Consider the following 144,179-nt stretch of genomic DNA (forward strand, 5'->3'; position numbering starts at 1 on the left):
TTCCTCACTGCATAATTCATTTTTAATACCAGGAAATGTAGGTTTCAGGAGACTAAACTGAGAAGAAGGGAAAAGCAACAAATTCTTTGGCCTTTCTCTTTGTCCCCTCCCTTCCTTTTTTCCTTCCTTGCTTACTTATTATAGTAGTAATTGGATCTTAAGTAATATTCAACTTGGCAAACACAGTAGAATAAGCTCCTAAGCCCTATTTTGTTCCTTGTTTTTAAGTTTATTTATTTATTTTGAGAGAGAGAGAGAGCGAGAGAGGCAGAGGGAGAGGGAGAGAGAGAATCCCAAGCAGGCTCTGTACTGTCAGTGCAGAGCCACATGTGGGGCTCAAATTCACAAACTACAAGGTCATGACCTGAGTTTTAATCAAGAGTCAGACACTTAACCCACTGAGCTATCCAGGTGGCCCTCAAGCTCTATTTCTGATTAAATTTCAGAGAATATTAATGGTGTCTTTCCAGTTTCCCTTAGCAGTTTCATGCCATCTCCTTGACTTTAGCAGCTGAACTTTCCTGCTATTTCACTAAGTGAACCAGAGGCTTTAAAACCTTAAGATACGATGTCTTTCTAATGGCTCCACCAATCACAGTTCAGTCTTTTCAGCTATCATTGCAAATAGTATCATTTAAATAACAAATACAAAATTTAGCTGATACTTCCCAGAGAACCAAAACACTATGGACCTTGGGATCAAATGGAATAACAATATATTTTTTCATCTCCTCTGTATGTGTTTGCTTAGTGAGAACGCAGGGTGATATGGTCATTCTATCCTGAGGAGAATTCCTGGAGGGCATATAATCCTTTCATATAATCTTATAATTTTATAAACAATAAATTTTCAAATAGTCCTCACAAACATAACTTAATCCATTATATAAACTTCTTCAACCAGATATGGATATTCATATATTTCTCTGTAAGTTTATGTATGTCTAATTGACTCATTGCCGATTGCTGAATCATACCAGTATGTGCTTACAAATTCTCCATAACATAGGAAATAGTAATATATCCAACTTACAATATTTGAATATGGATACCGTATGCATACAAATAGGATAGGATTCAGGACTTGGTATTTTCATACTAAATATATTTACTTAGTTTAACAGAATGGCTTAGAGACTTTTAACAACTTCAAACTAATTTTTTTATCCAGTTACTACTATATCCAAAAAAAAAAAGAGAAGTTGCTGTTTTCTACATTTATATTCTCGTATTCTAGTTCATTCTGCTCATTTAATAGCTTTTCTGTTCATTTAGTAGCTTTACTTGCCTGCCTGATATAACATCAGACTGATTCAAGCCTAACTTATGTCACAGGCAAAATAAAACCATAGAAACACCTAGCATCCTACGCACTTCCTTTCCTACTGTACAATATTAATATTAAAGCTTATTTTTAGACCATAACTCACTTATCTTGTTTAATATTTATTTTGCTGAGGGAAAAAAGTAAAAAAAGATTAAGATGTGACATCACTTCATTGAAGTTAAAATGAAAACAAACTAAAATATCATCAGATGCTGTGCTTATCGTTGCCACAGTATTTAAAATACGGAAATTTAAAAGTGGTCAAAAATTAGATCGGAAGATCACAAATCAACTCAAGCTTCTTTGATAATGAGTTGAAACTCAACCCATTTCTTTAAGAGAAGAAGCAAGGGTGCCTGGGTGGCTCAGTCAGTTGAGCATCAGACTCTTGATTTTGGCTCAGGTCATGATCTCTCTACGCTGAATGTGGAGCCTGCTTAGGATTCTGTCTCTCTGCCCCTCCCCCGCTTGTGCTCTCTATCAAAATAAATAAATAAACCTTAACAAAAAATAGTAAGAGAAGAAGCAAAGTTTCAAGAAGGCATTTTGGGTAAGTTTGTTTGCAAGAACTGCCGTGCATTTCCATTATGATATGCATTCCAAAGTATTCCAGGATTGTGAACCTGTTTAAGGTGATGTTTAGTTTGCATTCTTTAAATGATTTTTTTAAATGTAACTAATTTAAGTTGATGCATTATTCATTCGAAAAATTGCACTGACTCAGAAATGTGACCAGCTGAAAGAAAGTAAATCTAGCTTTAATCACATATTGAGGCAAGGACAAAATTGAACAGATCTTAATGGTCTTGGCCCAGGAAAATGCTGATGCACATTTCAATTTTGTGTGTGTGTGTGGAAAATAATAATTAGAACACCCAATATGGGCTCTTTTGAGACTTTATAAGCCAACTAGACTGGTATTGTTCATTTATATGGTTTTATTATTTTTTTCTGGGAAAAAAATCAAAGCAATTTTCTGCTAAATAACACATGCTGGTCATTAACAGAAAGCCAAAAATGTAATGTGCTTCTGGGCACAATGACATGTAAGCCAATATGTCTATGATATCAAACATGCATGGAATAAACATATCTTTTTATTTCCAGTAATCATCTCTAATATTATCTCAGTGGATATTCTGTAGACAAAACCAGAAATAACGGAGCATTGTCTCAAGTTAACATCAGTGCTCCAGTAACTATACAAAAATGCGTGCTTTAGAAAGAAAAAGCTGAAAAGTAAAAAGAAGTATTTTTTTAAACAAACAGGAAATGTGAATTCTGACTCACATTTCTTCCCTTACCTTGCTGTGTTAATTTAGGGAATTTAATGATTTTCTTTAACTCGTACTCTACTAATTTTAAATTTAAAATTATAACCACATAAAATTTTTTTAATAAAATCAAATCAAATGATGATCACATGATACCTAAGCCAAAGTAGTTTTACTACTTTATAGTATATAAAGGTTATAATATATATTATATATAATGTATAATATATATTATATATAATATATATTATATATGTATAATATTGTATATAATATGTATATATAATATGTATGTATATACATATACATATATGTTATATAACATATATGTATATGTATGTACATAAATATACATATATGTTATATAACATATATGTTATAGAAACCTTTCAAACTTCCTAACTTATTCACATAGAGTTTGCTATTATCTTAATTCTTTCATTTTTTTTTAATATTTTGACATACAAAAGGCTTTATGACTTCATGCTTTAATTCCAATATGCATACTGTATGCATTTTATTTATTTTAGTATCTGAAATTTGGGAGTCCTCTCAATGTAATGAAATACTATTTTGCATTTAAACAAAGAGGTACAGAAATATCTAGTAAGTATCTAATAAAATTCCATAAGTTTAAAGTGAAACTACAGACTTTAATTGCGGAATTATTTATTAGTTTGAAGGAAATATTTTTTAACACTATTGACTCTTGGGGGGCCTGGGTGGCTCAGTTAGTTGAACGTCCCACTTCGGCTTAGCTCATGATCTCACAGGCTGTGAGTTCGAGCCCCGCATTGGGCTCTGTGCTGACAGGTCAGAGCCTGGAGCCTGCTTTGGATTCTGTGTCTCCCTCTCTCTCTGCCCCTCCCTCCTTGCTCACGCTCTCTCTCTCTCTCTCTCTCTCTCTCAAAATAAAAAAACAAATTAAAAAAAAAACACTGTTGACTCTTGCTAATGATAAAGATAGTTATGCTCACAGAGCACATGTGCCTCAGGAGTTATAAATAAAAGGTTGATTTGATTGCCATAATTTTGTTGTTAATTTTGTTGTTAACATCTTAATTTTTACTCTAACTAAAGAAGATATAGTTGTTGCATGGTCAAAACACGAAAGCTTATCCAGGACGTGTCCTGAGAGCCAGACATCTAGAAAATACAGTAATCGTCTATCGAGGAATACAAGTGGGAAATTTTACTATCTTTATTACTATGCTTTATGCCACAAATTCAAAATTACATTTATACCTGTAATGCACACTTCCCAGGTATGAATTAAACCTCAGAATCACCCAAATCCTTCTTTTAATACATAATTTTCTTAATTCTTAAATAGACTGAGGATATATTTTGATATGCCATGTCTTTTATTTGGAATGAATATAATATTTATAGCTAATAAAATCCAGTATTTGTGCTGTTCCTTTGCATTTCCCTGTTCTTTCCAAATTATAACAAACATATTTACTTTGATGATGGTTAAAAAATGGAAAAGAAAAATAAGAAAAAAACCTCCATAGAGATATAGAGATAGATAGATTGATCATTCTAACTATCTATCTATATAGAGAGGTGGTCATATTCCAAAGAACAGAACAGATACATGGATAAAAGGATTCTTAGTGAAAAACTGGATTGATACATATGTATTCAATATGCCTAATAGATGTAATCAAGAATACAGTAGCAAAAATATGACATTTTAATTTCCACTACTCAGCTAGTGCATATTTTGCATTATCCTTTGCTTTTACTTTCTAAGATAGATCTTTGATTAAGATAGGATTTGCTTTTCAACTTGGCTTTGCAGCTCCAAAGTCCTATTTATCTGGAAATCTCAGTTACACTTAAGCTAAAGGAAAAATAAAACATCGGACAATTTGGAAGTGAAATGATAGACGTCTTGAGCTTAAAATAATGGTTTAATGTTATTTAGAAGTTTTGCAATAAATTCATATATATGCCAAGTCGTGGAGGGAAATTAATGCAATCCAAGCTTTGTTGTAGGCAGTACTCAGACACTTTTTGAAATTAATGTAAGTACTATAATTTTGATACTATTTAATATGTATTAAATGTAACTATATATACATATTTATGTATATATATATATATATATATATATATACATATATATGCACACATGAATGTAAATCCATTACGTATAAAGGCACATACATAGAAAGATTTAAGTATTTATGGTCTATATGATATACCTATTTATGTATAATGAATTCACATTTGTGATTTCATTTAATCCTCAGAGAGAGCAGTAGATGAACAACCAATTAGGATAAAATGATGATCCCAAGATAGGAACGATGAAGAAATGCCTATAAAATGATAAAGGCATGACTCTTGTCCTAAAGTATTACCCAAGAAAAAAATAAACGAAATGAGTTGGGGTCCCCGGAGCCACCTGCCCTGTAGGGAAGGCTAGTCGTGGGGTCCTCTGAAATCACTAACAGACTCCCAGCTCCCAGCCACAGACCGCTGACCCTGGAGCTGTCTGTGTAGACTAGCGCCTCCTCCAGGCTGATTGCATGACTGCAGTTTCAGGACCTGGCGCTTCTGGGTCTTTCAGCCCAGGGCCCACCTCTGCCCCTTTCGCCTTTCCTTTGCCCACCCTGATGATAACTAACATTAAAACTGACTTCACCTTTTTTTTGGGGGGGGGAGGGGGAAGAGAGGGAGAAAAAAAATCTAACTGGATTTCTAACTTGCTCTTGAGAATTGTCTCTGTAATGTCATCAAATCTTAGATGTAGGTGTGTGAGGGCTCCTAAGATGCTGTTTTTGGTCATTATGGTTTTGCGGTTACAAAAGAATTATCATTGTTGGTCCAAAAAGTGTGAAAAGAACAATCTATAAGCACCACATAAATCTATTATTTATAAACAACAGCCATCACACTTAAATTTTCTATGTATTTTCTAGAGTAAGGCACTTAATATGAATGATAATTGAGCTTTACTGTGGTCCGTATTAAGAAAATTATATTTTTTGATAGTTAAGACGATACTATTTTAAGTATGAAAAAAAAGCAAGGCTTAATAGTGTAACTAGAGTGTCATGTAATGAAAAAGTGAGATTCAGATGAATAAAGTCTCAGTTCAGAATCCAAACTCATGATCTTTATACCTGTCCATCAGCTATGTGGGGGATATTCCAAAATAAAATAGAGTCAAAATGTTAATTTTGAAGCGTTAGACAACTATGTGGATTCATCCAACAGGTATATGAAATGAAGACGGAGGGCTCAGTATTGAGGTCAGGTATGAAGATATGAATTGGAGAATTAATAAACTCTAGGTGAAAAGTAAGTTAAGCATGGATTAGAAATTCCCATGCTTCTAAATTCATGTGAGAGGGAGCTATGTCACATGCTATGCCTATGTTTTATTTTCACTTTTATATCCTTCCAAATTACTAGCATATTTTAATAGAGAGAAAAATATTTGTTTTGATGTTATCAAAAAGATTCCAAACAGCAAAATATGGTAGTGAAATTAAGTGGAGGAAGTCACAAAGACACCTAAAATCTAAGATTAACCAGCCTGCCCTTTCTGCAACAATGATCATTCTCCCATAAACCTGTAAAGACCAGCACCATAAAGATACCAAGAAACAAATACATCACTGATCTGGAAACCTTCTTTCTCTAGATTTAGTCCATTTTCTGAGAGTTCATGTGGTGACTAGTCATGTTGGTAGGTTCATGATCATGTATGGCTGTCAAACTGACCATGGCCCTATGTGATCTTCTTTATTGCCTGTGTCACAGCACCGCAAAACTTGGAAAATATTAAGAAAGATACAGTGAAAACATCCTAGCAAAATTTCTTTGTTAGGAAATACAAGAGGAGGAAATCACTTTTCCCAGAATGCTCCAGAAGAGAAAATGCTGAATTGCTCACTTCAATGGGAAATCAATAGCTTTAACAACCACCAGCCATTTCGTCAAAAGATACATCTAGACTGGGTAAAAATTAAATGTTCTTCAGGTGACCACTAAATGTCAATGACATAAGGTCTCTCCAGAAATCATGGGATACTTTGAGAATCTATTAATCTAATATTTCTTGTTTGAAAACTATGTAAATATTGTGTTTGCTTTAATTACATTATATTATTTTCTTGCATATTTATGATTTCTATAATAAAAACATTCATTATACAAGACAATTTCTCTGAAATCATAATGGCTCATAAAAATTGTTGGTGATTACACAAATTGTTTTTTTCTCAATTGTAATTTACAAATTGCAATCTATAATCACACATGAAATGATTATTAGTGGCATTATTATTACTGGAGTATTAGTGGAATGATATTTAATCATCCTTTCAAATTCAGTATCCGGGAAACTCATGAATAGAGAACTCGTGTAATTTTCACAAATAACATTAGGTATCATTATGATTCCAACATGAACTTTTCAGATAGGCATATCTGAATATAGTTGAGCTCTTTACGAGAAGGAATTAGGGAAATTTCAAATAAGTATATATAAACAGACATTAAGAATAAACTTAGAGCAATAAAAGTATTCTTCCTTTGAATAAAAGTAATAATGGTTCTAATCCACGAATATGTCAAATACAATAGTTATAGAGTAAGCTTTCCTGAAATTTAAACAAAAATTCACTAATTTCTAACATAAACAAGAAGTCTGAATAATTACATCTTGGTCCTTACCTATTTTATTCATGAGTGGAATCACTCCAATGACTCTAAGCTTGGTGAGGAAAAATTTTGGTTAATTAATTTATTTATTTTTAAATGTGTTTTACTTATTTTTGAGACAGAGAGCATGAGCAGAGGGAAGGGCAGAGGGACGGAGGGACAGAGGGACAGAGGATTTGAAGTGGGCTCCATGGCTCCTGGGTGGCTCAGTTGGTTAAGCATCTGACTTTGGCTCAGGTCATGATCTCCCAGTTTGTGGGTTCAAGCCCTGCGTCGGGCTCTGTGCTGACAGCTCAGAGCCGGGAGCCTGCTTTGGATTCTGTGTCTCCCTCTCTCTCTGCTCCTCCCCCGCTCTCACTCTGTCTCTCTCTTTCTCAGAAATAAAAAAAAAAAAAAAAAATTGAAGTGAGCTCTGCACTGACAACAATGAACCTGATTCAGGGCTTGAACTCATGAACCGTGAGATCATAACCTGAGCCAAAGTGAGAGCCTCAACCAACTGAGCCACCCAGGCACCCCAGAAAGATTTTATTCATAAATAGTTTTACAGATGATTAAAAATCAGCAGAGGGTCAGACCGCGTTTCTGGAAATCCCCTTCGTTATGATCGTGTAGTACATTTTCTCTATTTATAGGAACCAAAACACCAAATGTACGTGAGAGAATAAAATATATTATTTTATGTGAAATAACATTCACATGTCTGTGCAGTGAGATTTGGAAAAATTATTTAACAATGGAAGTAGAGTACTGTTACGTTCTTACTTAAATCCACGGTAAGTTGTTTTTCCCAATGAAAACGATAACATCCTTATCAATGTATTTTATTATGACTATTATTACTACCACAAGAAACCTGTTATTTTGGGGCTACAATAAAATATATGGTGGGCACAGTATATTGCTTTCAGCAACTTGAAAATGCTTTTAGTACACTTATCCACGTCAGACTCTTAGTGGCCTATAAATGGCAGCTAATAAATTATGCTTGAACTGGATAAAATTGGACCTTGACTCTTGAAAATGTGGTTGTTATAATGTTCAGTAGTTAAAATTGTAGTGGAAAATTGAGTTTTTACTAACAGAAATAGAGACACTGTTGTTATGCAATGTTTTACTCCTTTTTTTTAATTGAAGTATACATGCACATGAGAATTTAAAGGATCTCTCAAGCAAAAGTAGGCACCATCTGTTTCATTTTAGATGATAAAAAAAAAATGCTGCACCTTGGATTGCCTGACTTCTACCTGTTTCATAATATGTCTCACAAATGTAACTACTCTCCAAGGTGTACAACTGTATATTTACATGAAAAATAAATTCGATTTATTTTGAAAACTCCATGGAATTCAACTCCGTGGAACTAGATAATATTAGTTGAAAATTATAATTCATTAAAAATTACGGCCTAAAGGCATGACCCTTAGGAAAGGTGTTACTTCAAACCATCAGGAATACTGGGGGATAACAAATAAAAATTGAGTGCCAGTTTTTATTTTAGAGATTAGTTTACCCTGGGTTTTACTTGTAAGCAAATTCTGCTAAAGGTTTTCATAACGGCCTACGATTTTACTGTGTCTTATCCTTTCCTTAATTCTTACTCTTGATTACTGTGCAGCAAAGCAAATAATAAGGCTTATCCACATAAAAAAAAAGGCATGAAATAGAAAAAAAGTCCTAACTTTCTGCATTTAATGTAGCACATTAGAGATCAGCTTAGCAACCAACAATTCTTATTAATTCATTTCATGCCGTCAACCTAGATATATTTAGCAGTGTGTACAAAGTAGCAGCTAGCAACCAAACGAATGAATAAAAGTATGAATATACTTAATAACTCTTGATTTCTATTTGTTAAGTACCAAAAGACTGTTTTATATGGGCATAATAATGTCATTTTATTATAAAAAACTTCAATAGTATGATGAGTTCCAAATATACACAAAAATGCTTTATTCTGCTTTTAAGAGATAAATTTTTGGTCAAGAAAAAATACTTTGTGTGATGATGGCCAATAATTGCTATGTAAAAACAAAATCAGTTTTCCAAAATTGTTTTCATATAGGTAGTTTCAAAGACTTCTACGTAATACTTAGAGCTTGCAAAGAATGGAGATAAAATGCACAGATTAAAAGTAAGATGCATTGTATTAAAATCTACTTTATTTTTCATTCTGGATTCGTTGAAAAGGTGGGATATGTATTTGGCATAAAAATACAAAAAGAAAATGAAAGTAAATTAAAAAAGTGGAGAAATTAACTTTTGAACAAGATTACCCTTGTTCTGTGGAGGCTTTGCTAACTGATTCAAGTGCTAGATTTAAAAGATATATGTGGTTTCAAAACTACTTTAATATAGCTAGTAAAAAACATAAACTCTCACCTTTCAAATTATAGTTATGAATATTTCCTCCTTTCTATTTTTGATAATCTTGATAATAACTTATAAGAATTATTTATAATTATTTATTAAATGCAACACAGAAAATGCAAGCTACAAATTTATTATGTGACCTTATTTAGGAACATGAATTAATTTTCAAAATGTTGATAATCAATGTGTGTAACTAGAAGAGCTTAAATAAGGTTAGATGTCCAATGTTAGGTGCCCAGCTTAGATAATAATTACTTTCAATATTTATTGAGAACCTACTATTGATTAGTAAATTTTCTGAAGTTCCTGAACTCTTTACAGACACATATGATAATTTTTCCCAGTTTCCAGATGAGTACGTTCAGTCATAGATGGGTAAAGTCAATTAGTGAAGATCACACAGTTAAGAAATGTGGGAACCTTGATCTCAAAACGCTTTTGATATTACCATCCATTATTCAAGTGATTTTTATCAAATTGGAAGTCATGTTTCTTAATAAGTTATTGGACAGACTTCTAGTTTCTTCTCAGGGGGTAAAGAGCTGGAAAGAACGTTGCTCCTAACCACGCAACAGAAAGTCTGTACAGAATGCAAATTCATGACTTTTCTTGACCCCGTGAGGCAAAGAGGGGCTGCAGGGCAAACAAAAATGCGTCAATTTCGAGGAGATGACAAGAACTTGCAGAGAAGTGAGGCATGAGTGTTGGTTCACATGGGTACATACGATTGTGTACAGTTTGCATAAATCAGCGAGGATGTTTTGATGAATAGATGGAAAATGAATGTGCACTGGCAAAAAAGCATCTAACCCCTATGAAATACTCATATTGTGGGATTCCATACCAATTTACATTTTTAAAATAACCCCCAACATGTGCTAACACAAAGACTGACCAGTACCCTGAGAAAGTGTCGCTTGTAGTTCAGACAAAGGGAGTAGAGCAGTGGCAGCCTCATGAGGGGCATGACATTAGATTTGAACCCTTCAACCACTCTATGAAATGGAAGCCTTAATCTGTAGAAAAAGGACAACAAATACTAATGGAATTATGATGCTGGTGGAAAGCCATTGAAATCCAGAAGACAGAATCAGGGAAACATACACATGCATGCCCACGCACATACACACACGGACGTGCATGGGCACATACTCCACACTTCAGAGAAAGGGAAGCACTATATGTTGGTCTCAGCATGACAGCCAGTGGAGGTTCCGGAACCCTGAAAAAGCCATACCCACAAGACCCAGGAGCATGGTGCCTGTCTAACTTCACTTTGTATACTGCTCCCCACACCTGCAGACTACATAATATCAAATAACAGGTAACAGCAGGGTACTTCAGGGAGAGGGACAGTAGAAGAATGAGTGTGACAAAGAGATCCACTCTGAATACAGCACAAAAGGAATAATCTAAAGCAGAGGTGGTAACAGACATTTAAAACTACTTCTGAAGAACCCAGTTTCCACTGAAACACACGATTACAGCAAGAACTGTGGTTCTCAGCTACAGGCCGCTTTATCATTCCCCAGGGGACAGTTAACCATAACTGCAGACAATTTTATTTTTTGTTTCATGATTTGCATCTACCATCTAGAAACCAGTGATGCTGATAAATATCCTGGAATGTACAGGAAATATCTCCACAAAAATCTTTATCCAGTCAAAACTATAAATGGTGCCAAGTTTGAGAAACACTAAAATAGAACAATTTGAAGTCTGTGATGCAGTGAAAGGGACTATAGAGACAACAAACTTTAAACTCAATGCAATTTCTAATGGTTTCATCCAAAACTCCCTCAATACAGGCTTAGCATAAGAAAACTGTGCTTACCTCCACTAATTGTCTCAACCCTAGAGTCTTACACAGCTTGGTTGACTTTCAACAAAAAACTATGATACGTACAAAAAAAGAAAAAAAATAAACAAACAAACAAACAAAAAAAGATAGCCAAGAGGCAAAACAATCAGCAGAAACAGATGCAGACATCACACAGACAAAATTATCCAACAAGGAATTTAAAATAACTATGGTTGACTTATTAAAGGCTCTAGTAGGAAAGACGGACAATGTAAGAGTAGATGGGTAATTTTATCAGAGATATGGGAAAGAAACTTTTAGCGAAAATCAAATACAAATGATAGAAGAAAACAGTAACAGATAAATAATGCCTTTGGATGGCCTCATTGATAGACCCATCACAGCTGAGGAGTCCGTGAACTTGAAGACAAAACCAGAGAAAACAGTCAAACTGAAATATGATAAAGACAAAGGAGGAAAAAGAATCACCCAAATACTGCCATGCCCTATCAAATAATCTAAATGTGTACAATTGGAATTCCAAAATGAGAAGAGGACAAAGAAGAAAGAATAGTTAAAGAAATAATAGCTGAGACTTTATCAAAATAGTTTTTTTCAAAATTAATGACACTTAAGCACATATCCAGGAAGCCTAGAGAGTACCAAGTAAGAAAAACAGAAACCAACAAAAACAAAATAAGTAATACCAAACCAACAAAAAACACAAAACAACAAACAGTGACAAAAGTTACACTAGCCATATCGTATTCGAACAGTTGGGGAAAACTGCTGTAATAGCTCAAAGACAGAGAAAAAGATAGACACAAATACATTTTAAAAAATGAAATCTGGGGCGCCTGGGTGGCTCAGTTGGTTGAGCGGCCGACTTTGGCTCAGGTCACAATCTCGCAGTCCGTGAGTTCAAGCCCCGCATCGGGCTCTGTGCTGACAGCTCGGAGCCTGGAGCCTGTTTCGGATTCTGTGTCTCCCTCTCTCTGACCCTCCCCCGTTCATACTCTGTCTCTCTCTTTCGCAAAAATAAATAAACGTTAAAAAAAAGTTTAAAAAAATGAAATCTATAACAGATTTTTCATCAAATGTGCAAGTTATTTTGTCTTTTACAGTGGAAAGACATATTTAAAGTGATAAAATATAAAAGGGAAAAACAACAAAGAACTATCAACTCATCCATAGGTAATCAAATATATTTTTCTTTTGTTTTATGTTTATTCATTTATTTTGAGCTGTTAGCATGGAGCCCGACATGGGCCTTGAACCCACGAACTGGGAGATCATGACCTGAGTGAAACCAAGAGTCAGGCACTTAACCGCCTGAGCCACCCAGGCACCTCAAAAGTATTTTTCAATAAAGAAAAAAAAAGTGTTCAAACAACATTTGAGGAAATTTACAGCTAGCAGATATGATGTACTCTACAAGGGATATTAAAAGAAGTTCCTAAAGCACAAGAAAGATAATGGCATTCAGAAGCTAGATTCTACACAAAGAAATAAAGAGCCTTGGAACCTGAATAAATTGGGGCAAGAGAAAATTCTCTTTTCTTTTTTTTTCTTTTCTTTTCTTTTCTTTTCTTTTCTTTTCTTTTCTTTTCCTTTCTTTTCTTTGTTTCAAGTTTCTATTTAAATTCCTATTAGTTAATATACAGTGTAATATTAGTTTCAGGAGTAGAATTTAGTGATTCATTACTTTTTTAGAAAAGTTTATTTTGAGAGACAGAGAGAACGCAAGCAGGGGAGGCACAGAGAGAGAGAATACCAAGCAAGCTCTGCACTGCAAGCTCAGAGCCCAACATGAGGCTCAAACTAATGAACTTTGAGATCATGAATGGAGCTGAAATCAAGAGTTAGACATTTAAATGACTGAGCCCACAGGCACCCCAGTGATATAACACCTGGTGCTCATCACAAGTGCCCTCCTTAATACCCATCATCCATTTAACCCATCTCCCCACCATTCCCTCCAATACTCCCCAGATTTCTCTCTGTGGTTAAGAGTATGCTTTATGGTTTGCCTAATTCAGTTTTTCCCTTACGTTCATCTGTTTCATTTCCTAAATTCCACATATGAGTGAAATCATATTTGTCTTTTACTGACTGATTTAGCTTACCATAATACACTCTAGCTCCACCCATGTTTTTGCAAATGGCAAAATTTCATTCTTGTTGATGGATGAGTGATATTCCACTGTGTATATAAATATATACGACATCTTCTTTATCCATTCAGCAGTCGATGGACAATTGGGCTCTTTCCATAATTTGGCTATTGTTGATAATGCTACTGTAAACCTGAGGGATTTATGTGTCCCTTCGGATCAGTATTTTTATATCCTTTGAGTAAATAGCTACTAATGCAATTGCTGGATTAGAGGGTAGTTCTATTTTTATCTTTTTGAGGAACCTGTATACTGTTTTCCAGAGAAGCTACACCAGTTTACTCTCCCACCAACCGTGAAAGAGGGTTCCTCTTTCCCCACATCCTGACCAACATCTCTTGTTTCTGGGTTGTTAATTTTAGTCATTCTAACAGGAGTGAGCAGATATCTCATTGTAGTTTTGATTTGTATTTCCCTGATAGTGAATGAGGTTGAGCATTTTTACATGTATCTGTTAGCCATCTGTATGTCTTCTTTGGAAAACTGTCTATTCGTGTTCTGCCCATTTTTAAACTGGATTATTTGGTTTTTGGATGTTGAGATTTTCTTGTGTAAAATATCTATTAGACATGCAATAAATATACGTATAATTAAGCTTCAATAGTTAAATTTCAATCAGATATTGATATTGGGATATCAGATATTGAGGAATGGGATTTCAAGACTGTAAGAATAGTTGTAGTGAGCACATTATTTGTTCTGGAAAATAAGTCTCTAGAGATGATTTTATCTTTTTTTAATTTTTATTTTTATTCAGTTTTTTAAATTTTAATTCCAGTATGGTTAATAGTTAACAACATACAGTGTTCTATTAGTTTCAGCTATCTATATCTATATCTATATCTATATCTATATCTATATCTATATCTATCTATCTATATCATCTATACCTATATCTATCTACAACTATCTATATGTGATATACGTGATATACACATGTATATCACGTCTTCTTCTTTCTCCATTCTTCTGTCAGTAGACACCACTTGAGCTGCTTCCATAATTTGGCTATTGTAAAAATGCTGCTATAAACATAGGGATGTGACTATCCCTTTGAATTACTGTCTTTTAAACTTTTTGGTAAATACACAGTAGTGTGATTATTCTAGGGGTTCTTTTAGCTTTAATAATACAAAAAGGACATTATTTTGGGAAGACTTCACTTGAAGTCTAGTGTATGCAATTACTGATAAAATTATCCTTTGAGGCAAACTTTTATCACCAACAAGTTAAAAATAACACTTCCAGTTTTTTGCACATATAAGGAAGCCTATTATTGAAATGGTAAATGTTCCATGGATACATTAAAAGAAATTTGAGGTTTGAGTTAGTGTATTCAAGTCTATTGCCACATGAAAAGCATTTAAATTTCATAAAAAGCAATATATAAAAGAACTCATGTGGTTGAAAGAGATGGTAGCAGGAGAGAGAGGTTTCAGAAAAAAAGACAAAATATAAGGAAGATAAGAAAAGGGAGAAGGGAAATATATTTAACTGATGGTTTTGCAAAATATAGAGAACTTTATTGCAATGATGATTTAATCAATAATGTCGACATGCTTTAAGAGATTGCATACAATTGTGGGTTTAAGCTTTTCTCTGAATCACAAAAGGGATCAACAAATATTTTTAAGTACTTTACTGGTCCTTGAAACCTAAGATATAAATGAATTCGATGTACTGAGAAAACAGGTAGTTTGTGCGAGAGATAAAATCCTCATGCAACAGAGACAAGTTATTTTTAAATGATCTAGTTAATACCCATACTCTTAGAAAATTTATTAGAATAAGAAGAAACTTTATATAAGAAGTTTCAATCCTTACAATACTTTGTACCCTATGGCAGTCAAAATAAATTCATGTTATGAAAACAAATGATGGCAGGATCATAGAGTACCTGTGTTCTTTGATACAGGACCACTGATATTGTATATATTTTCATTTGTTTCTGTTCAGTAGTACAGACTGTTTAGAAATGTATAATAAAAGTCTTAATTATAAAAATAAGCCACATGGTGCTGGGTGGTTTTGGTATCATCTGAAAAATTTTCTCTTTTAAGACTTTCATCTCTGCCATTTCACACCATCCCTCTTCTCTAATTAATTTAAAAAAATTCATGCATTTTGCAAAAATGTCTTGGCTTATTATACTGAGACAAGTGATGAAGTCAATGTAGATGTCAGAATAAAAATGTAATCTTTACAAATGTTTGAAAATGATATAATTATTTAGAGAATATAGTAATATATTAATAAATGGTTTTAGCAAGATTGCTGGAAATAAAAATAGTAGTCTCAGGCCAATAGATTTCTTTAATTTTTTAATAAACAAAATGAAATTTTGAAAATCATATCAGAATACAAGTTATTAAAATAAGTAAGATCTAAAGCACTTTCTTATGAGGATAATTCCATCTACTGTCTTCTGAGATTTTTCTCTCCGAAACGTGGTCCACACACTGCCATAATTAGTATCACTTTGGAGGTTGTTGATCATAAGGCTGTATCTCACACCTCCTGACCTGGATGGAATCCAAGATTCTGTATTTTAACTTCTCCAAGTGATTGTAATGTGTATTGAATTTTGAGAAACACTTTATGATCTGTTATTACAGAAGATTAATTGAATGCTAGACTTAAATCCTTCAATTACAGGTGACCAACACCCTGTTCATACCCTCCAAAAATGTAGATTACTTATTTTATTGTAACTGTAGCAAAATACACTTTATCCTTTAGGGAAATTGTTAGGGTTATGTGTCGAATTGGGGGTGAGGTGTGGTAATGAATTCATCCTATTTTGAGTACAGAAGAGAGATGGGAGTGTGATTACCTTCTACTTCTGTCCACAGTTAGGTTTTTCAATTCTGAGCACAGAACTTCAAAGAACAAATCCAAGATGTTAGTCTGGGCTAGCTAAGTCAGTCTTTCATTTTCTCAGCTATTTCATTCAGCCAGGTGTACTCATTCTTTTTCCACCATCCAGGATTTGGCCGACCTTTCAGCCACTGGTGATTCTCCCTACTGTACTCTCTTCCAATATCCTGTAGCTGATAGACACTTACTTTCTACACAGTACCATATACGATGTATTATGCTGGTATTCCAAATTTGTCTGAATCCTTTTTGAATGATTATTTTTTGACCATGATAAGGATTATATCATCTCATGACTGGTTCTTTGAAATAGAAAGGGATGAAATGAGATAGGGCAAAAAGAGAATTCTTTCTCCTTCTATTTCTGGAAAAGACCAATTATCTTGGATAGAAAGAGAGTATGACTTCATGACTATGTGAGGAACCCATCTTTAAATCAATTTCAATGTGTATTCTCTCCATTTAAGATAGTAATTACAATAAAGCTAGTTAGTATGTTACCCAATCTTTTATTTATCTGTTTTCATGTGAAGTATTAGAGATTAATATGCTAATGTTAAGTTTTAAGTTCTTAGTATTTTTGGGCTGCTACCCAAAGTCTGGGTAGCTTATAAACAACAACAAAAAAATACTTTTTGTGGTTCTGGAGGCTAGGAAGTCCTCATGGTGGGACTTCCCTTCCATGGAAGGGTCATGGTGCCTTTTTGGCAAAGGCCTACTTTCTGGTTCATCCGTATATAGTACCTTCTCTATGTGTGTTTTCATGGTCAGAGGGACTATGGATCTTTCTGGAGCATCCTTTATATAACACTGACCCTATTCATGAGGGCCACACCCTCATGACCTAAGCACCTTTCAAGACCCCATATCCTAAGACTATAGTCTTTTGGTGTTGGTATTTCATTATATGAATTTTGAGGGGATATAAACCTTCAGACAATTAGCAGGATCTTTGGCTAATTCTAAATGACAATGCCAGTGTGAAGTTCAGTTTTTCCTATGAAAATACTGGGCCTGGAAATAAGTATTAATAAAAAAAATCATGTTTATTTAGCTTTAATCTAGGAAGTCCAAAAGTTAATGCTTACATAATAATGACAATAGTTACAATACTTGTGATGGTTAAGAAATCAAGTTTAAACAGCTCTCACAGAGATCATGTCGTGGACTTTTATTCATATCGTGCTTTACACCCTCTAGTTTATTACTGACCTAAAGCTATTGCCACATATTTTTAGAGATAAATCATACACAGGATAGAATGACAGCACAGTTTTAAAATGTACAGATAAAGAGACTTCATAACAATTATGGAACTTATGCACATAAAACCACAGTTAAAAAATAACTATAACTATTTACATATATATAAACAAAATTATTTTAAATGAGCAAAATTGTTATATACGTAAGTCAGAGAAATACATGGTGAAAATTAAAATTAACCAAACAAGCAGATAAACGATCCAAAATGAGTGGCATTGAGGGTAAAATTGAAATACGGCAAACATTTCTTTGTTTACCATTTGCAAGAAGTTTTGTTTACTATCTAACTCATGTTTATTTCTTTCTGGGTCCTGATTTTGCTCCATAGAAATCAATTCCCCCCATAAAATAAATTGAATTTGACCAAAAGAGGGCAGTGTGACTTTATCTTTGTATAGGAAAGAGTAAAAACATGTGCACATATATTTTAAAATTCACTCCCTTGAGAGTGTTGTGAATGAATGAACGTTAATGTATATAAGAGCAAAAAAATATGCTGCTCAATTTAAGAATATTTCAAAAGTAGATATTATTTTTATTTAATGTGTTAACATCAGGTAAACTTAGGTGTTTGAGATTGAACTTAGAGAACTAGTTTTATACAATGGTCACAGACTAATAACCCAGCTAACCAACAGGATTTTCAGAGTAAAATCTAGAAAATAGAGAAATGCAGTTAAGAGATTTTTTTTTCATTTTAGAGAGTATAAAACAATGTAAGTGAACAATACAAATAAATGTTATTTAACACTTTATAAAGTAGGCGGCCTCTTTTTGAAGAAATACAAAAGGAGAAGAAGGTAGAAAGCTTTTATAGGATAAAGAATAAAGAACAAGGAAGAATAGGATAGAGGAAAAGATAAAAATATCTGATTGTCTGGGGCCACTTTATCAACCTTGTTTGGGGGTGAGAAGGACCAGAGCAAGTTCGTGTTTGTGGATCAGCTGATTCGATCTACTGCTGATGTTTGGTCAAGTGGAGCATTTACACAGCCATGGATGTTAATCTAAGTTTCAGTTTGCTGACATGGCACTCTGAGCAGGAGTGGTTCCATCTTGGTCCTACAAAGTTATTTCAATGCAACCTTTGGTCTTGACCAGGTCTTTGTGAGGTAGGTGAAAAATGGCAAAAGGTAGCCTAAACTGTTTTTAAAAAAAAATAAGTTTCATTGTTAACAGTATGAATAAAACAATTCTGAAACTATTTTATCTGTATTTTAGGGTTGTTGAGGAAATAAGTACATGCGTTGATATTATTGGGCACCAGAGATCTCATTGCGGAAGATAGAAGATGAAAACACAGAGTGGGTGAAGGCAAAAAAGAGTCCAGTTGAGATACAACAGAACTGAAAGTGTCAATGCAAACACAAAATTTCTAAAACATGTAGATATTTAATATGCATGCTTATATGCATCTTTGTATGTGTGTATGAATATATGTGATGAGGAAGATAAATTATTTGCTATCTTTATTTGTAAAACATATTGCAATCTTCTCTGGCTACCTTCATGATTTTCCTTTTTTAGCACTGAATATATGAATTGATATTTAGGTTTTAGTATTTTTTTTTAAATTCCTTTCTTCTCCAGTACAGGATTTTCAGATACTATTGCCTATGAGCTTCAAAGTCTTTCATTATTTTTGCAAAATTCTTGGTCATTGTATCTTTAAATATTTCTTATGACTTATTTTTCTCTCTTCTCCTACTTAAATGTCAAGTTCAACTATGCTGGACCATTTGATATTCTCTCAAAACTGGTCTGTTTTCAAAGTGTATTTTGTTTTTCTTCATTTGTGATTTTTTTCCTTTTTGTGCTTCAATTTGGATAATTTTCATTAAACTCTTTTTTTGTATATTGATTTATCCTCTGGGTTATGTTGAGCTTAATATTGAACACTATAAACATTATTAATTTACGTCATTATGTTTTCTATTTCCATATGTATGGTAGTAATATGTTACATGAAACTATGTATAAATTATGCGTATTTCTGACACTTTATATGATAAATCAAGTATATATTTATATATTGTGTGGGAATTTAAATATGTGTGCATTTGCGCATCCATATATTTTTATTATATATTATAATATAAATAATTTAATATATTGCACAAATCTATATGCATCATAGAATAGCATACCCCAAAGTGTTATTACCGTATTAAACTTTAATATTCTCCTGACTTTAAAAATATTTTTATAAATTTTTTATAGCAGTAAATGTCTCTAATTTGTATCAGGATCCTTATGTGTAGCATGGTGTCTGACATATAATAAGCATCTTTGTAAACAGTTTTTACACTTAGTAAGCACTGGTTAAGTAAACAAATAGGTAAATGAATGTTAGTGACATTAGAGATCCTTAGTACATCTGCTATTAACTTATCTATTTCTATATCTATGTATTTATTTATCAAAAGATGTCTATCATTGACTACAGATTCCATTTCAAATTTCTTACCTTGTACATATTACATGACTCTTTCAAATCTGATCCAGCATGTTCTTCACGTCCGATTTTCTCTAATATCATAAATGTTAATAACCAAAAATATGCTTTTAGCTCACATATTAAACTTATGTCTTTGTATCCTACATTGGAGGGTCTAAGTAATACAACAGTGTGGTTTGTAAAGCAGTCTCAGATATTAGCCCGAGTTTGAATTCTGGATCTATTACTTAATAGCTCTATGACTTAGGGGAGTTATTTTATGCCAGACTTCTGCTTTCTTATTTTAAAAATAAAACAATAGAAGCCCAGGCCCCTAATGATGATTAAAATTAAAATGTTGGGGATGATAATAAGTAGAAAGTGCCTACAGAAACACCTACCATATTGTACATACTTAATATATTTATTTACCCAATTTTAGTGACCTCTCTGTACATTTTCTTATTCAATGCAATCATTTTCACTGACAAATTTTATTTTATTTTACTTTTTAGTTTTTATTTAAATTATAGTTAAGATACAGTGTACAGCGTAGTGATTCAACACTTCAATAAAACACCCAGTGCCCATCACAACAAACGCGCCACTTAATCCCCGTTACTTATTTCACCCATCCTCTCATCCACCTTCCCTCTAGTGACCATCAGTTCACTTTCCTGTAGTTAAGAGTCTGTTCTTGGTTTTCCTCTGTCTTTTTTCCCCCTATGATTGCTTGTTTTGTTTCTGAAATTCCACATATGAGTCAAATAATATGGTAGTGTCTTTCTCTGACTTATTTCACTTAGCGTAACACTCTCTAACCCCATCCACGTTGTTGTAAATGGCAAGATTTCATTCACTTTTAGGGCTAAATAATATTCCATCGTATATATACACACCACATCTTTGTAACCATTCATTAATTGGTGGACACGAGCTCCTTCCACACCTTGGCTAGCGTAAATAATGCTGCAATAAACATAGGGGTGTATATATCGCTTTGAAATAGTGTTTGTGTATATTTTGGGTGATTGCTGGATCATAGAGTAGTTCTCTTTTTAAGTTTTTGAGGCAACTGCATTTTGTCTTCCAGAGTTGCTGCACAAGTTTGCTATTCAATGCAATTTGAATTCTTACTCATAGGCTATCTCAGATTAATCTCAGGATGTTTTTCCTAGATATTTTTGCAAGTTTGCTTTCCTGAAACATATTTCCCTTACTCTTTATAAAATTATTTATACATATTTAAAAATTCATATTTTATCTCTTTAAAATGTGCATATTTCTCATCTTGCATAGTCAGGAAGCTCCCAGAGGTCAAGGACAGAAGGTGAGTACTGTGCAGCATACTGTCATTCACTGCATGGTGGTCAATTCCTTCCATCCAGCATTCCTGAAACTATGATTTCATTAATTTGTAAATCTCCAGTGCCTTGAAGAATTTCAGTTAATTTTGTCTTAAGACACGCCTTTTTTCATTAAAAATTTTTAATTTAATTTCAATATAGTCTTAATATAATTTTTCATTTGATTTCAATTTTCACTTCTAGATTAGCATTGTTATTACTGTTATTATTATTATTATTATTATTATTATAGAAAATTATTTGAGATTTACTATGCCAATAAGTAAGAAAAATAAATGGTACTGCCTGCATTTGTGTCTGCTTAACTCAGCCATAATGACCTTTAATATAGTAGAGAATCTGCAAGAGATTTGGAGTGTTTAGTTGAATTGTTTCTAAGTCAATAATGCTGAATCCCAGAGCATATCTACTTAGATATTGACAGAAACTTTCAAATTATATTTTAAATATAATATATTTATATTTACATGTTATAGAAATATATATATATATATATTTATATTTATATCATCTGTGACCAAATAAAAGATATTGAGAAATTGGATTTGTGAGTTGTAGAGCTATATATTTTATCTGTTTATTGTTGATTTCAATACTATGAAAAGATCCAAGTATTTCTGTATATGTATATAAAATTTTTACACTTCAGTGGAAAGAAGAATTTATTTGTAGAAAGGTCAACATGTTTTTAAAGGAAAAATATTTCAAACATTTCCAATAGAATACAGCCATGTTTCTAAGACACAACATGCTTGTTTTTAAAACACAGAGATCATCAGATTTGTCACAGGAAAAGCCATCTTGGTCAACAATTCTATCATATTTCATGTCTATTTGCCTCTGAGAAAAAGAAGTAAATAGTTCCATAACAGCTAAATATAGTTTAAAATGACTTTTCTGATTTCCTTTGAGTGGAAAGAAAAATAATCTTTCATCAACAAAGAATGTCCTAGCAAGTAGAAATATTGCTTATTTGGTAAAACTCCATGAAATATTGCAACTATCCTACTGTGAACATCAATATTTAATTTTTCTCATATGTTTTTGTTTTGAGTAAGTGTCCAAGAAACACAATACATCAAGAGCCACTGTAATAAAAAATAGATAGAAAACTTAGAAGCTTAAATAGCAAAAGATACAGAGCTTCGCTTTCATTTCCAACTGCATTGATTTCAGTTATTACTTCATAATTTGTCTTTCTTATCAATTGAAAATGCAGATAATTAAAGGCATAAATTTTCACCCACATATAGTTAAACCAATGCAGAATATATTAAATAGTTCAACATTTGCCACAAATATTAAGTGTTTATATCATAAATACTTTTGAAACAATGAACAAAACGGAATTGTAATGCACATCAGTGGACCACTGCTGGCAGTAGGGTACCTATTTTAAAGGTTTATTTATCTTTAGTAAATTCATTTCACTCGAGGAGCTTACAGATAGTATCACATTTAAGATAAATAAATGATATACAATAATTCACAGGTTTGTAAAATATAAGCAAATGTATCCTTGTGATATACACGGATTTAGCAATGCCTTATCACCTAAAAGTTGCTCAGAATATATCATGCACTTTTCTCTGTTTTAAATAGCTAAGAATGTTTAAATTTCTGCACAAAATATGTCTATCTTGATTGCTTTTGTCATTGTTTACTTGTATTTGTTATATCATTAATATACCGTCTTTAATTTTCTTGCTATTTCTATTTGGATATTAAAACATATATTTATTTATAAAGCACTTATTCTTTATTTCAACATCACTTCAAAAAAAAAAAAGAATGTTAGAGACCAAATGAGATTGGAAGAAGAGAGAGAGAAAAGAGGAAAATGTTTTTCTTCTTTCTTACTTTCATTTAGAGAACAGTTTTTTATTCCCATGTTCTATACATTTGGGTTACACTATTCATTTTATTACTTTCCATGCTTATCTGAAAAATTATATTATATAGTCTTGACTTATTGCAATCAACAGTAAATTATTTGCACTTAAGAAATAATGTAAGAACTTTGGGGCGCCTGGGTGGCTCAGTCGGTTAAGCGGCCGACTTCGGCTCAGGTCATGATCTCGCGGTCCCTGAGTTCGAGCCCCGCGTCAGGCTCTGTGCTGACAGCTCAGAGCCTGGAGCCTGTTTCAGATTCTGTGTCTCCCTCTCCTTGACCCTCCCCCGTTCATGCTTTGTCTCTCTCTGTCTCAAAAATAAATAAACGTTAAAAAAAATAAAAAAAAAAGAAATAATGTAAGAACCTTATAACTATATAACTATTTGAATTAATCTCATCTTGGGCACCTAGGTGGCTCGGCTGCATCTAACTTTTGATTTTGGCTCAGGTCATGGTCTCACAGTCATGAGACTCAGCCCCACACAGGTTCTCCTCTGAGTGCGGAGCCTGCTTAGGATTCTCTCTCTCCCTCTATCTCTGTCTCTCCTTGACTCGTGGTCTCTCTGTCTCTCTCAAAATACATAAACATTAAAAGTACATAAATCAATCAACAAATAAATAAATTTTATCCTTCATGGAATAGTCATATAAGACAATATTATTTTTGGTTTCAAATAGTCCATATTGTTTTATACTAGGCACAGTTCTTTGTTACACTAATTTTTATGCCTTATTAGAGTTCCAGATTTCATGTGAGATCATTTCCTTTATATTGAAGAACATAATTCAGTACTTTTTATATTTCAAGATGCTAGCAATAAATTATCTCATCCTTTAAATGTCCAAAATTAACTTTATTTTTGCTTTCTTTGTTGAAGAATATTTTCACTGGTTTTAGAGTTCTTGGCTGGCTTTTTAAAAAAAATATTCAGCACTTTAGATATCATTTGATTGTATTTTATTTTCATAATTTCTCCTTGAGAGTCCTCAGTCTTATTTGTGCTCTTTACAAGGCGTGTGTCATTTTATCTAGCTAATTTGAGATTTTGTTTGTTTCTTTGTAATATTTTTCTTTGCTTCCCATAAGTTTGTTTATGATGTACCTAGATTTCCTCCTGCATGGTATTTGATGAGCTTTTTAAGCATGTGTTTTGATTTTATTTTCATCAGTTCTGAAAGATTCTTAGTCAGTTTCTCTTTGAGTATGGTTCCCATCCCACATTTTGTCCTATCCGATAGGGACTAAAATTGCCATATATCATCAGACTTTTAGCTGTGTGTGGCTCTTACACCCTGTTTTGTTCGATTTGGTGTAGATATAGGTATAGGTATAGGTATACATTCTCTGCATTTCAGAATCCCTGTTCTATTGACCTTCTCTTCCTTACTAATCCTATCTTCTCTCATGTTCAGTCTACTTTTAACTCACTTAATGATTTTTTTTGTTTTCATTGCAGTATAAACTCACTCTTGTGTGTGTGTGTGTACAATTCCACAGTTATGTGGCCACTATCACAATAAAGATATAGAACATTTCTGTCACCCCAAAAATCCCATTGTATCATTTGGTAGAACACCTCTCCTCTTGCCTCCCCCCTTAGAAACCACTGATCAGCTTTCTTTCCTTAAAACTGCGCTTTTAATGGAACTGTTTATATGCTTTCGAGTTTGACTTTTGTCACTTAACATTATGCATTAGAGTTTCATCCATATTCTTGCCTTTGTCCTTGGTCTTGCCTCTGTTTGTTCCTTTTACTTACCAAGTAGTTTGCCATTGTGTGAATATACTGCAGTTTGCTTTTACATTCATCAGTTGAAGGCAATTTCAGTTGTGGTAATTATTAATAAACCCCATATAAACATTTACAAGTTTTGTGTTCACGTAAGTTTTAATTTCACTTTGGTAAATGACTAAAATTGTTGAGTCAAATTATATGTGTATTTCAAACTTTGTAAGAAACTGATAAACTGTTAGTTATAAAATAATTCAATAAGCCTCCACAGTCTCTGAAGAAGTAAAATTATTCTTGGAGATATTTAATTTATTAAAGCACATCTTATAATATTTTGAAGCAGTAAATAAACCAATTATATTTGTATAACTTTTACCCTAAAAATAAGCTCCACAGGCAGGCATTTCTGTATTGAATCTTGGAATGTCCTCTTTAGTACTGGCTGCTATGTTTACAAAATAGTAGATGTTCAATAAATATCTATTGAATGAATGAGTTAGCCAATTTTTTCTAAGCACAAAATGATATATCATAAAATATATGCTAGACTTGCAATGGAAATTTAAGAAATGATTGTAATAACATGAAATTATTGAAGAATATTAATATGAGGTCATGGTTAACATATGTTGGTAGAGGAGCAAGGGTGGGGGGGAAGTACCCCATTCGGGAAAAAAAGAATAATCAATAGCATAGAAATATGGACATACCACACACAAATGATTCAACTTAGAAGAAAACTTTTGTTGGAATGAGAGTATAGTATTTTGAGAAAAATGGGATCTAGAAGCACATTCAGCATTCTGTCACTCGGTAGGCTTTTGCCTTAAGATAAGTCACTTGACTTCTTGGGACTTTAATTTATTTATATGTAGAGACCACAAGTGCCAAACTCAACAGATTGTCCAGAAGATTAAATTACTTTATATATGAAAGGTTTTTTTTTTTTATTATGATATTGACTATCTGATAGTAAGGTCAAAATAATCTGAGGAATTATTAACATAAACCTAGTTTGATAATTTTAAATTTGACATGGTTTTAATTAGTATGGTTGTTTTGAGAAGACAATCTGAAGATAAATTATCACTGATCAAATTCTAAAATCAAAACATTGACTACAGAGCTGTAACAGTAGTACAAATTAGATTAGTGGTTAAAAAAATATAGCACCACAAAAAATTTAATTTATGGCATCTCTTGGTAAAGGGTAAAATAGGCCTAACCATTTCCAATTACTGGATATTGGATCAGAAGTCTATTACCACCTCTTGCAATCATGGGGTAAATTGATTTTAATGAGTCAGCAGTTTAACTTCAGAGATGATACTGTTCAGATATTGTGGGGAATATATCTGTGTGGTCATGTTTCTTTACCCACAGGTGATTATAGAAGTGGATGTTATCTAAAAAGTATTACTATTGCATATTTTATCACTTTTAAATGTATTTAGAAATTATTTGACTTAAAGTTTGTTTTGAATGTTCAAAAAAAATTCATTTAGATACATTAAAATAGTGCCTTTCCAGAATATTTCCCAACGTTCCTCCAAAAGGTTGCAGAAGTTATAAAACTCTCCAGGTTTACCAGCATATATCGTCCCAATGTTATCTTCCCAAAGGAAAACAAGGAGACAATTTGCATTTTTTTAAATTTTTTTTTTCAACGTTTATTTATTTTTGGGACAGAGAGAGACAGAGCACGAACGGGGGAGGGGCAGAGAGAGAGGGAGACACAGAATCGGAAACAGGCTCCAGGCTCTGAGCCATCAGCCCAGAGCCCGACTCAGGGCTCGAACTCACGGACCGCGAGATGGTGACCTGGCTGAAGTCGGACGCCCAACCGACTGCGCCACCCAGGCGCCCCGACAATTTGCATTTCAGTAGAGACCTGGATCCAAGATCATGAGTTTCTAATCTGAGTTGAACACCTATCCCTCTGCTGTGAAGTTTCTGCTTCCTGAGATTGCCAGAGGACATGGGATAGAAATGCCACAAGCATTACCATTCCACACCTATTCACATATGCTTTCAGAAACAAATAAACAAAGACTAATAAAGATTGTAATCTGAAAAGTACATTTTACATTGAATGAAGACAGATAGTTGTGCTTTAAATAAATACTAAGCAGAGAACAGAATTTGAACTAGTGTTTGGTCTAATCTGTAGACAAGTAGACCTAAGAAGATACTGTCTGTCAATAGATGAAGTGGAAAGGAAGAAGGTAAAAGAAAATTACATATGATCATTAGAAAACACAGTCTGTAAAGAAAAAAAAATCGCAGATCACTCAGAAAGGGGTAAAATGTGACAGAGTGAAACCTGAGGAGTAAAAAACATCTGAAAATAATTTACCAACAATAAACTATCAACAAGGACTTAGACTTCATCTGTATTATTTTCCTCTTTAAGTTGAGTCATAGGTAACATAGGTTCAATATACTATTCCTTCATACACTTTGCATATAAAATATTCCATTACAATATTTATTATTTATTATTTCCTCCTGATAGACGAAAAAGGATGCTGAACATACAGATCAGAGATGTGAGTATTGTATTAAATAAATTTTAATAATTATTCTTGTGGGAGAATAAAGACACAATAGAAAATTCTGTGAAATTCACAATGCAAAATATGTAAACAATTGAATTAATAAATGAAAAGTTGGCATTTCAAAACTAACAGTAGAATGGTAATATAAGTGGACAGTCAAGATTAAAAGGCAATGTATGCAATGAAAATAAATAAAGTGGGAGGCTGATGGTAGGCAAATCCACAATTGCTACAGGGAAAGTGGAAATTAAAGTAATAAAATCTTGAAATCTATATTAAAATTATTAAAAAAAATATAGTATTGTGGGAAAATCTGACTTAATAGATGATAGAAAAACACTAAGATGTATATTTTGCTAATAGATCGTAGTTAAGGTGAACAAAGGAAAAGAGAGAAGAAAGAAAAAAGTGTGTATTTATAACCTGATAAATAGATAAGTAGATTAGATAGATAGATAGATGATAGATAGATATAAAGATATAGTTTTAGATACAGGTAGATATATACATATGGATGCAGATATACATATCTAAATGACAAATTTGGGGAAAAACTCTACTTTAGAACGTATACCATATGCATTTCAGAAATAATTATTTATATATTATTTATATGTAGAAACTACATTGGCAATGGAGTAGGATGCGTGTATATGTATATGTGTGGGTTGGTGGTTGTGTGCATTTGCATATTTTTGTTTTCTATTTTTTTTATTGCTGTCAAAGGAAGCCATCAAGAAGAAAAAGACCAGCTTGATGACATAAGTAAGAGTAACTTCTGCCCATGACAGAGCAACAAAACTAAAAGGTGACATTTGGAAAATATATTCACATCACACATCACGTATTGGAAAAGGTTATTTCATTTGATGTACAAATAACTATAATAAACACTTAGAAAAAAGACAAACCCATCAATACGAGAGTAAAGGAAGGTCATCGTGCTGTGCTGTGGGATTCCATGCTCTGGGCTTTCGTACCCACTGCCTGTGACTGGGTGTAGTGGTATCACTGGGAGGAGACATGAGGCAGAAAGTGTGTCTGCGGTTCCTTATTCTCTTTCTCTTCAGGTCATCCCTGAGCATGAGGCCACAGCCTCCACCAGGGGGCCTCTTCACACAGCTCTGTGCATCTGGGTTCTGGGGACAACTCTGTCCTTGTCACTTCCGGCTGGGGTCGGCAACGGCTCCCCTGCGTTACTAGCGCACAAGTTGAGCACCTTCCCTTGTGGTTCTCGTACACACCGCCCCTTATTTTGTAAAATTCTCCTTTATTAAATTTCTTTCAAATATCCATTTGTGACACGTCCTGTGTTTTTGTCTAGGATACTAACAAGAATCAACAATGAAGAAACACCTGAAAATTAAACTGCAATCTAGTAATCAAATACTCGTATATGGCAAGTTAATTTATAATGAATTATTCCACCTTTAGGTGCTACACATTTAAACCTCTATGCTAGCCAGTGTTGCTGGTAAAGCAGGAGAACCATCCGCTAGTAGGTACATAAATTATAATTTTTAACATACTTTACTGAGTACTTATTAAGATATTTAAATATATGCTAAATATTGACCCGGACAATCTACACCCAGTACATAATGCTAATTGTGTTACAGCCACTGGACAACCACAAGAACATTTATTATACCTTTATGATTTAATCATAAATGTTTAAAAAGTATTAGCATGTTAACCACAATAAGTTGAAAAGAACCTAGAGTTGATGGTTAGATACGTTTGTTATCTCAATATGATATAATAATATGATACTATGCATTTAGAATATAATTGTAAGAAATATTGATTGGCATGTGAATGTATAATAAATGGTGCAATGTGAAAAATTACAAATGAAATGGCACATAAACCCACATACAGCAGGACAGCATCTGTCTAATGAGTATGTGAATAGTATGGGGAAGAAGATGAAAAGGCACAGAGAAAGAGTTAAAAGGTAATTATCCTTGGGAGATGTGACTAGGTAATTTTCCCCCTTATTGAGCTTTTCTGTGTCTACTTTGTTTTTATGTTTTCAGCATTGAGCATACGCTAAATTGTGGTTTTTAAAAATGCTTCAGAAATGTTCATACCTTTTGATACAGAATCCTAAGAATTGAGCTAAACAAACTCAGGAAGATGCAAATTCATCACAACACTTTTTATATACTTAACATTTAGAGATAATCTAAGTGCTCACAACTAGGGTTGACTAAATACTGTGTAAATATTTATAAAATGGAATACAGTTTCACCTTTTATATTTAAATTAGATTATATGAACTGAATAGATGACAGTTACGAGGTTGTATTTGATCCTTTAGAGGTGAGGTAGATTTATTTATTTATTTATTTATTTATTTCAAATGTTTATTTTTTTATTATTTATTTATTGGGAGAGAGAGAAAGCACACGAGTGGGGGAGGGGCATAGGGAGAGGGCAAGAGAGAATCTCAAGCAGGCCCCACACTCAGCGTTCAGCGCAGAGCGCGAGGTGGGGCTTCGTCTCATGAACTGTGAGATCGTGACCTGAGTGGAAATCAAGAGCTGGACACTCAACCAATTGAGCCACCCAGCCACCCCAAGGTGAGGTACATTTATAAATCAAGAGAGCAAGAAGAGGAGAAACAGATACCAGAAAGTTTAGCTAAACCTGGATCATTGTTCAAAGGCAGGGGGTCATTTTTATTTTGTCTTACCTATATATGCTAAGCTTTTTATAATTAACACACATGGATTTTTTTAATTAAAAAATGCTATACAAAACTGTACTGGCCACATGAAGCCTTCAGTGTCTATAGTAATCTAAGAAATAAGTACTGGAGAACGTAGAAAACCCAGAGCTGGAAATCGAAGCCTGGCAGGAAAGAATTCACCTCCACTGGAAAAACGGTGAATACAGAAGTAAAGAATTAGGAAAATGGAGAGATGTAATTACAACAAAAGTGTTATACAAGGATTCGGTTTTTCTGTGAGAGCAGGAAATTCAGGTGTGAATCAGGTGATTAGAAACACAAGTAAAACTTAATTTTGTGAATATGACTAATATTTATGGATAATGGGCAGGTCTTAATTAAACCCAAACCAGGACGGCATCCTGTTAATATTCAGTCTTTTACCACAAGCCGGAGGAGTTTGTTATCACTTAAAAATCTGACTTTTATATAACATTATTTAAATATTTGTCAGTGTATGGGTGCCTGGGTAGCTCAGTTGGTTAAGCATCTGCCTTCAGCTGAGGTCATGATCTCTCAGATCCCGAGATCAAACCCCACGTCAGGCTCTGTGCTGACAACGCAGAGCCTAGAGCCTGTTTCAGATTCCGTCTCCCTCTCTCTCTGCCCCTCCCCTGCTCATGCTCTGTCTCTCTTCCTCAAAAATAAATAAACATTAAAAAAAAATTGTCAGTATACAGGAGGATTATACATGCATGTGATATGATTTTGTATGTAAATATGATGAGTGACTTGGATAATAGCAAGTAATTTTTCAATAGTTAAATGAATGATTAGATGATTAATCAACTAGATAATGATAATATATTCAGTTTGCCTCTGTACAGTTACAGACTTTTGCTCCCAAATAATGAGAGATTATATGGAAACAATGTTTGGTAGTTCAGATGACTTAAAAATATTTTCACAAATTATAGGATATTTCTAAAAATTGTTTTAAGTTCCCAGGCTTTTGTGAAAAACATAAAGTTACACATGGAAAACTGATAATATATACCATTTTCAAACTCTGTATTTTAAGGAAATTGTCATCTGTTCTATTAATAATTAATTTCACTACACCTCAAAATTTCCTTCAATAAATAATTTATAACCCGAATTAGGTATTAAAATATCATCTTAATGTGATTTTGGTGGTCCCTATGAAAATTATATAATTTCTTTAAGATACTAAAAACTTTTTATCATTAAAGAAATATTGATATGATTTAAGGAAATTTTTCTCTATTAGTCTCAGACCTTATGAAAGAACCGCCTTTTTATTTCACCTAAGTTTGAAATAGCAATTGCAAATTATACATAACGTTGTATCTGAGACAAAGAGAATTAATCTTCCCACTATAAAATTAATGGCTACCAATACAGGTGGGGATTTTTATTTTATTTTTTATTTTATTTATTTAAGTTTTTATTTAAATTCCAGTTACTTAACATAAAGTGTAATATTGGTTTCAGGTGTATAATTCAGAAATTCATCACTCCCATACAACACGGCTTGCTCATCACAACTGCCCTCCTTAATCTCCATCACCTATTTAACCCATTCTCCCACCCACCTTCCCTCTGGTAACCAGCAGTTTGTTGTCTATAGTTGAGGGTCTGTTTCTTGGTTTCCCTCCCTTATTTTTATCCCTATGCTCATTTGTTCTACTTCTGAAATTACACATGTGAGTACACTCATATGGTATTTGTCTTTTTCTGGCTGATTTATTTTGTTTAGCCTAATACTCTCCAGCTCCATCTGTTTCATTGCCAATGGCAAGATTTCATTCTTTTTAATGGCTGAGTAATATTCAAGTGTGTGTGTGTGTGTGTGTGTGTGTGTGTGTGTGTGTCTGTGTGTGTGTGTGCATGTATCACCCGTACACACACACAATGGGGATTTTAATTTTAGATTTTTTGTACAAAATAATGTTATTTTGTACAAAATTCAGAAATGGCCCAAAGTTGTAACCTTCTGGTTTTTTTCCTTTTCTTTTTTTTCTTCTCTCTTTTTTTTTTTTTTTTTTTGAGAGAGTTTGAGTGGCAAAAAGAGCCAGAAGGAGTGAGGGAGACTGGGGGGAGGGTGAATCTTAAGCAGGCTCTTTGCTCAGTGCAGAGCCTGAAACAGGGGTAGATCTCACAACCCTGGGATCATGACCTGAGCCAAAATCAAAAGTCAGATGCTCAACCGACAGCCACTCAGGTGCCCCGAGTTGTAACCTTCTTAAAATGAGTACTATACTATCTGCATTTAATGACTATTTATATTTGTAAAAATTGTTGCCAAGCCAAATATTTTTTGGTATAATGTAGCATGGTTAATATTGGAAAGAATATTTCATAAATCATACTCTGAGTCTATTGACAACTTATTATCAACTTCAAGTGCATCCCCAAACTTCTCACAGTCATTAAATCAATAACAAATGATCTATGTACAGTAAGTGATTCACTGACATAAATTTAAAGGTTTAAAATTTAAATCTAATGGACAACTATCCTTAGAGCATATAATGAGTGTTTTCAAATCATTGGTGAAACCTGTGTTCCCTAAAAAGAATTCAAATTCTGTAGGCCAATACTAAGTAATATATGAAAGATAGATTTAAAATCTAAATATCCATTTAGGCTGTGTGTGTGTGTGTGTGTGTGTGTGTGTGTGTGTTTTAGGTGTGTGTTTAGTTTTGATTGACTATGAGGGAATGACTTAAGACCAGTAACAGACATTCAACTCTTGGCATGGCTTGGTATTTATACTTTCTTGTTTAGAGCATGGAAGTCAGCCTGAGGCATGAGCAGGACTAAGGCCTAAGGACACCCTACTAGTGAGAATGTATTTGTCATCCATTTCAGATAGATTCTACCTGTAGCACCATCAACTACGAAGTTATAAGAAAGGAAGAATTTCATTTAGATCTCTTTTTTTTTTAATTTTTTTTCAACGTTTATTTATTTTTAGGACAGAGAGAGACAGAGCATGAACGGGGGAGGGGCAGAGAGAGAGGGAGACACAGAATCGGAAACAGGCTCCAGGCTCTGAGCCATCAGCCCAGAGCCCGACGCGGGGCTGGAACTCCCGGACCGCGAGATCGTGACCTGGCTGAAGTCGGACGCTTAACCGACTGCGCCACCCAGGCGCCCCAGATCTCTTAAGAAAACAAATGGAATGTTGTAAAATTCCATTATATTATATATTTGTTAACCTTTTGAGATTTAGGATAAACAAACTAGTAAATAAAATGTTTTTGTCATGTTTATGGATGCTTTGTCACCTTTCCAAAGTGTAAATGTTTTATATTTAAAATTTTTTCAATAATGTTATTTATTATTTTATGTCTTCATTCATTGACTTAGAAGTAGAATCAGGAGGGATTGTATTTGTAGCAACTTTGAGGTAATTAGATCTTGGATCCAAATATCAGGTGATAATTTATCTTCCTTCACAACTGAAACTTTTTTAGCTCATAAGTTAGGTTGAAACATCTACAAAAAGAAGATTAAAAAAATCTATAGTAACTCCATTTTTAAATGATGCCACTGAGAAATTAAAACCTATGAGGGTTCAATTTTCCTAGAAATTTGACATTGAGGTCATTACCAAGATTAAGCTACACCAAGAATAAAACACTAAACTTCAATAGCTTAGCAAAACAAGTTTTCCACTAAGGGAGTTTTCATCCATCATGCAATTTAGGAATGCAGGCACCCTCACTATTGTATTATTTGTCTTCCCATATGAATTTCAAGTCTCTATGAAAAAGAAAGAAGTAGGAGGCACCCTGCATCTTATAGTCTTAATCCAGAGTGATACACCTCGTCTTTGTTTACAATCCATTGGCCAGAACTAGTCACATGACCTCACGCTAGTTGCAAGGGATGATTTAAGGCCAAAACATCTTCACAAAATTTTTCTGCAGTAAGTTGTGATAATGAATGCTTCTGCAGTGAAGACTAAGAAAGATAACAGTGGCAAGTCATTTCTGGGAACAATCCCCAAACAGTCCCTTAACACGTGCACTTTTGCAAACTAGCATGACTTTGAATGATTTGACTAGCATTTTTTGTAAGGGGAAGGAAAGCACTATTATGCATTATTTCAAAGACACACATTTTGTCACATTTCCACATCTGTGACATCAGAATTCGTCTTACAATCACAGTTGGCTGTTAAGGATTTTGTGGATGTCCTATCCTGCTTATATGCACAAAAAAATGGCGAAATGTTGGGAAGAAACCTCAGGGACAATAGACCCTCCTTTAAGAGTTTGGCATCAACAGAACTTTTGAAGGCGCAGAGGACATTACATGAAAAATGCAAATGTTAGGGGCGCCTGAGTGGCTCAGTCGGTTGGGCATCCGACTTCGGCTCAGGTCATGATTTCTCATTCCATGAGTTTGAGCCCCATGTCGGTCTCTGTGCTGACAGCTTGGAGCTTGGATCCTGCTTCAGATTCTGTGTGTGTGTCTCTCTCAGCCCCTTCTCTGCTCACAATCTGTCTCTCTCATTCTTAAAAATAAATAAACATAAAAAAGAAAAATACTAATGTTAATAACTCTGAGTCAAAAAGAGATTCAGAAAAGTTTAATTGCCAACATAAAGAACTTTAGGAATACTTTAATTAACTTCACACATAATTTTCTTGTTAGTAATCTCAGGGATAGTATATATTAAAATTTTTACTAATTAGGACTCAGATGGATATTTCAGCAAGTGCATAGGTTTTAGAATGTTATAAAAAAATTCTATCTTGGTTCAGTTAGAAGCTTTTATTTTTCTTTTATTCATGATGCATAAAATAATGGTGTGTTTTAGAGAGGCTGAAATCATAAGATTTGAAAACAATAATAAAAATAATAAATTCAATGATTTGAATGATTATTATTTTTGTTTAGATATTTAAAAAAATGAAATCAAATGAACTAGGTTCCTTCAGGACAGCACTTATTTTTATCTTTATTTTTATTTTTTTTACAAAAAGTCATTCATGAAGTTTGGTTAGAAATGACTAACACATTAAAAACTCACTTGCATATAGAATCACTAATGTTACACCCTATATGTTACCCCTAAAGTTTTTATTCTGTCATGCTTTTATAATTGTCACTTTTCTTTTTAAAATTTAAAAGCAAATTGAAAAATTTTTATAACATGCAGTGAAAATACAGTTATTTTAAAATTTTGTTAGTTAAAGCATGAGCTAGTACACTGTGGCTCTACAGGATGTGGAGTTATACTTGGAAATGCAAATATCCCTTGCAATTACACAGATTTTAAGCCATATATCTGACTCAAATCACAAGGGATTCATTGGTATTAACACCACACATATCCCAGATAAATAATTTCATATATGTCTGTTGATTGATAGCCATGAACTTATTCAAAACCCAGGGAAAAGCTGAGTGATGCCAAGCAGTTGGCAACTATGCAGATCAATCAAAGTAATACCTCAATACTCCTGAGACAATGACAGAACTTGATGTTGAATCTGACAGGTTCACTGACATTAGCTCTAATAAGATCACATTTCAGTGCAGTTGCATTAGGCTACAAACAGCACGGTTTCTTGCTTGTAGTCCTTGAGGAAGAGATATGATTCATGCCATCAGATACTGCACAGACAGGCAATGAGTGGTTACAGCTCAAATGTGATGGAGTAGACATGGTTTATTGCCCCCATAATCTTCTTTAAATTGCATTTATCCAAACATCCTACTATTTCAAACAAATAAAAACAGGGCACAAGATATGTTTTCTGCACGAGCATGGATTCTAGGAGGGGAAATACATGGAGCTTGGGGAAATAAATGTACCCCCCGTCCTCTCTCTCTTACTTCCCAGTCTTGGCCTTTGTACGCACAATCAAACTGGGAAAGAAAGACACACACAATAAACCACTCAAATGAGTGATGTTGACAGGAGTTACTGTAAAGATTTTATAGAATAAAGATTTCATGTATATTTTGTAAGGAAGCTTGACTCTGAGTTCAGCTGTAATTGATGAGATAGTTGGCAGGGGGATAATAACAGAGGATTTCAAGCAGCAGGAAGTGAAATGAAGTTGAGAAAATACAGAAAGCCATTGTATGTTATGTGTTCTGAGAAGTAACCCCTCTAAAAGTAGTTCTTTAAAACTTAGGACTGTATGTCAAAAAATTAGGGATGGATAGAGTTTGGAGAAAAGGGTGATAAAAATTGTTAAAGACCTGAACATGCAGACAGAAAATCCAGACCTCAGCAATGTCTCTCATTAAAATCATTGAATGTTTGGAACTGTAGCATTGACATGATAGGAAACCTTAAATTCTAGAGAAGATTAATCATTTAGTGTGAGAGTCAAAAACCAGCAATACAGGTGATAACTGGAAATACAATGTACCAATCTTCCTCAGAATAAATGAGAAAGCGTAGGCTAACACAGCATCAGTAAGACTAGAGAAGAAGGGACAGACATAAAGGACATTTCAGAAGATGAGTATGATGTGATTATTTATTTTTCCTGAGAACAGGGTAATACATGAATGAAAAAGTCTACCTATTTGCATAATAAAGAAGAGTAGCATTTGTGAAGTATAACGTAGTGAAAAAGATATCTCATATGGAATATAATTTTTAAGAATCACAATCACTGCTCAGACTGAATAGAAATTACCAAATTAGTAATAATAACAGTTGAGGGCCTCATGTTAAATATAAACATTAAAAAAATGTTTATTCAACTGAGGGTTGATGGAGGGGAGGTGGGTGGGGGATGGGCTAGAAAGGTGATGGGTATTAAGGCGGGCACTTCTTGTAGAGGACTGGGTGTTAAAGGTAAGTGATGAATCACTAAATTCTACTCCTGAAACCAATATTACACTATATGCTAACTAACTAGACTTCAAATACAAATTTGAAACAAAAAACTAAATAATGTTTATCTCTTTCTGATTTTATCCCACTGCATTATATTCAAGATGTCAAAGATCTTATGTTACAATGGTTTTAGCTGGTTGATGGATGCAAAGATAGTGATTCCTCACTTCTTGCACAAAAAAATCTAAGAAAGTAAACCTAATTTCACTATGTCACAAGACATGGTAAGGTCTTGCAACTAAATACCTGGTCTCAGTCATGTTATTTGCTTGCTCCTCGTGGATAGTTTTATGGATGGGAAAATTACAAAAATGGGACTTGCTTTTCTTGGGCTTACCTACAATAAAACATATCTCTTTAAAAGTGGGCAGATTTAGAAGAGTAAAGCAAATGTTAGTAAAAACAAGAAGCTCAGTTTGTCCTTAGCTCAGGAGTAAAAACTACTTGTGTTATTAGAAGACTTTTCATTACTTCAGCTCCTGTAGATGAGATTTTTATAAAAAATTAACTTCTTCATTCACCTTTTAATATCTCACTATCCTTTTTATTTACCTGTTTTTTGTTTTTGATTATTGATGATCTATTAGCTTTTTGAGAATAGGAATTTAGTTAAATTCAGTTTGGGCAAGAATAAATTATTATACTAGGCCTTGGTGGAAGAGGGAGTACATTGGTAAATTGGATACACAGTAAGGCTAAACAAATGCTATTAAATGTAATTCATGGTGATGATGGAAAATTTATATTCCATGGTCTTCATTATATGAATTTGTTTTCAATGTCTACCCTGCCCATGGTCCTTTAAGTCAGCCTAGCCTGTTCATGGAAATCATGATCCATAAGGATCAGCTACACACATTGGTCTAACTGTAGAGTGATCAAAGAGGACTTCTTTCTTCCTGTTTTGAAAGTTTACTACAGGCTGACCTATAGTATGCATGCATTCTCTCTCTTGAATCTGATCATTGGCTGTTAACCCTGAACATATCTCTAGCACAGTCTCTTTGCCTTCACATTTTTCCAGTTGATGAGGATAGATACAGGAAAATGGAACTGGTAGGAAAATTAAGCATGCAGTATGGCATGGCATTTTTCAAGGTAGTAATTAGATATAAAATAATGTTTCCCCACAAAAAAGAAAGGAAGTAAAAAAGAGACAGCTTGATGTTAACTCCTTCTACAAAAAGAAAGAGGTGATAAAAGGGAAAGTAATATAAATCAGAAACAAAGTATTTGTCATTAATTTATTACATAAATAAATAGGTGTTGGCACCTCTTTGAGTATAGAGGATGAAAAATAAAAATCAAGAGCACTCAAAGCGTGAGATAAAAAGATATTCCATTAGAATTCATTCTGACTGCAAAAACAGTCCATCAGTTCCAAATGATATCAAATGATATATTTGATATATATATATATATAATATAATATAATATATATATTTGATATATATATATAAGATGTATATGTGATACATTTTTGATATCCAAATGATGATACTTAATGGCTTGTTTACTTAACTCTACCATAGTAAGAAAAACTCTTCTTAATTCAGTCTCCTATCAGTTTAGGTTAAGGATTTGGAAGAATTTTAAAACTGATATTTTTTCAGAGTGTGAAATAAATGTAAACAACCTTTTCATGTTTTACGTAATGATGGTCGCTTCATGTATTTTTTTCTGACATTTACGAATGGCCAGATATAGAGATGTTAAAACTATACTGTGACTTTCTGCTTTGCATGCATATTTTAAAATACTTTGGGGATATCTGGGTGGCTCAGTGAGTTAAGCATCCAACTCTTGATTTTGGTGAAGGTCATGATCTTGCGGTTCATGAGTTCAAGCGCTGAATCTGGCTCTACACGGACAATGCAGAGCCTGCTTGGGATTCTCTCTCTCCCTCTCTCTCTGCCCCTCCCTGCCCCTCTTTCTCTCTCTTAGAATAAATAAATTTAAAAAATATTTTGGACAGAATACATATTATAGCATTTTTATTTTGTATTCCTTAGTTAACAAGGTAAATTTTCATCCTTTGAGTCGTTATCTATAATTCTGAAACCACAGGTGTTTACTAGATGCAGGAGACCTGGGTGGGCACACTACAGTAGCTCCAGGCAACCCCTTGTGCACTGAATACAGAGGCTTTGAAAATTTTTCTCAAAATCACTGTTCCTTAGTCACAGATTTCCACTGAAATCTTAATTGAAAGAAAGGAGCAAAATGTTCCTTTGTATGTCTGGTAAAGAAAAAGGAATTTCTCTTATGGAATAGCCCAAATAAGGTCAACCTTTCTAGGGCTGAAAGGGATTTTACTTCCCCAAGCATTTGGATCCATAGAAGAGAGTAAACCCCAACAGTGTATACCAGAGAGAGTTCAATGATCACAATCTGCCAGTAAGGAAACCTAAATTTAAAAACACCAACTATTTTCTTCAAGGTTTCACAATTTACAATTGTTGTAGCTAGAATTTAGATGTGTTAAACACACATCCTTTTAAACTAATTCTTTTAAACTTATTCCTAGTCCAAAGATAACATCTATTCATCAAATCAACAAAGATTTATCTGAAAGTGACTAAACCTATTGGGATAGATCACAGATTTTCAAAAATTAATAATAAAAAAGTGGGGGCGCCTGGGTGGCTCAGTCGGTTAGGCGTCCGACTTCAGCTTGGGTCACGATCTCATGGTCCGTGAGTTCGAGCCCCGCGTCGGGCTCTGGGCTGATGGTCAGAGCCTGGAGCCTGCTTCCGATTCTGTGTCTCCCTCTCTCTCTCTGTCCCTCCCCCGTTCATGCTCTGTCTCTCCCTGTCTCAAAAATAAATAAACGTTAAAAAAATTTTTTTAAAATAAAAAAAATAAAAAATAATAATAAAAAAGTGTCATAGTCTTATAGGTAGATATGAAGACAAGTATTTATTCATAAATATGTGATATATAAAATGAATACCAAGTAGCCATGACATTATGGAAGCAGAGAAGTGGGACATTGTTGAAGTCCCTGGAGAGGAGATGATTGAGCTGAATCACCCGTAAAAATAAAAGAATATCTTTCTACAGAAATAAATGTAAATGTCCACATTTTTTAAAATAATAGAACTGATAAATTCATATCTCCCTATGTTTGATAGTACTTGAAAAATGTAATTTGGCTTTTTGTTCAAAATGTAAAAATTCAAATTACTCACATAATTCATTCAGAAACACATATTATAAATGCCAAGAGAAAATTGCATGAAAACTAAAAAAAAAAAAAGTTCTCCCAAGTATATACTGATTTGCAATTACATTTATTAACAGTACATGTTCATTTTAGAAGTAGACTTTCGTTGTTCCTGTTCTTTCTATGAAAATCAGTTGACACTAACAATAGGATAAACCTTGCTTCTGTCATTTTTGGTATTTATTTGTTTGTTTATTTAGTTTGTTTGTGTTTTCTTGGGACTTCTAACAGTTTTGAATTGATTAAACTAGTTTTTGTCCCTTTTTAGTCTTACCCAATTATCCATCAATACTAGGATAAGAGAATGATTGGTAAGATCAGAAAGGTAGTCAAACAGACAAGAACATCTACATAACATTCTAACATCAGTACTTTTCATTCACAATGTTTAGTCATATGATGCAGAGGTGGTGGGAATTGTTAAAACCCTGAGACAATAAAATATCTTTTATGAGTGAAAACAACAATTTTATAAATCCTAAGTATATTCTTTTCATAGCTGGGGAGAAAGATACATCTATTATTACACTAGAAGTTGTAGGGACCTAAAGAAAAGGGCACATGTACAAATGGAGTGTTTGGAGATTAATGATAGTAATATGTGTGCTTCTTAAACAGGAAGGAAAACAGCTGAAATGGAAGAAACTAAATCTGTACATCCAACGTATACAGTTTCCTTGGGCAGAATTTTCTGACACGGTGCAGCCAATAGAACTGGAAAAAGAATAGAAATATCTCCAAGTCTTGCAGAGAAGGAAGGGACAAGGTAAGGCTAAAGGAAGAGAAATAAAATATAAAAAGCTGATGGGCAATAACTATAATTTATACGGCAGGGGCTGCGGTGAAGCTTTACCACCTTTGATTTATTACGGGTAGGAGGGTCGGTTTCCACATGCCCATTCAACTATTTTTCTCTGGGTTCAGTGTCAAGCAAATAATAACTCTTACTAATTGATTTATACTTTTTGAGAATGGGCTTTTGCTGTACGGTTGAAGGATGGGAAAATATTTGGAATTAGGAACAGGAGTAACTGAGTCATGTTAATTCTGTGACCCTGGTCAACTCGTTTTATTAGGCTAGACCTCAGCTTCTATACTTAAATAAATGGACGTTTTGAATAAGTGCTTTGTCAAGATGTCAGTTCTCAATTTGATCTATGGAGTCAATGCAATCCCAGTCAAAAATCACAGCATTCTAGTTGAGTGCAATCCTCCTTTCCTTAAATTTGATCTGATTTACAGTAGGAAGAAATGTTGTGTTTTGCTTCTTCAATTTCAGTCTTCCTTTGTGTTCAGATGGGTACAGGAATGTTTCATTGTTGTTGTTGTTGTTGTTGTTAAAATATTTGATTGATTTCCATTGGAATCTGTTAAAGAAGGAGATGGACAGTCAAATACATATCTTTCAACAGTCACAGGAAGAAATCAAAAGCTTTGAAGGAATGATGACGTATCTTTAAAGCTATCAGTCAATGAAAAAAGATGTCCACTGTAGCTGGGTATTTCCCCAAAAACTTTTCTACATGTAGCTCTTGAGTGACGAATAACTTCCTATTTCATGTACTTAATCTTTAAAGTGATGTTCTGACACCAGCTTTCTAAAATGTTGTAAATATAAGAGCACCTGAGAGCAGAGAGGCCTATATTGACTATGTCCACTTTACAAATATATTTCTATTACTACTACATGCTTGAATTCTACTTAATTTTTTAAAAATGTTTATTTATTTTGGGGAGAGAGAGACAGAGTGCCAGCGGGGAAGGGGCAGAGAGAGAGGGAGACACAGAATCTGAAGCAGGCTCCTGGCTCTGACCTATCAGTATATAGCCCGTATGTGGTCTTGAACTCATGGACCAAGAGATCATGACCTGAGCTGAAGTCAGGTGCTTAATCAACTGAGACACCCAGGTGCCCCAGATTCTACTTAAATCTTCTTTCTAAACATTGAAAATAAGTTTTGAGTTTTTCCTCACTATTAAATTTGAAAATATAGACATTTCTATTTCTATTCCTAGAAATCTATCAAAATATTTTGTTGTGTGTTAAAATGCTATAGTGTCACCACCCAAAAAATTACATATTTTATGAAGCCAATTACATTTGTAGCAAAACAACTATAACAAAATTTTAGTTATAGAAAAGGAAAATTATATTTTATAATAAGTTATAATCTGCTATTCTAACCATCAATGATCAAATCTATTCCTAAGAATATATTTTCCCTCATAGATTTTTGAATTATAATATATCATCCAAACCAGATTTTTTCATTTAAAATTTATCTGGCAATCTTTAAAAAAATCTAGAAATATATTTCAATAATCTAAAACTTTTTTAAACTGCTGAATATTTAAATATTTTTATTTTCCCCCAATTCAATATATTTAAATGTGTCCCTTTACTTTTTAACTAAATATATTTCTACTTTTATATTTCTGGGTCATTAGAAGTATAATTAACTTTTTATTTCTTTTGGATTTCTCTTTAATAAGCCACATCATCTTTCATTTTAATTATGTCTCCCTCATTGCCTGATGTAAACATAAAAGTGTAGATAGATAGTGTGGTTGATAGAATAAGAATTTTATATTTGAATATAGCATGCTTGCCAATTTCTTATAAGTCGGGAGATTAATAGTATATGCTTGTGAACCAAACATTTAAGTCCTGGTATCATCAAATTCTTTCAGGCCTTTCCTATTACCAAATTTTTTTTTAATTTTTTTTCAACGTTTATTTATTTTTGGGACAGAGAGAGACAGAGCATGAACGGGCAAGGGGCAGAGAGAGAGGGAGACACAGAATTGGAAACAGGGTCCAGGCTCTGAGCCATCAGCCCAGAGCCCGACGCGGGGCTCGAACTCACGGACCGCGAGATCGTGACCTGGCTGAAGTCGGACGCTTAACCGACTGCGCCACCCAGGCACCCCTCCTATTACCAAATTTAAGAGAATATTCAAATATATTCTTTTAAGATTCGCAAAGAGATCTAACGTGTTTTTCTTCCTCTTCTCAACTATCATCACCACATCTAAAGTGAAGAAAACTTTTAGTGCTCATAATAAAGTTAAATATGGAAATCATGATCAATATATGCTGACCTTTCTTCTAGGTCAATTATCTCACACATTTGTTACGCCAGTTTTGATGACTCCTCCTGAACTCCGCAATTAGAAGCCCAGGCTTGGTGATCTTTCTCACATACGGTCTCTGGTCTTTGTAATGACTCTTCTAACTCTGCTGGCCATGCCCCTCAATTTTAAGGCTCATTGTTTATTTTCATACTCTCCTTTTAAGAAATAGTAAATTGGAAATATGCAACCATCAGACTTAGATGGCCTCTCTGGCTTTGATAAAAGGTGCACTGGGGCGCCTGGGTGGCGCAGTCGGTTAAGCGTCCGACTTCAGCCAGGTCACGATCTCGCGGTCCGTGAGTTCGAGCCCCGCGTCAGGCTCTGGGCTGATGGCTCAGAGCCTGGAGCCTGTTTCCGATTCTGTGTCTCCCTCTCTCTCTGCCCCTCGCCCGTTCATGCTCTGTCTCTCTCTGTCCCAAAAATAAATTAAAAAACGTTGAAAAAAAAATTAAAAAAAAAAAAGGTGCACCTCGTTCAATCAAGTAAAGCAGAGGGATCCTCTAGTAACACCTTCCAGGCAGAGTCCTAGCCATGTACACACTTCCCCTGATGAAAGGTTGAATTGGAAAAGGAAAGGAAAGTGCATTTCTTATTTCACCAATGGGCCCCATTTATAGGCTTTATTTGAGAGTTTGCTCATGTAACAAGCTTAAATACAGAAATATCTTTGCATTTATAGGTAGAGCCAGAAATCAGAATATCCTAATGGATAGAAGATTTTCTCTTTTGAGTCTTTCAGCCCAGGGGATTCTGTAATATATGTTTAGTCTAAATGCGGTAGAATGGAAGAACAACTATGGATAATTCTACTGCCATTTCTGGCCCAGTTTTCCTCTTCACAGAATGAATGAGCTAGCACTTACAGTAAGTTGACTAAAATAAAATATTTCCCTATTAAAACATATCCTTAAGAGTAATCTGGCATGAGTCAGTGGATTTAAAGGCAGCCTCTCTCTAACAATTTATAATAGAATATTTAAAGACAAGGTATATTCCGCATGAAAAGAAAGAACAGAAGTATTAGAAGCAAAATCTGGCATTCCCACTTCCTGTTTACAAATATCAAAAGGAAAAAAAATGCACTCTTCATTAGACGTAAGAGGGGATCTACTTAGCAGGTATATATTCTCCCTGTGAAGGTGGAGGTATTTTGCACCATAGGCAGCTAGATGTCATTGAAACATGCACAATAGAAATAAATCCCACCCCCTCTTATTTGGAGTCCATACTTACCAACAGCTTGCTTACTAAAACCTAACTTTCAAAATAGATTTCTTACAGTGGAAAAAATGCTTGTAATTCAACATGACTTGTTCCAAAGAACTTTGCTCTCATTATTACCAGGAAAATTTTGAAATTTTGGCTTTTTTTCTATTTTGAGAGACACAAGGAGAGCTGGAAAGGGAGTGGGGGGTGGGCGGAGAGAGGGGAGAGAGAGAATCCCAAGGAGGCTCTGTTCTGTCAGCGCAGAGTCTCATGCAGGGCTCGAACTCATGAACTGAGAGATTATGACGTTACCTGAAATCAAGAGTCAGACACTTAATCGACTGAGCCACCTAGGAGGCCCTGAAATTTTGGTCTTTAATTAGACTTTGTAAGTTTTGGTAATATGATCTACCTCCTGTAAGAGTGACCCTCTCTGAGTACTAACATAGCTAGGACATTAGCTATCAGATCCATGGTTAGTGGTGGCTTCATTTAAACAATTTAAAAAAAGAAACTTAAGATTTCCTGAAATAATTTTGCAAATATTCTTCAAGTAAAAACAGTCTTATCTTACAGCTCCTTCAAATCTTTAATGCCTGCGACTTACAGGCAGTGAGTATTTCAAAAGTAGTTCTGAGGACCAGCACAATTAAGGAAAGCCAAATAAACTATTTTATAAACGTTTTGTTTTTACAGGAGTTTATCACACATTCATTCCTGTAAGAGAGTTGACATGGAAACATTGGTATAGGTTGAGCTTCAGTCAAAAGATGTAAGGTTGCATTGGCTTTTTTTTTGTTTTGTTTTATGTATTTATTTTGAGGAGGGGAGGGGCAGAGAGAGAGGCAGAGAAATTCCCAAGCAGGCTCCACGCCGTCAGCACAGAGCCCCATGTGGGGCTTGATCTTGTGAAGTAGGAGATCATGACCTGAGCCAAAATCAAGAGTCAGATGCTTTAACAACTGAGCCACCCAGGCGCTCCATATGAGTTTTTTTTTTAATTTTTATTTTTTAATGTTTATTTTTCAGAGAGAGAGAAGGACAGAGAGAGAGAGAGAGAGAGAGAGAGAGAGAGAACGCAGTGTGGAAAGGCAGAGAGAAAGGGAGGCACAGAATCTGAAGCGGGTTCCAGGCTCCAAGCTGTCAGCACAGAACCCGGTGCGGGGCTTAAACTGAGATCCATGAGATCCATGAGATCATGACCTAAGCCAAAGTTGGATGCTCATCTGACTGAGCCCCCGAGGTGCTTTTTTAAAAGAAAATTTTCACGAATCACTGAAGGTATTTCAGTCTCAGTTGGATAGTGGTGGGAATAGAAGTGACTGGGTGAGAAAAGGAAAGGGAAGGAACTCTCTATACATTCCTCTTTGACTTATTTGTCTTAGTTGTTACTGGCTACTTGCTTTTCTCCTCATTTGTGTAAACAATTTGTTATGCAAAACAGTGTATCATTACTAAGCTGGGTACAATTTTACATAGAGACGTAGTGCATCCTAAGTTAATTTTAAAAATTTTACTTGCTTTCTATTCTACCATGCCATTCATGAAGATTCTCGGCTGAGAGACAGAAGAGATTGGATGCCTGTGAAAGAAAAATGTGTTGTAATTAAAGTAATTAAAGTAGGGGCGCCTGGGTGGCGCAGTCGGTTAAGCGTCCGACTTCAGCCAGGTCACGATCTCGCGGTCCGGGAGTTCGAGCCCCGCGTCAGGCTCTGGGCTGATGGCTCAGAGCCTGGAGCCTGTTTCCGATTCTGTGCCTCCCTCTCTCTCTGCCCCTCCCCCATTCATGCTCTGTCTCTCTCTGTCCCAAAAATAAATAAACATTGAAAAAAAAAATTTTAAAGTAATTAAAGTAATTATCACTAAGGACTGATGATCAAAGGCGAAAAATTCCAGATAAGTCTTAGGAAGTTTCTTCAATTCATCTCCACATACAAATAGTTCCACAATTTTACTGCTTCACAGAATAACCTGATGTCAGAGAGTGGCTTCAATTTACCTACCTTCTTTCATTCTAACCTGGATTTGTCATCTTTTCCCACAAACTATACTTTAATTGTTTTTTTTAGTTCCTAGCAAATAAGAACAGGTTTAGACAGTTTTTGGGCTCAAAGTTCTTGTTTTAGCTCAGCTTTATCTCTCCTAGAGATAAACTGCAGAGGTTATTTTTTTAACTGTTCTGCCCTCCGTGTTACTTCCCTTACCTCATCCAATTTTTTAATTTCTCTCTTTTAAGTGCCAGCATTTTACAATCAACTTTATCAACATTGGTTGGTTTAAAATCCTAGCTCTTAAATGTCAGGGCTTGTAAAACTTGCTTGGGAAAAACCTAGCTCAATAAAACTATATCAGTGTTTAATAAATCCTACATGACAATGATAAAAATTCAAAGGGCAGTGTTTTTCTTCCCCCACAATAACATCAGCCCTTTGCTAGCAGGCAAGGAGAGTGTATCTCACCTTGCCACTAATGTTCATTTATATGTAGCCCTTGTCTGTTCTGGAATAATATTATTACAGGTAAAGATATTGTCCTTTCAATTTCAATAAGAACAGTGGAACAGACTTACCGATGTCTAATTAATTCTTCAGCTATGCAGCAAAGGGTTTTGTTTTGCCTGTGATTGCAAGAGGCTTGCTGGGTAGATGGTCAGGAACGTAGGAACTGTTTGCAACAATGATCAGTAGATGTTAGCAAGGGGAAGGACCAACAATAATAACACAGAGAGATAATAAGTGTGGTTGTCAAAATAGCTGTCATGTATGAAGCAACTTTAATGAGAAAAATGTTTTACAGTGATCTCCATGCATAGCACAACCTACTTTTATTCATTCCTTTTTTTTTATTTTTGGGGGATAGAGAACAGAAATGAGTTCCTCAAATAGCTTAGCAAATTGGGAGAGTACAATGCATCCTTAATATCAGATGAAAAAAAAAGCACAGCTTATTCCATTATTTTTACTTGAAATATTTTATCATGTTAACTAGTAGTAATATAGTTTCAAAATAATATTAGCCCAGGGGTATTTTGTAATAGAAATGTAAATAGCATTAGAATCCTTGGAATTCTATTTTTTTGATCACTGCACCCCACTTACCCTGTTTTGTTGTTGTTGTTGTTGTTGTTGTTGTTGTTGTTTTGCTTTGTTTTCTCCCTCAATTTCCTTTATTGTGCTTTTTGGCCACATTCAATTCCTAGCATTACAATAAATCGCTTAAAAGAAAATAAAAACAATCAAACGCATGTGTGGGCCTTCAACTTTCTTAATGTTCATTATAATACCCAACCATATTGACTATCCATCATTCTTGATTTCCTTCTCATTATTATCTTTTCCCACTTTCTGATATCTCATTTTGTCTCTGCTGTTTACTGTTTTCCCTCTTCCTCACCCCACAATGTAGATGTGCCCTAAAGTTCTGACCTTGGACGCTTTTGTTTTCTTTTCTTCTTCTCTCCGTTAGTGATTCAAGCATCTTTCCAGTTCCACTGACTATCTTAAGCTGATGACATTGGCCTGTCTCATTTCCCACTCCAAGAGGGATGTAAAATCAGATATGTCCAGTAAGCTTAGTTTGACCTTGTCAAGGTGTCTGATCAGGGTCAGGGTGTGTCTCCTGAAGTGAAGAGAAATTCATCTGTAAGTTTTCCTTCTCAGTGTAGGTGGTCCAAAATATCAATAATAGGAGACATAATGTTAAATTATTGCATCTGAAATCGACTAACATGTGTTTTTAATCTTTAGAAGTGATTTGTTTTATGTTTTGCTTTGCTTTTTTTTCTTGGTCTTGCAAAAATTCATCGTTTAGGTCAAATAATTTGTTGGCGAGGTTGCGGAGAAAGGGGAACCCTCTTACACTGTTGGTGGGAATGTAAACTGGTGCAGCCACTTAAAACAGTAAGGAGGTTCCTCAGAAAGTTAAAAAAAAAAAAAGAACTGTCCAATGATCCAGCAATTGAACTACTAGGTATTTACCTAAAGGTTACAAAAATACTTATTAGAAGGGATCCATGCACCCCGAGGTTTAAAGCAGCATTATCAACAATAGCCAAGCTATGGAGAGAGTGCAAATGTCTACTGACGGATGAATGTATAAAGATGTGGTATATAGATAGATTATATTGTGCTAAGTGAAATAAGTTAGTCAGAGAAAGACAAATACCAGATGATTTCACTCATGTGGAATTTAAGACATAAAACATAAATATATGGGAGGGGGAAAAGAGAGAGGGAAACAAACCATGAGACCCTCTTAAAGATACAGAACAAATAGACGGTTGATGGAGAGAGGTGGGTGAGGGATGGGCTAGATGGGTGATGGTATTAAGAAGGGCACTTGTTATGATGAGTACTGGGTATTGTATGTAATTGATGGACCACTGAATTATACTTCCGAAACCAATATTGCACTGTATGTTAACTAGAATTTAAATAAAAATTAGAAAAAAGCACAACCTAAATATTCTATTAAAGGGACTAGGCTGAGTAAAAAATGATAAAGCAACCCGTTGTAATAATAAGCAGCCATTAAATTATGCACATAATAGAAAATGAGGAAATGTCCATTCTTCCATCCATTTATGTACCCATTTTTTACATTTGAATAGCTGCTATATGTCAAATATTGCTTAAAATTTTCTATGATAATGCTCCTTAAGTAAAATAGACTTGGATTTTTTTTAAGAACATATTTCTATGTTGACACAATGGATCAAATTGTCCTACTCATTTTAGTCTGTGCGCCAATCTCCATTTTTCTTATTTCTCATTTCAGTGTACTTTTCTTAAGTATTTCTTAAATGTCTGTCTCTACCATTGTTGTGTTTGTTTCCTTTCTCCTGGGATATGTATTTTGGGTCCCTTTTTTATATTTCCTATAATTAACATTTTGTTTTTAATCTTTGTGTCTGTCATACTATGTTAGTTTATGCAATAGAAATGAACCTAACATTTTCAGTCGTTAAAAAAAATATATTCTTTATTGTGTTCTAGCACCTTTGACCTAATTTCTCTAATGGCTCACCATAACCTTTCCTGAATACTTGCAGTCTTTATTTAAATTATTTAATATTTTTCCTGGCCAAATTTTCTGATGGGTATTGTTTTATACTCATTTTTAAAAATATCTCCTTAACAAGATTGTTTGCTCAAGAAAAATAGTCTGACCTTGATAATAATGACAGGATTTCTAGCATTAAAACTTAAATTACTTTCATTCCCAGGCTCTGCAATGGCCTTGAACGCCGCAGTGGGGCAACCAGAATACTTGCAGCCACTACAGGGGAACGGACCTAGTGTGGAACCTTCTAACATATTTCATTCTGATAAATTGACACCATTTGACTTGTCTAGAAGCTCCCTGGAAAAGCCCCATTTTGTAGGGCATGGTCCCATTTTGATCTGAATCAAAACTTTTTCCCTGGGAAAAGCCTTATTATCTCCATGCTTGTTAGAAATTATCAGAAGTAATTGTTTAATGTTGCATGCCATGTAAAGTTGCGATATGAGTGTGGACAAATGAGATCCAAGCCCAAAATTTTAAAGGAAGATCTGTGGAAGGAGATGTTGATAGAGGACTTTGAAAAGCTCTGACATATTCCTAAGGATGTAGGAGACTGTGTGCATGCCCAGAAAAGACCTGACAAGGCATCAGTTACTCAGCTCTTACTAACTTTGAAGCCTATGCAAAGCAGGAAGTATAGCTCTGATATGTGTGTAAACTGGTTGGTTGTTTAAGGTATCTATCTATCTGTCTATATATCTATCATCTATCTATCTACCTATTATCTATCTATCTAATCTATCTGTCTGTCTGTCTATCTATCTAGTATCTATCACCTATCTATTTATCTATCTATAAGCCATGTATTATATATCTATCTATCATCTATCTATCTACCTATCTATCTATCATCATCTATCTATTTATCTGTCTATCCATCTATCATCATCATTATCTATTTATCTATCTATCTATCTAGATATATATGTATTTTAAGACATTGAAGACTTACTGGCTCTAGCCTTATAAGAAAATTATCTGAAACTTCGATCAGTCTTTGGTTGACCATTAAGGGTAAACCCCAAAAATCCAGGTTTAAAAGAGAAAGAGAGAGTGAGAATAAGCAGAAACTTTAGCAACAAAGAACAAAAACAACAAAAAGAAAAAAAAATTGCAGAAGATCTGAGCACAAAGAGGTTTCTAATATATTACCCCAAATAATAAAGTTTTCTATGTGTGATACTCAATATGAAGCATGTTTTATGCACAGTCGCATACACACACACACACACACACACACGCACGCACACACACACAATCTTTTTCAGAAGGTGGCATTTGATTCTGTTGACTATGCACTTAGGAAATTTCAACACTAATCCAAATTTTTACATCTGAATAAAGAGATACTTGGAAGTCATATTTTTCATTAAGAAACTGGTAAATCATAACTTCATGATATAATAAATGAGAAATCCTGCCTTCTGAAAAGAAGTAAAAGTTATAAAATGATCAACTTCCCATCTATAATCTAACACACAGGAAGAAAGAGATGCTGAAAAAAAAAACTTTAGAGATGCATGTAAATAAGGCTGCAGAATTCCATGTTTACCTTGACTACATTTTATATTAAGGTAAAATATCTTTCATAACATAATGTCATCAGACATTTGTCCAACTATTCAATTTAATGGCTAGAATAGTTTTTTAGCACCGTCAGTAGACTAAAATGAATAAATTTATTTGAACTCTAAACATGTTTGAAGTCTTAAATTCTGTTCTCTACCCAATTGCTTCCACTATTACTTTTATTTTCCTCTTAGAAGAACAATTCCATGAAATATGCCATTTGGTTGGTTATGGCATGGAGATATGAGCCAATTTATGAAGTGCAGAGGCATAGACCTATTTATGGAGCACAAAACAGTGCTGCTATTTATTGTATTGTATAAATATATCACAGTGCATAAAATTTTAGACGTGGAGATAGCCCAGAAATATTTTATTCACTCTATTGATTTAGGGTTCCTTTTTAATAATTTCAAACCATCAACCCCTCCCCACAATCAACACAATATAAAGGCATGTATGACAAGGTTAAAACTTCTGATTATGTCATTTTCTGTCTAAAAATGTTTTAGTGACTCCATATTTCATTACACATTAAAAAAAATCTCTTGGTATTCAAGGTATTCTATGCTACGTATTTTTGATTTTTAGCTCTTTATTTTTGGATATTTTAGCCAAAGTGAACTACTCACTCATTTTAAACTCACCCTGTAATCTCAAACACCAAACGTTTATCTACATGGATCAGTGTCTTTAAAGCCTAGCTATTTCTCTTCCAAGGCTGGTTTTCACGATGCTATGTATTTTTCACATGATAGTTCAAATATAAGTTTCTACATGAAGTTATCCTCAGGATCTTCAAACAGATACAATCTCCTTTGGGTCTCATGCAATAATTTGTTTCTCTCCTACATTATATACTATAATAATTGTAAGAGAGGTCAGATGTCTTAAAAGCAAAGCTGGATCTTTCTTACTTTAAAAAATGCTTTGCCAAGCGTTGTAAAATAGATCTTCCATAAATATTTATTGATTAAATTGAATCGCATCCAACTGTGAACAAGAGAAACTATTAATGTTAATAACTATTGAACTAATTTCACGTGTGAATATTACACTGTATTCAGAGAATATGTTGTGACTCTTATAATTTTTTCCTCCTATTTTGTATAACCCCTTATATTATGTTTTCCTCCAGGGTTTGGGAATTTTGTGTGTGTTTTACAGTTGTATAATCCTACAATTTAAATGTCAATTATCTTGCCTTCCAGAGTGACTGTATGGCAGGTGTTTTGCTTGAGCCTAAATTAAGTTTATCACTGATAATCAAAACTCTGAGAATTACTGGAGAATTAGTGACAGCAGTTTATTGGAATCTTAATTCTAAAAGGGAAAAAATCTTCTGAGAATTAGCTCATTTTAGGATGAAAGTGAATTAGATAAGTTAACTTCGTGTAAAATTGGCTTAGAAAACAGAGAAGGGAAGCATATTGGAATTTATCAAAGTGTCTGTTATTGGTATCTCAAAGATCAATCCTGGTAGATGATCTGTATCTAAGTGTCAGGGTGAGAAGTAGGAGTGGGCGCAAAATCTGAAATAACTATGAGATATTCAGCATCCATTCAACATGAATATTGCAATATTCGATTTCAAAACCTAAGATTGATTTGAGAAAATGGAATATTCTAACACAGAGAAGGAAAATTAGGACTCTCCCTATTAATCACTGAGATCAAGGCAAACTCTACCTCATTGGAGCTTGTTTTAGTCAGTTTGTGCTGCTTTAATAGAAATACCACAAACCATGTGGCTTATAAACAACAGAAATGTATTTCTCACATTTCTGGGGACTGGGAAGTCCAAGTGCAAGGCACTAACATTGATCGCTTGGCTGAATACAGCCCACTTCCTGGTTCATAGATTGCGATCTTTTTGCTGCGCCCTCCCACGGAAAAGGCAAGAGAGTTCTCTGGGATCTTTCCCATAAGAGCACTAATCCCATTCATAAGGATTTCACCTACATAACCTAATCACCTCCCAAAAGCTCTCGGAGGCCAAATACCATCAACTTGGGGATTAAGTTTCAGCCTGTGAATTTGAGGGAAGGCAAATATTCAGTTTATAACAGAGCTCCAGGGAAGTGAATCCTTAGTTAAAACCTGTTTTGGATCAGCGCTGATCCCCAAAGGTGCGACATCCCAGGCTGCAGAATTCAGTGATGTGGTTGTAAAAGGTGCAAGAACTATCAGACAGGGCTCCAAAAGTTTCGGCATGAGGGAGAAGCAGAGACAGTTAAGACGAGCAGGAACATCCAGCTATTTTGAGAGGAATGAGAGAAAGGTACCAAGACACAATTATATGGACCTTTGATAGCAACTATTAGCACTATGCATGGAGGAATCTGAAAATCATGGGGAAAAAAATGTATTAGTGGACTATAAACCTTAAGAGACTTGATGGAGCTTTTTTCCCTGTTCGTAACCCTAGGCTGGTTTTGCCTGGCGGGGTGGGGGTGGGGGGACGGGGGAGGGCAGGGGTATATGGAATGAGCACATTCTATGTTCATACAAAATCATAAAAATTATACCAATAATGATTTGAAATGGGAACTTTATTGCTCCAAAGTATATACATTTTTAGTTTTTACCATACAACTACTTGACTTATAGAATTAGTATAATAAATTAAGTTTTACAAACTTAAGAAGTCCTCTCTATAGCTAAAATGTTGGCATGTTATTTAACATACTTTGGATTTGGGATTCCAATAAAATATTCCTTTAATTCAGAGGTCAAAAATATTTTTTTCAGTAAAAGTTCAGACAGCAAGTATTTTAGCTTTTGCATGCAGAAGGTCTTGTTAAGATTAGGAAAGTCTGCTATGATAGTATGAAAGCAACCATAAATAATACATAAATTAATGGGCACAGCTGTGTTTCAATAAGTTTATTTAAGAATAAAAACAATATGGAAACCAATTTGACAATAAATTTCATATATTATAAATAAATAAATAAATAAATAAATAAATAAATAAATATAAAAATAGAAAAAAGAACAGAAAAAAAAAGAATAAAAACAAAATAAGGGCAACAACTTGGATTTTTCTCACAAACTGAGTATGTCAACTACTACTTTAATAGATAAGGTTTTGTCTTATTTTCTCTTGACTTTTAGTATTATTAGATTTGCTTTAGCATATTAATATATGGCTTCCTCAAAATAATAGAAAACTTATTATAAAATATAGAATTGGCAACTGATTTAGATTTAAGTGAACTGATAGTACATTTTGACCTAATAATCTAGCTGAAATATATTTTATAATTTTGTCCCGACTCTTTTTTTTCTTTTTTTGGTGCCAACATTGGAAAAATTCAGATGTGATCAACTCCTTCTTAGGTCCTATTCATCTTCTGAATATGTCATGTCTGTAGATTGCTGTAACCCATTTCCCCCCCTTTTTTTAATTCTTGTTTTGAAATTTTATGTATTTATGTATTTATTTATTTATTTATTTAATTTTCAAGTTAGTTAATATACAGTGTACTCTTGGCTTCAGGAGTAGAACCCAGTGATTCATCTCTTATATATGACACCCCTTGGTCATCCCGAAAAGTTCCCTCCTTAATGTCTGTCACCCATTTAACCCACCCCCACAGAATCCCCCTCCAGCAATCCTCAGTTTGTTCTCTGTATTTAAGAGTCTCTTGTGGTTTGCCTCCCTCTCTGTTTTTATCTTATTTTTTCTTCCCTACTGCTGTGTTCATCTTTTGAGTTTCTCAAATTCCACATGTGAGTGAGATTACATATCGGTCTTTCTCTGACTGACTTATTTCACTTAGCACAATACCCTCCAGTTCCATCCACGTTGTTGCAAATGGCAAGATTTCATTCTTTTTCATCACCGAGTAGTATTCCAGTGTGTGTGTGTGTGTGTGTGTGTGTGTGTGTGTGTGTCTACGCGTGTGTGTGTGTGGGGGGGGGTACTGTGTCTTCTTCACACATTTACCAGTTCATGGGCATTTGGGCTCTTTCCATAATTTGGCTATTGTTGAAAGAGCTGCTATAAACATTGGGGTGCATGTGCCCCTTCAAATCAGCATTTTTGTATCCTTTGAATAAATTCCTGGTAGTGCAATTGCTGGCCATAACAATAAGGTAGTTCTATTTTTAATTTTTAAGGACCCTCCATACTGTTTTCCAGAGTTGCTGCATCAAGTTGCATTCCCACAAACAGTGCAAAAGGGTTTCTCTCTCCACATCCTCACCAATATCTGTTGTTTCCTGAACTGTTAATTTTAGCCATTCTGATGAGTGTGAGGTGATGTCTCATTGTGGTTTTGATTTGTATTTCCCTGATAATGAGCAGTGTTGAACACTTCTCCATGTGTCTGTCAGCCATCTGGATGTCTTCTTTGCAGAAGTGTCTATTAGTGTCTTCCGCCCCTTTCTTCACCAGATTATTTGTTTTTTGGGTGTTGAGTTTGGTGAAGTTCTTTATAGATTTTGGATACTGACCCTTTATCTCATATGTCATTTGCAAATATCTTCTCTCATTTTGTGGTTGCCTTTTAGTTTTGTTGATTGTTTCCTTTGCTGTGCAGAAGTTTTTTATTTTGATGAGAATCATTTTTGCTTTTCTTTCCCTTGCCTCCATTTTCCCTCCCTGAAACACTGAATCAGAAAATCCTCCTATATACAATGGATTGCAGATCCTTTAACATGTTGAGTTTGAATTTAGGAAGGAGGACTTCAACATTCAGTTAAGCTAGTGAAATTAAAAAGCACTGGGGAATCAAAGTAGACTAGACAAGAAGAGAGAGAGAAAAAAAGAAAGGATTACATAATGATGATTATCAGGAACAGGGTCTATGGCATTGGGGTTTAGGTCAGTACTTAAAAAAATAGTTTCAGAAGACTTTTAGCTTCTAGAGAGAAGCATCCATAGCATAAATGATTGTCCACCTGAGAGAGTTCTAATCCAGGTGAAGTCTTGTTCCTAGAACTAGTTCTGAAAGGATGGAGTCTCTATCTCTCTGAAGAGTTTTCTTTTTTTGTTGTTGTTTTAATTTTTTTTCATTAATGTTATTTGAAAGAGAGAGAGAGAGAGAGAGAGAGAGAGAGAGAGAAGGAGAGGGAAGGGGGAAGGTCAGAGAAGGAAAACACAGGATCCAAAGCAGGCTCCAGGCTCTGAGCTGTTAGCACAGAGCCCAATGTGGGGCTTCAACTCACGAACTGCGAGATCATGACCTGAGCCCAAGTCGGATGCTTAACCGACTGAACCACACAGGCACCCGTGAAAAGTGTTCTTGATAAGGGGAGCATGCCGTCCTAGGGAAAAGATACTCTGTAGTGTTCCTGATGGTTTTAGACTCAGAAAACGTGGGCTAAAGATGTATTTCAGACAGCTGTCCTTGGGAAAAAATGGAATTTGTTGACTGGTGTGGTAGCAGAGATAGATTTTTAGCTCTCCACTCAGGTATACTTTTCCTGAACAGTAAGAAACTCATCCGAAATCTGATTAGTGGTCATTTTTTATTTGGAAATCAGCACAACTAATGGAAGCATAATTATGTCGTTTTGGTTGCATACTCAGCTGGTGTGAATCCTAGTTGACTCTCGAGAGATTTGATTTTCTTAGAGACCGATGGCTTTACAGCAGGATGAGGCTTTCTTTATATTTTTTAAAGTAATAACAGCTATAGTTGTCCTAAATATCTTGAAAGAAAGGAGCAACTAATCTGCTTTCTGATTTCTTTCTCCTCTATAAATCTGTCTTGAAATTATTTGTTTAGTACTTTCATCTTCCAAACCCAGTATTGGGGCAATAGAAGAAAGAGCTCGATGATGATACGGATTATTTAATGCCTTTGGCACAGTTCGTAGTATTAAATAATAGCCTCACTTTAGCTAGATCACTGGAAATCTCCTGACCTTTATCTATTAGACTTTATAGATATTCAGTAAGAATCTAGGAAACTGTTTTCTCATGGAAAGGGACAACCAACATTATTTTCTCCTGAAAAGCAATCTCCAGAATATTCTCCTTAATGATATTGATGAAGGTAAAAATTTATACTCCTTTTACTTTCATTTTCGAGATAAACTGAAGTAAGAAAATAGTACTTTTGTGTATTTCCTATTTCTGCAGAATTTTATAATACACTAAGGATGGTTGTGATTTATTTCCTCACAGACTGGTAATATGAAAGTTCCACATTGTTCTGCGGCAGTGCCCCACTGGTAAGAGGAATGCATCGTTTTCAACTTGGGGCCAAGATAACAGAAAAGGTTCTGTTTGAAATTCATAAAGCAGCAGCATCATTACATTAAATGTTATTATGCTTTCGTTAAAAAAAAAAAGCAAAAACACTTTGATATAAACACATAGGGCTGCAATGAACTACCATTGAAATAATAAAACCAAATCCACATAAAGGCTTTATTTAAGGCAACATACCGAATCCTAATGAAGTTAGAAGAAAAGTAGATCTCACATTCATATGTATACACGTATACACATACCTTTTGCAATAAAATATAAGCGACATATTTATATATTATAGATATTAATTGTCGGACCCGTATAAATTAATTTGTGCATCGAATAATTATAAAATAAAATAAGAACCATTAATGACACATATTTAACTTTGCATAACTTGGCCTTTGCCAGTTTTTCAAAATTGTTGCGTATCACTCCTCATTGAAAATTAAGTTCCAACCAAACTGGATCTAATTTCCTTGCACAGCACTGTTAAAGTGTGGCTCCAGAAGACTACTTGGAAGATGATTGTGGTTAAAAAAATAACTTAGGTTTATTAGCTTATTGCAGCAAAGGAGACAACACAAAGGAATTGTGAATGTTTAAGTAGGAGGGAATTATGAAGGTCTTTCTCTAGGGCTTACACTGCTTTAGTGATTTTGGAAAGGATTCGTTTGTTTATATGCAACCATTTACTTTGGTTTTCAGGCTGCCAAGAAACAGGGATGACTCAAGAACTGGGGCTCTAGAAGGTGAGAGAAATGAAGGAGGGCTAGAGGTGTCATTGGCAAAGAGGCAGTTTCCAGGCATGGTAGCCAGAGAGTGTTTTTGGTTATTTTTGTAGTAGCAAAGCTCCTTCTCCTTCTCCTGTGTGCAGATGTGAATCCAGAGTAGTCTTGTTTTTATTTCCACAGTGATCATGGAAGGTTCTTTTTTGGTGGTAATGTTATATGGAACAGTTTATGTCAATAGAAAACACTATAGTCTAGATCTCAGCTGTCCACTTCCAAAGTCATGTTTCACTTTTTAAAATGTTCTTGTCCTTATTGTCTGATGTATAGTAATTATTTTATGAATCATTATATACAACTCTAGCCTAGCATAATACCATATTTAGTAATAAATAATTCTGAAATATCAGCAGCAATAAAATCTTCAATTCCAAAATTTGTCCCTCATAAATTATTTTGTATGTAAATTGAATTTAAAGATGCCCAAACCACAAGCACTACATGAGAGTTAAAGGCACACTGTATTTTATTTCATCACTCAATAAAATATTGAAAACAATTTTTTACAGTGAATGTCTTTTATCAGATTAAGTTAACATTTTCAACTATGATACACAGTAATGATGATAAATCTGTACAGTAAAATATTTCTCATCAAAATCAGGGGAAAAATCATTGTGAAATACAGACAATTTAGGAACTCTCTAGACTACATTTTAGATCAGGCAGAACCACCATTTCCATAATAATCCAAACACTCTCATGACTTCGGTCATGCCTCTTTTTTTTTTTAAATTTGAAATAGATTAACATGGAAGAGAACCTTGATTCTGAGGCAATATTATGATTAATTATATGACCCTCCTATCAAATTACTTAGATTATCTCATGCCTTCACCCCTTATTGTCTGTGTTACATTGAGCAATTTACAGAAAACTCATTGTCCACATCTATGAAATATGATGACATTTTTGCCCACCACATGGCATGGTTGTGAGTGGTTGTTCATGTTAATCATGTTGTTACTGTTGTCATTTTGATAAAATTTTGCCCTACCTCTAAATCCCTGCAAGTTTTGGTGTAAACATTTTACCTTACTGACTTGATTTATTCCCTGAAGTAGTGAGTTTTGAGCAAAGAGCTGAAGGACAAAGAGAAATTAACAAATTGAAACTTATAGCTTTGCTATGCAGAAAGTGGGCAAAATGTTACAAGATCTGAAAAGCAAAGGCTACCTGGGCTAGGATCCAAAAACTGAAAAAGAAAATAGCCAAAGTTGAGTCTGGAAAATCAACTGCACCTGAAGTCATGTTAAGAACATATGAGGATGAACTGGGTTTTGAAGGAAAGGTAACACCTAATCCTATTTTATTTATTTAAAAAACAACAACAAAAACATGAAACCCTGTCAGGAGTGGAGACAAAGGATTGGAAGAGGCTCCGGATGAATGGAGGGAGATTATTTTGCAGAATCTTCCAGAGTACAAGTAAGAGGTGGTGGTAATGGAGATTAAACAAAAATCTAAAAAAAAAAAAAAAAGTGGATAAATTCAAACAAATTTAGGAAATACAATTGAAAATACCTTACAGACTTCAAAAACACAGGGGAGAGGGATTTTCCAAGAATGATTTAGGTGTCTGCGTGCTGTACCAATGGCTGCTGGTGTCCTTGACTGTTATTAGCATCACTGAAATCAGTTTAGGGAAGAGGAAAATAGCCTCTATTTCATAATTTTTGAGTCTAAGGTATTGCTGGGACTTCAAGTTAGAGTGGAAATGTCAGCAGAGCAGTTGAACATGTGGATCAGGACAAGTACAAGTCTGGGAGATACAAATTACAGAATCATTGACATAATATGATTGAAGTTAGAGAGGAGGATGAGGTTACTGAGGGCAAGACTATGAAGAGTACAGAGAAGGAAGAGAAGTGGGTTGTCCACCATCTATCAGCAAAGGACAGGAGATCACCTTGGTAACATGGAAGAGGTGGGAAGAGAAAACCTAGCAGGAATGAAACTGCACATATATAAAAAGACACTGTCACTTAATATCAATATTTACCTAATAAAGAAACTAAGAATGGAGTGGTAAAAATGAGTAGGAATTGACAGACCTGAGAAATATTAAAACCTAGGTCTGTTACATCTTGCTTCTCTTCCATATGTTATAGTATTATGTGTACAACAATGTAACTGAGTATTTTCTAAGTAGATATTGATTTATGTTATAATTCATTTCCCTAGCACATCACCAGAAAAATAACCATATAAACTACTCTCTTGCCATTTGTGACAAAATGGTATTAAAGGATAATTACACTGCGTGTAGCTTGAACTCACAATAATATTTGGCACTGCTTTAAACACTAACAAAGAAAAGAAACCTCTTTATTCTTGGCAAAAATAAATATCAGATGTCTGCTTTTATTATTATAGATATTAGTCACCTTGACACTAAATTTTATATGTGAGTTATGAAAAACTTTAGAAAATAATGAATAAATCTGAAATATAAGATAAGACACTCAGAGAAATTAATTCTCCTTATAGAAAAATGAAATAAACATATTTAATTAGACCTAGAAAAAATAACGATTGGAACTAGAAGGACAAAACCAATGAAAAAGGAAGATTTCAAGCTGCCGTTGACCATGATTGTTCTAATGATTTATAACAATCTTTCATTAGTATCATGATAAAAGATAAAGAAAAAAAATTGCATCACTGCAAACTGAAATGAAAAGTGAGATAGCAAAAAATAGTAAATCATTGATGTGTTAAATCAAGAATTCCTTAATAGATTTACAACAATGTTAATAAGTAAAGATTGCATTGCTTCCTTTTTTTTTTACTAACTTTTGCATGATATTTTTGTTAAATGGGTGATCCAATTTGCCTTCAGAAGATTTGATGGTACTAAAAACTGGAATCAATATATGTATTTTTTGATCGAATCTCACTGGATATTTCCCCTGTTATAAATGTTAAAATTTAAGTGCGATGACAGACTCACTAAACATTTATTTGATCTTCAATAACTAAAACTGAGAAAGCAAGTAATGTAGTTTGAATAACTGACTTGCCATCTTTGAAGGGAAGATTAACAGACCCCCAATGATGTCTATAATTTAACCTCCAGACTCTGTAACCTCCAGACTAGGTTACCTTACTTGGCATAAAGGGAGTTTGCAGATGTGAATATGGTTAAGGATCTTCAATTAGACAGAGATCTTAGATTATCCAGGTGGAGCCAATCCAATCTCATAAATTCTAAAAGGCAGGGAACCATTCTTTGCTGTCATCATCAACAGATATGGCAGTGGAAGAAGAATCAGAAAGATGCGTTGTGAATGGACTCGATCTTCCATTGCTGGTTGTGAACAAGATAGCTATGAGCCAACGAATATGGTGACCTCTAGAAACTGGGGATAGTTCTCAGTTTACAGTTAGCAAAAAAATGAGGATGTCAGTCCTATAATTGTGTGAATGGAATTCTCCCCCCAAACCCAAATGAGCAATGAAACGGACTACCTCTTAAAGTGTACAGAAAACTAACAAGCTGCTAACACCTTGGTTTTAGTGCAGTGAGACATGCTTCAGAATTCTGACCATCAGAACAGTACAAATAAAGTTTTAAGCAATCACATTTTGGTATGATTTTATAGCAGCAATAGAAAACTAATACCTGACCTCAAGAAATAGAGAATGTCACACTATCTTGCATTTTTCTCCCCAAAGCTTTTAGTAATTTGTTCAATAAAGTGTGTGATTCATATGAACTATGGAAAATAAGGAACATGCAGAAAGGTTTCAAAAGAAGATAAAAATTATCCCTAATTTCACTACCCAGGAATAGTCATAGATGAAATAGTAGGTCGATGCTCTCTCTGTCTCTGTCTCCATCTCTTTCACACATATAAACACACAACCACATATACCCAGAGATAAACACAACACTAATACAAATATAAATCATTCTTTCAACATTGTGTCTTTTATGAACTAGGCAGTGGGTTTGTAATAGGTTAAGAAAGAAAAACAACTGAAAAGTAGGTACAAGTATGACAGGGCATGCAGAAGGAACAAATTCCAATATTTATTGTTCGGGAAGGATCTCAGGGGGAATTGACCTGATAGGTGTGAACAATGGGGTAAGGAAAAGTCCTAGGTAGAAAGATCAGAGTATGGAAAGCCCTGGAGAGAAAGAATATGGTAGCACAATAAAATGTGGACAGGACATCATGGCAATTCCAAGCAAAGGAGTTAGAGAGTGGTCAGAGGCCATGGGTAAGGATGCTTAACTTTATCCTAAGACCACCGAGAGTCACTGAGTAGCTGTATACTGGGTTCTTCGGGCGAATTTTAAATGTGTAATCTAGTCATAACACGTAGAATGGTTTTCATGGGTCCTGCAAAGATCTGGCAAGCTCACCTGTGATGCTTGCAGCTCTCCAAATGAGAAGTTTACTAACTTAAGACCCTGGCAGGGGTGGAGACATTTAGTAGTTAGAATCTAGGTAAACTGGATGGGGAAGAAAATAATAAAAAAAGAAAAACAAGTAGAAAGAATGTAGAATTCTCAGTAGAGGTATGTGTACAAGAAACAGCTGTAAGTAATTCATAATATGTATATTTTTAAGGTTTTTCTTTTCTTTATCTTTGGAATGCCAGAACTGTGTCTGCAAATATCTAGCTTTTCATTTCCTTCTACTAATTTCACCTGGTTTGCAATAACCCTTTCTGACATATAGATTTAGACCTTTTCATGGTCTCCTCTACAGCCCCCAAATTATTATTTTGTCTTTTTTTCATTCTTTGTCTTTGTTCATTCTATTCGGTATCTTTTTGTTTTTTAATATGAAATGTATTGTCAAATTGGTTTCCATATAACACCCAGTGCTCATCCCAACAGGTGCCCTCCTCAATACCCATCACCCACCCCCCTTCCCACCCCCCCCATCAACCCTCAGATCGTTCTCAGTTTTTAAGAGTCTTTTATGGTTTGGCTCCCTCCCTCTCTAATTTTTTTTCCTTCCCCTCCCCCATGGTCTTCTGTTAAGTTTCTCAGGACCCACGTTTTCAAGAGTGAAAACATATGGTATCTGTTTTTCTCTGTATGCCTTATTTCACTTAGAATAACACTGTCCAGGGGCGCCTGGGTGGCGCAGTCGGTTAAGCGTCCGACTTCAGCCAGGTCACGATCTCGCAGTCCGTGAGTTCAAGCCCCGCGTGGGGCTCTGGGCTGATGGCTCGGAGCCTGGAGCCTGTTTCCGATTCTGTGTCTCCCTCTCTCTCTGCCCCTCCCCCGTTCATGCTCTGTCTCTCTCTGTCCCAAAAATAAATAAATGTTGAAAAAAAATTAAAAAAAAAAAAGAATAACACTGTCCAGTTCCATCCACATTGCTACAAAAGGCCATATTTCATTCTTTCTCATTACCACGTAGTATTCCATTGTGTATATAAACCACAATTTCTTTATCCATTCATCAGTTGTTGGACATTTAGGCTCTTTTTTAGAATGAACACATCTTCATATTATCTTTTCTCTGTATCTATTATCTACCTTATCTTTATTTTCACTTTTTGTCTTTTGCTTCTGCATTCTGAATGTTTGTACAGACTTAACAGATTCAATTTCCCACAGTATTGACATCATAATGCACTTACTGTTCCTCATTAATTTATAATCTTACAATCTCAATTTCAAAGCGGTAATTTTTTTTCTCATGTTTATTTGCTAGTAATAATAGGCTTTGAATTCTTATTGAAGTCATATAGCCACTGAATTCTTGTGAAGGTGAATATTTTTCTAAACTACTCACTTTTTCTATCTTCATGACATTTTCTTCTTCTAGAAAAGATTTAAAAAGTTTCTGATTGATTTTGTGAGAGTAAGAGTACTTAAGCTAGCTTCTGTTAATAAGGTCACGTCTACCTAGAACAAGCTTTTGATCTGGAGTCGGGTCCGTGGGTTCCCTCTGGACCCCACAATGTGCTCACCCTGTGGGGATCCTCGAATCACATCTTAATCTGGTGAGATGATAAATGTAATTTCAAATTAGGATGCAGGATCACAACAGATGTGGAGGTTGGAAGGCAACTCACATCCTTACTTTTTCTCTCATCTCCATACACATCCTTGTAATACTGGGGCAGATATTCTTTTCCTCTCTGTTTGGTTCTACCTTTTGCAGGGATACCCATAGTTGTGACTGAGACTTAGGCTTGCCCTGTAATAGATCTGTGTACTGGCAACATTCAGGAGATGCCACTACCACACGTTATGATGAACACTGGGTGTCGTATGTAAGTGACGAATCACTAAATTCAGCCCCTGAAAACAATATTACACTCTATGTTAACTGGCTAGAATTTAAATAAAATTTGAAAAAGGAAAGAAAAAAAAAGAGCGATGCCACTTGAGTCATCAATGTGCTTACAGGTTCAGCAGTTTCTTACATCAAGAAAGACACTGGGTGCCTGGGTGGCTCAGTTGGTTAAGTGTCGGACTTCAGCTCAGGTCATGATCTCAGGGTTGGTGAGTTCGAGCCCCGCGTTGGGCTCTGTGATGACATCTTAGAGCCTGGAATCTGCTTCAGATTCTGTGTCTTCCTCTCTCTCTAAACCCCCCCGTCCGCCCACACTCTGCCAAAATTAAATAAACATTTAAAAAAATTAAAAAAAAAAGACACATATACATACTTTCTTAAAAACCCTAACCAAATCTATTGCCAGCTTCCACCACTCTTTGTTCTAGAATAATGTTTTGTATGGCTTTTTCTTTAATATGATTTTTATTTAATTATGCTACAAGATTTTTAATTGTTGCAAATCCCAACTGAATTTTATTTTGGAGTATAACACAGTCATACGCCATTCGTTAACTGTTTCAAATACAATTTGCAAACCTTAATACCATCTTTATTAAACAGGAAGAAACTGCTATCGTGTTATTCACGAAGGTTTTCTACACAGTCCATTTTTACCTATACATAAATATTACATTCCCATTCAATTTGGAGAAAAGTATAGAAGTTGTAGTGGTGAGATTTCTTGAATAATAGATGTTCCAAGTATAACATAATAAATTAAAGATGAATACCTATTCTGGATGATTTTGTTTGTATTTGTCTATCTATTTATCAAATGCCACAAATGCCAACACTTTAAAATGTCTATCTATTTATCAAATGCCACAAATGCCAACACTATAAAGAATTTTAATGTTTGGAAATGCAAGACCTCCTTACCACCCTGTTACCAATATCTTCTTACTATGTGTCACCCACTAATTTTGTGAATAATATTTATAATAATTTCATCAATTTTTCCAAAAATAATTTTATGATTTGATTGTGAGTTTACCATATTTATGCTTCAATCTGTAAAGAACTATCATATTTGAAATATATACTACTTCCCACAAGGGAAATTCTATATCTTCCCATCTATTCAAAATTTATCTTTTGCCCATAATTGAAGTCTTTTTAAAATTCCTGCACAGATTCTGCAGAATATTTATACATAGATAATTAATTTCATTGAAGTTGACCCATTAGATATTCTAACATTTATTTATTTGAAATATTTAGTGGCATTTGTAAACTTCTACATAAAGTTGTATTAACAAAGACCATATTTTTTTTTCAACGTTTATTTATTTTTGGGACAGAGAGAGACAGAGCATGAACTGGAGAGGGGCAGAGAGAGAGGGAGACACAAGAATCAGAAACAGGCTCCAGGCTCTGAGCCATCAGCCCAGAGCCCGATGTGGGGCTCGAACTCCCGGACCGCGAGATCGTGACCTGGCTGAAGTCGGACGCTTAACCGACTGTGCCACCCAGGCGCCCCAACAAAGACCATATTTTACATAAAGTTGTATTAACAAAGACCACACATAAAGTTGTATTAACAAAGACCGCACATGAAGTTGTATTAACAAAGACCATATTTTACATAAAGTTGTATTAACAAAGACCACACTTGAATCAAGTGATTTTTAAAAATAAATTTTATATCATTTTACTCCTTTCACATCAATGCTGAAAAACCACACTGCGTTCCATCAAGATAGGCAAGTTGAGTATATATTAAAATCAAAACAGTTAACCTAGAAATCGTATACACTCATTAACAACAAGTAACAATAAATAATTTAACTTCGAAAATCTTTTCCCCTATGAAGAGTACAAATCTCTACCATGTTGTAAACAAGTGTTTTCAATATAATTCTATTTTTAAAACAAACACAAATATTTTATTTTATTTGACGTGAGAAAAAGGACACGTGGTTTTTCATAGGCGTCATAAGCAAAATATTTGTCTACTCTAAGAGTATACTAAAGAATAAATCTGTTAGTATTCTTTAAAGACCAACCAAGATAATTATTTTCCTCACACAATATTATGAGAGCAATAGAGTATCGGGTCCAGTTGAAGCATATGGGCTACACTTCTGAATTTTTCTCTTAATAATTATATGAACTAATTAAGGAAAAGTGTCACATTCTATATAGTTTTGTATTTTCAAAACAATACAATACTAGGCACCAACCTACTCGACACTGGTTGACAGAATTGATGGTATGTTCCTCATCATATGCCTCTTCTGTTGTGTAGCATTTGAAGAATATAATTTATCTTTAAGATCCCTTTGAGTTATAAGACCATATTTCTATTCTGCAAAATTAATGTGTGTCATGTTGATATTATTTTGGAATTTGTGAAAGATTTAAAAGCTTACTTCATGCTTGTTGTAAAGGAGTCTTTTCATAGATCATTTTCTGTCACAGACTGAGTCTGGAGTTCTCTCTTGTCCAGCAAGAGAACAGATGCAGAAATGAATATGACAGAGGATAATGTCCAAGAGAAGACAAGAGCCCCGAACGGGGGTTTCGTCTCCATATTTATTGAGCTCTCAAGATCTCTCACACACGGTGAACGTGAAGAAAACAATCTGATAGTAATCATTAACTTGTGTAAGAAGCAAAGGGTCTGGGGGGCAAGCACAGTTTGTGATCAAAGCACAATAGTATATGTGGCATCGGATGGAAAGTAAGTTCCTGCAGCTGATATAACGAGGTACTCATGTTCCCATTATAATGTCTCGCTAGCTAACCTTGGGCGTATTCACCCCGTGGTGGAGGCTTTCTGCCCTAAGTTGTTTCAACCCATTTATGTAAGCATAAGGAATTCTTGAACCTATTTCCCCACAATTTTCTATCTTCTATCCTAACAATTCACCTTCTATCCTAATTTCTACTAACTAGAAAATAATGACAAGCTTAAATTCAAACTTAAAAACTTAATGCAACAATAGCCAACAATATAATATTCGTAATTTCTTGAAGAAATATTTTGGAAGAAGAGCAATGACAGGGACTCTAAATAGATTATTTAATTCTCTTATGCTCCTTTTACAAATGACAACAATGTTAGATTCAATGAAATAAAGAAGCAAAAAACAAACAACAGAGAAAAACTTGCCACTTGCTTCCCTTAGTAACAGAACCTGAATTCAAACCCGTCCGGGTCTCCATTGTTTTTGGCATAATGTTTCCGCAGCATCAGATCTTTAATTGTCTCTTAGAGGGGTGTGATAAGACCAGTCTCCCCTGCCAGAAGCTTTATGAAATTTGTCAAAACATTATTTTTTTAAATATTATGTGACCTTACCTCGCAGCCTCTGATACACATAGCCTCTTTGTTATGTGTCAGTATTCTGCAATAGTCCATAGCAGGAAGAAAGAGCATCACGGAAGGTGAGCTTCGCAGAGAAGCCCTTTGGTGCAGTCATTAGACCTGATATAAGCACGGTGTTAAGACTTTTTTACGGCTTCTTTTGTAATTTCTTTTGCACTTTGGTAAGATAGAAGAACTTCAGCTGAATAGAATCCGTCTTATACTTTCCCGTCATGCATGAATATTTGCAAAAATAGATTCTCTTTTCCCAGACCAGATATGTGAAAGATCATTGTCTGGGCTTTCCCAGCTTCTTTATCTTAACATGAGAACTGAGAAAAAGATATTCTGATCATCTGCAACAAATGTTTGCTTGCATATTATTGTATGCGTGCATGCATATTGAGGCCAGCTTTATTTTTCCCAATAAAGGCAACAGGAGAATTTTTAAAGCCTTGATGTTATGGAAAGTATTTGTCATAACTAACTATGCAAAACCCAGGTTATCACAGGAAGTCTGTTTCCTAGAAGACCATTTAGAACACACTCCCGTCTTTTAATTTACAGCTTTCTATGGAAAAGCAAAATTCTTTTATGTGTGAGTTGGATGCTGCAAAGATAATTGCGAAATGAGTGTACAGAAGTTAAGCCCCTGCGTTACTTTCCTCCTCAAACACATGTTTTCAGTAACTGGACTTCCCAGTGATTCCTCAGCACCATGAATGCTTACCCCATAGACATCTCTGCTCTTTTTTCAGTTCAGGTTCACTCGATAGCTCTGGTCAGGGACCAGTTCTCATAACTTTTGCACCGTTGTTAACTTCAAGGGCTTAGAATTTCCTTTAGAGTTTCTCAACATGGAAAATGCCTAAGGTCTATCATTGTGCCATTGAAAACAATTTTCTGGGAGCTGGAGTTCAGGCAGGCACACGAGCAATAAAAAAACGAATGCACCCCTCGTTAAGTACCAAGAAATTACATTTTGCATTTATGTTTACATTACCAATTACATTTAGAGCTGGATGAGTTTTTATCTTCAGATTTTCAAAAGCTTACCAACCTGGCTTGACTTAAGTTATACTAACTCAGCAGCACCCCAATAAAGTTACATATATGAGGAAATATATGTGGTAAGAAGTAAATCAATAAATCAATCATCTAAGCTGACAACGTACCCCATTCTTCACAAGTCTGGGAAACCCTTGCCTGAATAACGTGAACATCCTGAGGTTAAAGTGGTTCAATGACACATTACAGCTGTAAAGCTATTATACCGATATCTGAACTTTTCCAAAATATCTGGTTCCAGTGTAAAATAAAATATTTGCCCTAAGCAATATTTGCTGAGAAAGTTTTTTTTTTTTAATTTCTTTTATTTGTAACTCTCCATCCTGCCACTCACCTCCAAATACTCTTTTTCTGTACCAGACCAGGTGTAGGAAATGCAATTCTAGTCAAAGACAGAATCATGAGACTTAGATTCTGGTGTGAGTGTTTGGAACTTGCTACTCTTCTCAGACCAGGTCTGAAATTTTAGACAATTGACTTCCCATAAAAGATACAGAGTCCAGGACTAGGGTCACATAGCGAGTTCAAGGGAAGTGAATATTTACGGTAGAATTAAACACATTGTATCTTTCTTCATTTCTTTCCTGTTGGTTGGAATGTTCTCCGATGGCTGGAACTCAAGCAGCCATTCTGGACTATGAGATCGAAAACTTATTGCTAAGAATAAAAGCTGTAGAACATTGAGGTAGAAGAGTCCTGGTTTTCAGATGACTTGTCTCAACTGTCCTTAGCAAAACTGGACTAGATTTCCTTTGTAAATATAAAAGAGAAGGGCACTTTAATCTTGTTAAGGCCATATCATTTGGAGTTTCTGTTGAATGAACCTAATGCTAATTCATAGAATAGTTTTACATAGTGGGTGGAGGGAGAAATTAGAGAAGCCATTTTTGGAGTAGGACATTTTTCCCATGTATGCATGGATCAAAGCAGTACCATCTGTTATGTTAACAGAGTGTTAAGGGCTCAGTTGCACGGTGGTAATAGAAAAGCACAGTGCCCTTCTGACACTGGGTGAGCAGCAGAGTGAACACATTCTAAGCAACCCTCTCCTCCCCCACAGCCATATCCAATGATACTGGGGAGAGATTTTTTTCGAATGGACACATTTTGAAATCTTGTAGTTTTCACAGTGGGAGCTAATAACCTAATGAAATTTTTGGCATTAAGATTCCATGCCGTGGAATGGTAAATATTTTTGTAAAATGCAACAAGTTGAGATATTTATACCAAACCCCTGTGTCTTCGTCTCAGTCCCCAGGAAGCAGAGCCTAATACAAGAACTGATTTGGGACGGGGATAGAATCACCAGAAGGTAAGAGAGAAGGAAAAGGTAAAGTGATAAGGACGGGCTTTTCCATGTACTTCAAATTCAGCGTGTTTTTAAATTTTGTTCATTAGCCTAAAAAATGTGCACAGGTGTCACAAGTGGAGACAGAGAGGAGGAAGCCTGGGAAACATTTTCCAGCGGGGGACAGAGATGAACATAGCATTGCATGTTCTCGTGGCTAAATTTTAGTTCATATGATACCTATGGGGAGTGAAAGGAGATTTTGTGGATTCAATAGACACATAAAATCGTCATAGTATGGCCTCACTTTATTCACGTATGAAATTAATTTTGTCGTCTAAAATAGGTAACTTCAAATAAAATCTTAAGTGCCACAATGTATAAAGCAGGTCGATATATATGGCCTTCCCTCATCTGGAATAAATGCACTGAACTAAAGATGAAAGGTTTAGTAACAGAGGTTTAGAATAATTACAGGCTTCGGACATTAGCCTTTTATAAAACCATTATGCTGTAATACAAAACCACAACTCCTAGAAGGAGGAAGAGCTCTGTTCAGGGAAGTAATTGTGTCCATATAATATTTTGATTTATTAACAAAACTCAGCCCAGAGACGGCCCCTAGAATGACAGAGTTTGAATTCACTGTCAGCTGGAGTCGTGTTTGCTTTCGAGCCAAGATTAAATGGACTAACAGAAAAAAAAATAAAAATGAAAATAATGCACTACATCTCATCTCCCATAGTTTGTAAACTGTGATTTGCACCCATTCAATATAGGGCCTGCATCTGGGCTTGCTAAAATTTCAGGCTAGGGAGGGTCTGCATAATGAGCCCATTAAAACTCTTGGAATTGCAGTCAGTTTATTTTGACAGATGGCGATGGCACTGTCGAAAATGGTTTGCAGGGAGGAGTGTGGGATTCCAAAGCACACTGTCCATTTGCTGAATTCCAACGGACGGTGACGAGGTCACTTTCGAGGGGTAACTTCAGAGTGTTGGCAAACTGCGTGTCCAGCAAAAGGAAGGTAAGGGTTTATGAATGCAGCCAGCGATGCTCTAGGGATGATGTTATAATCTTCTAGGAGTACTAAGAGAATCCTTAGAAGAGGCAGACAAGAATGACAATGTAACATGCTTGTATCACACTCTGTATAGTCTCAAGCAAGACAAAACAAAATGGACTGTCCAGAAAAAAACTTATTTCAGGAGAGGAGAGTCCAGACCGTCCCAAATAAAACTATATAATAGGACATGCCTGTACAGGTGTTAGCATGGCCATTGGCCCAAAGAAGGGGGATTCATATAAAAGTGCTGCGTCGCCATAAGCAGAAGATGAAAGTTATTTTAGAAGATGCCATTCTCTCCCAAGGGGAAGAGACATTTGTATCGGAGCCGGGCCAACATGTCTCCGGTTGTTTTAGAAAATGTTACAGCAATGGCAGCCACCTGATTACCGGAAGCTGGAGTGCCAAATGAACAATCTAAAGAAAATAACCTCTGAGGCCATTTGGACTCAAAACCAACAAGGCTTCTGTGATTCTGGCTGAATTTCTGCGTCTTTTGAAACAAGTTTCTGGCAGCTATGGAAGTCTCTAAATATTCACGATACGTTCCTTACATTTGTACTGGAAGATGGATGAAAGTGTGCTGGAATTTAGACTAAAATTAGAGTTTTTGTAGCTCAGGACACTGATCCAAGGACACTTCACATTTAGAAAGCCTGGAAAGAGCTATTTAGAGTTGGCCCTACCAGACGGTGTCCCTCTTAGCGCCAGGCTTCATTTCTGCCCTTATCACTTAACCATCCACTGAAACTCTAAAATTTGGTGGGCGGGTCTATTAGTTTCCCAGTGATGCTATAATAAATTACCACGAATTTAGGGGCTTAAAACAGCACACAATGATCATATTACAGTTCTGGACGTCAAAAGTGTAAAGTGGGTCAGCAGGACTGCATTCCCTCTGGAGGTTCTAGGGGAGAATCCCTTTCCATGCCTTGTCAACATCTAGAGGCCACCTGATTTCTTGGCTTATGTCCCTTTACTCCACTTCAAACAGCGCAGCATTTTCAAAGCCTGACCTCTATCTATTATCTCTCTCTCTTTCTGTAAGTGCATACATAGCAATATCTATATCTACCTATTTGGCAGTCACCTGTGCTTCCATTGTCGCATCTCCTCTTTGACTCTAACCCTCCCATCTTCCTCTTACAAGGACCCTTGTGACTACATACTAATCCAGGAAAATCTTACCATCTCAAGATCCTCAACTTAATCACATCTCCAAAGGCCTTTTTCCACAGAAGGTAACCAGTTAACAGGTTCCTGAAGATTAGGATGTGGGCATTTTGGGACGGTGATTATTCTGTCTGTCACAGTGGGGATATGAAGTTGTCTCCCATCCCAATGAGCTAAGCAACCAAGTACAGACAGTGACATTATTGTGGCTCCAGCCCAAATCTTGACAGCAGGAGACATGGAGGACTGGTAAGCAATCGAGAGGGAAATAATTCTTATTTTTGAGTAGAGATTGAAATATGAGTTACTAATTTTGACTGGAACTTTTATTTCCTAAATCAAGATTAGGACTTGTCACTTAAGGTGAGTAAAAAACCATACATTATGTTGACACATAGCCAGTGTTAAAGGTTAAGAAAGGGTTGAAGGGACATTCTTTCCCAGTGTGTAATGGGAGATTGTGTAATCTGCTTCATACTCTGCACTGGCAGATGCCCCAAACTTATCCTCTCTCACAGACTCAAGGAGATGCTTCTCAGAGTCTCCTGTGTTCCCAATGTCTGTGATGAAATCAAGGAACATTTCACCTGTCCCCAGCATCACTATTATCCTCTCCACATAGACCCTCTCTCTTGAAGTCTCCTTGGGTTTCCTTGTGGTTCTCTTGGACTCCTCTTAAAATGTCTGAGCTAAGTCTCTACCTCTCACGACCCATTATCTGTGCCCCACATCCTCTGAATGTGCAGACCCACCCAAAGCAGCTACTCCTATGATTGTCTTGGGCATGAGTCAGGCATCATTCCATGGTGTTCTCCAAATGGCAATGTATATGTACTTCAAGTTCTTGGCGATTTCCTAAATTTGTTTCAATAGTTAGGAAGCAAAGTGGGTAGTGATAGCCCCACAGAGATTCAAATCCCTATAGAAGCCAAATGCCCTCTCCAAAATTTGTCTTCACCACATCTCTTCTCCAGACCATATCAATTGGCTTTGTGTAGTTTTCATACTTTTACCTGATTAATAGACTAAATATCTAAATTATCAAATAACAACTGTGACTTCTCATAATGTAACTTTTTCTGTTAATCTAGATCTGTCTAGCTATATCTATGTAAACAATATATTATAAACTTATTTTACTTTATATGTGTGTGTCCTTTTTTTTGTTAATCTTGATGTATAGGTATATAAATATAATAGAATATATTAAAGATCTCTTTTACTACATATTTTCCTGTACTGTACTTAATTTTAAACATATCTTAATATTTGGTAAGTAATGCATTTCAGATAGGAGCCATTGTTATACTATGCTATTTGTTAAATATTATATATATTACATTATATATAATAAATATTTATATATATAAATAAATACATATATATTTTAGATATATATTTATTTTAATTATATATGTGTGTATATATATGTATATATATATATATATATACATATATACATGTATATATATATATATTAGAACTCAAGACATAGATATACACATGTCTTGTTAGTTATGGACTTGCAGTATTTTCTTTAAAAATCTAAGTACTCATTAGAATCTCAATAAATCTTTATCATGTTTTGAACCATTAATATATCAGTATAAGAGATATTTAAACATTCATCTGGGGGCACTTGTGTGGCTCAGTTGGTTACGTGCCTGACTCTTGATTTCAGGTCAGGTCATGATCTCAAGGCTAATGAGCCCTATGTGGGGCTCCACGCTGACAGTGAAGAGCTTGCTTGACTACACTCCCCTCCGACACCTCTCACCCTTCCCACTCCCCTCCCACCCCTCCACATCTCTCCCCTGCTTGCACTCTCTCTATCTTTCAAAAATAAATAAATAAACATTTAAAAAATAAAAATAAACCTTCATTTGGTCTGCCAAATATGATAGGCAGCTGCTTTATGAATCTCACATAGATCAATAAAAAGGAATTTTGAAGAGGTTTTTTTTATAAGAAGGAAAATTAGAAGATATTTTCTTAAAGTGACATTATTATAGCAAATATCTATGAGAGAAAATAAGCAGTATTAAAGTGTTATTTTTAGCATTTAATGGAGTTTGATTGATTACAAGCAGCTGGAACTTGGATAAATTTCAGTAATTTGACAGAATAAAGAGGCAAAATTTGATTTTTCTTGAAATATTTTTAGAACAAAAATGAATCGAGAAGCATTAAAGAAAAATGAACTACTTTCCAAGATAAACAAATGGCCTACTTGTCAGTTAAATAATTTAGCAATCATTTTAAATTTGGAAGATTGATCCATGAAAATACTCATTCATAAGATAGCTTTCATTTACCAGCATGTCTCAAGAATGACAACATGTTGTAGTATCTAAATGCTGTTTGAGGATAGTAAAATAAGTTACTGCAACTATTTTTATTCTTATATTTGATATCTAAGTAGTTATTATTTTGGAAAATGAATATCAATGTGGGCAACATCTTATCAGAATTTCAGGTATAAGAAAACTTTATGTTTAGTACTGCCTTTATGTATTATGAGCTAAAGTTTTGTTAAGATATGCTTAAAACAAAGTTTTAAGAGTATTTACTCTTCCAATATGAGTTCTGCAATTCATAATAATGGTTGGTACCTACAATTCACTATATGACAGGCTATGTAGCACATTCACCATGTGGCAGTTATATACTAAAATTTGTTAATTTTTCTGTTAATCTATATATACATATAGGTGTAAAGATGTAATAGAAGACATTATCGGCATTTTTTAACGTTTTAAAAAAATGTTTATTTATTTCTCAGACAGAAAGACAGAATGTGAGCAGGGAGGGTCAGAGAGAGCGGGAGACACAGAATCTGAAGCAGGCCCCAGGCTCTGAGCTGTCAGCACAGAGCCCGACACAGGGCTCGAACTCACGAACCGTGAGATCATGACCCAAGCTGAAGTTGGACGCTCAACCGACTGAACCACCCAGGCACCCAAGACGTGTTTTACTTAGCAGAATATTCATAATAAACAGAAATAACTTCAGTAAATTATGTACTCTTCAGTTCTCTACAATTAGATCACTACTGTTGTCATGATTTGGTGTATTACATGCATAGATTGAAGAAATATACATGACATCTGAAGGCACATGAGTTTGTGACCCCATTCTCGATATAAAAATTGCCAAATCAGTTCCATTTCAAAAGACAAACATAAAATGTGATTTCTTAGTACTTTTCCTTTCTGAAAAGACATTCACGTTTTTTCTTCCTGAAAAGTAGTCTTATGAAGATTGTATATATACATATAAGATCAGAGGAAATAAATTTTCATATGATTTAAAAAAATATACACTAAGTAAAATAAGATATATACATATATAGTATATAATATATATGGCATATATACTGCATATATATAGTATATATAGTATATAGTATAGCATAGTATAGTATAGTATAGTATAGTATATAGTAATATATATAGTATATATTCTGAGTATCCAGTACCTTTTATAGGTTGGAATGATAGAGATATGAAATTTAAGTCAGGTTGTCTTTAAAATATAATCTAGCATTGGGGTACCTGGGTGGTTAGTTAATTAAGCGATCAATTCTCGATTCCATCTCGTCATGATCTCATGATTCGTGAGTTCAAGCCCCGCATCAGGTTCTGCACTGATGGTGTGGAGCCTGATGAGGATTCTCTCTCTTCCTCTCTCACTGACCCTCCCCCCACATGTGTGGGCAAACACTCTCTTTCTCTCTCTCAAAACAAATAAACATTTAAAAGTATATAGGGGTGCCTGGGTGGCTCAGGAGGTTGAGTGCCCCACTTCAGCTCAGCTCATGATCTCACCACTGGTGAGTTCGGGCCCAGCATCGGGCTCTATGTTAACAGCTCAGAGCTTGGAACCTGCTTCAGATTCTGTGTCTCCCTCTCTCTTTCTGACCCTCACCTGCTCACTCTCTGTCTCTTTCTCTAAAAAAAAAAAATACTAAAGATATTAAAAATATATTAAACATAATATATATGTATATATATTATATATGTATATGTATATAATATATAAGCTAGCATTAATTTTAAGATCTCATTCATATTGATAGATTAATGCTGATTAAATCAACCTTTTGTTAAAAATATATAACTAAAAGTCTGTCAGTTAAAAACAAAGAGCTAAAACACAGAAACATATTAGATATTATTCAGTTTCAGAAACAAAGAAATGGATATGTTTGTTTCCAAAACAAACAAGTATGGGTTTGATACATAATAAAAACCTATGGCAAATAATGCCATTTATGCAACATATATTTTCTGAAATATGCTTTAGCAGTCTATTTTTAAGTGTAAAGATATTGTAATAAAGGCGATAAATAAGATTCCAAGGCTTAGTGGTATTATTGAGATTACAGAAGAAAAAAAATCAGTAAAAAGGAAATGAACAAAAACCAGTTTGCATTGTGGTAAACACTGTAAAGAAAAAAATGCTAGGCAATACCTAACGTGCTGTGGTTTTATTTGTTTGTGTTTCATTTTGTTTTGTTTTGTTTGCATGTGTGTTTCTTTAATGCGAAGTGGGAGAATGGTGTGTGTTTGTGGAAGTGGGAGAGGGGGTTTATCAGGGTGGTGTCTCTATAAATGGTATTTTATCTGGCACTAAAGATTGAAAATGGGGCAAATAAAGAAACCCTCCCCCCCACCCCCAAAATAGGCTTGAGGAAGAGAAAACAATGAAACAAAACCATGAGACAGAACTCCCCACGTATCAGAAACAGAGAATAGGAAGGGAAAGAGAGAATTACAAAGTTATATTAGAGAGGTGTGTTGTTCCTTCGGATGTCAACAGGAGTTTGGATTTTAATTAGAGAGCAAATGAGAGTCAGTGTGTGCGTGTGTATGTGCATGTGTTTAGTGTGTTTGTTTGCTCTGTTGTTTTTTACTGTGGGTAAAATATACAACACACAATTTATCATTTTAACTCTTTCTAATTGGACAGTTGAATGGTGTTCAGTACTTTCACATTGTTGTGCAATTTTCACCTCTCCAGCTCCAACGTGGTCTCATTTTCTGCAACTAAAATTGTGTACTCATTAAACATTATCACCCAGTTGCCTTTCTCCCTCAGCCCCTAAAATTTATCATTCTACAATCCATTTATCTATCATCTATCTATCTATCTATCTATCATCTATTATTATTATTGTTATTGTCTATCATCTATCTCTATGAATTTGGCTAGTCTATGTACCTGAAATAGTGGAATAACACAGTTTTTGCTCTTTTGTGACTGGCTTAGGGACCATACTATTTGCTTTTTCACTTTGTAAATTTTTTGTTGTTGCTGAGAACGAGACTCTTTTTAAGTGCTTATTTTTGAGAGATAGAAAGTATGCATAAAATAAAATTGGATGGAATGTAGACCTAATTACTAATGTAAGTGACAAAACTTCAGATAAAATGATAGTAGGGTATCTTCACTATGTTGGGGTAGATTATTTTTTAATGAGACAAAGAAGAAACAATCTACATGGAAATTTTAAATATGTTTCTCAGAACACCTGCTATGGGAATAAAATATCAAGGTATAGAATTGGGGAGAAAAAAAAGTCTAGGGTCTCCTGGATGGCTCGGTCAGTTGAGCGTCTAACTTCAGCTCAGGCCATGGTCCCTCTGTTCATGAGTTTAAGCTCATCACCATGGAGCCTGCTTAGATCCTCTTTCCGTCACCCCCTGTCCCTCCCACAGCAGGTGTTCTGAAAAATGTATTTGAAATTTCTATGTACATTGTATCTTCTGTTTCATTAAAAAACAATCTACCCCAAGATTGTGAAGATACCACACTATCATTTTATCTGAAGTTTTATCACTAACGTTGCATAATTAGGTCTATATTCCATCCAAGTTTATTTTCTGTATAGTGTGGGCTAGAGTTCAAGAATTTCTCTTTTCTCTATGGATATCTAGTTGTCACATTGCCATTTATTTAAAAAAATAATTTGCTCATGAGGTTGTAATATTATCCTCGTTTTAATTCAAGTGACATACTAACAGATCTAATAATAGTGGGTCTATGTTCTGCCCCATTGTTTTGTCTGTATATTTACTAATGGAAAATCTCAGTTAGTATAGCTTTATGTCTGGCTATGGAAGTTTCTTGCTTCTATGGTTTTCAACACTGTCATTGCTGTTAGCAGCACTTTGCATTTCTCTGTATGTTTTGAAATGAACTTGAATCTTTCTATACTCAGTTGTATTTTGACTGGGATTTTATTGAGCCCATTATAACAATTGGAGATAATTAATTGATATCTGTATTATCTAGTATTTTCAATCCAACATTTATGCTCTCATCTTTAGTTTTCATTGTAACATCAAATTTTCTCATCACTAAATTAAATTTTCAAATATTTGAGATTTCAAATCTATTCTAATGATAGACAAATAGGTTTGTGAATCTCCTTTCATGTAATGTCCTTGTCTGTGTTGTATATCAAGATAATGCTGGCCTCATAAAAATGGTAAAAAGTACCTTTATTTTTGTTTCTTCTGAAACGTTTATATAACCTTTTAGTTATTTTTTCTATGTATAGTAACATTTGTTACTAATGTTTTCTTTTTGTAAGTTTTTATAAAATGGATTTCATTTCTTTAACAAACATTTGATTACACAATTTTCGTTTCAACTTCAATTGATTTTAAGTATCATTTTTGAGAATTTGTCTATTTTGACTAAATTCTTAGTTTTAGCCTAAAATTTTTCAGATAAGCCATTAATATGCTCTTTAGATCTAGATCTATTAAGAAGTTGCTTTCTAGTTCCTGAAACTAGTAGTTTTTTCACTTATTTTTTCTCTTAATCGGTCTTGGTAAAGTATTATCAGTGTCAATATGGTCAAAGAACTTTTACGTTGTTTAATCTGTAATATAGGTGATAGATGACAGATAGATAGAGATAGACAGACAGATAATAGATAAATGGATAAATAGATATGTAGGTAGACAGATAGCCATTTGTCCTGCTTCGTGGCTTCTTATTTTCTTTGTTTATTACATGTGATTTTCTACACTTTTTCTAGGTTTTTTATTTGAAATGCTTAGATTATTGATATTCAGTTTTATGTTTTTAAATAAAAGTACTTTTCTTATGAATTTCCCTCAAAAACCTGCTTTAGCTTCATCTTCTTATCTTTTTTTAATATATTTTATTGACAAATTGGTTTCCGTACAGCACCCAGAGCTCATCCCAACAAGTGCCCTCCTCAATGCCCATCACCCACTTTCCCCTCTCCCCCACCCCCAATCAACCCTCAGTTTGTTCTCAGTATCCAAGAGTCTCTTATGGTTTACCTCCCTCCTTCTCTGTAACTTTTTTTTTCCCCTTCCCCTACCCCATGGTCTTCTGTTAAGGTTCTCAGGATCCACATATGAGTGAAAACATGGTATCTGTCTTTCTCTGACTGATTTATTTCACTTGGCATGATACCTTTAAGTACCATCCACGTTGCTGCAAATGGCCAGATTTCATTCTTTCTCATTGCCAAGTAGTATTCCATTGTATATGTAAACCACATCTTCTTGATCCATTCATCACTCTCAACAATAGCCAAATTATAGAAAGAGCCTAAATGTCCATCATCTTATTATCTTTAATGTCATATCTTTACTATTATCATTTAATTTTAATTTTCTATTTTAATTTTATTACTAGTTCTTCTTGGTTTTCAATCTCATTGTGTTAGTTTGCCTGGGTTGCCATAACAAATTGCCACAGCCTGGGTGGGTCAAACAACAAAAACATTATTTTCTCACACTTCAGGAAGCTGGAAGTCCAAAATCAAGGTGCCAGTTGGTTGATATATTTTGAGGAATCGGTCGTTTCGATTAAGGCCCCATTCTATTAGCCTCATTTTAAATAATTTGCCTCTTAAAATGCCCTATTTTCAAAAACAGTCATACCCCTATGACCCACTCATGTGACCTCATTTAAACTTAATTACCCCTTTGAAGATTTTATCTCCAAATGTAGTTACATTCTAAAGTTATGAGCTTGGGACTTAAAATATATGAATTTTGGGAGGTCACAATTTAACTTACCACATTATTGAAGTTTACTGTTTATTTTGCATATTTTGTGTTTTGTTTACTAGCTTAATTTCATTGAGGTCAGAGAAAACACTAGGAATATTTTATTGCAGGTTTAATGGCCCCCTGTGTAACAGATTTTGATAAATGTTTTGGTAAGTGTTCCCAATACAATTTAAATATATATATATTAATATATATATAAATATATATATATAAATATATATATATAAGTATATATATATTTAAATTGTATTGGGAACACTTACCAAAACATTTATCAAAATCTGTTACACAGGGGGCCATATATATATATATATATAAATTCTTTCATTATCCTGTATAGTACTATAAAAGCATTGTATGCATGTGTGTGTGCATGTGTGTGTATGAGTGTGAATACATACATACTAATTTGCTCAATTTGATAATCAGTTAGGTCAGATCTACAATATAGCGAGTGACATTTCTGTCTCCTTATCTTCGCTACTGAGAAAGGTGTGTTAATGTATTGCTATCTGATCATGGTTTGCCTGTACTTCCTTTTAACTGTGTCAAATTTTGCTAAAGGTATTTTGAAACTATATTAATGGGTCTATATCGACTTAGGAGTGTCATATCTTATGGTTGGGTTGATAATGTTTACATTATAAAATGGCTTTTTTTTTTAATCTCTGGCTTGAAAAACTCGCTTTAGTACTTATGTTAGTGCTTAAATTTTTTGTCTTACTTTGCACAGTTTCAGAGCTTGACAAATCCTTGAGGCAGGGACAAAGCAGCATTCAGCCAATTATTTGGGCACATTAAGTTCAGTTTTTCCACTCCCCTTTAGTGAGACTGCCAAAAGTTCTTCTCTCCCTCGGTAAGAATGTAGTGAGACCCAATGTTCATTCTGAGTCTCTAACACAAGCCCTGGTTGGGAGATACCCCTAGGGAGATGTATTGCCTTCAGCTCAATTTTAAGAGTACCCCGTATCTATGTCCATAGCGTCTCTAGGTCCTGATCCTTATAAAGCTCTTTATTGTTTAAAAGCAGATGATACTTTTACTATTTACTACGTCTTCTTGTAGCTATTGGAGGTAGTAACATTCTACTCATACACTATTCCATTTTAATCAGAAACCTCAATCTTCGTTAAAACTAAAAGCAGAGGGATGCCTGGGTATCTCCGTCAGTTAAGCATCCAACTTGACTTCCAGTCACGTCAAGATCTCACAGTTCACGAGTTCCAGCCCTGCATCTGGCTCTGTGCTGACAATGCAGAGTCTGCTTGGATTCTCTCTCTCCCTCTTCCTGCCCCTCCCCCACTCACACAGCCTCTCTCTCAAAATAAACAAATAAATAAATAAACTTTAAGAAAAACAACTAAAATCAGCAGTCTTACATATGTGATATTTGTTATTTGTGAAAGAAAAGAGGAAAGGAAAATGCCGTATTAACTCTAATAATCATACAATATAAGAATAACTTAAAATACCTAGGGGGCATTTTGAACTGATTGAATCAAATGATTGATTCTAGTATCAAATTATTTATTATTTTTACCCAGGATAGAATTCTATAGTGTTAAATAAACTTAAAACATTAGATTTCCAGGTGAATTTTATATTTTGGTATGAAACTATAGAAGCCTGACCATATTAGGCAAACTGCCTGCACAATAATTCTTATTCTTCTCTCAAGTCAATTGCAAAATTTTATGTTATGGTTTTACTGTAACTCATATCCTACACAAAATCCTAATTGAAAAGAGTTTGACAGCCTGTGTTTTAACCTCCTCTAGACAATACTAGACAATACGACACATCCCCAAACCATATTGTACAATTTGTTACAAATTGCAGTTTACTCAAGAGAGACTTAAAATGATGATAAATGACAGAATTAGTTAGAATAAGTTACTCTGACTTTGAAAATGATTTCTAGTCCGCGTTGGGAAGCCATAAAATACAATCACATAAACTAAATCAAATCTGGCAGGGAAAAATTTCAGATACCTGGAGATATCCTTTGTCATGAGAGCCTATATTGAAATTTAAATAAGAACGTATACAAAATACACTTTTTGAATATCTTCTACTTTTAAAAATTATTTTGACTCATAAGTAAATACCCTAGATCTGCCCTTATGAAAGAGTAAGTAGGAGACACTGACCGGCTTATAACAACTTTGTAAAATAGGTAAAACTCTGCCCTCTATACTTTCAGAGAAAAATGAGATTTAATTAATTAATTGCATAACTTATTTTTTCTGAATAAAATACTTATAAAGATTTAAGATTGGAAATAAACCGGCATTAATTCTTATATGACTCATAAGCATGGATTATACCCTGTTCTGAGGCAGGAAACATGACTATCTGGTCCTCCGCTATTTCTTATGCCAGGCACATGGTAGGAATCACTAATCAATTCAGATTTAATTAATTTAAATCAAAGGGACATTATACAAATATTTAATCCTTTTCAAAATTCAATAAACTTGCTATAAATATCATATTTCCAAGACAAGGAAGAAGACAATAAAAGGTAACAAGCCTTTAACCTAGTATACATCTAGGAGCCTAGTATATGTCTTTTTTTTTTAATTATTACTTTAAAATTTTTATTTTAGGGAGAGAGAGATGGGGAGGGCAGGGAAGGGACAGAGGAAGAGAGAGAATCTGAAGCGGGCTCCATTGCTCAGTGAATGGAAGGGGGCTTGATCCCATGACCCAGGGTAATAACCTATAATCTGAGTCATCAGAAATCTGATGCTTAACCAACTGAGCCACCCAGGTGCCCAGAGATTAGTAAATTTCATCTGACTCCTTAGCTTCTGCTCTTTCTGTTATAGCTTACCACATCCAGCAATATTCACTTGTTTCTGTTTTTAGTGTTCTATGACACGTGTGTGTGTGTATGTGTGTGTCTAAGTGTGAATCTTGATAGATTACAGAAATTTTGGATATTTCCTTTTTATATGGTGATCTCGAATTAATACCTTCATCTTGTGTTTTTATTCTCATTTTATTCTCAAATATGTGCACTACCTTTCTTGTTCCTATCTCTAAAGTTTGACCTTTACTATCCTAATATATAAGTATCATTTGCTACACTTAAATTTGGACATTTTTGCATGAGTCAGTGTTCTGCAGAGAAACAGAGGCAGTAGGATATTTATATATATATATGTGTGTGTATATATATATGTGTATATATATATATATGTGTGTATATATGTGTGTGTATATATATATACATGTGTATATATACGTGTGTGTATATATATATATATATATATATATATATGAATTAGTTAGAATAAGTTTCCACATATATGGAGGCACATGATGTCATATGATTATGGAGGCATTGAAGTCCCATGATCTAATTTCTCCAAGTTAGACACCCAGGAAACCAGTGGTGTAATTCTAGTCTGAGTTCAAAGGCCTGAGAACCAGGAGAGCTGAAGATATAAATCCTAGTACAAGATGGGGCACCTGGGTGGCTCAATTGGTTTTGAGTCCAACTCTTGATTCTGGCTCAGGTCATGATCTCATGGTTTGTGAGTTCAATCCCTGAGTCTGGCTCAGTGAAGAGCCTGCTTGGGATTCTCTCTCTCTCTCTCTCTCTCTCTCTCTCTGCCCCTCCACACTCACTCTCTCTCTCTCCTCAAAATAAATAAATAAACTTTATTTAAAAAAATCCTAGTATATGAGCAGGAAACTGATGTCCCAGATCAATAGGCAGCCAAGAAACAGAGTAAATTCCTTCTTCCACTCCCTTTTGTTCTGTTCAGGTCCTCAATGGATTGAATGGTTTCCACCCACACCAGGGAGAGTCATCTACTTTATGGAATCCAGTGATTCAGATGTTAATCCCATCTGGCAACATCTTCACAGACACACCCAGAAATAATGTTTAATCTAGGCACCCACGGCCAGTCAAATTGACACTTGAAATTAACCATCAGATTATTTCTCACTTCTCCTATTCTCCAGAGAATTTCACACATAAAATTTGGATCACCTGTATCTTTGAAGAGTATGTGTGAATTGTGCATAAGTGTAAGTATGAATACACACACACTCACACACACATACACACACACACACACACACACACAGACAAACACACATGAGAATCTTACAAGGTAAAAGAAAACAGGAGTCTGAAACCACAGGGCAAAACTCAGGCTTTTGTTTCCAGTGATGTACAATAAGCATTCTGAAAAAATATAATAAATGAATATATATAAGTAAACATCTATATCCTCAAAATTATCAACAGTCTTCCATCACTCTATGGGTAGTACTTGTCATTAAGAATGAAATTCCTCGGGCACCTGGGTGGCTCAGTCGGTTGAGCGTCCAACTTCAGCTCAGGTCACGATCTCGCGGTCCGTGAGTCCGAGCCCCACGTCAGGCTCTGGGCTGATGGCTCAGAGCCTGGAGCCTGCTTCCGATTCTGTGTCTCCCTCTCTCTCTGCCCCTCCCCCATTCACGCTCTGTCTCTCTCTCTCTCAAAAATAAACATTAAAAAAAAAAAAGAATGAAATTCCTTAAGACATAAAGAAACAAAAATACTAGATCAGTTCCAAGAACACATCTATATTTGAACCTGGTTCAGTCCCCTGATGATGTGTTCAAGTTATTTGACAGAATGTGTGTGGTTGACAAGATGGAATGTGGGCTCTAAGAAACTAGAAAAATAAGTCAAATATTTAAATTTTAAGGAATCAAGACTATACAAAGATAAATGTTCAAATATTTGAGAGCATAGAGATTTGAATACTGGAAAAGACTTAGCCTTCAGCAACTATAGAATGGGTATTATGACCATTTTGTTCACAGATAGTTGTATAAGCAACTGTTGTAAAACTTAAAAACATTTTATTGTATATCATGTATTTGTGGGCAAATAATTCAGATAGGACTTTGCTAGGAGACACTTCAATTAAAGATGACCTCTGGGCTCTAAAACCACTTTCCTCAACTACCGAGCAGAGTTACCCGGAAATCGAGACTCAGCTAGGTCCTCTCCCTGTCTGTGACACCTCAGGACCTCTCTAGGTAGTCTCTCCATCAAGTTAGTTGAACTTACATGATTATTCTTGGCTTGTAAACTGAATCTTTTTAGGGGTCTAGATGGTAGTTTCCAGTTTTGTGTGATTTACCCTCAGAAGGCCTGGAATTGACTTTTACCACATGATTGGTCAAGCAAGTTACTAAGGCCAGCATAGGGTAATGGGTGAGGAAATTAGATTTCATCTCTCAGTGAGAATTATAAAATAATTTGTAACCAGAATCCATCACAATGAGCTTGTAAATATCATAATTAATGATACAGAACTAATCTGGTCGGCATCAATGTGGGAAGACTTATGTCAATGTGAGTCTATTCCAAAAGTCATTTGACTTTGACCCATCTCCTGGAGGCCAACTGTTCAGCAAACATATGAGATAATCAAAGAATATAGGGAAAGAAATCAAGCTGTAAAATACAGGAAAAAAATGTGATACCTTGTAAGTAGAAAGCATGATTATTCTGGAGGGCTCTTAATGCAAGAATATGCTTAGGGGGCTTATCAATAGAAAATAATGACTTCAAATGCATAGAAACATGACATTGTAGATAAAAGTTCTAGCAGGTCCTAGCTACTTTGTGTTATTTGAGTCCTAGGCAGGATTATCGAGTTACATATCTGTGAAAACACGCATGCATAAATATACATACAAACACAGAGCTTAATGGTTTTAAAACACCAGAAAAAAAATTAAAAGGAAGCATTTAAAAAAATGAATATACTAATCAATATACTAATCAATATAATCTCCCATGAATATCATCATAAGATAGTTCCCATAGTAAGAAAGTGTATCAGGGTTGGAAGAAACAAAGGTATTTTTATTGCAGGAGACAGATTAATGACATTTCTGCATTACCATCTATATTCACTCATTATTGAATATTTAGTAGAGAAAGCAGATCTATTTGTTCCATCTGCTTTTATTAATCAGTATTGGAAGTGATACGGACTGCCTGTCATCACTTGTCTCCATTTTGATACAATGTCAAAGTATTTGCATTATTTGGTTGGTTCCAACTGATGACCAATGTGTTGCTAATGGGTACTCCTGGATCATGTGTTCACCATTTTGTGCCAACTCCATCACCACCACCTTATGGCTACAAAACAACCCATATTCTTGTCCATCGGAAAAAGTTTTTCCCCTCTTTGATCCCTCTCATCAATCGCATCTATCAGAAATGTGTGTTATGTTTCCTTTTGACACTTGTACATCTAAGAAACACTGTGAAGGAAAGGGTGGGGATAGATCAATTACCTTTGATGCGAGTGATTTATCTTGAATATAAACTGAATTTTATAGATGGAAACAAAGATTTCAATGCCCAGAGCTCAATAACCACTAACATATTATCTCTGGGCTCCTGGGTGTCTCGGTGCATTAAGTGTCTGACTTCAGCTCAGGTAATGATCCCACGCTTTGTGAGTTCAAGCCCACATCACGCTTGCTGCTGCAGGGGGGAGCCTGCTTTGAACTCGCTGTCTCCCTATCTCTCTGCCCCTCCTCTGCTTGTTCTCTCTCCCTTTCTCTCTCTTTCTCTCTCTCTGTCAAAAACAAACATTGAAAAATAAAATAAGATATTATCCCAAATGCATGTATTCAAAACAGTATATGTTATACCTGAATATCTAGATAGATGTTCTTTTGGCTTTTCTTTTTTATTATGAGATACTTATGAACTATGTGTATTTGCTAAGTCATTCTGATACATAGTCTGTTACTTGGTTACATTTCCTATTCCAGGGCGAAATATTCACAGGAAGGATGTTAATAAATACACGTTTAAAAAGATTTCAAAACCAAATTAATTGAGTAGAGTAGAATAGAATTACCAAAGGTGAGAAAATTTAACACCACCAAATGTGCTCCCTCATAAATTAATTTTTTTTCTCAGCTATTGGTTAAGTAGTAAGCAATGAAACATTTATTTTTTCCTTTTTGCAAGTCAAGTTTTTCGTTTGTTTTGTTTTTCATGATAGTGTGGTAAAGAGCCACCTTGAGTTAGAGGCAGAAAAAGCTAACAGATTAAGAAATAATGAGATAGGAATAAATTATGTTATTGCATATGACTTTGTAATTTGGTGAAATTATCATTTGTCCTGACAATTTATCTTTTTATGTAATATTATTAAACTTGAAATTCAAATGTAAAGTCTAATTAGAAAATATTTTCCAAGGGGTGCCTGGGTGGCTCAGTCTGGTTAAGTGTCGGACTTCAGCTCTGGTCATGATCTCACAGCTTGTGAGTTCAAGCCCTGTCTTGGGCTCTGTACTGACAGCTGGGAGTCTTGAGTCTGTTTCATATTCTATGTCTTCCTCTCTCTCTCTGAATCTCCCCTGCTCACACTCTGCCTCTTTCTCTCAAAAATAAATAAATCTTTAAAAAAAAGAAACTTTTTCCAATAAACATGATCAAATTTATGTGAGAATTTTTTACCTTTACATGGAATATTGTTGATCTGATTTTATGATCTAATTCAGAAGCCATTCGGGATGATATATATGGTATCTGTTATACAATTGGCATATCCCAGTAAAGCTAAATTAATAAGAATTTTCCTCATTATAATTTATTGACTGCCTGATGCTTTATTTTGAAAATCACTGGTTATGATTTGCAATTGGTTTGGCGAGGTAAAATCGAAGTTATAATTTTAGGGTTCTCATTCTGCTTTTGAAGTCTTTGATTGCTAATTAATTTGTGTTTGTTTTCAGAAGACCCAAAGATAAAGAACTTTTCAATATTATTATGCATAGCTTTCAAGACGCGGCAACCCTGCAACGTTCTAGGGCAGGTGACCAACATCATTATTACTCACTGTTGTTTGTTTATCAGGACTAAGTCATTATTGTTTATTAATTTGTAAAATAGGTCAAATACTTATTCTACAGGGTTATTGTGAATTAATACATCATATGAAAAATGATATTAGGATCATAGGTCCTAATCATAATCATAAGTTAAGACCTATGATATGAGAGGCATCAGTAACACCTATTCTGCCTTATTCCCATAATTCATTAACATAAATATAAAAGTTAATATTTAAACAAGTAAATTGTTTTGGGGACACTCTTATTCTTCTATATACTTCTTAGATATTTGTTCATTAATCTCACCAATTACTCTCTAAGATAGGCAATGTAATTTTCCACAATTCACAGGTGACTGATGTTAATAAAATATTTATAAATATTTATAAAGTAAGGTATGTAATACCAAATTTATGGTTTTTCTTTTTACTTAAGATTTGTGTTAACATATTATCCATTCTCACTAAAGCAGCATAAAAACCTGTCACAACATGAAGTTAATACTGTGCACGGGCTCTAACAGTCAGACTTAAAATAATGGGCTGCTGTCCTGGGTCAAGGTTAAAGGCTCATTTGGCATTTTAAAAGAAAACTGTCTTCCAGATTTGAATTAGGTCATTCTGGCAGAAGGTGTTATCAAACTTTCTGCTTAAAAGATAACCCCATTGTATAAACTGCAAATATAAATGACCTCAAAGGAACAAATTAATGAAGCGTTTTCAAGGATTTTATTTTTTCACAGCATGATCTCTTCTTTAAAGTTACATCAAAGATGGGATGTTATAACCTAGAACTATGGCTTTATCAGAAGGATACCTTTATGTAAAATACCAATTTTACAGGATTAAAATATCTTACTCTGGGAAGACTCTAACAAGAAAATTCATGTTGAAAAAGATTTATACTAAAAGAGTTTTCAATATGTAAATATGAACAGAATATACATGGATATAAAGGCATTTTTGGCAATATATCAATATAATTCCATAATGTAAGTGTAGACAATGGTATATCAACTTATTAATGTTGTAATGTATATTGTTTTAAAAACATAATAAAAAGGCTATACAAATATTAGAAAAATGATGTTAGGGAATGAACACAAGTGGGAAACATTCCTGGAAAAATTTTATTTATAAACAAATTTCAAAAACTAATAAAATTAGATAAAATTTAATTTAAAGACTATTTACTTGCTGTACTACATACCAAGCCATGACCCCAGTTCCAGGCAAAATACATACCTGTACTATATTTTATTCAATTACATTTTTCCCCCACAGTCCAGTAATTTATTTTATATCTGAGTAATTTCACAAACAAACCTGATGAATAGCAATATTTTGTTTGCGTTCCTGCTTCCATACACTCGGTATCTAAAACACCATAGTATCCAACACACGCAAACCCATGGGGAGGGTTAGTAAATACACACAGATTAGAATCATGGCGCTCTTTGCTCTGGAATGGGATGATCCCACAGGATACAGCTCGGGATACAGCAGAGCATAAAGACACATGTTACATATGAAGTGACCAAAAATACACTAGCATTTTCAGTATGTGTGAAGAGGAAAGCTGCAGAGGTTAAAGGGCCTTTTGTGCTCATTGAAAAGTCAGGCAGGTTGCCCCTAATGTGTTTTCCAAATATTTTGGAGAGTACTGCATTCCAGGGTAGGATATGCTTATTAGTGTTGTCTTCATCGCCTTGATAGTCTTACATAGTCACATCCCAGTTTTTGGGTTTTTTTGCTGTAGCTTTTGTTTGAATGAAAGAAATGTAAGTGAATTCAGACAATACATATCATCTATCTATCTATCTATCATGAATGTATGTGTATAAAGAAAACTATTTCATTTCCTTTATGTATCATTCACTCACATGTGTAGCTCATTTAAACAATTGGATAATGGAACATCACTTCTTTTTTAGATAAGGTAACTAAGGCCTAGGGAGGATAATTTGTTTCTAACAGGAAATGATGCAAGAACAATTGACTCAGACCTGACAGATTCCAGTGCTTATGTCTTATCATTACAATACTTTATCTCTGGGAGGCACCTGGGTGGCTCAGTCAATTAGGTGGTTAAGCATGGAACTCTTGGTTTCCTCCTAGGTCATGATATCATGGTTTTTGAATTCCAGCCCCACATAAGGGCTCCCCACTGACAGTGAAGAGCATTCTTGGGATTCTCTCTCTCCTTCTTTCAGGAGACCAAATTGTGTATATCTCTTCTTTCTCTGACTCTCCCCTGCTCTCTCTCTCTCTCTCAAAAATAAACAAACTTTAAAAAGCAAAGCAACAACAACAAAAAACCCAATACTTTATCTCTGATTGTTGTTTCTTTGAAGTATTAAAACTTTATTGGTTAGATATTAAATTAGTTTATGAGGCAGATAACTTCTTAAATGCTACTTATCTCATAATTTTTATTTGACAAAATAGTACATTTGTATATTATAACGTGTCCAAAGTATAAAAAATAAAACTAACAAACGTCTGCATGCATTTTGAGAACAGATACTAAGTTTTTATATTGTGGGAATTAGGTAGCATTACAAACTTTTGAAAACTTGGGGCGCCTGGGTGGCGCAGTCGGTTAAGCGTCCGACTTCAGCCAGGTCATGATCTCGCGGCCCGTGAGTTCGAGCCCCGCGTCAGGCTCTGGGCTGATGGCTCAGAGCCTGGAGCCTGTTTCCGATTCTGTGTCTCCCTCTCTCTCTGCCCCTCCCCCGTTCATGCTCTGTCTCTCTCTGTCCCAAAAAATAAATAAATGTTGAAAAAAAAATTAAAAAAAAAAAGAAAACTCCAGGCAAAAACAAAAATCATTTCATATATAATTAATTTGATTTATAAATTAAGAGAAGCTTTGTATCTATCCACTAATCTAAGGTATTACTCCACTAGATATCTAAAGAAACTTCCTATGTTAAAAAAAAACATAAAATATGAAAAAGCAACAATTGAAAAAAGGATTTTGAACATGTAAAACATTGCAATGAATAAATAAAAAATTACCATTAAAATAAAAGAGATACTGTTTTTACCTGTATTAGGTAAGCAATAATGGGGGGCAGGGGGATATCCAGGGTTGTTCATGAAGTGTGAAATGAAAAACAATTCTAGGGAATATATTTTTTTTAATTTTTTAAATATGCATGAAAGGCTTTTCTTTGGAGGAATTACAAAAACAATGGAAAACATAAAAACGCTAAATCACGATCATTAAAAATTTGTTGTCTGGCCATACAACGGAATGCTATGTGCTTCCTAAAAAAGATAAAGGGATAGCTAACATCATGAGAAGTGTTTCTGATATGCTGAAAACTCAGGAAACCAAATTGTGTATATCTCCATCTGTATACTGATGGAGAATAAAAAGCGAGAGCAAGCGAAAAAGAGTGAGACTGATGATAAAGTGTGAAGAGGAAACAGAGAGACTATGAGAGAAAGAGGTAAGAGATAGGCCAGTAGATTCACTGGGATAAGTGTATGATTTCTGAATGGGATTATAGGAGATTTTCCATTCTATTCTTGTAGTTTTTACATTCTATTCTTGTATTTTTCTATATTTTCCAAATTTCATTTAAAAGTTTACATATTTAAGGGGCGCCTGGGTGGCGCAGTCGGTTAAGCGGCCGACTTCAGCCAGGTCACGATCTCGCGGTCCGGGAGTTCGAGCCCCGCGTCGGGCTCTGGGCTGATGGCTCAGAGCCTGGAGCCTGTTTCCGATTCTGTGTCTCCCTCTCTCTCTGCCCCTCCCCCGTTCATGCTCTGTCTCTCTCTCTCCCAAAAATAAATAAACGTTGAAAAAAAAAAATTTTTAAAAAAAGTTTACATATTTAAAATATATTTTACTTATAATATGAAAATTATCCTTAAAATTTATAAGACACCCAGATAAAATGTGAACAGTTTTAGTTTGTTTGTTTGTTTGTTTTTTTAATTTTGAACCACGGTGCATTCTCAGCAATGGTTCCTACAAGCATCCTCTCTAATTTATTTATTTCATTGGTTACAGTGATAGGCAGAATTCTAAAGGTGTCCCCCAAATCCCTGTCCTCTGGTCATTCAGTAAAACACTAGTCCAGGTATGCTGTGAAACAACTCCATGGTTGGAATTAAAGTTCTTGACCTTGAAACAGGGAGATTGTCTTAAATTGTCAAAGTGGCCCAATCTAATCACTTGATCCCTAAAAAAGCCTGGGACAAACTCAGGCCTAGGGTTGTTGTCTTCCAAGTTGAAGAATGGGACTGCAAGCAGCAGCCTGGAGAAGGTGAGAAGCAACCCCAGCCAAGAGTCAACAAGGAAATACAGACTCCATCCTAGGCACCCCAGCAGGGAGTGCGCCCGACAGACACTTTGATTTCAGCCTTTTGAGACCCTAAGCAGATCTTTGTTTAAAGCTGCTAAACTGTGGTACTTTTACCAGAGCAATAGAAAATTAATAGTCACTGCTTTCTAGGTCCATTCTCCCACCCCTCATCATATTGTTGATGCTCTAACGTGTTTAATATATATCACTGAATTGGTAAGTTAGTCATATAAAAAAGTAATATTTATATGTGCAGGTAATGTAATTAACATAAAAGAATTTGTGCTATATAAATTGTATAAATAATTTGTATAAATGAATTTATTTGGGGCACCTGGGTGGCTCAGTCGGTTGAGCATCTGGCTTTGGCTCAGATCATGAGGCTCAGGTCATGATCTCACAGTCTGTGAGTTCAAGCCCTGCGTCAGGCTCTGTGCTGACAGCTCAGAGCCTGGAGCCTGCTTTGGATTCTGTGTCTCCCTCTCTCTCTGCCCCTCCCCTGCTCATGCTCTGTCTCTCTCTGTCTCAAAAATAAATAAAAACATTAAAAAAATTAAAAAAAATGAATTTATTGTCTCTCAAGATTTGAACAGTGACATGTTTATCTGTGTTCATAGGTTACTGCTTTTAAATTTTACATAATTCATGGAGTCAAAGAGGTATCAGAATATGTCACTTTTTCTTTCCTCCTGTGACAGTCTTACAGTTAGCTTTGGATCTTCACAAATGCAAACAGTATTGTGATTAATATCCAACCTCAGGACTAATTATATACCTGTTACATTAATTCATAATTTATCTAAATTATTTGCTATTACTTTATATAATGATTACACTATACCATCCTAAGATAATCAAACCTTCCTTTCACCTTTGTTACTTTCTTTAACACTCCATATGTTTGCATAATATATTTGAATTAATTTTGCCAATCGTATCAATGTGAACTTTAATCTCACTTTTGTTTTAAAATACATTTCTTTTGGGGCGCCTGGGTGGCGCAGTCGGTTAAGCGTCCGACTTCAGCCAGGTCATGATCTCGCGGCCCGTGAGTTCGAGCCCCGCGTCAGGCTCTGGGCTGATGGCTCAGAGCCTGGAGCCTGTTTCCGATTCTGTGTCTCCCTCTCTCTCTGCCCCTCCCCCGTTCATGCTCTGTCTCTCTCTGTCCCAAAAATAAATAAACGTTGAAAAAAAATACATTTCTTTGATTTCTATCCATGTTAAGTATGTCTTCATATTCTTGTTCACTATTCATTTTTTTTCTGTCTGTAACCAGTCTGTTTATATATTTTTTTTGCCTATTTTCCTTTGATCTGTATGTTTTTTTTTCTCTTGTTTAGTTTTAAAAGTTTCTTGTAAATTCTAACTGATAATGTGAAGACGTTTGGGGAGGCAATTTTATCATCCTTATAGAAATATAATTTATATACAACACAATCCACCTATTTTCAATAGCAATATTGTGGTATTGTTGGAGGTCTGTCTTTTTTGTTTTTCATTTAGGTGAATATATAGTGGTGTCTTCTTGTCAACGTATAAATGATGTAGCAAGGTAGTAATGAGTGTTGATTAGAGCAACAAGTTTGATGTTTCTTCAAAACTTTAACATTTCCACCTTGAGTAGGCTGGTGTTAGAGAAGAAAAAGAAATATAACATGAAAATATTCCCAGCATAATTTTTTTTGTTTACTTATTTATCTTGAGAAAGAGAGAGAAAGAGAGAAAGAGCAGGGGAGGGGGCAGAGAGAGAAGGAGAGTGAGAATCCCAAGCAGGCTCCGCACTGTCAGCACAGAGCCTGACACGGGGGCTCCAACTCACGAACCGTGAGATCGTGATCTGAGCCAAAATCAAGAATCGGAACCTTAACCAACAGAGCCATCCAGGCACCCCATCCAGGCATGATTTTTTAATTCTTTTTTTAAACAGTTTTACTGAGGTGTATTTTACATATTATACAATTAATCATTTCTTGTGAACAATTCAAGAATTTACAGTAACTTTACTGAATGATTACACCATCACCATAAATCTATTTCAGAATGTTTTTATCCAAGATTGCCCATTTGCAGTCAATTCTTGCCTCCACCCCAGACCCAGGCAGCCACTAATTTATTAAACATTTTGTGAATAGTTCCTGTAAGTGGATTTATGGAATATGTGGTCTTGTATCCAGCTTCTTTTACTTAGCATAATGTGTTTAGAAGTTCATCCTTAAGGCAATCGTTTTCTTTTCAATTTTGAATAATGTTTCTTGCTATGGATATACTACGTATTATCTATCAACCAGCTGATAGATATTTAATTGTTTGCAAATTCTCTATATTGTGTTCACAGGTTTTCTCTCTTATGAATAATGCTGCTCTAAGCATTTCACTTCAGTCTTTTTGTAGACACGTTGTCATTTACCTTTGACAGATACCTAGGAATGGAATTATTAGATTATATGGTAGTTTTACTTTTAGCTTTTAGAGAAATCTACGAACTGCTTTTGAAAATGGTCGCACTATTTTACGCTCTTGTTCCAACATGTCTGGTTTAGCCACATCCTCGTCAACATGTGTTATTGTTTGTCGTTTTGATTATAGCCATCCTCCTACATAGGAAGTAGTATCTCGTGAGCTAATTTGCATTTCCCTAATTACTAATGATATCAAATAACATTCTATTCATTTGAAATATTATAATTAGCTGATTGTTGCTTTGATGCACACTGTTCATTCACATCCCGCTTGATTAATTGAGATACTTATTTTGAGCCATAGTAGATAGATGAATAAAGCTAATAGTGTGCATAATATTAATATAAATCACTTCAAAGAGCACAGGGTACTTGTGAAAATATTTTGAATTAATGAATAGTAGCACAGTTCTGCAGTTAAATATTAAATACTATTGACATTTCAGAAATTGCACACCTACGTTAAAATGAACAAGCTATATTAGAATTAAATTTTTTTAAGTATAGCTTACTCGTGAATGATATAAAGTTAATTAGTTTACTTCCTTGATGGTATCAGCTTATATAAGTCACAAAGATATTCCACAGAATCTCCTTTTCTATACAGATCTGGATTAGACTTGAAGAGAAATTTTGCACAATATTTGGAAGGCAAAGTAAAGCACCAGCCATCATTGGGTTTGTAGGCTTCCTGACTATATGAAATTCTGATTTACAGAACATGAATTATAGGACTATAAACCATAACCTCTTGAAATATCTGTTGCACCAGAAGGAAATTATTTACATCTCCAGTGGACAAAAACCTATATGTTAACCTCTTCCCCTACAGAGTAGTTAAATAATAATAGCTCTGTAAATAAAAAGTCTAGTGCAGCATTTTCTCTAAAAGAAAACCAGCGACTTGGCATATTTGCCTGAAACAAATTAACTCAATATCTAAATATACTCAAACAAGAAAGCACACACTTTCCTGGAGAGCCTGGGTGGCTCAGTCGGTTGAGTGTCCGACTCTTGATTTTGGCTCAGGTCATGATCCCAGGGTGCTGGATTGAGGCCTCTGTTAGGCTCTGTGCTAAGTGTGGAGCCTGCTTAAGATGCTCTGTCTCTCTCCCTCTGCCCCTCTCCCCAACTCGCACTCTCTCTATCTGTCTCTCTCTCTAATAAAATAATAATAATAAATTAAAAAAAAAACAAGAAAGCACAACATTCTTTAGCACACGCTTTCGCAGTTGCCAGTTATTGGTATCCTTTGGAATTTCTAATTTTATGGATAAATTCCTCTTCCTTTTTTCCCTTCTCTCTTCTACCTTCTCTGATAAATCTTATCCAGGTAACCACACATTTCACTAAGAACTTTACTTTCTCTTACTATCCCATATCACAGTGATTTCTTCCAAGGTTTATTTTTTGTTTTGCTTATAATATTCTAAAATCCACTCAAAAGGAATTTTTATGTAAATTTTCTAAGTATTTCTTTTAACTTGAAATTTTATTTTTTTCATTGTAATTTAAGTAATCATTTAACTGCATATGTAATTCTAAGTTGAATTTTATTTTCTGTGATACAGTTTAAATATTACTCTAGTTGTGTTTTTGTAGTCAACATTTCTGTGTTTGTTCCTCATACATACTTCTTTTAAGATAATCAGTGGTTATCTCTCAGGAAAGTTAACAGTTTTATTGTTTATTCATTTTTTGTACTTTTGTTTGTTTTGTCTTTGATGTGTTACAATGACCTATAATTGTGCAGCTTCTTTAGGATTGTGATCATTACCCATATCAAGAATTTTTCTATTTTAAAAAGTAGAAGAGAAATATTTGCAAAAATAATACTAATCACTTCCCAAAGTAAACAATGATGTAAAAACTCAGATGGAAAAGCCTCAGATTGTGCCAAATCAAATCACTTAGACAAGTAAACACAAACACAGATATACACACACATTTACACAAGTCCACCTGTTATCAAGTATTTCTCTCCATTTTAAATGAAGATCCTTCCTTCCATTAAACTAATGAATTCAATAATAACTCTAGTGATACAGAGAAGTCACAGGAAGTGCACAGAAACATGGGTATTTCACATATTATCACACCACTTTCTTGTCCCCTCCCCTCCCCTCCCCTCCCCTCCCCTCCCCTCCTCTCCTCTCCTCTCCTCTCCTCTCCTCTCCTCTCCTCTTCCCTCCTCTCTTAATCCTAATATCCTGAGCCAAACTGGTTGAGTATATTTCTTTTTTTTTTATATATTTAATAATGACACGATAACATTCGACAATAATGGCGAGATGGTTCAAGCAAAGGTTTCTAGATAAAAATAGAAAATCCTTTACCCTTTGAAAGGATTCAAGCTTCCATCTTCTAGGTTTATTATTTGACAAGTTAAACAGATAGTGAAGTGATTTAACAAATCCTTTTTCTTCCCAACAACATCTATATTTAGACCTATATGAATCCTATGCTATCCTTTCCTGCTCTGAGGAAATAATTGAGGTGAAGGTCACGGGGCTGAACCTGCTTTGTAGACAGAAATGAACATAAACCAATTTAGTAATGACAGAAACATTATTGTCATCGCACTCATTTAAAAAAAGTTTCATGTTTCTTACGTGCATTTCTTTGAAGTCATGAAAAATGCCATTACTCTCCTGGGGTGAAGTCGACGCACCTCCCCTCTCACCCTCAATTCTCTGGCACCTGTGTCTTCCTTGCCCCACAGTTACTCCCAACCCCTAGCTATGTGGCTTTCCCATTTCTCCTGGACTTTTACCATATGTCTATATTTGATATTTTTAATTCATCCCTTCCTTTCATTTTCCAGATTTCTAGTTCCTATTCTTCTCCTTATGTTTTTCATTGTTAAAAAAAAAAATCACTAAAGCTCCAAAGATGCAGCCTGATAAATAAAACACCTTGTAGAGTATTGTGATAGGAAGACCCTCTGGTAGGCCACTTTTGGAGAAAGAGGTGTATTCATATTATATACTGAAATGTGACTTAAAAATATATGCACTAAGTATCCATGCTGTCAGCATAGAACCTGAAGTGAGGCTTGATCCCATGAACCATGAGATCATGACCTGACTTGAAATTAAGAGTCAGAGGCTTAACCAGCTGAGCCAGCCAGGTGCCCCTATTGTAGTGTAAAATATTTTCCAGCGCATTTGATTATTAGCATTTGTTAAACGGGTATTATAATATTTAAAGGTAAAGCCTTGGGGGAAAAAGGGGAAATTAAAGAGAAAGGCTTGTGACAGACCAAACTAACTAACATTATGTCTGCAAAGTCATTTTATAGGACAATTCTACATTTTACGGGATAGGTTCTTGCCATAGCAAAGCAAAATAGCTATTATAATCATTGTGAGACTAGATACAAACACAAAAGAAAACCTGTGAGATTCTCTACTGGTTTTCCAGGCTTAATCCCATGAACCTAGATTAGAAAATATATTAAGCATCATTACTAAGGTCTATCCAAGGAAACAATTGGGGCACATTTTCTCTTCAACAGTTAATATTATGAATTACAAATTAGGAGAGGTTAGGTCTCTCCGTACACTTAAAAGCAACAGGAAGATGTATAGAAAGAAAAGTAAATACAGACAGTAGGATAGAAACGATAAAGTACAAAAAGCCTTCAAAGAAAAGGGAAGCCTAGCTGATTTGTAGTTAGTAGACATTTAGCTTCAGTGTAAATAGGTTTGACAATCTAAAACCAGAACTGATTGACAGCTGCATTTAAACTCCTCGTGTTTTTGGTATTACTATCACAGGGCTTATAACCTTGGAATGAGAGGACTCGATCTTTCTTCAAAACACTTTGCCTCGGTAAGGCTAATCTGAATTTCAAAGTTCTTTGAAAATTTTCCCCTTTAACACTTAAGAGAAATGAATATTTTGCCACTGGACCTCTTTGTTGAGAGAAATCACAGTGTGTGATTTCTGGATGTCCAAATTTCAATCTTCAGTGATGAAAATATGAAACATTTTAATCAAAAGAGAAATGAAGCAATTCTCGCCATGCCCTCCTTCAGGGAGTCAACAGTCCACTGGCAGATGGAGCCATAAGCCTCAACTTAAGTTTTCTGGAATGTTCATGGTGAGTAAAAAATAACCATCAAGGTTATAATTTCACACCCCTAGAAACTATTTCAATGTGTATCAAAGAAAAAAGTCACTTGGCATCCTAATACCAATTCCCTGCACTTTCAGATCTACTTAAGTGTGTGAGGACAGAGTACATAAAAAATAAGACTTCAAATAAACTAAATTTGCACAGAAAGAGAGAGACAGAGGGAAAAAAAAACCTTAACATTTACACAAAGTCAGTCAGTAAATTTCTTCAGGAAGCAAACAGACTGATTTCCATCATGGGTAAAATGTGAAAACACAACAGTGTCAAAATGCCTGCTTTTAGGTTGAAATGATTCTGTTACAAAAATTACCAAAATGTGGTTAAGCAGGTGTGTGGCTTTTATGTTTTAATCATAGAACATTTACAAAAAGCGATTCCACATATATTAACTCTGCCCCTCTCCCTGGCTCCCACACAAACACACTCTCTCCATCTCTCCCTCTCTCTCTCTCTCTCTCTAAATTAAAATAAAATTAAAAAATTAAAAAAAAACCACTAACTTGAGAAGTGTTACAACTCCAAATTAATGAATATAATATAATGAATATAACTCCAAAATATATTTGGCGTTCCCTTTGTTTTTATTTTTGTCTTGGGACTGAGGATACATGTCAACGTCCCTCTGTTAGTTTATTTTTTCTTCACTGTTTTTATGTTATCAATCTGATACACAGTTGGTTCATTTGTTTCTCTTTGCAGTTTCAAATATTCTTTCCATTCCTTATTAATTTATATTTGTTGAAACATGTAAATTAGCAACATGATATCAGAACTCGAAGCTTCTTCCACTTCATTGTATCTCCAACCTCATCATGAACCATCCACTTTAGGTATCAAGTTTCATAACTTCTGGTTGATCATTCCTGTGCTTATTTGGGCCAAAGAAGTTCTTTGCAATAAAAAGCACACTACATATACTGTTTTGCACTTTCCTCTTTATTACCAAAAATACATGGTTATTCCACTGTTCGACAGTGACTGGAGACTTTTTTCATTCTTTTCCCTTAATCGCTGAATTGTACTCAATTAAGTGGATGTATTTTAGTTTACTTTTTCAAGTTTACTTATTTCTTTTTGGTGTTGTTCTAAAGAGAGACAGAAAGAAAGAGCATGGCAGGAGCAGAGAGAACGAGAGAGAGAGAGCGTCCCAAGCAGGCTGCACGCTGTCAGTGTGGAGTCCAAGATGGAGCTCAATCCCATGACCGGTGAAATCATGACCCAAGTCCAAACCAAGAGTCAGGTGCTTAACCGATGTAGGTCTGTTTTGTTAAATGACAGAGCCACCCAGGAGCCCCTATTTTAGTTTACTTAGCTACATTTTATGTGTAAGTATTAGGACTGTTTCCCACAGTGTGACATTATATATAAGGTGACAATTAAAAACTGTGATTTTATTTCATGTTTTTTTTTTTAAGGTGTATCTTCAAAAAAGTTCCCAGAAGTGGCTTTGCTGGGTTAATTTTAATGTATATTGCCATGTTCCCAGGTATAGGAATTGTACCATTCCTTATTCCTAGCAGCAATATATAAGAGTGGCTATTTTTATTTTAATTTCACCAATACAGCATTCTATCTAATTTCGAATTATTGTAATTCAGATGAGAAATGCTATTTCAGTGTAGGTTAAAATCCCATTGTTTAAACCTTTGTATCCGTTTTCATATCACAATATTTTATATTATCTGTTCATATCATTTGGAAAGGTTTTTAATTTTTTGACTTTGAAAAATTATTAGATATTAGTAAGATAAATCTTTATCTGATATATGCCGCTTGTTATTTTTGACCTTGATATTACTTCTGATTTTCTTATTTTGCCATGTAAAAGTTGGAGGGTTTTTTGGTAATATTTGAATTAATCAAATTTATTTTTAATGGCATTCAGCTTTGGAAGTGTTGTTTGTTTAAAAGTTTTATTTCACATGCAAATTACAAAAAATGACTTCAGTTTGCTTCTAGTACTTTCTATAGTTTTACTTTGTATATTTGTATGACACCCTTTTGAAGTTTATTTCTGTTTGGTATGTGGTATGTATCTAATTTTATTGTATTCTAAATGCCTAAGCAATTGTATCAATGCCATTTATTAAGAAAAATCATTCTTTGCTCTGGGACTTGAGATACTACCTTTATCACAAACTAAATTTTCATATATGCTTGGATCAATTTGTGATATTTTTATTTTATTCTACTAGGCTGACTATCCATTCATGTGCCAGGTGATACATTGTTTTATTCATAGAATCTTTTTAATAGCATTATTCTCCTATCCTTGTTCCTCATTTTCAAGAGTTCCCTAGCTATTCTGCTTTTTATTATTTCATAAAACCTTCAACATCAATTTCCTAGTTCCAGAAAATGAAACTGATGGTATTTTTATTAGGATCATATTAAATGTGTAAATTAACTTAGGGAGAACTGTTATGATGATAAGTCATGCTTTATGGCTATTTATCCACATTAAAAACCATCTTGGGTGTTTTGTAGGGTTTCACACTTTTCCTGATAGGAGATTTTGCAAATGTCTTTAATGTACTTTGAAAGGTTGACCTGTTTCTTAGGTTATGTAGATAAGGCTTTTCTTCTCCATTTGGTTCAATTTTCATAAGCTTGGAGAATGAGTGAAATTCACTTCTTTTCTGAAATCTTCTCTGACACTTCTCTGCACAGGGAAGAAAACTCCATTAAGGCTAGCATCATCTTCATTATAGGATACACTTTGTAGCTTCATCTGTTACATAGTGGAAAATACGAGGTTTTTAAAGTCAGATGGACAGTGTTCAAGGTTCCCCCTCCTTCACTTACAAACTGTTGTTCGATTTGTGGTCTTCTTCCTTCATTTTTCTACAACTAGTTCATCTCCTAGCAAATAGAAGTATTAGCATCCTCCTTAAAAACTTTGCAAGAAATGAATTATATAGAATCATGATGGGCTTTCGAAAATACCTACTTGGATCTCGTTACTAAAAAAAAATACTGTTCTTCTCTTTGTATGTTGATAAAACAAATAAGACACGTGTTATCGACCATTTATTCTACCTCTAATGAGCCCTCTGCATACATGAGGATGGGGTCATTAGTGTTCAGCAGAAGAGAGGGCAAGTGGCTCTTTAACAACTCGTTCTATCTTAGGAGAAATCCAGTGAGTGAAGCCTGCAGTGTGGTGTTAACATCTCAATTATGAGGCTGAGTCCCTTTAGGAAAGGGACTATGTAGGGCCAGATTATGCTCTGGACAGAAGTAACTTCCTGCTTCATGCTAAATAATAACACAAGGAGCAGGGATTGCATTAAGATTAGTTTTTGCCTCACTTATACTTACGGGTCACTGTTTTAGAAGGAGTGCTTCTCAGTAATTGAGTCTCTCAGATGTTTAGAATATACCTCTTTAAACAGAACGTTTCATTATTTGGGGCGCCTGGGTGGCTCAGTCAGTTATGCTTCTGACTTCAGCTCAGGTCACGGTCTCACGGTTTGTGGGTTCAAGCCCCGCATCAGGCTCTATGCTGACAGCTTGGAGCCTGGAGCCTGCTTCAGATTCTGTGTCTCCCTCTCTGTCTCTCTATGTCTCTGTCTCTCTCTGTCCCTCCCCCATTTTTGTAACTTCCATGTAAAAGATGGAGAAGGGAGAGAAGTAGAAATCTCTCTTTACTTCAAGCTTCATGTCCTAAGGAAACCAGCTTGCCCCTTTAAAGGGAGTTTCAATTTTTTTCATCTCACATCTCATCTGTAGGAAGGTGCTTATTCCTAATCAGGGAAACAACTGAGAATGCAATATGTTCAGTTTTTTGAAGGACAATTTTCTTCAATAAAGGGATAACTGCATTCTGAAATTAAAGAAAACAATTTTCAATATTGACTCTGAAATTTTCAAACTTTAACACGTTGAAAATATAAAATAAGAAATATTAAAAGCCTGGGAAATATCTGATGATTATATGTAAACTGAAAAACACACAATAACTAATAACTCTATACTTCTTTTACTGACTCCATTTCTTTCTTATCTGGCATCGCAGTCGACAGGGAATATTTGAAAAGCAAATTCTCCTTTCCTGCTCCACCCTAAATAATAACACAAGGAATAGGGATTACATGAAGATTAGTTTTTGCCTCCCTTATTTTCCCCACATGCCTGAAGGAATTAAACACTCCAATATCCACTATTTTCCTGCCACCTGTTAGGAATAGAATCACCCGGTCGAAAGGAAGGAATTCCAGGGGATGTTGCTACTGTCATCCTTTTAGCCTTCTCTAATTTTCCTTATTAAGAAAATGTACACCAGGGGCGCCTGGGTGGCGCAGTCGGTTAAGCGTCCGACTTCAGCCAGGTCACGATCTCGCGGTCCGTGAGTTCGAGCCCCGCGTCGGGCTCTGGGCTGATGGCTGGGAGCCTGGAGCCTGTTTCCGATTCTGTGTCTCCCTCTCTCTCTGCCCCTCCCCCGTTCATGCTCTGTCTCTCTCTGTCCCAAAAATAAATAAACGTTGAAAAAAAAAATTAAAAAAAAAAAAGAAAGAAAATGTACACCATGCACAGAAGCATTAGGGTATGTTTTTCACCAGGTATGAGAAAACCGGTGTATGTTCAAATAAGAGCTCATTTAAACTAGTTCTTAATTAATGATAATGCTCTTTACATATTCATCAAAGAGAGTTCTAGCAAAATCCTAAGAGTTTATGATTAACATTTCACTTGTCATCATCTTTGGATCATCATATCATTTACTTTGAAAAGGTTAATTGTGTATGAAGCATCCATTATTTTAATAAAGTAGATAATTTCAGTCACCTGACTTGTCTGCTATACTTAGTTTGCTGAAACATATAACCTTTCATTTCCATTAGTTGTGTGGTGCTAATTTTTCCAGTTTACTGACCATACACAGGGATATGAACTTCACATAGACAAGTTAACATTACTTTAGTAATGTATTTATGCATTGATAAACCAAGATTTCCACAATAGATTTAAATGTTTAAATGTATTTTTATACTTACGTGCCACTGTTTTAGAATGAGTTCTTCTCGATAATTGAGTCTCTCAGATGTGTAGAGTATATCTCTTTAAGTAGAACATTTTATTATTTGGGGCGCCTGAGTGGCTCAGTCAGTTATGCTTCTGACTTCAGCTCACGTCACGGTCTCACAGTTTGTGGGTTCAAGCCCCACATCAGGCTCTGTGCTGACAGCTTGGAGCCCGGAGCCTGCTTCAGATTCTGTGTCTTCCTCTCTCTCTGCCCCTTCCCTGCTCCTGCTCTGTCTCTCTCTGTCTCAAAAATAAATAAACATTTAAAAAAAAAGAACTTTTTATTATTTTAAGTATTTGTGATAAAATAATTCTAAAGTATAATACACATATTAATATTTCTCAATAACAATACTTGTTATTAAAAACAAAGCAAAAATCAAAAAAATCAAAAAAAAAATCAAAAGTTTTCCTTTTGATTATATACTGCACTGGATTCCACATAGGGATTTCTTTTCTTTTTCTCCCGCTAATGGGAAAATGATTTCAATGTCTAAATTCTTTAGGTCAGTGTTTCCTTTCTATCTTTGCTGTTCTTTCCCGGAAGAAATAATTCTCACATATGATGCCTAAGACCTTACAGTAAACCCTGCATGAGCAAAACAAAGCTCTAGAAATGAAGGGGTTACAATGTATGTTACAGAGCTCATTCTCTGATATGAAATAAGCTTAAGCTTCTCTGTTAATGGCAGGACTAAGAAATATTCACGAAAAAATACATTCAGAAAGGACATATTGGGGGTAACGGGTCTTAACAAGATAGATGAAACCCTTTTTCTGTTAGGAATCTTTACAGGTGCACCCATGTTAAACGCACAGTTCAGTGGGTTTTGACAAGTATGAGCATATGCATAACAACTCATCACAGAAAGTTGCTACCTACAAAAATAAAGAATAAAATCAAAAAGAATAGTAAAAAAAAAAGTTGCTACCTACCAGTTGAAGTCAGTACTTTCATCCTCTGCTTCAGGCAGTAACTTATCTGCATCTTTCTCTTACTTTGTTTTCTTAGGATTTCATGTAAACACAGTCCTGCTTCTGTCATTCAACATGTTTCTGAGTTTCATCTATATTGTTAATGTATCAGTATTTGTTCTTTTACATTGTTGAGTAAGAGTAGTCTTTCGGCAATATAAAGAGATTTGGATTTTCTTAATGTTTATTTTTGAGAGACACGGAGAGAAAGAGAGAGAGTGAGTGTGTGTGTCACGCGAGCAAGGGAGGGGCAGAGAGAGAGGGCAAAAGAGGATCTGACGAGGGCTCTGCGCTGTCAGCCCAAGCCCCATGTGGCGTTCAAGCCCAGGAACCATGAGATCACGACCTGAGCTGAAGTTGGGTGCTTAATCGATTGAGCCAACCAGACGCCTCTATTTGAATTTATTTTTAAAGGTTAGAATCTCGGGGCGCCTGGGTGGCGCAGTCGGTTAAGCGTCCGACTTCAGCCAGGTCACGATCTCGCGGTCCGTGAGTTCGAGCCCCGCGTCGGGCTCTGGGCTGATGGCTCAGAGCCTGGAGCCTGTTTCCGATTCTGTGTCTCCCTCTCTCTCTGCCCCTCCCCCGTTCATGCTCTGTCTCTCTCTGTCCCAAAAATAAATAAAAACGTTGAAAAAAAATAAAAAAATAAATAAAGGTTAGAATCTCTTGCCAGTTTTACCAGATTCTTATGTCTTCTTACCATTAAGTTTAAACAGCTCCTTTTTATCCCTCTTTTCCCCATTTATTTAAATTCAAGTTAGTTAATATTGCATAGTATTTGTTTCAGGAGTAGAATTTAGTGATTCATCACATACATATAGTACTTAGCACTCATCCCAACAAGCACCCTCAATGCCCATCATCTATTTAACCCCCCACGCCCCCCGCCACATCCCTCCAGCAATCCTCAGTTTGTTCTCTGTATTTAAGAGTCTCTTATGGTTTGCCTCCCTCTCTGTTTTTATCTTATTATTTTTTTTAATATAAATAAAAATCTTTTACAGGATATATGTATTGCAATGGTTTTCTTCAACTCTGGCTTGCCATTACATTTTCTTTCCTTTATTTTATTTTTTTAATTATTTCAGGAATTTAGTGATTCATCACTTACATGAAACACCCAGTGCTCACCCCAACAAGTGACCTCTTTAATTCCCATCACCCATTTAGCCCATCCCCCCACCCAACACCCTGCCAGCAACCCTCAGTTTGTTGTCTATATTATACTTATTTGTTACAGTTTGTCTCCCTCTTTGTTTTATATTATTTTTGCTCTGTCTCCCTCTCAGTTTTTAAATTATTGGTCTTCCTCGCTGTCTTTCTATTTTTTATATTATTTTTGCTTCTCTTCCCTTATGGTCATGTGTTTTGTATCTTAAATTCCACATATGAGTGAAGTCATATAATATTTGTCTTTAACTGACTCATTTCACTTAGCATAACACACTCTAGTTTCATCCGCATTGTTGCAAATGACAAGATTTCATTCATTTTGATTACTGAGTAATATTCCATTGTGTGTGTGTGTGTGTGTGTGTGTGTGTGTGTGTATACACACATGACATCTTCTTTATCCATTCATCAGTCAATGGACATTTGGACTCTTTCTATACTTTGGCTATTATCAATAGTCCGGCTATAAATATTGGGGTGCATGTGCCCCTTTGAATCAGCACTCCTATATCCTTTGGATAGATACCTAGTTGTGCAAATCCTGGGTTGTAAGGTAGTTCTATTTTTAATTTTTTGAGGAACCTCCATACTGTTTTCCAGAGTGGCTGCACCAGTTTGCATTTCTACCAACACTGCAAAAGGGTTTCTCTTTCTCCACATCCCCACCAACATCTGTTTTTATCAGAGTTGTTCATTTCAGCCATTCTAACAGATGTGAGGTGTTATCTCATTGTGGTTTTGATTTGTATTGCTCTGATGATGAGTGATGTTGAACATTTTTTCATGTGTCTGTTAGTCATCTGGATGTCTTCTTTGGAAAATTGTCTATTCATGTCTTTTGTCCATTTCTTCACTGGATTCTTTGTTTTTTGGAGTGTTGAGTTTGATAAGTTCTTTATAGATTTTGAGTACCAACCCTTTATCTGATATGTCATTTGCAAATATCTTCTCCCATTCCGTTGGTTGCCTTTTAGTTTTGCTAATTGTTTCCTTCACTATGCAGAAGATTTTTATCTTGATGATATTCCAATAATTGATTTTTGCTTTTGTTTTCCTTGCCTCTGAAGACATGTCAAGTAAGAAGTTGCTATGGCCGAGGTCAAAGAGGTTGTTGCCATTTTTTTCCTCTAGGCTTCCTGTCTTATGGTTAAGGCTTCTATCCATTTTGTGCTTATTTTTGTGTATGGTGCCAGTAAGTGGTTCAGGTTCATTCTTCGGCATGTCGCTATCCAGTTTTCCCAGCACCATTTGCTGAAGAGACTGTCTTCTTTCCATTGGATATTCTTTCCTGTTTTGTCAAAGATTAGTTGGCCATGAATTTGTGAGCCCATTTCTGGGTTCTCTATTCTCTTCCATTGATCTGAGTGTCTATTTTTGTGCCAGTACCATGCTGTCTTGATGATTAGAGCTTTGTAATATGGCTTGAAGTCCGAAATTACAATACCTCCAGCTTTGGTTTTCTTTTTCAGAATTGCTTTGGCTATTTAGGGTCTTTTCCAGTTCCATACAAATTTTAGGATTGTTTTTTTTTTCTAGCTCTGTGAAGAATGCTGGTGTTATTTTGATATGGATTGCTTTGAATATGCATTAAAGATTGCTTTTAACATTTTAACATTTGTTCTTCCAACCCATGGACATGGAATGTTTTTCCTTTTCTTTTCTTTTCTTTTCTTTTCTTTTCTTTTCTTTTTTTTTTTTTTGTGTGTGTGTAACTTCTTAAATTGATTGCATAAGCTTTCTATAGTTTTCAGTGTAAAGAAGATTTTTCACTTCTTTGGTTAGATTTATTCCCATCTATTTTATGGTTTTGGTGCAATTGTGAATGGACTTGATTCCTTGATTTGTCTTGATTTTTCTTTGACTTTTCTTTCTGCTGCTTCGTTAGTGGTGTAGAGAAATTCAACTGATTCCTGTAAATTGACTTTATATCCTGCGACTTTGCTGAACTCATGTATCAGTCCCAGCAGGTTTTTGGTAGTCTTTTGGTGTTTCTACATTCAGTACCATGTCATCTGTGAAGAGTGAAAGTTTGACATCTTCCTTGCCGATGTGGATGCCTCTTATTTCTTTATGTTGTCTGATTGCTGAGGCTAGGGCTTCCAACAATATGTTGAATAACAGGGGTGACAGTGGATGTCCTTGTCATGTTCCTGATCTTAGGGGGAAACTCTCAGTTTTTCCCCATTGAGGATAGCTGTGGGTCTTTCATATATGGCTCTTCTGATCTTCAGGTATGCTCCTTCTATTTCTACTTTCTTGAGGGTTTTTATCAAGAAATGATGCTGTATTTTGTCAAATGCTTTCTCTGCATCTATTGAGAGGATCATGTGGGTCTTATCCTTTCTTTTATTAATGTGACATATCACACTGATTGATTTGCAGATATTGAACCAGCCCTGCATCCCAGGAATAAATCTTATTTGATCATAGTGAATAATTCTTAATGTATTGTTGGATCTGGTTTAATAGTATCTTGTCGAGAATTTTTGCATCCATGTTCCTCAGGGAATTTGGTCTATAGTTTTCCTTTTGAGTGGGGTATTTGTCTCTTTTTGGAATCAAGGTAAGGCTGGCCTCATAGAATGAATTTGGAAGTTTTCCTTCCATTTATGTTTTTGGAACAGCTTCAAAAGAATAGATGTTAACTCTTCTTTAAATGTTTGGTAGAATTCCCCTGGAAAACCATCTGGCCCTAGACTCTTGTTTGTTGGGAGGCATTGATTACTGATTGAATTTCTTTACTGGCTATGGGTGTGTTCAAATTTTCTATTTCTTTCTGTTTCAATTTTGGTAACCTATATGTTTCTAGGAATTTGTCCATTTCTTTCAGATTGCCCAATTTCTTGGCTAGGGGTTTATCAATTTTGTTAGTTCTTTCAAAGAAAGAATCCTGGTGTCATTGATCTGTTCTATTGTTGTTGTTGTTGTTGTTGTTGTTTTTTATATTTCGATATCATTGATTTCTGCTCTTTGTTCTTTCCTTTATCTTTATTATTTCCCTTCTTCTTCTGGGTTTCATATTTATTTGCTGTTCTTTTTCCAGGTCTTTTAGGTGTAAGGCTAATTGTATATTTGAGATCTTTCTTTCTTCTTTAGGAAGACCTGGATTCCTGTATACTTCCCTTTTATGACCACATTTGCTGAATCCCAGAGGTTTTGGACTCTAGTGTTATCATTTTCATTGGATTCCATATACTTTTAAAGTTTCTTCTTTAATTTCTTCGTTAACACATTCATTCTTTAGTAAGATGTTCTTTAGTTTCTAAGTATTTGCTGAGTTTCCATTTTTTTTCTTGTGATTGATTTCAATTTTCATAGCACTGTGGTCTTTATATATGCAAGGTATGATCTTGAACTGTTTTGTATTTGTTTAGGGGTTATTTGTAACCTAGTATGTGATCGGTTCTGGAGAATGTTCCATGTGCACTCGGCAAGAATGTGAATTCTGCTGCTTTAGGTTGAAATGTTCTGAGTATATCTGTTAAGTCCATCTGGTCCGAGGTGTCATTCAAAGCCATTGTTTCCTTGTTGATGTTCTGCTTAGATAATCTCTCCATTGCTGTAAGAGGGGTGTTGAAGTCCCCTATTATTATGATCTTATTATGAATGAGATTCTTTATGTTTGTGATTAATTGATTTATATATTTGGTACTTCAAATTGTGGGCATAAATATTCACAATTATTAAATCGTCTTAGTGGATAGACCCCTTAATTATGATATAATTCCCTTCTTCATCTTGTTACAGTCTTTATTTTAAAATCTAGTTTGTCTGATATAGGTATGACTACTCCAGCTTTCTTTTGATGACCATTAGCATGATAGATGGTTTTCTATCCCCTTACTTTAAATCTGCAGGTGTCTTTAGATCTAAATTGTATCTCTTGTAAACAGCATATAGATGGGTCTTGTTTTCTTATCCATTCTGATACGCTATGTCTTTTGATTGGAGCATTTAGTCCATTGACATTTAGAGTGAGTACAGAAAAAGATAGAAATTTAGTGTCATTGTATTGCCTATAGAGTTGGTGTTTTTGGTGATGTTCTCTGGTACTTTCTAGTTTTTGTTGCTTTGGGCCTTTTTCGTTTTCTTTCTTCTTTTCTCCACCCAAAAGTCCTCCTTAAAATGTCTTGCAGGGCCGGTTTAGTGGTCACAAACTCCTTTAGTTTTTGTTTGTCTGGGAAACTCTTTATTTCTCCTTTCATGTTGAATGACAGCCTTGTTGGATAAAGAATTCTTGCTTGTATATTTTTCCAATTCAGCACGTTGAATACATCCTACCACTCCTTTCTGGCCTGCCAAATGTCTGTGGATAGGTCTACTGCAAACCTAATTTATCTTCTCTTATAGGTTAAAGATTTTTTGTTCCCTTGCTGCTTTCATAATTCTTTCCTTATTTCTGTATTTTGTGAATTTGACTAAGATATGCCTTGTTGATGGTCTGTTTTTGTTGAATCTAATGGGAGTTCTCTGTGCTTCTTGGAGTTTAATGTCTGTGTCCTTCCTCAGTTTAGGAAAATTTTCCACTATAATTTGCTCACATACACATTCTACTTCTTTCTCTCTCTCTTCATCTTCTGGGACTCCTATGATTCAGATGTTATTCCTTTTTAATAAGTCACTGAATTCTCTACATATTGTATTGTGCTCCTTTACTTTTGTTTCCCTCCTTTTCTTTCCTGTTTCCTTATTCTCCATAATTTTATCTTCTATATCACTGATTTGCTGCTATGTTTCATCCATCCTTGCCATCATGGCATTCATTCAAGTTTGCATCTCAGGTTTAGCATATTTAAATTTGTCCTGATTAGATTTTACTTCTTTTATCTCCACAGCAAGGGATTCTAGCCTTCTTCAAGCCCAGCCCAGCTAGTTTTGTTATTATGGTGGTTCTGAATTCTACCTCAATCTCTTCTCAGCCTTTTGGCGAAGATCAAGTGAATTCTACCTCAGACGTCTTGCTTATATCTGTGTTGATTAAGTCACTGGCTGTCATTTCTTCCTGTTCTTTCTTTTGGGGTGAATTCCTGATGAGTTCTGTGGCTCAAGTTATGCAGATTATTGTGTTAATCCTCAGATCAGTTTCCTAGGTATTTAAAATGTTTTGGTGCTTATCTAGCTGCATTTCATGGACAACACAAGCTCAGGGTCTCCATGCTGCTCTGCCATCTTAACTCCTCCCCTGCCATTGCATTTTCTTAACAGTATGCTTAAAAAAATGATTTTGGTGAAGACTAATTTCAAAGTTAATTAATTACTTACTTAATTAATTCTTTTTTACCATTGTCTGATAAATTCTTGCCTACCTCAAGTTTGTGAAGATTTTTCTCACATGTTTTTATCCAGAAACCTTAACTTTTGAGTGTTAATAGTTAGATCTATGATCATTTTCAAGGTAACTTATGTATATAGTATGATATAAAGCTCAAATTTTTTGTTTGTTTGTTTGTTTGTTGTCTTTGTTTCTTCATTTGCGTATTTAGTTGTTCTAACATCATTTTTTGGGAAGGCATGTGATTTTTTTCTTTGTCTAAACTTTCTTCTCACTTTGATTGACGTTTTGTCTATTGTTTAACAAAACTGTACAAATGGAGAATTACCAAAACTATCTATAACAAAAGTTTAAAATTTTCTCATACCAATCATATGGGCTTGGCAAGCCATCCAGGGAAGCCATTCTATGTATAACAATCCAACAATTTGGTCTTTGCCCTTGTGTCCATTCTACTCAACATGGAGTCTTATGTAAGAACTGCAACAGGGGAAGAAGACAGGGTAGAACTCACCAATGACCTTATAAGTTTCAAACCAGGTCTGACTCATTTAATTTTTGGACAAAGGTGATTGGCAAGAAATAGTAACAAAGCTCTAACTCCAAGGAGCAAAAATCTAGCCACATGCCACCCCTAACCCATGACACTGGAAGAGAGGAGCATTGGGTCCAAGGAGCATTAAAAGCCTTTATGATAAAGCCTTTTGGGTCATTTTATTTTCCACTTGAAAGTATTTCCAAACTTAAATAAGCAGAGTAAATGGAGAACTTTATAAAAGGATTTCCAGGGCAACAACAAAGATGTGGAATAGATCTTGCACTGCCAAATGAAACTATTTTTAAAACACACTTATTTATAAAATTTGAATTTGAAATAGGCATTTTGCAAATGGAAAAGTAACTAGCAAAACCAAGAATCTGATTATATGTAGGGATTTATAATTGGAAATGGCTGTTATTTTAGAGCAGTGAGGAATTTACCCATTATTCAACATATACAGGTGGATATTTAATTTTTTTTATTTTTATTTATTTTTGAGAGAGAAAGTCTCGAGAGAGAGATAGAAAGCAAGTGGGGGAGGGGCAGAGAGAGAGGGAGACACAGAACCAAAGCAGACTCCAGGCTGTAAGCTGTCAGCACAGAACCAGATGTGGGGCTTGAACTGACGAACTCTGAAATCATAACCTGAACCAAAGATGGACACTTAACCAACTGAGCCACCCAGGTGCCCCTAACATATGCAGGTGGATATTTAGTTTCAATTTAAACAAAACAGAAGAATTACACTGCACAATATAGTACTAATTATTTAATTAAGAAATATAGAAACTATAAACACATATGCAACAGAAAAATATATATACATATATATATATATAAACATTTTGCTTTTGTCAAATACAGAAATAATTTGATAGAATCAGTAAATTAATTACACATAATTACATATAATAGATATAAGCAAAGGAAAAATTTATAGTTTTAACTTATCAATATAGAAATTTCATTATAAAAGCACCGGAAACTTAATTTAAAATGATGTGACTTAAATATTTCATTCTTTTTAATTGCTTTTCCATTTGTATTTTTACATGTATTAATTATTATACTACATCACTACTCACTACCTCACTACTGCTTAAAATATAAGGATTATATTATAATACATCACTATTAATTATATTGTATTAATTAATTAATTAATTAATTAATTATAATGTATTAATTATAATACATCCCTACTCAATACCTCACGACTGCTTAAAATATAAGGAACTACAAAGCAAGGATTATTTTTTACAATCCTGGAAACTTATTAAAAGAGGGTTTCTAAAGAAGTATTAATGTAAACATTGGGGTGAATTTATCCCTTTCAATTAGTATTTTTGTATTCTTTTGGTAAATACCTAGTAGTACAATTGCTAGATCATAGGATAGCTCAATTTTTAACTTTTGTGGAATCTTCATACTGTTCTCCAGAGTGGCTGCATCAGTTTGCATTCCCACCAGCAGTGCAAGAGGGTTCTCCTTTCTCCAAATCCTCACCATCACCTGTTGTTTCTCGTGTTGTTGATTTTAACCATTCTGACAGGTATGGGGTGATATCTCATTGTAGGGTTGACTTCTATTTCCCTGATGATGAGTGATGTTGAACATCTTTTCATGTGTCTGTTAGCCATTGCAGCATTATCAATAATAGCCAAATTATGGCAACAGCCCAAGTGTCCATCCACTGGGATAAAGAGAATGTGAAATGAATATATATTCCTACACATATATAATGGAATACACACGCGCAATGGAATATTGCTCAGCCATATAAAAGAATGAAATATTGCCATTTGAAATGACATGGATAGAGCTAGATTATATTAGGTTCAGTGAAATGAGTCAGAGAAAGATAAATACCATATATCATACGTGGAATTTAAGAAACAAAACAAATAAGCAAAGGGGAAATAAAGGGTGAGGCAAGCCAAAAAATAGACTTTTAAGTATAGAGAACAAACCGATGGTTACAGAGGGGAGATACGTGTGGAGATGGGTAAAATAGGTGATGGAAATTAAGGAGGGCACTTGTGATGAGCACCGGGTATTGTATGGAAGTGTTGAATCACTATCTTGTACACCTGAAACTAATATTACACTCTATGTTAACTAACTGAAATTTAAATTAAAAAAATTTTAAAGAAAAAATTATGAGTTTGTCTGAATTAGTTTCTAAGTTATTAAACAGATTAGGAAAGCAAAAAAAATTTAATTTTTTAATGTTTATTTTACTTAAAAACATTCTTTTAAAGTTCATTTATTTTTGAGAGAGAGAGAGAGAGAGAGAGTGTGTGAGTAGGGGAGGGGCAGAGAGAGAGGGAGACACAGAATCTGAAGCAGGCTCCAAGCTCTGAGCCATCAGCACAGAGCCTGATGTGGGGCTCAAACTCACAAGCTGTGAGACTATGACCTGAGCTGAATTCTGACACTTAACCACCTGAGCCACCCAGGCGCCCCTAACATGTATTTATTTTTGAGAGCCAGAGAGAAACAGAGCACGAGCAGGGGAAGGGGCAGAGAGGGAGACACAGAATCTGAACCAGGCTCCAGGCTCTGAGCTGTCGGCACAAAGCCCGGTGCGGGGCTTGAACCTATGAACCATGAGATCATGACATGAGCCGAAGTAGGCTCTTAACCAACTGAGCCACCAAGATGCCACAGAAAGCAGAAATCTTTAAAACTAAGTAATATTTCAAATTGTCCCCCTGACATTAAATAGCGTTTGTGCTTTGACAATCACTTAACTATTTCCATATGTCATTTTCCCATCTTAAAAAAGACAGTTGAATTGCATTATAGTGAATTTAAAATGCAGTTGAAACAACTTTAATGAAATCACGGCATCTAATAGGAAAAGTAACTGCAATTTTTTTCTAAATTCCGTGTTTTGAAAGTTATACATAGTATTAGAAATGTCCAAGTAAATTATTACCACAGAGAAAAAAATACATGTTTAATATTAAAATTCTTGCTTTACTTTCTCTTTATTATAACTACATTATAAATTATGGCAAAATAATCATTTTATTTTTAGGTTACAGATGAATTTTTTTAATTAATACAACCATTAATTATTGATATGAGTCTCCATTTTACGCGAACTTACCTTTCACTTTTTCCTAAAATTCAAACAATGAGTTGAAAATGTATCCAAAAAACTTTACGTGTGTTTTATCACTTTCCTCTAAGTGAGGGCAGGTAAATGCCGCATTTTCATGTATGTATTCAGCGGTTTAGTGTTTATTTACCTTTTAAATCACAGATAGGAAAAGAATTAAATCAGTAATACAAAAACAAATGATTGCAAATAAAAAGCAAAAATGAAAAAGAAATCAGTGCAATTTAGAATGATTGTTTTCCCTAACCCATTTTCTAATAGCCTGTATGCTTGATCGAGTTTTGCCCTGGATAGGTATAATTTGATATTTATTGGTCTAACATATTTAGCATAACATTTTCTATTATCATTTGAAAGGTATTTTGAATTTTCACTTTTTTCATAAGTCTGAGAATACCTCTCTCAAAGTGATAATTGCTGTTTCGAAGCAGCGTAATTTGGAAAACCACAACCAAAACTGCCTAAGTTATTTATTGGTGCATAACAAATTATCTCGAAACTTTGCTTCTTAAAATAGCAAATGTTTATTATCTCCCGCAGTTTTCTGACAGTCAGAAATCCAGCAGCTGCCGAGCTGGTTTTAGCTCCACGTCTGGAACAAGGTCCTGCCAAACTCTTAGCTGGGGCACCAGCCGTCTCCAGCCTCAGCTGGGGGTTCAGAATCTGCTTTTCTGCTCACTCACCTGAGGGTTTAGGCCTTAGTTCCTCAGCCGCTCTGCCTGGAAGTTTCAGTTCTTTACTACATGGGTCTCCTCACATGTCTGCTCAAAATATGATAGCCTATTTCCGCTGTAGAGTACAACAGGAGAGAGAGGGAAGGAGGAAGAGACAGAACGTGCAATATTCTGTTATATGCTATCTGGCAGGTTGACAAACCCCAGTAAAACAGGGAGGGGACTCTACAAGGGTGTGAGACCAAAGCACAGGGATCATGGAAGGCCAGACTGGACACTGGTTACCACAGTCTTGTCTGGCCTTCAATGATTTATGTTCCTCCCACAGGCAAAATACACTCACTTCCTCACAAGCACCTCCCCGCCCCATTAAAGTCTTATCCCACGACAACATCAGCTCAAATCCAGACTCCTGTGTCTAATTTTTTTCATGTTTATTTATTTTTGAGACAGACAGAACATGAGTGGGGTAGAGGCAGAGAGAGAGGAAGACACAGAATCTGAAGCAGGCTCCAGGCTTTGAGAAGCAGGTTCCAGGCTTTGAGCTGTCAGCACAGAGCCAGACATGGGGCTCACACTCACGAGCCATGAGATCATGCATGACCTGAGCCTGTCAGTCCTTTAACCAATGGAGCCCCCCAGCTGCCCCCAGACTCCCGTATCTAAATCAGGTCCAGTGTGGATGAGGCTCCTTGTGTATGGTTCCTTAAGTGTAGCCCCTTGAATACAGTTCTTGACATGTGAAACTAAAGTGACACATTATCTGCTCACGGTACACCCAGTTAGTTTGTAATGCTGGAATTAGCAAAGATAATATCTTCAAAAAAGGGAGAAAATGGCAGGAACATGTAGACATTAGGTCCAAAACATTTCGAAAATTCAGCTAAGCAAATGCAGTGCATTCTGTGAATCAGTCTCAAGGCCACCAAATAATTTTTCTCAGTTCTTGGTTCCACTCTAAACCCTCTTTCCTTGCTCGGGAAAGGTTGCATGTGTTGTTGGTTCTTAGTCTGTTAACTATCAGTAAAACATCTGTGGGTCAGAGGCTTCTTTTCATTTTGTACTTTCTCTGGACTTTTCGGTCACGAGTGGGTACTATTTCTCAATAGTAATTCCTTTGAAAGGTTGTGAATCTTACTGAAGTTCATACCATCAGAAAAGCTGCATTTATGATCTCTGGGAGATAATCTCTTCTCTCCTTTGCATTTCATCTGGGAATGCTGAGCGAAAATGACCCGTAGGTCTTAACAGCTTGAATGTTTGATTGAAGGGATATATGTGGCATATGTTTTATCTCTTTAGAGGGTCGTTGGTGTGGTGTAACCTTTGATCTTTCAGAGGTTTGAACAAAAGATGTTCAGTCCCATCTTCAGCCTTAGCTTTGATCTGTATTTTTCTAGCAGTGTCCTAAATTTGATCTTTCCTCAGAAGTGTCATATACTTTGCCATTTGAAAATCCTGACAATTTTCAAAACCTTCACGGCATTTTATTTTTTTGTAAATCTCATTCTTCTGCTATATTCCTATAAGCAACAAGAGGAAACCAGGCAGCATTTTTTCAAAACCATGAGTGGAAATCTCTCCATTGGGAGAAAATTCCTCATGGATCTGGGTGTTCCTGCACCTTTGACATCTTTTTTTTTTTTAAGTTTATTTATTTATTTTGAGACAGAAGGAGAGAGAAAGGGAGAGCACAAGTGGGGGAGGGGCAGAGAGAGAGGGAGAGGGAGAATCCCAAGCAGGCTCTGCACTGTCAGCACGGAGCCTGATGCAGGCTTGATCTCACGAACCATGAGATCACGACCTGAGTCAAAATCAAGAGTCAGATGCTTAAGCTGACTGAGCCGCCCAGGTGCCCCAACATCTTTTCAAGGATATAAGCATAGCAGCCATGCTTGGAAGACAGAGATAGTCTCTCCCTCCAAGATTTGCAGTCCAGGGTAATAAAGATCATGTCTCTCTCTGTGGCAAATATTTTGTAGGTTTGTGTATTAGTTCCCTATTTTTGCTGAAACAAACTTGGTTGCTTAAATTTTATATATATATATATATATATATATACACACATATACATATATATACACACACATATACATATATGTACATATATATAAATATACATACATACATATATACATACATATACATATACATAAATATACATACACACACACACACACACACACACATATATATATATATATATGTATATTTTCTCATGTTCCATCACTGTAACACTGACTGTTTGGCCTCCATAGTTCATGTGATTACACTGGGCCCACCTAGATAATCCAGAATAATCCAAGATAATCTGTCCATTTTGAAATGCTTAATTTGGTTATATCTACAAAGTCACTTCAGCTACATAAGGTAACATATTCACAAATTCTGAGGATTAGGCCACGAGCATGTTTTCAAGGCCACTTATTCTGCCGACCATTGTCTACATGTTGGACCCCCAAGGATTCTACTTCTATTTTATAAATTATATCCTTTCAGAATTCAGTGGTGGGAGGGGCAAAGACAATCCCATTCAGAATAAAAGGAAATGGAAGGGGAAAAAAGGAGTCACCAGTTCACACGATGTTGAAATCCAGCCAGGTAAATAGCACATTTTCAGAATTTAGGAGTCATCTTTGGCTCTCAGCTCTACTCTCTGGATCTTTGTTCCTCTGCCCTCTCAGTTATCTTTTGTTTCTTAGAAGTGCAGCGCAAGTTTGCAGCTGGGTGATTTTATATGTCTGTTTCCTGCTACAGAATTTGGGAGATTAACAGCTTCCTTTTAATTGGTTTCTCTTCTGTCTGTCTCTTCTGGTCTAAGCTAGCAGTGTTTCTGCTGGTAAAAGGTTTTGGACCACCCTTGTGAGTTTTTCATGTATATCATGGAGATTCACTCTATTAGACAAAAGGCTCCACCGCAGACATTTCCTGAAATTTTTATCTTTGATTCCTCGCTTCTGTCCCAGTAGCTGAGGTGATCCATGAGTCAGGCACCTTCACAGAGAAGGTGGGAATTAGCACTCTGACCTTTGTTCCTTCCTAAGCACCAGCGGATCTTTCAGGTCATACTCATGGCGTTCTTTTTAGAGCACATTCTCCCCAGAGCGAACCTCCTAATTTAGCAATTTTTGCAATCTAGATAGGCTGATAATTTGTCAGGTCATCAGGTGCCATTTCCTTTTGCTAATAGTCCCTCCCTCAATGTATCTTTTTTCTCCTGCATTTTACTCTAAACAGAAAGAAGCAGTCATGCCACATCTTCAACACTTCGCTTGGAAACCTTCTCAGTTCAATATCCAAGTTCTTTATTTACAAATTTAGCTTTGCACCTAACTGCAAGAAATAATTCAGCCAGGTTTTCTGTGAGGAACAAATATATTTTTTCTCTAGTTTCCCATAACATTGTTCTCATTTCTTGGTTTCTATCAGCAATCCCTTTAATGTCCATATATTTCTATGAACAGTCTGTTCACAATGATTTAGAAATTCTATAAGGTGATATATGTTTTCTATAACACATTCATCACTTTCTTCTGAACCTTCACCAGAGTCTTAAATCTCCATATTTCTACTAACAGTATGCTCAAGGTAATCTATGCTGTTTCTAGAATGCTTCTCAAAATTTTTCTAGCTCCTAACCTAATTCAAAAATCATGTCCACATTTTTAGGTATTTGCTAGAGCAACACAACACTTTCAGGCACCAAAATCAAATAATTCCCTTTGGCTGTTGTAATACATTACCATATCTGGTAGCTTGAAACAACATAAACATAATATCTTGTACTTCTAGAGGTCAGACGCCTGAACTGAGGCTCACTGGGATAAAATCAAAGTATTAGGAGAGCTGTGCTTCTTCCTGGAATTTCCTGGTGAGAATCTGTTTTCTTGACTTTCAGGCTTCATGAACCTCTTCCACCCTCAAAGCCAACAATGTCCAGACCAGGCTTCCTCATGCTTCGTCCCTCTGACACAGAGTCTTCTGCTTAAGTCTTTCACTTATACGGATCCTTCCAATTATTTTGGGCCCATCAGGATATTTTCAACTATCTAAAAATGTTTAATGTAACCTCACCTGCAGAGGCCCTTTTGCCATAAAACACAAGGTATTCACAGGTTCTGGAGTTCTTAGAGGGAGGATAATATTCTGTCTACTGAGGTTAGCATCTAGCCCTCTTGCAAGATTGGAGTTTCTTAAGCTTGTAATTGCTCATTTGTGACATAAATGCCATTCGTGTGCAATCTTCTGCCCAGCCACTGAGCCATTTTGTTTCCCCTGGGATGCGGGAAGCAAGGAGAATTGAAGCAAATATGAAGCTTGTGGTATACACGGTAATTTGAATAAATAAGTCCATTGTCTCGGACATGAGTTTGATGTTTTCAACTTTCACTGAAATGGTGGCAGGCCAATGTGTTAGCTTGAAAGCAGGTTAAAAACTTTAATCCTTTCTCAGTATTTGACTATCTTAGCCTGATAATATGTCTTATACTTCCTATCTGATAGTAGACTATGGTGATGCTACACTTTCTGCTACCACATTACAATAATCCCCTTTCTCTATTTTTAATTTCTTATAAATCCTCTCCTACAGCCCTATCAAAGACGATACAAATTCTATTAAGTGCTTCGACTAACCTAATTCAACTAATTTAATTCTCTTTCAATTCTACTGTCTAGTTTCAAAGCCACCCCCATATTTCAAGCGTGCTCCTTTAGTGCCCAAGTTCTAATACCAAAATATGTATTAATGTTACCTTGGTTTGACACAAGCAGTAGCTTATTGGAACAGCAGCTTCAAATAGTAAACATTTATTTGTCATACAGTTTCTGAGGGTCAAGATTCTGGGAGTGGCCTAGCTGAGGACTTCTGGATCTGGATTTCCCATGAGATTATAGCGACACTGTTGGCTGGTGATTCAGTCACCTCAAGACTCAACTGAAGATGAATAACCTATCTCCAAGGTCCTTCATGTGGTTTTCAGCAGGCTTGGTCCTTTTAGGCGCTTGGTTGAAGGCTTTATTTCTTCATGTAGGTTTCTCCATAAGATTGCTTATAACATGGAAGCTTGTTTCCCAACAGTGATCGGTGAGAGCAAGAACAAGAGTAAGCCTGATAAGAAAGTCTCAGAATGTTAGAATTTAACCCGAGGGGTGACATACTGTTAAATCTTCCATATGCTTCTTTCCACACCTATCAACCTGGTATGATGTGGAGAAAACTATACCAGGGTGTTGATGCGAAGAGTTGAGCTCATCAAAGACTCTGTTGGAGGCCTGGTACTACCAACTACGTTATTTGATACTATTGCACCAGAATTTAGTCCTATGCATCCCTGTAACAACCTTTTAAAATACTTTTAATTATAGCAATGCAAAAACGTCTACATCTATCAAATATCTTTTGTTATGTATCTGAGTTAGAGGAAATCATATTGTATGCATAGAACAGGTAAATTTGTTGTAAAAAATTTGCAAGCATAAAGGAAAGAAACATGTTTATAGGGCACTTACTTTTTTTTAAGTTCATTTATTTATTTTGAAAGAGAGTGCACAAGCAGGCTACGGGTGGAGAGAGAGAGAGAGCAAGAATCCCAAGCATCTCACAAAAGGCAAGATCATGACCTGAGCCGAAATCAAGAGTTGGATGCCCAACCATCTGAGCCACCCAGGCGCTCCTAGAGTACTAGAGTACTTACTTTTCTATGCTCATATATTTATAGATGGAATTATCTGGAAGTAAATGTAATATTTTATTGAAAACAAGATGTTTGGGTAGCATAACTTATGACACCCTGGTACATTCAGTATTTGCCATTGGCTGGATGACCGTGAACACATAGCTTTATCTCCATGACTTGGCACTCTGCCATCTCCCCGACCTCATCTTTTATCATTCCCCCCTCCACCACGGATGGACTTTGTTCTAAGCACCCAGGACTTCTGCTGCCACCTGTAATGCTTCTCCACAGACGTCTCATAAAACAGCTCATTCCTTCACCGATTTTGTATCTTTGATCAAATGTCATCTTCTCAGTGAGGCTTTCTCCCTTATTGGAATTTACCTTAACCTATGCTGTGCAGCCAGCTCCCAAATTCTGATTCAGTGTTTTCAATGTCCTTCAAACCTCTATAATTCTATACAATTTATATCTTGTTTTTATTGCCTGCTTGCAATACAGAAATGTAGTTTCCATGAGGCAGATATTTTTATCTGTGCTCCTCACTCAGGTATCTCTGGCATTTAGAATACTGACTGGAACCTGGTAGGAACTCAAAGAATATTTGCTGAATGAATGGATGAATACATGGAACTTTTTGAAACAGCAAGCTAACAAATTAATCTGCACTTCGAAAATGGTATAGTACGTGTTTCCCTTGCTGTAATAAATACATCATGATTTTGAAATGTAAGAGATTGGAGTTAATCAGAGACTTTGATCATCACCGTGTATTCATTTGGAAATGTTGCTCATGTTCTTGGCTATTGTCACATTGACGGCTATTAAGGGATACAAGACCGTTTTTGATGAACCATCATTGTGTTCCAATGTTCTTATTATCAGTTAATGTCAAATGACTGTCACTAAACTACATAAAACATTATTGATCATTTCATTTTAAAAACTTATTTCATTAATTTTGTAACACAACTTTAAAGCCAACAGACAGAAGTTATATTCTATAGTGACTTGAAAGGCTGTATGATCCACTTGCTTTTCAGCTTTCTGGTAGACCTTGACTTGTTATTAAGGTTGTATGATAATAAACCCTATTTTTCCTATTGAGCATCATGCCCATAGATGATTTTCTTTTTTGGTTAATGGGATTGCTATTGTACTTTGTAGCAACATTTGCCAAGTTGATATCTCGTTTGCTCAAAGGAAGATCAAAGGGGTTTTTGCTCTCTGATCTCTGGTTCTTCAAATATCCCTGAATGACTTTTCTCATTACTTTCTAGAAACACCCAAGGTACAACTGAATGTCTGCAATATAATCTAGAATCATTTCATGCCAAAAAGACACAGTAGCTAACATTATTAATTTTGTGTTTGCCAGAATTCTTGTTGGCAAATCGGTCACTATAAAAGAAAATCTCAGTTTCTACAGTATTTCAGAAGTATTTTCTCTTCCTCAGATTAACATTAATCCAATTAACAACACACTGGGTTTCAAGCTAAGTACTTGTACCTTCTACAAGCTAGATTCAAGCTAAATGTCTCATATCTTTTTGTTGCTTTATCTTCTTTTTTGTGTGCTAAGTACTTGTATCTTCTACAAGCTAAGATTCAAGCTAAATGTCTTATATCTTTTTGTTGCTTTATCTTCTTTTTTGTGTTATCATATGTAAAGACTTTCAAACTGAGGGAAAGCTTTTGTGAGTGAGGGTTCCAGACCCAGAACCCTGTTTCAAGTGGATGAGCTTTGACTGTTTCCATCTTAATTACTGGTTTCTCTTTGATAAATTAATGACTCCTTGTCATTAATTGTCATTAATATTTTATGTGGAAAAAATAAAAATCATTGTTGTAAATAGCATAATTGTCTGAATAATTTTCCTCAAAAGAAGGTAATACCATGTGCACAAGGAAGAAGGGCCCACCCCCCATTTATGTCCATTCAATATTTCATGTGAACTTACTGGAAATGAAATAAGGTCTTTGCAACATGTAATTAGTTAAGATGCAGTCACACTGGATTAGAATGAGCCCTAAGTCTAATGACCTACAAGCCATTGTCCCTGTGCAATGTTTTTATATCCACTGTAGTATATATTCATGGTTTATAAGAAAGTCATGTGATAGGACAGAGAGACATAGAGGGATAGCACGATGCTACAGCAGAGGCAGAGATTGGAGTGTTGCATCTTCAAGTCAGGAGTGTCAAGGATTGTGGGTAATCACCAGACGCTAAGAACTGGCCAGGAAAATTCTTCTCTAACCTTCGTGGGGAGCATTTGTCTATATCTCAATTTCAGACATCTAGCTCTCACAACTGTGAGAAAATAAGTCTGTTGTTTTCAACCACCAAGTTTGTGGTACTTTGTTACAGCATCCCTAGGAAGCTAATATACTAATACTGAATCTAAGATGTTTCTCTATAACGACTTATTTCAAAATATCTTGAAAGTCTATGTGTTTTCCATATGGTATAAATTTCTGATGTATGTGTCATCTTAAGGACCTTCCACAGAAACGTCCTTATAAGCTGTGATTATTCAGTAAACAGCCACTTAAAATTATTAAAATCATTAAATGTTTCTCTTGTTTACCTTGAATTATGTGTTTTATGACACAAAGTATGTTTTTAAAATAAATCTAGTTATAGTATTATGCTAAAAATGAGGCAATGTGTTATGTCCTGTTAGAACATACAATTTTCTTTGACGCTAGAAACAAAATTGAACATATTCTGGAGATCATAGATATCTGCATTATACTCTCTGACCTGACTTACATTTCCCTTTAAATCTGGGCAAGCATCGTAACCACAAAAAGGTGTTACTTTAGATGAAGCTTAATCTCACTAAGTCTCAGTATCCCCATCTGTAAAATGATCATATGTAATTGCTAATATCACTGACCTCACAAGATGGTCGTTGGACATATACGACATGATGTGTTCAGATGACACAGAGCTATGGTTGTTCTGTTCAATCTGTGCAGAACTGTCATCAACGATGATGACAATAATGATGATGATGGTATTACTTCATTTATATCTTTTTCTTCCCTTTTATACACATCAAAGCTTTAGAGAAGCATGTTAAAAGTTCCCATTATTATTTATTTTCTCTCACATTATTCACATAGATTTTTAAATTTTTGCTTTAATTATTTTGCTAAGTAAAATACGCATAATTTAGAAGTATAAAATATTTTACTTTATTGTTGGATATGAATTTATTTATGGAAATTGAATAACTTTTCACCAATTTATCCTAATGTCATACCATTTGCTGTATGACATTTTCTATCCTGCATGTATAGATCTACATTTAAACAGAAAAGTGAGCATGTATTTTTATAATCCTTTAATCCAATAGTCAAGTGAATATGAATAACTTGACATATAAAAATTAATATTTTTTATTTCTACTTCCTCATTCCTCTTTAACTTCCCTATTTTATTTTGCAGTCAATAATAGAAGATCCATTTTCTTTTTGCTTTTTAATTTTTTTAATGTTTATTTATTTTTGAAAAAGAATAAGACTGTGAGTGGGGGAGGGGTAGAGAGAGACACACACACAGAATCCAAAGCAGGCTCCAGGCTCTGAGCTGTCAGCACAGAGCCTGATGCGGGGCTCGAACCCACAAACTGTGAGATCATGACCTGAGCCAAAGTCGGACACTTAACCAACTGAGCCACCCAGGTGCCCAATCCATCTACTTTTTTGTAAACCAATATTATTACCACTCACATTTCTGTTGTCCTTTAATAAATATTTTGTTCCATGAATATATCTGCTGACACTGTTAATACTTAATTTTGTTATATTGTTTGAGTCCATGTCTCTCAAATAATCTCTCACTTATTTTTTTATTTTAATTACTTTATATTTTGTTTTTTAACGTTTTCTTAAAGTAGAAACTAATAATATATCATTTTTAACTTTGCATTAGATTATGTTTATTGATTTCTATAGAATTTCTCATGAGTATGTTCCCTCATAATTTTTATATCACTCCCTCATAAGTTTATTTATTTTTGAGACAGAGAAAGAGAGAGGATCCCAAGGAGTCAGCTTAGAGCCAGCTCCACACTGTCAGCATAGAGTCTGATGCAGGACTCAAACTCACAAACCGTGAGATCATGACCGGAGCTGAAATCAAGAGTTGGACACCGAACCAACTGAACCATGCAGGCTCCCCTCCTTTTTTTTTTTTTTGTATGTTCATTTATTTATATTGAGAGAGAGAGAGAGCACAAATGGCGGAGGGACAGAGGGAGAGAAAGAAACCCAAGCAGTCTCAGCACTGTCAGCACAGAGCCCCATGTAGTCTCTATCTCATGAACTGTGAGATCATGACCTGAGCTGAAATCAAGACTCTGATGCTTAATCAACTGATCCACACAGGCACCCCTGTGTGATTCCTTTTCATCTGTCTTACCATCTCATATCAAATAGAACAATAAGTTTTAAAGTTTTTACTCCTGTCTTTGTAATTTTGTTTCACAGGTGAGTCTTTATTTTCTTGAATATTCTGATATATCTCATGCTACAGATTCTTTTGGTCAGCCTTCCTTTTTCTCTTATTTTAGGTTTTAGCTTTGAAGTTCTGTCCAAATCTCGTATTTCATTGTGCTTGCTTTCTTTCTTTCTTTCTTTCTTTCTTTCTTTCTTTCTTTCTTTCTTTCAGTAGGCTTCATAAATCTGCATCTATTTCAGGGATTCAGTCATATTAAATGTATGATGAGAGAACTGGAGCCAGTATAATACCAGGGCCATACTGAATACACCATTAAATTTATATGCTCTACTAAAGATATTAATGAGAAAAGCGGCCTAAGCTCCAAACATTGGCATCCTTCGTTTGAGTCTGTGTTCCAACACCAGGTGTTGAGAAAAGGTGCAGGGATCTCTTTGTTCTGGGGTGAGAGCCAGCTCATGATCTTGAGTCCATTTTTCTGAGCATTCATGACAACACGCCTCTTTGTGGGTAAGTTTTGGACGGTTGTGCTGTTGACTCTAACGTATTGCCATTGTCTGCTGCTGTGCATTCATTTTGGCCCACTAACTGACAATTGGTTGAATGTTAATTCCAAGCACATCTGGTTGTACCTTGAATTTGAGGCGTAGGTAGAGCTGGTTGCCAGAGTCTGTTGGAATAAACAAGGCTCTGAGTATTTTGAAGACATGAAGAAGAACTATCCAGTTATAGTTCTTCTTATTATTATTTTAATGTAAAGTTTGCTTCAACTTCATGGAAGAAGAAATATTCTCCTCTTTTCCTCTTACACTACTTAAGTGTAATCCACTTGGATAATGCCTTCTATTGTCAGTGAATAATGTGTGTATCTTGGGAAAAGGGATCAGGATAAATTATAACTTTGTCTACACTGATACCTAGGAAGGCACAAAACGTGGGATAAATTCTATAAAAGCTGTTCTGCTTCATCTACATGCCCCATGCAGGTGTTTTCCCAGTTTCACATATTAATAGACTTTCCCAAAATTTCTGTTGTCTAACTTATTTTTTTTTATTTTTATTTTTTTAACGTTTATTTATTTTTGAGACAGGGAGAGACAGAGCATGAATGGGGGAGGGACAGAGAGAGAGGGAGACACAGAATTGGAAGCAGGCTCCAAGCTCGGAGCCATCATCCCAGAGCCCAACGTGGGGCTCGAACTCACGGACCACGAGATCGTGACCTGAGCTGAAGTCGGACACTTAACCGACTGAGCCACCCAGGTGCCCCTTGTCTAACTTAATTTTAATACCACTTCTTTTTGGCTTTTTAGTGAATGTTAATGATGTGAGGACATAGCATCAACTATTGAACACTTTTGAGTTCATTCAGGACCCACAAATATGAAAACAAATCTGATGTATAGTCTTTAAAAAATCTAGTATGCTTAAAAACATAATAAGACACTTTCTTAGTAACTGCCTTATTTATTTTTGTAGCCAATATGAATCTCTGTATTAAAAGCCTTTCTTCAGATATATATATGTATATATGTGTGTATATATATATACATACATACATATATATAGTACCAATTAAAATGCTAGACTGATAATAAAGCCTTTCTTCAGATATATATATGTATATATGTGTGTATATATATACATACATATATATAGTCCCAATTAAAATGCTAGACTGATAATAAAGAAAACATTGGATGGCAAGCATATGTCATATGCTTCATCAATTTAGTTTATTTCCCCAAATTTCTATATTAGGAAGCCGCTGCAAAAAAAGCAGATGTCATGTATTTTTCTAATTTTTTTTGTCCTAAATTGAACATAAGATAAAATAGGAATGAAAAACACACGATACACTTGCATGGTACAATAATACAATGAAATAATATATTTCCTTAAATCCAGCTAGAGCAATAAGTTGCCTTTCATTTTTATCATATTTCAGTTCTAATAAAACTGATTTAAAAATAATAATTTTACTTAATGCTAAGTATATTTATCTGAAATGCTCTTTATTGAACACAATTTCCTGATATATCTTCCTAGTACCTTTCCTTTAACAAAATGCACCTGTACTACCTGCTGATATAGTCACATGGCTATGCCTCCCTTAAAACAATGGTGATAAAAATAAAAACAAGTGCACGCGTGCACACACACACACACACACACACATACGTTAGCCTCTCAGAGTAGTCTTTTTGAGCATGGTGATTAGTTTTGATTTGGGCCTATCTTGCAAACAAAGCTAATCAGAGACTTTTAGTGAGTGTTCTCAAACTTCATATACTACATAACCTTGGAGTTATTGGCAACAAAGACAACCCACTGGAAAGTGGAAAAGAAAAAAGAAAAAAATATGTATCTGTGTATCAGTTTTCTATGCTGCAGAGCAAATTGCCACAAATTTAGTGGCTTCACCCAATACCCCTTTATTATTTCACAGTTTCTGTGGCTCAGGAATCTGGCATGACTTAGCTGGGTTCTCCGCTCGGGATTTCACCAGGTGCTAAACTCAGTGGCATCCAGGGCTGCAGTTTCATAAGAATCTCAACTGGGGATTGATCCATATATAGGCTCCCTTAAGTTGTTGAGAAAATTTATTTCCTTGCAGTTATCAGACCAAGGTGCCCCTCTTCTCGTTCTCTGTTACCAGAGTGAGGAGGAGATAATTTCAATTTGTCTATGTTGCTAATACGTGTATCAGAAATATTTTCTAAAACTTATAAATTATATTTTTAAACTATGTAAGTAAATAATAAGCCACAGGTTAATTATTTAATTCTACCTATCTTTGGATCTTGCTATATAACATTCTTAGTTTTCTATTTTTAATAAACTTTGTAAAGTTAATAAAACTCTTATGTTACTTTTAAACAAAACCACAACACTGAGGCAGTTTTGTATTAGCTGTGATTTCCAAAATGTGACCAGCTCATCACCTGCATCAAATCACTTAGGATACTAGTTAAAAACCCAATCTTTAGGTCTCCACCCAAGAATTATCAATTCTGAACCTCTGAGAACATAAATCTTTGATTTTTCCAAATTGACAGTATAGATAGCTCAATGCCAAAAATTTGTTAAATCAGTTAAACATAAACTCTTAGGGACACAATGTAGATTGATTAATATGCTACAGATATTTGTATAGCACAATGTATATAAACATGGTTTTTAAAAAAGCAGCTAATTATGTATACATATACTTTAATACTTAATTTCAGCATTATAAAATATGTTGAAAAGTTGCTTTTGTAATGGGTAGAGGCAAAAACATTTTTTTTTCATTTAATTTGTTCTTAAATAATGTCTGATACATATTTTTAACACCACAATGATTTTTACTTGGACCTACCTAATTTAGTTCATTAACACAACAGTTAGTCTTAAGGATTTTAAGTCAAGGGAGAAATCATTCAAATTATTGTATACTGTCATAAAAATTTTTTAAGGTTTTATTCAATTCCAGCTAATTAACATACAATGTAATATTAGTCTTAGGTATCCACTATAGTTATTCAACACTTCCATACAAAACCTGGTGCTCCTCATAAGTTCATTCCTTAATCCCCATCAACTATTTCACCTGCACCCCACCCCCACTTCTGGTAACCATCAGTTTGTTCTCTAGGGTTAAGATTCTGTTTCTTTGCCTCTCTTCCATTTTTTTTTCCTCTGCTTTTTGTTTCATAAATTCCACATATGAATGACATCCTACAGTATTTGTGTGACTGACTTATTTCACTTACTGTAATGTTTTCATAAAAGTTAACATGGTGTAGGTTACGCTTATTTTGAGCTTAAATGTTATATTAAAAACATTTATGATATATATTTTATTATATTACTTATTTCCTTCAAAAGTTTTTAAAATTATAGTCATGTATTCACCTGGATAGATATGCCACTTTATTTAAGCTTAATAAACACCGTTCACAAATGCAATATTTTTTAAAGAAAACTTAGTCTTCTTAAAAGACCCTTTTTTTTTCCTTAACATAGTGGGCCTAATGTTTTTCCTTATTCTGATATCTTTGAGTGGCTTCTTTTTTGAAGAATAAATACTTTATAAATATCATCAACTAGGAAAGAAAATCTCTTCTAATGTTTTTCATGACAGATATATAAAATAAATATTTAAAATGAGAAAACCCAAAAGTTTTATGAGTTCCTAGAGGCTTCTAATTAAGATCTAGTTTGCACAGAGTTTTGTAGCAGTACTTATCCTTTAGGATTTTCCTAAAATGCATGGTTGTCGTAGCAACCTTATTTTCACATGTCATTAACTGTGTTTTATCATTTGATCAATACAGCATCTAACACTGTACAGATTTACATTTTATATAATTTGTGTAGTAATACAATTAAAACTGTCTTTTAAAATGCTCTTTTGAATTTAAAGAGGAAATTTTGAATCTTAGAACTGCACTGTTTTTTCCTAACATAAGATTTAGTTGAGGATGAATGGAAGACGATCAGGTTTATCAGTCCCTTCTGCATAAACCCAGTTTCTAGCTTTCAGCAATGATGTTTTACTAACCTAGGATCAACATTCTCAAGTTATTTTACTTATGAGAGTTTTATACTTTTAAACAAAGACAGTTTGAAATTTATTAATTTTGCACAATTGATTAAATAAGGGTATGTTCCACTTAAAATTCTTGTCTTATTAAATTACATTTTTTAGCAAAAAACAAATCTTGTGTTTTCCATAGGTCAATAAGAATATATGTTTCAGATTTCATTGTTAAACTTTCTTTATGGTTTTGCATTGTATTCTTATGTAAATGTTAGTTATCCACTTATATCCATTAACACGTCACCTTATCCTGAACATGAACATTTAAAATTTTTTTAATTTTATTTATTTTTGAGAGAGAGAGAGAGAGAGAGAGTGAGAGAGAGAGAGAGAGAGAGAGAGAGATACAGAATTAATGTGGGAGGGACAGAGAGAGGGAGACACAGAATCCTAAGCAGGCTCCAGGCTCCAAGCTGTCAGCACAGAGCCTGACATGAGTCGTGAGATCATGACCTGAGCCAAAGTTGGATGCTTAACCAACTAAATTACCCATGTGTCCCCTGAACATCAACATTTTAAAACATGGCAAATAAGTCCAAGAAATTATGGCCAATGATTTTCTCAAGTTCAAAGAAACCAAAATAAGATATACCCAAGAAAATAACACAAAAGTGCGTAGTAATTAGGCCATTGAATTCAATGATAAGGAGAAATATTAATAACAGTAAGATTTAAAAATATACATTATCTTAGTCAACACATATAAAATTAATTACAGATTTATCATCAAAAAATGCAATATTAGGAAAATGGAATGCTTCATAATGTGCTAAAAGGGAAAACAGAAGACATAAGTAAAAGAAAAAACACTACGCTATTACTCTAGAACATTAAGTTAATCTCTCCATCAAAATAAAAGTTGAAGACATTTTCAGACAGAATATTTTAACGAATTACTCAACCTGAAACTTATTTAAAAAATATAAAGTATGTTTATTCAGGCCAAAAGAAAACTATTACAGGTAGAAACTCACGACTTTGTAAGGAAATAAAAAACACAGAAAGTTCTAAATATAGAGAGAAAATGTAAAATGATTATTAAATTTATAAAAGACATTTTAGAATTGAAAGCAAAAATATTATTTCATCATGAAGTTTATAATATACACATACTGCGTGAATATATTGCACAATGTAGGAGGGAAAGAAAATAAATACTAGTGTAATTTTCCTAACATTATACAATTAGTATAATATTCAAAAGTAGGCTGGGATAACATGATAAAAATAAAATAAATATATACCTTATGTTTCAATGAAAACAAATGTGCAATATTAAAAAATACTCATATTTGGCAAAAATGAAGTAATAAAAGAAAAGGAAAAAAGTATGAAAACATAAATGAAAAATAAGTGGGATCTGCTATAAATGTAAGATTATCAAATATTCAGTAATCTATCAGGTAAGTAAATATATGTGTAGAATATAGAGGTTATATACATAGATAATAGCAAGAAATATACGAATGAGTGTTGGAACAAATAAGTATGAGACACAAATACACTATATAAAAATGTCAACTTTGTTTCTATTATATTGGCAATAAGCATTTAGAGATGAATTAAATTTGTGCTATTTAAGGTAGCATTAAAATAAGGAAATTAAGTAAAAACTAACAAAACCAATCTAAGACATTTCATTAAAACTAATACTTTGGGACACCTGGGTGGCTCAGTCGGTTGAGCATCTGACTCTTGATTTCTGCTCAGGTGTTGACCCCAGGGTCGTGAAACCGAGCCCCATATGGGCCTCTGCACCGAGCATGGAGCCTGCCTAAGATGCTCTATCTCTTCCCCTCTGCCCCTCCCTTGCTCTCTCTCTCTCTCTCTGAAAGCAAAACTATAATACACTGATGAAAGAATAGATACATGTTTGTTGATTAGAAAATAATTCTGTTGTTAATAATTATTTACAAATGATCTATGGGTATCACAATGCCTTAATTAAAATCCCAACAGTCTTGGGGCACCTGAGTGGCTCAGTCCCATAGGCGACGGACTTTGGCTCAGGTCATGATCTCTTGGTTTGTGGGTTGGAGCCCTGCTTCGGGCTCTGTGCTGACAGCTCTGAGCCTGGAGCCTGCTTCAGATTTTGTGTCTCCCTCTCTCTCTCTCTCTCTGCCCCTCCCCTGGTCATACTCTCTCTCTCTTAAAAATAAGCATTAAAATAAATTATTAAAAATAAATAAATAAATAAATAATCCAATGGACTGTTTTTAGATTGGAGAGATGATTTTTAAAACTATATAGAAATTTAAAGAATTTAAAGTATCTGGATTAGTAGCGATTGTGAAAAATAACAAAGTTGAAGAAATGATACCACCCATTTGGGATATCCTCAAACTCTGAGATTCTTTCCTCAGCCATGTCTAGTGTATTAATACATCAAAGGAATTCCGCATTTCTGTTCCAGTGTTTTAGATTACTAGCATTCCCTTTTGGTTGTTGTTTAGATTTTCCGTCTCTCTTTTGACATTGCCCATCTGTTCTTGCATGCTCTTTATCCATTACAGCCCTTAGCATATTTTTTTAATGTTTGTGTGTTTGTTTATTATTTTGAGAGAGAGAGAACATTGGAAGGGCAAAGAGAGGGACAGAGATAAAATCTCAAGCAGGCTCCGAACTGTCAGTGCAGAGTCCCACGTGGATTGGTCAATCCACCGAACTGCGAGATCATGACCTGAGCTGAAATCAAGAATCCCACTCAACTGATTGAGCCACCCAGGCACCCCTAGAGCCCTTAGCATATTAACCAATTTAAATTCCTGGTCTGATGATTCCAACATCCCTGCCATCTCTGGTTCTGATGCTTGCTCTGTCACTCCAAATTGTGTTTTTTGCTTTTTAGTTTACCATATATATATATATATATATATATATTTTTTTTTTTTTTTCTTCATAGCCAGGTATAATGTGGGTAAAAGAAAGCATGTGATGGTGTGCTGTGAGGGGAGGGGAGCCTTCTGTTGTCCTGTGACTACATCTCCACTGTTTAGTGAGTGTGCATCCATGGGCTGTAAACTTCGCAAGTATTTTTTCCTCCCCTCTCAGGTGGGACAAGATAGCTAGAGCAGATTGGAGTTGGGTATTTCCCTTCCCCTAGGTCGATTAGGCTTTGATAATATCCCAGAAGGTTAGGCTCTCCATTAACTATTTTCCCTTGAGTACTGAGTTCATTAAGAAAAACAGAGTGCTCTAGGATATTTCAAAATGGTTCCTTTTCTTTATTTTCTGCAGGAAGCAGAAGGGGATTTTCCTCTGATGTTTATTGTGGGAACCTGGTTGAGTTCCTGGAGGTAAATCTCACTGTATTGTGAGGTCTCTCCTGACGGGGTCACCCTGAAGAAATTTTGAGCTCTCAAACTTGTCTTTACTGATTCGCTAAAATTAGCAATTAGATTTGCTAAAATATTGAACCTGATTTTGAACAAGCCTCTCGAAAAAATTATCAATTTATAAAGAGAGAATCATAGTAAAGTTTATAGTGTAGATAAAATTTGCGGAATCTAGAATGGGGAACTCTATATGGAACAAATATGATGGTTTTTCAATGAATCAATTGCAAAGAAACCTAAATATAATTTCTTTAGACAGTTTAAGATTATGTTAAGGGAAAAGCACAGCAGAGTTAAACTGTAGTGGTAAAGGGTGCACTTTTGGATAGTAAAACTATAAAGAAAGGATAGGAAGTATTTACTGCGAAGCCAGGTTTGTGATTGCTCTTAGCAGAAAAAGGCTGGAGACTGGCAAGGGCATATTGAAGGTTTCCAAGGGGGCCCACAAAATTCTGTCTCTTATCCTTGATTTTCAAAGTATTAAAGTTCACTAAACCATTCATTTGTCTTATGGATTTTCTGTAGTTGAGTGATACTAATCAGTAAATTTTAAAATATGAAAAAAACAGATAGCCTGTATAATCAAGTAAATTGTTCTTCATTCTATTGAGGATATCATGTAGCATCTATCTCTTATTGAGGGTGAAAAACCTGAGACGCTTCCATGCTCTGTTGGTAAGAATAAAACTGATACACATTTTCTGTGGATCAACTTGAAAATATGTACCAAAATATTAAAATTATTGTATACATTGCCTCAATCATATCACTTTGATTATTTTTCCTAATCAGAGATTTAGACAAAATTTTTTCTTTTAATTCTTAATCATAAAATTGTTGATTAAGTCTAGATTGTTATAGCTGTAGTATAATATAGATGTAGTATTATGTATTTAGATGTATGGAATATAATTAGAAACGATGTATAGAAACTCTGAAATTTATTGCACGCTTTAAATTAAGTTACATTATTCAATACAATCTTTAAATGTGAATTTAAAAAATGAAGGGGTAGAAATATCATTTTTCAATGAAAAATTTCAACAAATACTGTGTTTAAAGTGTTTCATATCTGTCAGTATGGGTGCGAAAAACCATAAATGAATCATAATAGGAGATTTGGGGCAATTTCTAGATGTTCTAAAGAAAGGACTCGCTACAGGACACCTAAGTGGCTCAGTTGGCTAAGTGTCCGACTTCAGCGCAGGTCATGATCTCGTGGTCTGTGAGTTTGAGCTGTGCTGAGAGCTCAGAGCCTAGAACTTGCTTCAGATTCTGTGTCTTCTTCTCTCTCTGCTTCTTCCCTACTCATGCTCTCTCAAAAAAATGAATAAATGGTTTTTAAAAAATTGGGGGAAAAAAAAGAAAGTACTCACTATGGAGCTACCTACTCACCTACCTGACTAACTCCTCGCAGTTTTGATCTATCATATCTCCTTCTCTTTCTCATTTGTTCTCTTTAGCACTAAACTGGTACCATCATGTTGGGGTTCAATTTGCTTATTCATTTCACTTATAGTCTCTTCTCAAGTTCTATAAGAGGAGAAACTTTATTTTGTTCGGTGATGAATCTGCAAGATCTACAGTAATTCTTGCCACGCTGTGGGTCCCAATAAATGTTTGCAGTGACAAATACATGATGGCATTTGCATTAGTCTTTAATGAAAACATAGTAAATATTATTTTTAAATGTTTATATAAATCCAAGAGCGATGAGAAATTTACAGACATTATAGACACACTTAAACGTACATTAGGCGTCGCTAAATCGATTATCAAAAATGATTGCATTTCTTCTTCTCTCAACTGTTTAAAGTCTTCATTTTTTCGTATTTCAGCATAAAAACCACAACCTTAAAAAAGTCAGAGTGAAGTCTATGCTCAGGTATTGCCCTTTCCTGACCCAAATTCATTTCTCAATTGAACTTCACTTTCTGGCCACCTGATTTTCAAACAGCATCCTCATATGGAAAAACTGCTTATTTTCAACCAGAGCTGAACTGTATTCAAAAAAAGGTGTAGTGTTTTTCAGTGACGGCAGCAATGTAATAGACTAAATACCACTTGTCTAAAACACTCTCTGGTTGTGTTGTCCCACTAAATGCATTTAGGTTCAAATCACAACAGTCTTTAACAGGGAAAATAAGAACTGTGTATTTTGTATTATTTGACAAGGACATGACATTATGTGTTCAGAATAAGTTTGTGAACTGTATATCCCCAAATGGGTTTATTTATAATGATTAAGTTTTCCTTTCAAATACATCCTTGCTGCTTGAATAATGTAACTACTAATATAGGAAATCACAGTTATTTCAGTAAAGAAAACGGAGCTATTGTACCAGCACAGAGAAGCACACTCCATTAACCTCTCTGTCCTTGGAAATCAGACTGACTTATTGTGCAATTTCAATTAGCTTGTCAAATAAATGCACGGCCGCTACAATTCTTTTCTTTAGTTCAGTTTTAGGAAACAGGGTGTGCCAAGAACTGAATAAGCATTATAATTTTTCTCTCCAGAGAAATATCCGGCAAAGCATATTGAAGTAATATTTAAAACTGAGTATACTTTTTAACAGAATGCAATATGAATAACAGGCATGGCCAGTTCTGATTTGATATTTCACTCCGTTTTTCTCTTAATGATGGAGATCATGTAGCCCACTTACAGTTGAAAGGAATGGTACTATCTGATATTGGCTATAAATGAGGTAAAAAATGAACGGGTTTTGTTTCATGTAGCTAAACCATATATATTATTGGCCATGCGAATATAGCACAACAGAAGCAAGCAAGAAAAAAAGATGAAAATTGTGAGAAATGGAATCATTAATAAATGGAAGCATGAGAGGAAGGCCAATGAGATTTCCAATTCTTCAAATGACCTCAAGATATTTAATTAACTGGCCATCTTGAAAAAGTTATCTCATTCCATGGGGAGAAATGTTTTAATTTTCATTGTCAACTTATATAAAATAGGGAAAAATTATAAATGTTTTCATCTTTCTTGGTAACAGATTTGAAACCTGTCTGACCTCTGCTCACTTCCGGGAAGACAAAGAATTAGGAAGAAAAAGTTCCTAACTTTTTAGAAAGAAAAAACCAAAACCAGTAACTATTTCTCAAAATATATTACATCCTTTAGCTATACTCCCCCACTCCAGAAAAATGGGTTTTAATTCCAACACATGTGTGGTAAAACAAAAACAAAAACAAAAACATTTATTCCAATTGGAAATGTCTGCAAATGAATAACGCTTTCAGAATATGGGAAAATATGTATTTTAATAAATAGTGTGCAAGGTCAGATCTTGAGACAGGATTACTACCACCCCAACATTTTGTCTTTTGTTAGAAATACACAATATTTTTCAAATTCAAAGACATAGACCATTTCATCTGTTATAATTAAGCAGTTTATTTTCGTGTTTCTTAATATATCAATAATTTAAGTTAGTTTTCAACTTTCTTCTTTCCAACATTACAATCTGCTCCATTTTTTTATATGATCCAATATATTTGAATAGTTCTCAACTTTTAGTTTGATCTGATATTTTATAAAGTCTTTCTGGTTCACTTCCTACTCTGCAGAACAAACAAATATCCAGATTGAAATTGAAGTCCGTCTGTAATTTGTTAGGAAAAAATAGCAGAATGCAGAATTGTTACAGGTATAAATTAATTTGTCTGTATTGATAAAGCTATACCTGTATTAAGATATGTTTAATATTTTTGCTCATACTTGTTTTGCTTACAAGTATAAAGTAAATAGGGACCCTTGTATAATTAGGTACATCTTTGCCAAAAGATTGTGGCTCTGTCATAGAAAGACATATATTTAATATAGATTTCTAAATTATCTTGGGAAAATCTAGACACCGAACAAAATAAAAAAAGAAGAAGTAAAGTAACAGCTTTCCTTTAATTTCACTTCTGAAAGTACTGTCAGAAAAAAAAAAAGTCAAATAATGTTTTCAACTTAGTGATTTATGCGTGCATAAATAGAGGCATAGCTTTCATCATCCAGAAAGCAGAGATTTGGGCAGTGACTTACAAGCTATTATTTTAATAAGGAGTACAATTTCCAAGCTAGTAGTAGTGAAGAAGAGGAACAGAGTTGGAAAAGTGGGACAGCCATGGTCATTCCAGAATCCTGATCATTAATACTGATTGCATGATCCCCAAAGACAATCCAAGAAACTAAATAAACGGATTACCTACAGTGTCCATGGGTTGTGGGGGAGGGCTGAGATTTATGTCTTAGCTAAAAGCTGCCATCCGTCAAAGGTTTTCATTAACTCCCTCACATTTCCAAATTGTGCATGTGGACACTGAATGGGAAGCTATCATGGTACCAAAGATAAGCATTAGGAAAAGAAGAGAAGGGAGAAAACTATCAGGTTGTGCTCCCATAAAGTTAACTGGACCCCATGCACTGTGGTAGCCAGGATGAGAGACAGGTGAGGTCAAGAGACCTGTAGCAATGAAGGAGTGTCTCATAAAGGAAATCGCTACAGAACAGACACATAAATTTTAATCAGTATCACTGTACTACTGTAGTTCTTCTTTAATAGGGCCTAAAAAAGAAAAGCCCTGTATGTTAAAGATTGTGGACTGCTCTTTGTGTTCATATAAAACCTAGATTATGTTTGAAAATGTCAGAGAAAAAAATTAATATATTATATATATTAATGTACATATTTTGGTTTTACTTTAACAAACACGAACAGACACTATAGCAGTGGTATTTCTCTATGCATCAGGTTTAATTTTGTTTCTAATCCTTATTTTCTGTTTATTTTACAGAACAGGGAGGACAACATAAAAATTTTAGCTGAATATTAGAATCAAATCCATACTGAAAGCTGTAAGGAAACACGAGATCAAGTCAGTGGGGTCAGGGGTGATGGTGGTGTTCACAAGAATGGAAGAAAACTGACTTCATTGTTGATACATTTGAAAACTATAGAGAGGAAATAACATTTGCCTATGTTCATTCTGAAAGGCATCTGAGTGCATATTCCTTTGGAAAAAAAAAGAGGTTCAGATGTCAGTGATATCATTACCAAAATGTAGCTTAGCTCTAATGTAATAACCTTTCTTTGAATCACCATACTAGATTGCTTTCCACATTGTGAAGTAATGAAGTCAGCATGATCTGAGAGATCACAGTGAAGTATGTTTGAAAATGACAAAGTCTTCAACATCTTAAGATGCAGCTCTCTTCCCAAGCAAAGATTTATCTCAGAGAAAGCCTATGGTCTTGATGAATAAATGGATCATGTTCAATGCTTGGCAATGCAACTACCTTCCCACATCAGCAAGGGATAGCCTCTTGTTTTTCTACTGTGTATTTTATAGACAACAATTACCCTATAAACACTACTGAAAAAGAAAACCAGCATTATCTGTTTTCACGAAAATCAACCATCGTATTTAATAAAGGCAGGACTTAGAATCATCTTTAATCACTTAGGACCTTAATGATTTGTAACAATACAGGATAGAATAGGAAATTATTTTCCTTTTTTTTTACACAAAAAAGTGGTAGAATTTCTGAAAGATATATGTGCTCAAGGCATTTGATTAAAGAAATGGAAAATAAAAACTGTAGAAGATTTGTTAGTGCAATGATCATTGAGCAGATATTTTTTAATAACATAATTTGGTAAAAAATTTTACTTAGAGATTTAAAGTTACTATTATGTATGTTGCTAAAAACTGTTTTTACGAAACTGTGGCTAAAGATAAGACTTGATCAGAGGAATAAGTTTTTAATTTTGTGGGAAATACTTCTTTAGATATATCAGAAAACAATTTTCCCCTCTTTCATGTTAAGCAGAATCCATAAGATGCTGGAAAACCTACTACATTATGTTATTAATACTTTTGTGAAGACAGCACTACACTTAAAATATGATTTATAGTGCTTTCTTCTTGCTCTTATAGCTAGTAATAGTAAAGTATATATTGTTGAAAATAATCTTATTTACTTAAGAACAAAGTAAATATGCAATATGAATTCAAAATCACAAACTTTGCAACAGCAAAATGGTATATAACATAGTTCTTTTCTCATGTGATGAAATAACTTAGCAATTCTGGTACTTAGGGTACTAATTTAACCTTTGTTTGTTTGAGAAAGTATTTATTTCTTCTGCACCATTTTTTAGTAGCCTTTTTTTGGAGCAGTTTTAGATCCAAAGCAAAATTATGTTGAAGGTATAGAGATTTACCATTATAACCCCTGCACACCTACATGCATACCCTCCTCCATTATCAACATCACCCATCAGACTGGTGCATGTACAATCGATGAACCCAGATTAACATATCATTACCACACAAAGTCCATTGTTTACATCAGAGCTCATTCTTATTGTAGATTCCATGGGTTTGGACAAAATATATATATTGCATATATTGCATATATTGCATATATTGCATATATTGCATATATATATATATATATATATATATATATATATATATATATAATGACATATATCCATCACTGCTGTATCATACAGAATAGTATACCTGGTCTACAAATTCTCTGTGCTCCAGCTACTCAGTCCTATCTCCCTCCTAATCCTTGGAAACGATTGATTTTTTACTGTTTCCATAGTTTTGCCTTTTCCAGAGTGTTATAAACTTGGAATTATATAGTATATTATTTATATAATTTATAATTTATTATTATATAGTATATAATTTATATAATTTAATTTCAGATTGGCTTCTTTACTTACTAGTAATGCAATTAAGTTTCTTCCATGTCTTATTGTGGATTAATCGTTCATTTTTTTAAAAAATGCTAAATAATATTCCATTGTCTGTATGTACCACAGTTTATTTATTCATTTACCTACCAAAGGACCTTGATTGCTTCCAACTCTGGGCAATTATAATAAACCTACTCTAAACACTCATATGCAGGTTTTCATGTGCAGAAAAGTTTTCTCCCATCTGGGTAAATACCAAGATACATGATTGCTAGATCATGTGGGAAGGATATGCTCGGTTTTATAAGACACTGTCAAACTGTCTTCCAAAATGGTTGCACCATTTTGCATTCCCACCTGTTACTCCAAATCCTCACCAACTTTTGGTATTGTCAGTGTTCTGGATACCTGCCATTCCAGTAAGTACACAGTGGTATCTCATTGTTGTTTTAATTTGCATTTTCCAAATGGCATATGATATAGAGCATCTTTCCATATACTTAATTGCCCTCTGTATATCTCCTTTGGGGAAGTGTCTATTAAGATTGTTGGACTATTTAAGGGGCGCCTGGGTGGCTCAGTCGGTTAAGCATCTGACTTCAGCTCAGGTCGTGATCTCACGGTTGGTGGAGTGGTGGGTTTGAGTCCTGTGTCAGGCTCTGTGCTGACAACTCAGAGCCTGGAGCCTGCTTCGGATTCTGTGTCTTCCCCAGCTGTGCTCTGCTCCTCCCCCAACTCATGCTCTGTTTCTCTCTGCCTCAAAAATAAATAAACATAAAAAAAAATTAAGATTGTTGGCTTATTTTTTTAATTGGGTTGTTGTTTTCTTATTTTTTAATGTTTATTTATTTTTAGAAGTAGGTGAGGGGCAGAGGGATAGAAGGGGGGACAGAGGATCCCAAGCAGGGTCTATGATGACAGCAGAGAGTCTGATGCAGGGCTTGAACTCACGAACTGTGAGATTAGGACAGATACTTAATCGACAAAGCCACCCAGGTGCCTCTGTTTTCTTATTTTTAACCTTGAAAAGGTCGTTGCATATTTTGGATAACAATGCCTTATCAGATGTATCACTGACAAATATTTCTCTTGGTTTGTAATTTATCTTCTCACTTTCTTGATCCAGCACTATTTTTTTGTTATTTTTCTTTTTGCCATCATCATAAAAATTCAAAGTGTATGGGATGCTAATATAACATCGTTTCTTATATTAAAAATAGTTTCAAATTTTGACATTTAAAAATGACAGAAAAATTATACTCTCAAAAAAAACTGCCCTTAAAAAAATAAGGGGATTAATTAGGACTAATTTAACTTTTTCTCAAGTTTTCTATAATGTTTTGAAGTATAACAGAGTAAAAGTATATATTAATTTTTATATTCAATCATAAGAGAGTCTAAATGTGAATGCCATGATACATATTTCATAACAAGCTTGCTTCTATGTGTTTGCATCAATTTCACTGGGAAGATCATCCTCAGGTTTCAAAAGGATGAGTATAAGATGTGGTATATATAGTATATGTATATGTATATGTATATGTATATGTATATGTATACATATATATACGTATATATATATGTATACATATATATACGTATATATATGTATATATATATGAGCAAGCAACTTGTCTCTCTGTAGAAGTTTGGAAAGACAGGAGCTCAGCAGTTGGGACTTTGGAACTATCAGCACAGGATCACGAGGAATTAGGAGTCAAGTAAGTGTGGGCTTTCCCAAAATCCAAAATCCTAAAATCCTAAAATCCTAAAATCCCAAGTCAGATTTTAGTTATACGTTTTTCTCAACTTGGAAATTGTAATGTGTTTATGTTACTGTAGTTGTTGTTTAGCCACGGTCTCAGCTGCAGCTACAGCACTGATAGTGGGCAGTTAGTCTGAGAGCAGAAGAGAATCCACCCCCACCCCCGACCAGTTCCTGTCTATATCACAAGACTTAGAAATGAAGACCACCCCCAAACTACATATGTGCTGTCAGTTATGATATTTCTAATTTTGTATTGGGTTTTGCCTTTCACTGTTTCTTTTAAAAACGGGTAAAATCGTAGACTTACTAAATTTTAATAATAGCATTAAACAATGACACTATGTATATTAACTCTATCTGCTCATCTATCATCGGTCAATTTCTACATCTCACCATTTGAAGGCTCTTCACTTGTGCCTGATATTTCCCCAGGAGTAAGCAGTATTTCCAAGATATCTTCTTTTGTCTTATAAAACGACAGAAATCACTTTTCATTTTAACACTTGCTTTTTAAGCCGTTGTTGAAGTATGTTCTGGACCAATTAAAAGGAATGTTTAACTCTGAATTTTAATATTCTGTGTGAATGTTATATCAATTTACAAGTAAATCAGGTCCAGAATAGAATGAGTTTCATGAATAAAAAAAGGACTCCGTAAACACTAATTAGTATATAATCAAAAACAAGTCAAAGATGTATATGTTTTGCTATATAAAATGACAGATACTTTATACTAAATATAGTGCTGATACTTTTAATTTTCTTCTTTAGTTTTGTTATTATTCAGAAGTAATATTTATTGCATAGGATGTCATGACTTTTTAATTGAACAAAGGTTAATATTACACTAAATATACATAATACAGCTATATTTTTTGTTTTAGTCTTTTTTTTATCATTTGAAAAGTAGTCTGAACACCATGTACCCTCTCCTGTACCCTAAACGCCTTTCTACCTCGGGGCCTTTCCACTTCTGTGAGTTGAATGTGGAAGGCTTTTTCTCCAGATATTTTAGAGCTCATTCCCAAACTTCTATCAAATCATTTCAAATACTGCCTTCTTATATGAAACTGAAGCTTCTAAAAATACAAATATTTTGGGGTCCTCCCTATTTGAAATTGCAACCCCATCACTTTCTGTTTCTTTTTCCTGATTTATTTTTGCACAACACACAGAAACACCTGACACTACATGACCTATGTATTTGTTCATTGTTT

This window comes from Prionailurus bengalensis, chromosome C2 (assembly GCF_016509475.1).
Source record: "Prionailurus bengalensis isolate Pbe53 chromosome C2, Fcat_Pben_1.1_paternal_pri, whole genome shotgun sequence".
Classification (NCBI taxonomy): domain Eukaryota; kingdom Metazoa; phylum Chordata; class Mammalia; order Carnivora; family Felidae; genus Prionailurus; species Prionailurus bengalensis.